The 121,896-nt window shown below is 44.0% G+C and overlaps 1 protein-coding gene across 9 annotated transcripts; it reads left to right on the top strand.

Annotated features, from left to right (window-relative positions):
* Positions 1-3,983: 3,983 nt before the first annotated feature.
* susd1 (sushi domain containing 1) lies at positions 3,984-111,817 on the top strand. Of its 9 annotated transcripts, none has more exons than XM_068030649.1 (24): positions 3,984-4,126; positions 12,804-12,935; positions 13,940-14,095; positions 19,011-19,190; positions 23,577-23,756; positions 30,727-30,906; positions 44,947-45,126; positions 46,434-46,613; positions 50,802-50,981; positions 52,663-52,842; positions 53,762-53,941; positions 56,330-56,509; positions 60,502-60,681; positions 65,347-65,526; positions 72,005-72,184; positions 76,372-76,551; positions 78,463-78,545; positions 86,056-86,242; positions 93,946-94,039; positions 95,398-95,653; positions 101,545-101,584; positions 107,154-107,247; positions 110,067-110,114; positions 111,575-111,817. In XM_068030649.1, the coding sequence occupies exons 1-23, from the start codon at positions 4,033-4,035 to the stop codon at positions 110,083-110,085; spliced, it is 3,495 nt and encodes a 1,164-aa protein (XP_067886750.1). In that variant the 5' UTR covers positions 3,984-4,032; the 3' UTR covers positions 110,086-110,114; positions 111,575-111,817. The 9 variants fall into 9 exon arrangements, with proteins under 9 accessions (XP_067886750.1, XP_067886751.1, XP_067886749.1 ...); XM_068030650.1 differs by having other exon boundaries at positions 12,801-12,935; positions 52,717-52,842; XM_068030648.1 differs by having other exon boundaries at positions 12,801-12,935.
* The last annotated feature ends 10,079 nt before the right edge of the window (positions 111,818-121,896 follow it).

Raw genomic sequence — 121,896 nt, 5'->3', positions numbered from 1 at the left:
AGAGAATGCAACCGTCTCCCCTTGACATTCAGTGGCATTACCATCGCTGAATCCCCCACTATCAACATCCTGGGGTTTACCATTGACCAGAAACTGAACTGGACCAGCCACATAAATGCAGGCCAAAGGCTGGGAATTCTGCGGCAAGTAACTCACCTCCTGTCTCCCCAATGCCTGTCCACCATCTACAAGGCACAAGTCAGGAGTGTGATGGAATACTCTCCACTTGCCTGGATGAGTGCTGCTCCAACAACACTCAAGAATCTTGACAGCATCCAGGACAAGGTAGCCTGCTTGTTTGGTACCGCATCCACCACCTTAAACATTCACTCCCTCCACCACCGATGCACAGTGGCAGCAGTGTGTACCATCGACAAGATGCACTGCAGCAACTCACCAAGTCTCCTTCGACAGCACCCTCCCATGACCTCCACCACCTGGAAGGACAAGGGCAGCAGATGCATGGGAACACCACCACCTGCAAGTTCCCCTCCAAGCCACACACCATCCTGACTTGGAACTATATCGCCGTTCCTTCACTGGCGCTGGGTCAAAATCCTGGAATTCCCTTCTGAACAGCACTGTTGGTGTACCTACACCCCAAGGACTGCAGCGGTTCAAGAAGGCAACTCACCACCACCTTCTCAATCTGAATCTGAATGATGAAGGAACAGGCTTTGCCGTCGCTCCTTCCCAAGGCCACGGCACTTTCATCCTGCCTCTGGATTCCCTGACCAATCAGGGAGGGTGAGCAGGATGGCGGGTCCATTCTGTCAAAGGAAGAATTTCTAATTAAAGGAGCCATAACATGGGTTACAAGGGCTCACCAGAACTTGGATTTTTGAGGCTGCAGCAACCACAGGAATGGAGAGAAGTCCTGGGAAGGCTTCTCCCCGGGTCTCTCACTCTTACCTGGAGATCCTGCTGCGGGATCTGAGGGACAGCAGTGAGGTGAACTCTCCCATGGAAGAGGCCAGCCTAACAAAGTAGGCGTGGATGGAAGTGGTTGAGGAAGTTAGCAGCAGATCTGTGTTTCCTCCAGCCTGGAGACAGTGCACCGAGGATCCAGGACCTCCGGAGACCATGACAGGTGAGCAGCATAACGCTTTCACATGCCAAGCCCCGCACTCTGACTTGCCCAGCATTCTCCTACACAGCATTTCTGACCAACACACCCTGCACTCATTCCTCTCTCTGCAGGCACCTCACATCCCCATCTGAGCAGCAAACATTCACACTCGCCCTCAGCCTAATGCCCTCTCACACTCATGCCTCACAGCCACCCCACAAATGTTGTCCTCTCCTTCTATCCACACAATCCATTTCTCACACTCACAACTGTGTCTGCGTGGGTTTTCTCCGGGTGCTCCGGTTTCCTCCCACAAGCCAAAAAGACTTGCAGGTTGATAGGTAAATTGGCCATTATAAATTGTCACTAGTTTAGGTAGGTGGTAGGGAAATATGGGATTAGTGTAGGATTTGTATAAATGGGTGGTTGATGTTCGGCACAGACTCGGTGGGCCGAAGGGCCTGTTTCAGTGCTGTATCTCTAAAAAAAAACTCTCTGCTTTCTCCCCTTGCAGGAGAGGCAGGTGCATAACCCTGGTGAGAAGCAGAGACCCGGTGGTGGGGAGAGGTTGGGGGGGTGCGCAGGGGTCAGTGGGGTTAGTCCTCCATTGACAGGCACTATATCAGCTACTGGCAATGTGTGCCCACCTGCTCCACTAGGATGGAGGTCTCGTTCCAGGAGGCTACAGTATCAGCAGCGACATGGTGTGATAGTCTGAGCCACCTGAGGCACTGGTGCTCAGACACGTCGGGAGAGCTAATCTTCTGCCTGTACACTCTGTGTTGGGTGTCTCGTCTCCTTTGAACTGGATCTCTGTGTCCATATCCCCTCTGCCCTGTGGAGGGGCATGCGGTTCAGGACAAGGCAGCAGGTGCTGCTGCTGGTGTTGCTCCTGGTGCTGTTGGTGTTGCTTCTCCTCTTGTCCCTCATCAGAGGTGCAAGATGTAGCTGCATAAACTGCTACCATGCCATGGTGAAGGGTGGCAGCAGGGAGGTGCCGCTGAAAATGAGCCAAGTGCCTTTCAAGAAGTTGGCAATCACCTGTCAAGCAGTGATAGCAATATCTGAGAGAAAAAGTGCTTTGAACAGCAGTCTCTCACCTGGCCATAGCTGGAGCTCTTCAGTGTAACTGATCAAATCCTTCCCAGCTTGTCAGTTTCACTGAAGAAGCTCTTCCCCTTGTGTACTCACCTCGGTGACCCTGGCAAGTTGCTGACAGGTTAGGAAACAGGTCCCCTGGCGGAGAAATCCAGAAAACAGTTCTTAATTGGCTTTTTAAGTACCTTAATTACTTACCAGACAAATCCAAGGGGATTCCCAGCTTGCCTTCAATTCCCCCCACCCTGGTGAAAGCCCGAAGAGGTGGGGATAATGTTGGGATCCCAACCCAACACCACTTTTAGGGAATTTAAGTCACTGCAGGCATGGCAATCCACCTCCCCTTGCCTGGGAAATACTCCCTTCATCTCAATTTGTTTTCTTTAAGGAAAAGCTTCAGCTTAGATTCCCGTATGTACAAATAAATTGAAAAACTGGCCGACAGTTTTTCATCTAAATGTATACATTTTGGAGCAGTGGTAAAATTATTAGAAACTTGTGCTACAGAGAAATAAAAAAAATGCATGTAAATGAGGAATATATACAATGATTTACATTGTTGGCTCATTATATAACGTATTAAAAATCTAGTATCTAGACACACTCCTGTCAATTTTTTTCTATTATAAATTCCTCTGGCCACATTTATAATGGCCTATGACTTGTCATGCTATAATTACATGCGCCTGCAGTGGAAGCAGTGCAGTGTCAACATTGGTGCAAGAATGTGATTACAGTGTAATTATCTACACTGTCATTATAAATACAACACTGGGGGTGAAATCATCTAGACAAGATACAACTATATCAATACAGGCTTGACCAAAAACGTTTTCGCTAAGGCCTTTAGATAAAACTATAATACTCTTTATCTGTCCTTAGCCAACTCCCAGCTCCATGTGTAAAGGACCCTCCTTTGGATTAGCTGGAATTGTGTGGTGGGCAATGCTACAGCTTCCTGTGCTTTGAATGTTTCATCTCCACCCTCCGATCTATATATACACGACTAGCAATGGAAACAGTGTGAATCATCAGATGATACACAGTGTTGATATTGGGCTAGTCCCAATACTTTAGCCATAGAGTCATAACGGCATAGAAGGAGGTCATTTGGCCCATCGAGTCTATGCCAGCTCTCCGTAGAGCAATCCAATCAGTCCCAATCCAAAGCTTTATCCCTGTAGCCCTGCAAGTTTATTTCCTTCAAGTGCCCATCCAATTTCCTCTTGAAATCATTGAGTGTCTTCACTTCCGCCACCCCCTTAGTAGCGAGTTCCAGGTCACTACTTACTAAATGCCTCTATTTATGAAGCCCAAGATCACAGAATCACAGAAGCAGGGTTAACGAGAGAAGACGGCGGAATGGCACTAAGTGAAATGCTCTTTCAGAGAGCTGGTGCAGACACGATGGACCGAATGGCCTCCTTATGCTTTGCTAACTACTCTCTCAATAGACTACAAATAAAAGGATACATTGATATTGGGGTACCCCCAACTACTTGAATAAACTACAAGCATTAGTTTAAAATCCTTTCACCTAAATGCAACAACGGCTGAATATAATAGCAGCAATTAATAATGAAATGGCAATGACTTTCCAAAAACTCAGAAGTCAGTAAAAGTCACTTCACCCGAGAGACCTCTTGCTAGTTGGCTATTTCTGTCGGAATAGAAATAGTTATCTATATATAAATTAAATATGTGTATATTTATATATATATGAAACGACTTTTTAATCTAATGAGGCCACACTTATCAAACGTAACCAGATAACAGTGGGAGCAGGCGGCACTGGCAGGAAACCAGGGCTAAAAGGACAAGCGACAAACACTCCTCGCGTTAAGCTCAGTCTGCTTGTGCTGGCCATGAGGACGGTCAAGCGCCGAGGCGGGAGCCGCGGTACCCCTCTCCTGAACCTATACATGGGGGTCTTGTACACTGGCTTTCTGTACCTGCACGGTGAGTACTCATTTTATTGATTTCAATGAATCCAATTATACTCTTCCTCCAAAGAATTATCATTGCCCGCGTCCTGTACACGGACCGGTGTGGGGTGGGAGAGTAGCTGAGTTTATTTGCGTAACTAAATAACTTTATTATGCCTATTTCGACGCAAAAAGGTCATTTAAAGCAAAGTTGCACGTTTAACTGCACGAGTTCTCCCATCGTCATTTTGAAAGTGTAATGGTGAGAAACCTGTTCTTAATGATTTTTGCTTGACTATTTTTGGGTATTATAGCCAGTAACGGGCTTTTGCTGGTCTTCAAGCCTCCAGAAGCCCCAGTCTGTCTTCGGAGTTAGAACATAGAACAGTACAGCACAGTACAGGCCCCTCGGCCCACGATGTTGTGCCGAACCTTTAACCTACTCTAAGATCAAACTAACGACCTACCCTTCATTCTACTATCATCCATGTACCTATCCAAGAGTCGCTTAAATGCCCCTAACGTATCTGCTTCTACTACCACCGCTGGCAGCGCATTCCATGCACCCACCACTCTCTGTGTAAAGAACCTACCTCTGACATCTCCCCGAAACCTTCCTCCAATCACCTTAAAATTATGCCCCCTGGTGATAGCCCTTTCCGCCCTGGGAAAAAGTCTCTGACTATCCACTCTATCTATGCCTCTCATCATCTTGTACCCCTCTATCAAGTCACCTCTCATCCTTCTTCGCTCCAATGAGAAAAGCCCTATCTCCCTCAATCTTTCTTCGTAGGACATGCCCTCCAGTCCAGGCAGCATCCTGGTAAATCTCCTCTGCACCCTCTCTAAAGCTTCCACATCCTTCCTATAATGAGGCGACCAGAACTGAACACAATATTCAAAGTGTGGTCTAACCAGGGCTTTATAGAGCTGCAGCATAACCTCGTGGCTCTTAAACTCAATCCCTCTGTTAATGAAAGCCAACACACCATACGCCTTCTTAACAACCCTATCAACTTGGGTGGCAACTTTGAGCGATCTATGGACATGGACCCCAAGATCCCTCTGTTCCTCCACACTACCAAGAATCCTGTCTTTAAGCCTGTATTCTGCATTCAAATTCGACCTTCCAAAATGAATCACTTCACACTTTTCCTGGTTGAACTCCATCTGCCACTTCTCAGCCCAGCTCTGCATCCTGTCAATGTCCCGTTGCAACCTACAACAGCCTTTCACACTATCCACAACTCCAGCAACCTTCGTGTCATCGGCAAACTTGCTAACCCAGCCTTCCATTTCCTCATCCAAGTCATTTATAAAAATCACAAAGAGCAGAGGTCCCAGAACAGATCCCTGCGGAACACCACTGGTCACCGACTGGTCACTACTTTCCATCGACTACCACCCTCGAACTTCTATGGGCCAGCCAATTTTGTATCCAGACAGCCAGCTTTCCCTGTATCCCATGCCTCCTCACTTTCTGAATGAGCCTACCATGGGGAACCTTATCAAACACCTTGCTAAAATCCATATACACCACATCCACTGCTCTTCCTTCATCAATGTGTTTTGTCACATCTTCAAAGAATTCAATAAGGCTGGTGAGGCATGACCTGCCCCTCTCAAAGCCATGCTGACTGTCTCTAATCAAACCATGCTTTTCCAAATAATCATAAATCCTGTCTCTCAGAATCCTCTCCAATAATTTGCCCACGACCGACGTAAGACTGACTGGTCTATAATTCCCAGGGTTATCCCTATTCCCTTTCTTGAACAAGGGAACAACATTTGTCACCCTCCAATCATCCGGTACTACTCCAGTGGACAGTGAGGACGCAAAGATCATCGCCAAGGGCGCAGCAATCTCTTCCCTCGCTTCCCGTAATATCCTTGGGTATATCCCGTCTGGCCCCGGGGACTTATCTGTCCTCATATCATTCAAAATTTCCAGCACATCCTCCTTCTTAACCTCAACCTGTTCGAGCATATCAGCCTGTTCCACGTTGTCCTCACAAACGACCAGGTCCCTCTCACTAGTGAATACTGAAGCAAAGTATTCATTTAGGACCTCCCCTACCTCCTCTGACTCCAGGCACAAGTTCCCTCCACTATCCCTGATCGGCCTTACCCTCACTCTGGCCATCCTCTTGTTCCTCACATAAGTGTAGAACGCCTTGGGATTTTCCTTAATCCTACCTGCCAAGACTTTTTCATGTCCCCTTCTAGCTCTCCTAAGTCCATTCTTCAGTTCCTTCCTGGCTACCTTGTAACCCTCTAGAGCCCTGTCTGATCCTTACTTCCTCAACCTTAAGTAAGCTTCCTTCTTCCTCTTGACTAGCTGTTCCGCATCTCTTGTCATCCAAGGTTCCTTCACCCTACCATCCCTTCCTTGCCTCATTGGGACAAACCTATCCAGCAGTCGCAGCAAGTGCTCCCTAAACAACCTCCACATTTCTGTTGTGCATTTCCCTGAGAACATCTGTTCCCAATTTATGCTCCCCAGTTCCTGCCTAATAGCATTGTAATTCCCCCTCCCCCAATTAAGTATTTTCCCATCCCGTCTGCTCCTGTCCCTCTCCATGACTATAGTAAAGGTCAGGGAGTTGTGATCACTATCACCGAAATGCTCTCCCACCAAGAGATCTGCCACCTGGCCTGGTTCGTTGCCAAGCACCAAGTCCAACATAGCCTCCCCTCTAGTCGGCCTATCTACATATTGAGTCAGGAAACCTTCCTGGACACACCTGATAAAAACTGCTCCATCCAAACAATTTTCACTAAGGAGGTTCCAATCAATATTAGGGAAGTTGAAGTCACCCATGACAACAACCCTGTTACTTCTGCACCTTTCCAAAATCTGCCTCCCAATCTGTTCCTCCGTGTCTCTGTTGCTATTGGGGGTGTCTATAGAAAACTCCCAACAAAGTGACTGCTCCTTTCCTGTTTCTGACTTCCATCCATAATGACTCAGTAGACAAACCCTCCTCGACGACCTCCCTTTCTGCAGCTGTGATACTATCCCTGATTAACAATGCCACTCCCCCACCTCTTTTACCTCCCTCCCTATTCCTTTTGAAACATCTAAACCCCGGAACATCCAACACCCATTCCTGCCCCTGTGTTATCCATGTCTCCGTAATGGCCACAACATCGTAGCTCCAAGTACTGATCCATGCTCTAAGTTATCACCCTTATTCCTGACACTTCTTGCGTTAAAATAGACACACTTCAACCCATCATACTGGCTGTAACTTTGCCCTGTCATCTGTCTAACCTTCCTCACAGACTCTCTGCACTCGGTATCTGCCTGTTCAACAGCTACCCCATGCACTGATCCGTAGCACCGGTTCCCATCCCCCTGCCAAACTAGTTTAAACCCTCCCGAAAAGCTCTAGCAAACCTCCCGCCCAGGATATTGGTGCCCCTCCAGTTCAGATGCAACCCGTCCTTCTTGTACAGGTCCCACCTTCCCCAGAAGGTATCCCAATGATCCACATATCTGAATCCCTCCCTCCTACACCAGTTCTGTAGCCACGTGTTCAGCTGCACTCGCTCCCTGTTTCTAGCCTCACTAGCACGTGGCACCGGTAACAATCCTGAGATTCCTACTCTGCTCGTCCTGCCTTTCAGCTTCCAACCTAACTCCCTATATTTGCTTTTCAGGTCCTCATCCCTTTTCCTAGCTATGTCATTGGTACCGATATGTACCACGACCTCTGGCTGCTCCCCCTCCCCCTTAAGAATCCTGTAGACTCGATCCGAGACATCCCTGACCCTGGCACCCGGGAGGCAACGTACCATCCGGGAGTCTCGTTCGCGACCACAGAATCTCCTGTCTGTTCCTCTAACCATTGAATCTCCTATCACTATCGCTCTCCTATTCTCCCCCCTTCCCTTCTGAGCCACTGAGCCAGGCTCAGTGCCAGAGACCTGGCCGCTGTGGCTTTCCCCTGGTAGGTCGTCCCCCCCAACTGCATCCAAAACGGTATACTTATTATTGAGGGGAACGGCCACAGGGGATCCCTGCACTGTGCGCCTATTCCCTTTCCCTCCCCTGACGGTCACCCAGCTACCTTTATCCTGTAACTTAGGTGTCACTACTTCCCTATAACTGCTCTCTATCACCCCCTCAGCATCCTGAATGATCCAAAGTTCATCCAGCTCCAGCTCCAGTTCCGTAACGCGGTCTGTGAGGAGCTGGAGTTGGGTGCACTTCTCACAGGTGAAGTCAGCAGGGACACAAGTGGTGACCCTTTACCTCCCACATCCTGCAAGAGGAGCAAGAGTTGCTCGCAGATAGTTACTTGTGGTTTGATTATCTCGGCTGGTCCTCAGGATAAAGTTTTCATGGTCGAGTCCGCCCCATGAAATAATCAAAAATATCTTCTGCTGATACCACATGGTGTGTCTCCTGTGATGCAGAGAAATTCATGTTTGATGAGTAGTAATCTTGAAAACAATCAATTTCAGATAATCTATTGCAGTTGTGAGGCAGGGACGTCCCAAGCCTTGCCAATAAATTTACCAAAAATTGAAGTATCCTGTCTTTTGTTTTTAAACTTTCAGGCGAGTTTATGGGGCAGTTCTATTTTTAAAAAGAAACAACTGTAATTCACAATTTTACAATTCCAGAGAAGGCTGATGGGTGATTTAATGGTCGTCTTCAAAATTATGAAAGGGTTTGATTGGGTAGGCATAGAGAAAATGTTTCCACTTGTGGGGGAAACCAAAACGAGAGATCATCAATATGATAGTCACCAATAAATCCAATAGGAAATTCAGGGGAAACTTCTTTACCCAGAGAATAGTAAGAATGGGAAACTTGCTCATCAAGGAGTAGTTGAGCCAATGTCAGAGATGCATTTAAAGGGTAGCTAGATAAACACATGAGGGAGAAAGGAATAGAAGGACAATAAAAGCAAAATACTGCAGATGCAGGAAATCTGAAATAAAAACAAGAAATGCTGGAAATACTCAGCAGGTCTGGCAGCATCTGTGGAGAGAGAAGCAGAATTAACGTTTCAGGTCAGTGACCCTTCATCACCCCCTCGCCAAGGAATAGAAGGATATGTTGATAGGTGAGATGAAGTGAGGTAGGAGGAGGTTTCTGTGGAGCTTAAACACTGGTATGGACCAGTTGGGTCACATGTCCTGTTTCTGTGCTGTAAATTCCATGTACTTACTTGGTCTGAGTTCAAAGCGATTTGCAATGGATTAAACATGGTTTCTTAAAACCTTGCGATATAGCATGGATTACAATATTGTATTTACAACTCTGCAATGTTCCATATAGTACAAAGAACAGTACAGCACAGGAACAGGCCATTCGGCCCTCCAAGTCTTGATGCCTGCCTAAACTAACACCTTCTGCACTTCCGGGGTCCGTATCCCTCTATTCCCACCCTATTCATATATTTGTCAAGATGTCTCTTAAACGTCGCTATCGTATCTGCTTCCACCACCTCCCCTGGCAGCAAGTTCCAGGCACTCACCACCCTCTGTGTAAAGAACTTGCCCCGCACATCCCCTCTAAACTTTGCCCCTCACACCTTAAACCTATGTCCCCTAGTAACTGACTCTTCCACCCTGGGAAAAAGCTTCTGACTATCCACTCTGTCCATGCCACTCATAACTTTGTAAACCTCTATCATGTCGCCCCTCCACCTCCGTCGTTCCAGTGAAAACAATCCGGGTTTTTCCAACCTCTCCTCATAGCTAATGCCCTCCAGACCAGGCAACATCCTGGTAAACCTCCTCTGTACCCTCTCCAAAGCCTCCACGTCCTTCTGGTAGTGTGGCGACCAGAATTGCATGCATTATTCTAAGTGTGGCCTAACTAAGGTTCTGTACCGCTGCAGCATGACTTGCCTATTTTTATACTCTATGCCCCGACCGATGAAGGCAAGCATGCCGAATGCCTTCTTGACTACCTTATCCACCTGCGTTGCCACTTTCAGTGACCTGTGGACCTGTACGCCCAGATCTCTCTGCCTGTCAATACTCCTAAGGGTTCTGCCATTTACTGTATACCTCCCACCTGCATTAGACCTTCCAAAATGCATTACCTCACATTTCTCCGGATTAAACTCCATCTGCCATTTCTCCGCCCAAGTTGCCAACCAATCAATATCCTGCTGTATCCTCTGACAATCCTCATCATTATCCGCAACTCAACCAACCTTTGTGTCGTCCGCAAACTTACTAATCAGATCAGCTACATTTTCCTCCAGATCATTTATATATACTACAAACAGCAAAGGTCCCAGCACTGAACCCTGCGGAACACCACTAGTCACATCCCTCCATTCAGAAAAACACCCATCCACACCATCTACCTAAAAATACTCCTTAAACCTGTCCAACTCTGGTTGTTTCCACTCCTACCTATCCAGTTGTAGCCCCAGCATCTCGAAGAATGGTTTCTCTGCACATCACCTGTAAAGCTCCCCCACCCGCCCGCGCCCCCACCCCCCAGAATCCATCTTTGGCCCTCACCTCTTCCTCATCTACTTGTTGCCCCTTGGCAATATCAGCCTGGGATAAGCTTTGGGATTAGCTGTCATATGTTCGCCAATGATGGTCAGCTCTATCACTCAACCTCCTCTCTCTATCTCTCTGCCCCCTCTCTCTAGCCCTCCACTGCCCCCCGCTCTCTGTCTCTCCGCCCCCGCTCTCTGTCTCTGCGCCCCCTGCTCTCTGTCTCTGCGCCCCCTGCTCTCTGTCTCTGCGCCCCCTGCTCTCTGTCTCTGCGCCCCCTGCTCTCTGTCTCTCCGCCCCCTGCTCTCTGTCTCTGCGCCCCCTGCTCTCTGTCTCTGCGCCCCCTGCTCTCTGTCTCTGCGCCCCCTGCTCTCTGTCTCTGCGCCCCCTGCTCTCTGTCTCTGCGCCCCCTGCTCTCTGTCTCTGCGCCCCCTGCTCTCTGTCTCTCCGCCCCCTGCTCTCTGTCTCTGCGCCCCCTGCTCTCTGTCTCTCCGCCCCCTGCTCTCTGTCTCTCCGCCCCCTGCTCTCTGTCTCTCCGCCCCCTGCTCTCTGTCTCTCCGCCCCCTGCTCTCTGTCTCTCCGCCCCCTGCTCTCTGTCTCTCCGCCCCCGCTCTCTGTCTCTCCGCCCCCGCTCTCTGTCTCTCCCCACGCCCCTCTACCCATCCACTGCCATATTATTAGCAGCAACAGCAATATGATGGAATGAGGACTAGGTATTTTATGAATGGGGGGAGGGTATCGCCAATAAAGCATATTGAAGTTTTAGTTGAATATGTTTTTATTGTTTAAGTAACATAAAACATAAAAGTAAGGGATGAGTAAAGGGTATTGAATATCATAGTCACTATGCAACTCTCCCATCATGGCATCTAATTTTATCCTCAATGTCTTCAGCACTACTGCTTTATTTGATAAATTATTCCAACTATTTGTCATGAAAACTTAACAAGTGAAGACACTATAAAAAGGCTTTCAAGTGCTTAAAAACCTGTGATGCCGGTATATATATGAGACGAATACTCGAATCAATCTCCAGTAGCATTTCATAGAATGGTACAGCACAGAAGGAGGCCATTCATCCCATCAAGGCTGAGCCAGCTCTTTCAGAGCAATCCAATTAGCCACACTCCTGGCTCTTGCCCCACACCCCTGCAATTCTTTTCTCCTTCAAGAATTTATCCAATTCCTTTTTGAAAGCTGCCATTGGGCGGCATAGTGGCGCAGTGGTTAGCACTGCAGCCTGACAGCTCCAGGGACCTGGGTTCAATTCTGGGTACTGCCTGTGCGGAGTTTGCAAGTTCTCCCTGTGACCACGTGGGTTTTCGCCGGGTGCTCCGGTTTCCTCCCACTGCCAAAGACTTGCAGGTGATAGGTAAATTGGCCATTGTAAATTGCCCCTAGTGTAGGTAGGTGATAGGGAATATGAGATTACTGTAGGGTTAGTGTAAATGGTTGGTTGTTGGTCGGCACAGACTTGATGGGTCAAAGGGCCTGTTTCAGTGCTGTATCTCTAAATAAAAAAAATAAAAAAAAATCTATTAACCTTACGCTCTCAGGCAGTGCAGTCCAAATCCTAACCATGTGGAGAATCAAAACCAGGTGTAGTGTTCAGGTGAAGTGTGTTTGGACAGCAAGGAATAATTGTCTCGAATAGTTGCCTAGTTTAGCATAATAGATGTTACGCTGTGTAGACACAGAGAGTTAACCCAGGATATTCTTCAAACACTTTCTAGTTTACATGACTGCGTTAAATTAGCATGTAAAAGCTCACACTTACAGGGACCAAATTTCACTGCATGTGGCGGACGTTTCTGCTCCATATCCAACTCCCATTTTCTCGGAACATAGACCTGAATGATCCAGGTGCCCTCCTGTGCACCTCACAGGCTCCATGTATTGGTACTAGGTGAGCATTGACTAACAAGCAGTCCTTAAAGGGACCGCTGCAGGCTGCTGAGACAGGCGGGATAGGTAGGCTTTTCGCTGATTAAAGGTATCTGTGGGGTTGGGAGCAGTTTGAATGTTCTCTGAAATTAAAAGCGGCTCCATATACAAAGGGTGAACTCTTGGGTGAAATGGGATTGTAGAGCAGTATGAGTCATTGCCTTCAGGAGGAGAAAAGTGAGGGGTTAAAAGGACCAAATAAGGTTGGGGGTGGCGGGGGGGAAGATGGCGAAGAGAACAGTCCAGTACAATTCAATGTTGAGTGGCTGTACTATCTTTCTGTGTAGCAGCTATAGCACCAGATGCAAAACTGGATGTTTGTTCCACCTGTCATGATAATGCTTCATGCACAATCAAGGATGGCTTGAAGACCTGCACCTGTAACTATGGATTTTATGGAAATGGACGGAATTTCTGTGCAGGTAAGACATTTGGAAAATAATAGTCAATTCTGTTGAGGTCTGAGCACGACAGAAGCTGGACAAAGTGCCCTGTCTGTCAGACCTTTAGTCTAATGTTGCGGTCTAGCAACGACAGATCTTAATAGCACAAAGCAGAACTAGCACTATGACAATATTCCATGATTAACACTCAGTTTGCCAATCTTTAAAGAATAGATGTTTTCAGTTATGGAGAGCTTTCTGCATGTGTGCCTTAACTCTGCTGCTTAGTGTAAGATGGCTGTTCTGTTGGAAATTGATTTGGTATATTGTCACCACATCCCATTGTCTAACAAATGGATTCATGCAGCAGGATTGGATCACTACTGCTGAAGCTAAAACAGCAGCTAAGCTATGACCTACGCTGTCACTAACTTTATTTGGTCTTGAGTGTCAGCTGTGGCTCAGTTGGTAGTACTCTCACTTCTGCGTTAGACGATTGTGGGTTCATGCCCCACTCTAGAACCTTGTGAACATTATTTAGGCTAATATTCCCAGTGCAGCACTGTGGGAGTGCTACACTGTAAGAGGTGCTGCCTTTTGTGTGAGATGTTAAACCACATCCCCATGTGCCCTCTCAGGTAGATGTAAAATATTCCATGGTCACTATTTCGAAGAAGAGCAGGGGAGTTATCACAGGCGTCTTGACCAATATTTATCCCTCAATCAACATCACTGAAACAAATTATCTTGTTTATCACATCGCTGATTGTGGGAGCCTGCTGTGTGCAAATTGGTCGTATTTCAACATTGCAACAGTGATTACACTTCAAGAAGTACTTCATTGATTGTAAAGCGCTTTGGGAATTATATGACTATGTAATCTACTCAGAGTTCTTGTTATCCTCTCTGTGTTTGGTGGCTGACAGCCAGAAAAATGGAAAAATAAAAAAATCTATGGTTTGCTTTCATTGGTATGCTGATGTGGTGCATATTTTTTGGTTATGTCATGACAGGGATTACATTTTTTAATGTGTTCTCTTTAGATAAAAATGAATGCCAAATCGGGGCTAAAAAGATCTGTGGGGACTATACGACTTGTTACAACACATATGGCAGCTATTACTGTACATGCAACGAAGGATACAGACCATCCAACAATATGGAGTCATTCACTCCGAATGATGGAACACATTGTGCAAGTAAATATGTTGATTATTAACCAGATTCAATTTTTTTTGGTAAGTTGTGGTTTTGATTTGCAGGAAAGAAACCAAAGTCCATTGCGATGTTGATAGTCCACTGGAAAATTCGGATGGCCAAATTACTGTTTCAAACTTTAAATTAAGTTTGGCAAAAGTGGACTTGAATAGTTTGCAGTCATGCCAGTAAATGGTTGTGTCTCTGTGTTTTTATGTATGAACTGTATTATACCTGAGTTGCTCTTGCAGAGAGCGAGCACAAACATGATGGGCCGAATGGTTGCAGCACAGAAGGAGGCCATTCTATAATTCTCTCTAGGGAGACGGCCTGGGGCACTGAGCCAACCACTGGCTTTTTTCCTTGAGAGCGAGGCTCAAATCCGTGCCAGACTAATGAGATGAAAGTCTCTTGTCTTCAATGGTTGAAGGAGTTCCATGTAAATTTAATTTATGCAGTCACAATCCAGTTCCCCGTCAGTGTGAGCCCATTGTATAAAATTGCCACTTATTTGCCAGCAATTAGCGAAAGATAGCTGGTGCAGGAAATGGAAGCATTTCACATTGTAGTCGTAGGGGGTGCTGTTATAAGGATAACTTATTGTAAGCTAGGGGGCAATGATGGAATTGGAGGGAGTCCATTAGTGTACATGAGCAGCTGACTCCACACTTTTGGATGAGGGTCAGCATGTGAATGAGGAAGAGGAGGGGACCCCAGTTGAAGCCTTGGCCTGTGCTGTACAGGAATGAGAGGAGAATTCATCAGCGTAGGTGTTGTGTTGTTGTAATAGGGGATTGGAGGCTTGAGAAAGCAGCACATCCGAGATGGATTGTGGAGGAGGATTAAACATTAACAATGTTTAAAACAGCAGAGAGTATGAGGAAAGAGAACAAACGATATAAATATTGGGTGAGCTCAGAGCTGAACTTAGGTTTAATGCATCTACAGTTGGATAGCGTGCCAACATTCAGTGTGTAACCTTATGCATGAATAATGGCTACCTGGACACGTACTGAAATGTGACTCCATAGAATTTACAGCACTGAAACAGGCCAATAGGCCAAACTGGTCCATGCGTCCCTCTTTATTGAACTATCAGCATATCCTTCTGTTCCTTTCCCCCTTATGTGTTTATCTGGCTTCCCCTTAAATACATCGATGCTATTTACCTCATCCACTCCCGGTGGTAGTGAGTTCCACATTCTCACCACTCTTTGGGTAAAGAAATTTCTTCTGAATTCCATATTGGATTTATTAGTGACTATCTTACATTTATGTTCCCTAGTTTTGGACTCCTCCACCAGTGGAAACATCTTCTCTATGTCAACCTTGTCAAACCCCTTCATAATGTTAAGGACCTTTCATTTGATCATCCTCAGCCTTCTCTCTTCTGGAGAAGAGAATCCCAGCCTATTCAATCTTTCCTGATATTTACAACCTCTCAGTTCTAGTATCATCCTTGTAATATCTTTATTGCCTAAAATCTGCTTCAGTGCCTCTATAAGTCTGCAGCAAGCATGCTTTGACTTTGTGAAAGGAGTAGATGGCGGAAGGAAAGAGATATTGGCTATGTGCCTTTAGCCTGGGGTGGCTTTCCTTTCTCCTTGTGAAGATGTCTGGGCTTCAGTCAGAGCCTCTCTACTAAGGCATGATTGAGGTTGGGTGGTAAATTGTGAACCGATATCATTGCACTCATGGCACAGGAACTGAGAAGAAAATAGTGCTCATGTACTTGTTTTCTTCCAAATGTTTGTAAGAATCTTTTGGTTTTACCCCCCCGCCACCTCCACCACCCTCAGCATGTGGTTTGATGGGAGGGTTGGGATGTGGTCTGAAAACCAGAATGTTTTCTCCGCTTCCCTCCTGACTTGTATTGAGGTCTAGCTCCACAAGTGCCAACAGCTTGTCAATAACCTTGCAAAACTGATCATTTTTTTCTTGTGTGACCATGGAGTATCAATGTCATTGGCCATGAGGGATCTCAAAATGAAGCTTGAACCCAGTGTCATTTGACATCCACACGTGTCCACTTTCCAGCATGGGGCATCAGATAATGATTATGACTGGACAGCCCTGTGATTTATTTCAGCCCCTCACCCCACTCCAAATCAGGAACACTCAGGCTAATCGTAGTGCCACCACTACCACCCTTGATGAGATTGGAAGAACAACGGCAAAAACACTTGCATTTATATAGCACCATTAATATAGCAAAACATCCCAAGGCGCTGAACGAGAGTGTTATCTATCAATGAAAATTTTGATATTGAACCACAGAGGGAGATATCAGGACAGATGTCCAAAAGTTTGGTCAAAGAGGTAAGTTTGAAGGTGCACCTCAATGGAGGAGAGAGAGATAGGGAGGCGGAGGGGTTTAGGGAGGGAATTCCAGAGTTTAGGGCCAAGGCAGCTGAAAGCACAGTCATTAATGTTGCAGCAATTAAAATTTGGCATGCGCAAGAGGCCAGAATTAGAGGAGCACAGATATCTCAGAGGGTTGCATGGCTGGAGTTCAGAAGGGGTGGGGCCTTGGAGGGATTTGGAAACGAGGATGAGGATTTCAAAATTGAGGCATTGTTGCACCAGGAGCCAATGTAAGTCAGAAAGCCCGGGGGTGATGGGTAAATGAGGCGTGGTGCAAGTTAAGATACAGGCAATATAAGAGCTTTGAATGAACACAAATCTGTGTCGGGTAGACGATGGGAGGCCGGCCAGGAGAGCATTGGAATAGTCAAGTCTCGAGGTAACAAAGGCATGGATGAGGGTTTCAGCAGCTGATGAGCCCAGAATGGTGGAATTAGATGATGTTGCAGAGATGGAAGTAGGTAGCCTTGTTGATGGAGTGGATATGTGGTCAGAAGCTCATCTTGCAGTCAAACATAACACCAAGGTTGCAAACAGCCTGGCTAAGCTTCAGAAAGAAAGAAAGACTGATTTGCATTGATACAGAACCTTTCATAACTCGGAATGGTCCAAAGTGCTTTACAGCCAATTAAGTGCCTTTTTTACCGTTGTAATGTAGGAAACAGATGATATCTGGGAACCAGCCTGGACTCTGAGGCTCTGTTCCATAACGTGATGCATTCAGGCGCTGCGCCATAGGGAAAAGGCTCGAGCAATTGGGAATGAGTACTGTCAGGATATGGCTCCACATTACTAGTGTAGATCAACATCCTTTCTTGCAGAGGGAGCAGTTGGTTTCTCAGCTGCCTATTCTGCCACTTTGCAGTAAGTTGATACGGTGACCTTCATTTTGAAATGAAGTTAAAACTGAGACAATAATGAATAAATCTATTAATAAATTACCAATCGCCTGAATGCAATTCATTTCATGAATTGGAAGATCATATTAAATCCCTCTCCCAATTTTGCTTAGCTGAGTACAAAGTTATATTGGATTTTTCTTGGGAGCTATCCTAATTTATTTGAATGTAGATGGAACCTGCATCGTTCTCCTAGAGCAGCCCTAGAAAGGGTTTACCGATCGATGCATTGATTATCAGTGGATGGAATTTGTACTCCAGTGATTGTTTATAGAGAGATGCTGAGTAAGCTGTTTCCTTGCCAGCCTTTTGCAATAAAACAATTACATAGAGATCTGTTGTAAACTGGAATGCGCTGCCTGAAAGGGCGGTGGAAGCAGATTCAATAGTAACTTTCAAAAGGGAATTGGATAAATATTTGAAGGGGAAAGATTTGCAGGGCTATGGTGAGGGGGCAGGGGAATGGGATTAATTGGATGGCTCTTTCAAAGAACCAGCATAGACATGATGGGCCAAATGGCCTCCTTCTGTGCTGTAACATTCTATGATTCCATAATGTATCAGAAAATCTCTTTTGTGACTCACCAAAAAATGTTTTGTATGAAGATATCCTGAAACGTTCAGTTTTAAAATTCAGAAATGTGTTGGTGCAATATAGTTGGTGCAGGTAGGGCCATATCATACTGTTTGCAGTACATCCAAGGCTTTAGCTGATATCATAAGCCATGAAAGAATGCCATCCCAACCCATGGATGTGTTGCTGCATGTCAGCACTCCTTCACGGATTGTTTTATATGTACGTTGCTGCACTCAGCGGTGGAGTCAGTCAGTAGTTACCCTCATGGTGGGCACCCACGATTGTGTTATGTGAATCAAATTAGAAATATTAGCCTAAAAATTTGTTGATGCCACTATGATTTTAAAGGCATAAAATGGGCATGTAAGCATCCAATATGGCAGGCAAACATGCCATATATAGCTTCTGATGGTCTCTCCCAATCACCCCTTTTGCTCATACCCAACTGTCCCCTTCCCTTCCGATTGTCCTCCTCTCAGAAGCAACCATCTTCCCTTTTTTTTCTTTTTTTTATTCATTCATGGGATGTGGGCATCGCTGGCTAAGCCAGCAATTATTGCCCAGCCCTAATTGCCCTTGAGAAGGTGGTGGTGAGCTGCCTTCTTGAACCGCTGCAGTCCATGTGGGGTAGGTACACCCACAGTGCTGTTAGGAAGGGGAGTTCCAGGATTTTGACCCAGCAGCAGTGAAGGAACGGCGATGTCCCAAGTCAGGATGGTGTGTGACTTGGAGGGGAACTTGCAGGTGGTGGTGTTCCCATGCATCTGCTTCCTTTGTCCTTCTCGGTGGTAGAGATCGTGGGTTTGGAAGGTGCTGTCAAAGGAGCCTTGGTGCGTTGCTGCAATAAGCTGTTCCTCGATGCCTGATAGGTGTCTGCAGCAACACCATGATCAGGCCTGAGGCCCAATTTTGGGTGAGCCTTGTGCCTTGTGGTGCACTCTTCCTATTTCAGACTCGAAAATAGGCTGCAACGAATTTACACCCTATTCTAACATGTGACTTAATGCTAATGCCATATGACCTTATATACAATCAACAAAAAAAATTCTAAAATAACTTGGATTTGTCTCTCTGCAGTTGTTGACTGTGGATCACCACCGGCTTTACTGAACACAGTGAGATATCCAGCAGCTCACACAACCTATGGAAGTGAAACTGTGTACCAGTGTCAGGTTGGCTATGTGCGTGTGAGAGGAAACACCACATCCGTCTGCTCTGCCCATGGACAGTGGGACGGAGCAAACCTGGAATGTGAAGGTCAGTGCTCCAGAATGTTTCCAAACCTGAGTTAAACTAAGACTATATGTAAATGATATTCCACAAGTGACACTGCATTTACAATTTCCTTCCAATTACACCAGACATGCATAACTCCTGCATGAATATTTGTCAGTAAATGTAACAAATAGTATGAGGGATACAAAAATTTAATTGTTATTGAATAGTAGTTGATGTTTGGTATTGTGGACTTGAGGTGAGTGGTGTTAGAGGGTGAGAGATAATTGGGCCTGGGTACAAGATGTAATTCAGTCCCATTTTAAAGACGTTCATTCCGTTGTTTTATGTACTTGTCATACATTGATTTAATATTATTTTTATAGTTAACTAGCTAAACTTATCGAATTTTGAGAATTAGGAAAGTAGATTGAATTATAAGGGTTTCTCTATAGGCTGAGATGTATAGCTCTTGTAATTAATGATTTCATTCAGAATAATTTAATTTGTTGATGCTTTCTATACTCTCCAAATTACCTGTTATCACATACATATAGGAGAAAGAATCTGCATTTATATTCTGCATTTCATGACTTCAGAATGTCGCAAAGTGCTTTACAGCCAATGAAGTACATTATAACAGTGACACTACACTTCAAATGTCGGAAATTCAGGGGCCAATTTTCAGACAGCAATGTGAAAATGACCAGATAATGTGTGTTAACGATATTGGCCAGGGAATTGGGGAGAACTCGCCTGCTCTTCTTTGAAATAGTGCTGTGGGAACATTTATGCCCACCTGAGAGGGCAGACGGGGCCTCAGTATTAGTGTCTCATGTGATAGGGGGTATCTCCGACAGTGCAGCATCCCCTCAGTACTACACTGGTGTGTCATCCTAGATTATGTGCTCAAGTCCCTGGGACTTGAACCCACAATGTTCTGGCTTGGAGCGGAGAGTGCTGCCCACTGAGCCACAGCTGACATCAAACAAGATTGTTGTAGATTGATACCATTGGGAGAATTTCCAGCCAATATACACGATCAACAGTTAGAAAAATCTGATAGCAGCTGGCAAAATAGATAAGAGTGAGAGGTGATAACACCTTTTTCCTTAATGAAACCTCCCGCCTGGCTTTTGCTTCCACCACCTGCCCTGCCAAGATTGTTGTGGTATCGCTGTGGCTGTTATCACCAAGTCACACCTTGGCCTGACCCCCTACTCCTCTGGCACTCACTCTTCCTTTGAGCATCTCACCTTGTTTTACCCCTCTCACCTCTTTCAAAATCATCATTTCTACTGCCCTCCCAATTTTATGATAATTTTATCACCAAGATATCTTCACTGCTTTCCTTCCTCAGCCTCTGCACTGAACAACTTCTCAGCCTCTGTGATTTCAATCTCCATCTCAACTCAGCATGTTCTCTCTCCCCTGAGTTCACTGCCGTCTTATCCTCCCTAAATATCTCCCTCCATGTTCATGGCCACTCCTTAACCTTGCTGTCTCACATGGTCTTGCTGGTCCCATTGTATCAATCACAGATAAGGCCATCTCTGATCACTTCCTTATTTATTTTTTTTATATTTTTTTTATTTTTATTTAGAGATACAGCACTGAAACAGGCCCTTCGGCCCTTCGCCGACCAACAACCACCCATTTATACTAACCCTACAGTAATCCCATATTCCCTATCACCTTCCTACACGAGGGGCAATTTACAATGGCCAATTTACCTACCACCTGCAAGTCTTTGGCCTTGTATTACTCTCCACCCACATCCCCCTGCCACACCTCAACCCCACCTCATTCTGTATCCGTCCCTGTAAGAAAACTATCCCCCTATTCACTTGTAGCTGCATTTTCAAAATCCCAATTGTTTAGCTTCTGGTCCTCTGTTCGCCATAGCATTTCAGCAGCTACTGATTTGTTCAGCCGCACCCTCACCTCCACCTTTGATGCTTTCGTCCCCAATAAAAGCATTGCTCTCTCTCATCCTGGCCCTTCCCCCAGTATGGCCCTCATCTCTGCTCCCTTAAGTAAAAAAGATGCAAATTTGAAAGGGTACGGTGATGGTTTAGCCATCCACTGCCAGATCTAGCAGGACCACATCTGCGAATTTTACACCAAGCCACATACCATCTGGCTTGGAAATATAGCGCCATTCCTTCACTGTAACTGGATCAAAATCCTGGAACTCCCTCTCTAACTGCACTGTGGGTGTACCTACACCAGATGGACTGCAGCGATTCAAGAAGGCAGCTCACCACCACCTTCTCAAGGGCAATTAGGGATGGGCAGTAAATGTTGGTCTTGCCGGCAATGCCCACATCTCATGAAACGAATAAAACAAAAACACTATTGGGTCCTGCTCCCGTCTGCTAAAACTGCTTAGTATTCCAGGATCATCCTGGCATGCAAAGATAAACACCGGCTTCTTTTCTCTACTGCAAACTGTCTTCTTACACCCCTCTCCTCATCTCCTCCACCCTCACCTCCAACAATCAAAGCGAGGAGGTCATGGATTTTTTTGTCGCCAAGATTGACACATCAGCCCAGCTGCTTCTGCTGCGTCCCTCCCTTCCACTAGCCCTCTGGGACAAACTTTCTTTAAAGTTCCCCTGCCCTCGCCCTGAACTCACATCTTCCTCTAGCTTCTCTCCTATCTCCCCTCATGCCCTCTCCGAGCTCATCTTATTCATGAGACCCACCTCCTGCTCCCTGAACCCTATTCCCACTAAACTGCTGAATCACCCTACTTCCTCTCCTGGTCCCCATGTTAGCCGATATCATTAATGGTTCTCTCTCTTCAGGTGTTGTCACTCTCTCCTTTTAAATCTGCTCAAAAAACCCTTGACCCCACTGTCCTTGAAAATTACCGACCCATCTCCAACCTCCCTTTCCTCTCCAAAGTCCTTGAACTTGTTGTTGCCTCCCAAATCCATGCCCATCTATCCCAGAACTCCATGTTTGAATCCCACCAATCAGGTTTGTACCCCTGCCACAGTATCAAAACAGCTTTATCAAAGTCGCAACTGACATCCTATGTGACTGTGACAAAGGTAAATTATCCCTCCTCATCCTTCTCGACCTGTCTGTAGCCTTTGACAAAGTTGACCACACCATTCTCCTCCAACGCCTCTCTACTGTCATCCAGCTGGGTGGGACTGCTCTCACCTGGCTCCGTTCTTATCTATCTAATTGTAGTCAGAGTATTATTTGCAATGGCTTCTCTTCCTGCTCCTGCACCATTTACCTCTGGTGCCCCCAGGGATCTAACCACGTCCTCCTTCTATTTCTCATCTACATGCTGCCCCTCGGCGACATCATCCAAAACCACAGCGTTAGTTTTCACATGTACACTGACAAAACTCAGCTCTCCCTCACCACCACTTCTCTCAACTCCTCCACTGTTGCTAAATTATCAGACTACTTATCTGACATCTAGTACCGGATGAGGAGAAATTTCCTGCAATTAAATATCGGGAAATGTGATGTCATTGTTTTTGGTCCCTGCTGCAAACTCTGTTCCCCAGCTACTGACTCGATCCCTCTCCCTGGCAACAGTCTGAGACTAAACCAGTCTGTTCGCAAACTTGATGTCATATTTGACCCGGAGATCAGCTTCCAATCACATATTCACTAAGACCTCCTATTTCCACCTCCATAGTGTCACATGACTTCACCCCTGTCTCAGCTCATCTGCTGCTGAAACCTAATTCATGTCTTTATTACCTCTAGACTTGACTATTCCAAGGCACTGCTGGCTGGTCTCCCTCATTCTACCCTCCTTAAACTTGAGGTTATCCAAAACCCTGCTGCCCCTGTCTTAACTCGTACCAAGTCCCGTTCACCTATCACTCCTGGCTCGCGGACCGACATTGTCTCCCGGTCAAGCAATGGCTTGATTTTAAAATTCTTATCCTTGTTTTCAAATCCCTGTATGACCTCGCCCCTCCCTATCTCTGTAATCTCCCCCAGTCCCCCACAAATCTCCGAGATATCTGTGCTCCTCTAATTCTGGCCTCTTGAGCATCCCCAATTTAATCACTCCGCCATGGCCGTGCTTCAGCTGCCTAGGCCCTACGCTCTGGAATTTCCTTCCTAAACCTCTCCGCCTCGCTACCACATTTTCATCTTTTCAGACACTCCTTAAAATCTACCTCTTTGACCAAGCCTTTGGTCATTCTGCCCTAATATCTCCTTACGTGACTTGGTATCATTTTATTTTATGAAGCTCCTATAAAGCGCCTTGGGATGTTAAAAGCGCTCTGTAAATATAAGTTGTTGTTGTCAGTGGGTTAACGTACCGTGTGACATGGCAGTTAGTCGTACAGACTGGGAAGATCCCAGGTCAGATCCTCGACAATAGCTTTTTATTTTAACACAGTTAAATGACCTTAACTAGTATCTTTTATTGTCTCTCCTCAGCTGTTGACTGTGGTTCGCCACCAGCTTTACTGAACACAGTGCCATATCCACCAGTTAACGCAACCTATGGAAGTACAGTGGTGTACCAGTGCCTGTTTGGCTATGTGCGTGAGAGAGGAAATGACACATCCGTCTGCTCCGCCCAGGGACAGTGGGAAGGAGCAAACCTGGAATGTGAAGGTCAGTGCTCCAGAAAGTTTCTAAACCTGAGTTAAACTTAAGACTATATGTATATAATGTCCCCATTTCACACAACCCCTGTCCCAGGAGTGACGCTGACTTTGTGATTTCCCTTCACTTGTGTCACACTTACATGAATGCTCATCACATTTTGTGACACTAGTATGACAGCAATCAAGATCTCCACACTGTGTAGATATCAGTGAAATAACATGACATGAGATCTGGTACTTTGATTTCTGCAACACACTTGTACAGTTTATATATCCGATTTGGCAGATGAGAAATTTGGAGCCAGATTAGTTGCACTGTTCTCGCTGTGGTGCAGGAGTGTATCGGTTACAATGCTGTATGGCAGAGTTGTTTTTTAAAATTCGTTCACTGGATGTGGATGTCACTGATTCGGCCAGCACTTTTTGCCCATCTCTAGCTGTTCTTCTACCCAGATAAAGCTCATGACCTCAAGCCTCTGTAACACTCATTACAGCAAGACAAAATGCCTGGCCTTCCATAGATCATATAGATAGATCATGAAGAGTTTTCTAAAAGAGCTCAGTATGGATTCAATTTGAGGAATGAACATTTTTAAGTTTATACGCCAACTATATGCCTACATTATAACACTGATCACACATTTCAAAAAATATTCCATTGGCTGGGTGTGCTTTATGATGATTGGAGGTTGTGAAAGTTGCTACATGAACCTAAGTTCTTTTCTTTCTTGTTTGTTTCCTTCTATCTCTGAATGTATCTGTCTATTTATTTATGGATCTGTCTGTATCTATCTATCTACCTCTCTACCTATCTCAATACACAACAAGAAAATGGAAAAATTAATTGATCATTACCCTGGCAAAGTGCATTTCTTAAAGAGGGAAGTGAGAGCATTGCCAAAAATTGAAGCGATGGATAAATAAAATTGTTGTTGAATATTTACTCATGCATCCTGTCACCTGTGAGTCACAACGTTATAAGTTCAAGTCCCCAGAGATTTGAGCGCAAAATCTAGGCTGACACTCCCAGGGCAGTACTGAGGGAGTGCTGCACTGTTGGAGGTGCCGTCTTTCGGAAGAGATGTTAAACCGAGGCCCCAACTGCCCTCTCAGGTGGATGTAAAAGATCCCATGGCACTATTTCGAAGAAGAGCAGGGGAGTTCTCCCTGGTGTCCCAGGCGAATATTTATCCATCGATCAACATCACAAAAAATAAGTGTCTGGTCAGTAGCACATTGCTGTTTGTGGGATCTTGCTGTGTGAAAATTGGCTGCTGTGTTTCCTACATTTCTACAGTGACTACACTCCAAAAGTACTTCATTGGCTGTAAAATACTATGGGATGTCCTGCAATCGTGAAAGGTGCTATAGAAATGGAAGTCTTTTTCTTTTCACCGTGATTAATAATTCACATTCAGTGGTGAGAATGAAGAAAGTTTTTTTTTTTAAATGTTTGTAACATGGAATATTTATGTATTGAAATTCCATACAAATTAGAAGATTAAACTAATGGAATATCTGAAGATTTTAGGCTTGGTGCTGAGCACTGATCACAAGTGTAGCATGAAATGTGTAAGTGTGCATTGGCAATGAAATATGTGCAAGTTGTAATGTGCCATTAATGATACTCATCAGCCAGTGCAAAGTCAGCCAGAAAATTGAAATTAAACCTGAGGCTGTCAGCTTGAAAATAATTTCTTTTCAAACTGGGGAGGTGGTGACTGTCTGTGGACCATTGAGTGTCTGTGAAAGGCATGCTAGAGGATCTGCAAAGTCATGATTTGCAGGCATACTGCGAGTGCATTATCTCAAATTCTGTGTTTGTTTTGTTTCCATCACCATCTTCAGTGATCAGCCTAAGGGCAGGTTCTGGTGCACTCTTCTTCTTCTCCAACTCCCTCTGCCTTGTGTATCCCTCTTCAATTCTCCATACAATCTCCCATTCTTCAGGAGCATCCTTTTCCTCCCTCTTGTTCTTTTTCCTTCCATTGGCACTCCTGAAATCTCTTTCAACTCCCCATCATCTCCCAGGATATGCCCACATCCATCACATCAGGAGGTTGTGGGTTCATGTCCCACTCCAAGGACTTGAGCACAAAATCTAGGTGGACACTCCCAGTGCAGTACTGAGGGAGTGTTGCACAGTTGGAGGTGCCTCTTTCAGATAACTTGTTAAACTGAGGCCCCGTCTGCCTTCTTGGGCAGGCATGAATAATCTAAAGGCACAAATTTGAAGAAGAGCAGGGAAAGGACCCCTGGCCGATATTTATCCCTTGAACAAAATGACTGAAACAGATTATCTGGTCATTATTACATTGCTGTTGTGGGAGCTTGCTGCCTGCAAATTGGCTGCTTCATTTCCTACATTACAACAGTGATTACACGGCACAATTGGCTGAGGTTGTGAAGGCACTATATAAATGCAAGTCTTTCTTTCTATCTTAAGAACAACATTCTTCATGTATTATTGCCAATATCTCCTAATTTTTTTCTGTTATTTGTTGGCTTTGCAGCATATATTATATTTGATGCTGTATACTCAAAAATGTATTCCATAATGATAACATTCTTTTTCCTTGGGGAGTTCACCCAGGTGTTAGGACAGTGTGGCCAGGTGTGTATCAAAATTTACAGGAAAACCACGAGTGGAAAAGGAACTCTGTGCTGCTGTGTAGTGAAAAATGTTTTTAACATTCACCGGGCCTGAACTTATCATCTTCGCCACAAGGTGGAGCAGATCATCTGATTGTCCATTCCAGAATAGAAAGACAGACTTCCATTTCTATAGCACCTTTCACGACCTCAGGGCATCCCAAAGCATTTTACACCTAATGAAGTGGTTTGCAGTGTAGTCACTGTTATAATGTAGGAAACACAGCAGCCAATTGGTGCACAGCAAGATCCCACAAACAACAATGTGATAATGACCAGAGAGTGTGGCTGCAGCTGAGGCATGTAAGGGGACCCAGAGGGCAGGATGCAGGAGTCTCAGCCTTTGCAATTGTCCAACAGCTTTGAGGTTCTTTCAGCTTGTTTGGATGAGAGTGGGGGCTGCAGGGTTGATGAGCATGGCACCATGGTACAGGAAGCCATTCAGCGGGAGAGTAAATAGGAATGTAGTGGTAGTCGGTATAGTTAGGGGGATTGACACTGTTCTCTGCAGCAAACAGCGAGAGTCCAGACGGCTGTGTTGCCTGCCTGGGTTCGGGACATCTGCTCAGGGCTGGAGAGGAACTTACAGTGGGAGGAGGAGGAGCCAGTCGTTGTGGTCCATGTAGGTACCAATGACATAGGCAGGACAAGGAAGGAGGTTCTGCATAGTCAGTATGAGGAGCTAGGCACCAAATTAAGAAGCAGAACCTCAAAGGTAATAATCTCTGAGTTACTTACCTGAGTCATGGTCAAATTGGCATAGGGCAAATAAGATTAAAGAAATGAATGCGTGGTTCAAAGACTGGTGTGGTAGAAGTGGGTTCCGGTTTGTGGCACCAGTAGTGGGGAAAATGGGGGCTGTACCATTGGGAAGGTCTACACCTGAACTGCGCTGGGGCTGGTGTTCTAGCGAGCCGCATAACTAGGGAAGTAGAGGGGGTTTTAAACTGAATAGTGGGGGCAAGGGATCAAATTTGGGAAGATGTGGTAAATCAAAGAGTAGAGACAAGGTAAAAGAGAAAGGTATTAATATGGGAAATGATAAACAGACTGTGACAGGAAGGGACAGGGAGAGTACAACTCTAAGCGTAACTCAGCAGTCAATATTAGATGTTACAAAAATAATAAAAGGACAAAACTAAAGGCTCTGTATTTGAATGCACATAGCATTCAAAACTAAACAGATGAACTGATAGTGCAAATAGAAATAAATAAGTATGATGTGATAGCCATTACAGAGACATGCTGCAGGAAGACAGATTGGGACCTGAATATTGAAGGGCACATGGCATTTAGGAAGGACAGGAAGCTAGGAAAAGGTGGAGGGGTAGCTCTGTTAATTAATGATGCTATTAGCACATTACAGAGGGATGACCTAAGTTCGGGAAACCAGGATGTAAACGCGGTTTGGGTAAAGATGAGAAATGATAAGGCAAGAAGTCATTCGTGGGAGTGCTGTTCAGGCCCCCTAACAGTAACCGCATGGGAGGACAGAGTATAAAGAAAGAAATAATGGGAGCTTGTCAGAAAGGTATTGCAAAAATTATGGGGTTTTCAATCTACATATAGACTGCAAAAAAATCAGATGGGCAAAGGTAGCCTAGATGAAGAGTTCATAGAATGTTTTTGGGATAGTTTCTTAGAACAGCACATTCTGGAGCCAACCAGAGAGCAGGCTATACTAGACCTGATATTGTGCAATGAGATAGGATTAATTGATGACCTCATAGTGAAGGCTGCCCTAGGTAGCAGTGATCATAATATGATTGAATTTTACATTCAGTTTGAGGAAGAGAAGAGTGGGCCCAAGACTAGTATTTTCAACTTAAATAAGGGCACTTATGACGGCATGAAAGCAGAGCTAGCTAAAGTGAACTGGCAAATTAGGTTAAGGGATGGGTCAATAGAGATGCAGTGGCAGACATTTAAGGGGATATTTCAGAATACACAGAATAGGTACATTCCAATGAGAGAGAAAAATTCCAAGAGGAGGACCCACCATCCATACATGTACAGCACAGACATAGGCCATTCGGCCCAACAGGTCCATGCCATGCCTCCTACCAGCCTTCTTCATTTAACCCATATAACGTATCCTTCTATCTCTTTCTCCCTCATGTTTTTCTAGCTTCTCCTTAAATTCATCTATGTTAGTCACCTCAACTAGTTGTAGCGAGTTCCATATTCTAACAACTCCTATGGTAAATAGGTTTCTCCTAAATCTCCTGTTGAATACACTTGTGATTCTTTTTATGGCCCCGAATTATAGTCTCCCCCTCAAGTGGAAACAACTTCTTTATGCCTATCCTATCAAAGCTTTTCATAATTTTGAAAGCCTCCATCAGGTCATCCTTCAGTCTTTTCTTGTCTAGAGAGAAGAGAATAAGTCTGTTCAATCCTTCCTAATAGGTATAACCTCTCAGTTCTGCTATCATTCTAATAAATCTATTTTGCATCTTCTAAAAAAGTTAAAGATAGTATCAAACGTAAAGAAAAAGCATATCGTTGTGCAAAGATGGGAGGCAGGTCAGAAGATTGGACAGAATATAAAAAACAGGAAAGAATGACTAAAGGATTGATAAGGAGGGAAAAATTAGAGTACGAAAGAAAGCTAGCTAGAAATATAAAAATATTGAGTTTCTATAGATATTTTAAAACGAAAAGAGTTAACAAAGTGAGCGTTGATCCAATAGAAAGTGAATCTAGGGAATTAATAATGGAAAACAAGGAGATGGCAGATGAATTGAACAGGTATTTTGCATCAGTTTTCACTGTAGAGGATATTAGTAACATCCCAGAAATAGCTGTAAATCAGGAAATGGAAGGGAGGGAGGAACTCAAGACAAATCAATCACCAGGGAGGTGATACTGAGCAAATTGTTAGAGCTGTAGGCTGACAAGTTCCCGGGTCCTGATGGACTTCATCCTAGGGTCTTCAAAGAAGTGGCTAGTGAGATAGTTGATGCGTTGGTTTTAATTTTCCAAAATTCCCTAGATTCGAGGAAGGATCCATTAGATTGGAAAATAGCAAATGTAACTCCTTGGTTCAAAAAGGGAGGGAGACAGAAAACAGGAAACGACAGGCCAGTTAGCTTAACATCTGTCTTAGGGAAAATGTTAGAAGTTATCATTCAAGACGTTATAGCAGGGCACTTAGAAGAAGTCAAAGTAATCAGGCAGAGTCAACATGTTTTTGTGAAAGGGAAATCATTTTAACTAACTAATTGGAGTTCTTTGAAGAAGTAACATGTGCTATGGATAAAGGGGAAACAGTGGATATACTGTACGTAGATTTCCAGAAGGCATTTGATAAGGCGCCACATCAAAGGTTTATTGCAGAAAATAAAAGCTCATGGTGTTGGGGGTAACATGCATAGAAGATTGGCTAGCTAACAGAAAACAGAGAGCAGGCATAAATGGGTCATTTTCTGGTTGGCAAGATGTGATGAGTGGTGTGCCACAGGGATCTGTGCTGGGGTCTCAAATGACTTGGATGAAGGGACCGAAGGTATAGTTGCTAAATCTGCTGATGACACAAAGATAGGTAGGAAAGTAAGTTGTGAAGAGGAGGCTACAAAGGGATGTGGATAGGTTAAATGAGTGGACAAATATCTGGCATATGGAGTAAAATGTGGGAAAATGTGAAATTGTCCATTTTGGCAGGAAGAATAAAAAAGAGGCATATAATCTAAATAGTGAGAGATTGCAGAGGGACCTGGGTATCCTAGAGCATGAATTGCAAAAGGTTAATATGCAGGTTCAGTTCTAGCCATAATCCCAAAAGACCATAGGCATCGTTCCCCAAAGGAGCGAAATAGTTGGTAATGTATAGCTTGAGGGTCACCACTCCTTAAGCATAGGGTAAGACAAGGAGGAAGGCCTCCATGACCTACCACAGCCAGTACATGGATTGAACCCACGCTGTTGATGTCTTCTTGTATCACACTCTAGTCATCTAGCCAACTAAGCTAACCGATTCCTATAGGTTTGTATGTTTGTATAATCTGTTTTTAGTCATGTTGCTTTAACTGTAAATATTGGCCAGGACATTGGGGACAACGCCATTGTTCTTCTTCGAAATATTACCATGGGATCTTTTATGCCCATCTGAGAGGGCAGAAGGGCAGTACCACCAACAGTGCAGCACTCCCTCAGTAATGCCCTCGTGTGTCAGTCATGCAGTGAAGATGAAAATTTACTCCATAGTGTCCAGCTACTGCATGACAATTTACAATGTATTGGGTATGCTATAAGCTTCAGTGCAAAAATAAGACCAGAAACATAGCTTTTAATTTTAATTTTATTCACCATTTGTGTCTCCTCAGCTGTTTCCTGTGGTTCACCACCAGCTTTACTGAACACAGTGCCATATCCACCAGTTAACACAACTTATGGAAGTACAGTGGTGTACCAGTGCCAGGTTGGCTACATACGTGTGAGAGGAAACACCACATCCATCTGCTCTGCCCAAGGACAGTGGGAAGGAGCAAACCTGGAATGTGAAGGTCGGTGCTCCAGAATGTTTTAAAGTGAAATTCACTCTAAAATAATCGGCAAATAATATTCCAGCAATGATTATATCTGTGATTTTTCTCTCACTAAATTTTTTCCAATTGAGGCAAATTTCCAGATAACTCCTACATTAATTCTTAATTGTGTTAGGAAGAATGAAGAGAGAGCAATATAAAGTAAATGGTACAATGTTTACGGGGGTGCAGGAACAGAAAGTTGCAGGGGTATATGTAAGCATGTCTTTGAAGGTGGCAGGACAAGTTGAAAAGGCTGTTAAAAAGGCATATATGGTTTTATAAATAGTGGCATAGAATACAAAAGCAAGGAGGTTATGCTAAACTTTTTAAAATCACTGATTAGACTGCAGCTGGAGAATTGTGGCCAATTCTGGGCACCACACTTTAGGAAGGATGTCAAAGCCATGGAGAGGGTGCAGGGAAAGGTACCAGGGAAGAAAGACTTCAGTTGCTTGGAGAGACAAGAGAAACTGGAGTTATCATCCTCAGAGCTGAGAAGGTTAATTGGAGATTTGTTCAAAATCATGGAGTATTTGATATTCATTTGATAGAGTAAACTCTTTTTCAGTGGTAAAAGGGTCAGTAACCAGAGGACACAGATTTAAGGTGTTTAGCAAAGGAACCAGAGGCGACATGAGGAAAACAATTTTACACAGTGAGTTGTTATGATCTAGAATGCACCGTCTGAAAGGAAGATGAAAGTAGATTCAGTTGTAACTTTTAAAAGGGACAATTATTTAGAAGGTGGAAAATTTGTCAGACTATGAGGAAAGAGTTGGGAGGTGAGACTAGTTGGACAGCTTTTTCAATGAGACAACACAAGCACGATGGGCTGAAAGGCCTCCTTTTGTGTTGTATCCTTCTATGGTTGCATTTATGTGAGGGATGTGGTAGCACTCCCACTTCTGAGTTTATATGTTTAAGTCCGACTGCAGGCTTGAGTGTGTAGTCTAATGGAGTGCTATATTGTTGGAGATGCCATCTTTTGGAGGCAGGTGGACACTGAAAATTTCCTAACAGTTTTCAATGAAAAGCAGGTATTTCTTCCCAGTGCCCTGGCTAAGATTTCTCCTTCAACCAATGCCCCAGACAGAAACAAACCTGATGTCTATGCTCTGTTGCAGCTGATATGTGCCCCCAGTCCCATACTATGTGGTTGATTCATACAAACATACGAATTAGGAGCAGGAGTAGGCCACTCAGCCCTTCGTGCCTGCTTCGCAATTCAATAAGATCATGGCTGAACTGATTACATGACATTCCCGCCTACCCCCGATAGCCTTTCGCCTCCTTGCTTATCAAGAATCTATCTACCTCTGCCTTAAACATATTCAAAGACTCTGCTTCCATTGCCTTTTGAGGAAGAGAATTCCAAAGACTCATGACCCTCTGAGAGAAAGAATTCTCCTCATCTCTGTCTTAAATGAGCAACCCTTTATTTTTAAACAGTGACCCCTAGTTCTAGATTCTCCCACAAGGGGAAACATACTTTCCACATCCACCCTGTCAAGACCCCTCAGGATCTTATACGTTTCAATCAAGTCGCCTCTTACTTTTCTAAATTCCAGCGGATACGAGCCTAGCCTGTCCAATCTTTCCTCGTAAGACAGCCCGCCCATTCCAGATATTAGCCTAGTAAACCTCTGTACTGCCTCTGACGCATTTACATCCTTCCTTAAATAAGAAGGCCAGTACTGTACACATTAATCCAGATGTGGTCTCACCAATGTCCTGTATAGATGAAGCATAACCTCCCTACTTTTGTATTCAATTCCCCTCGTGACCTGTTTCAGTGCTGTATCTCTCTATAATAATAATAAGCGATAACATTCTATTAGCTTCCCTAATTACGTGCTGAACCTGCACACTAACCTTTTGCGATTCATGCACTAGGACACCCAGATCCCTCTGCATCTCAGAGCTCTGCAATCTCTCACCATTTAGATAGAATCACAGAATAATACAGTGCAGAAGAGGCCCTTCGGCCCATCGAGTCTGCACTGATGCATTAAAAACACCCGACCTGTCTACCTAATCCCATTTTCCAGCACTTGGCCCATAGCCTTGAATGTTATGACATGCCAAGTGCTCATCCAGGTACTTTTTAAAGGATGTGAGGCAACCTACATCTACCACCCTCCCAGGCAGGGCATTCCAGACCGTCACCACCCTCCTGGTAAAAATGTTCTTCCTCAAATCCCCCTTAAACCTCCCGCCCCTCACCTTAAACTTGTGATCCCTCGTAACTGACCCTTCAACTAAGGGGAGCAGCTGCTCCCTATCCACCCTGTCCATGCCCCTCATAATCTTGTACACCTCGATCAGGTCACCCCTCAGTCTTCTCTGCTCCAGTGAAAACAACCCAAGCCTATCCAACCTTTCTTCATAGCTTGAATGTTCCATCCCAGGCAACATCCTGGTGAATCGCCTCTGCACCCCCTCCAATGCAATCACATCCTTCCTATAATGTGGCGACCAGAATTACACACAGTACTCCAGCTGTGGCCTTACCAAAGTTCTATACAACTCCAACATGACCTCCCTGCTTTTGTAATCTATGCCTCGATTGATAAAGGCAAGTGTCCCATATGCCTTTTTCACCACCCTATTAACCTGCCCTTCTGCCTTCAGAGATCTATGGACAAAGACGCCAAGGTCCCTTTGTTCCTCGGAGATAATATGCTTCTTTTTTATTCTTCCTGCCAAAGTGGACAATTTCCGACTTTCCCACATTATACTCCATTTGCCAGGTCTTTGCACACTCTCTTAACCTATCGATATCCCTTTGTAGCCTCCTTATGTTCTCTTCACAAGTTACTTTCCTACCTATCTTTGTGTCATCAGCAAATTTAGCAACCATAACTTCGGTCCCTTCATCTAAGTCATTTCTATAAATTGTAAAAATTCTTAATGCCCTCAGGGCAACTAGGGATGGCCAATAAATAGTGCCTCACCAGTGTTGCCCACATTGCAAAAACCTTCATGGCTCATGCAAAGTTGGAGTCTCTTGGGCTGGTATGGTCTGTTCCACAGAGTACACAAACTAATATGGTTATTGAGGTCTTGTGTCTGTTAATCTTTGTGAAGCTGTTTTAGCATGTGATTTCCCCCAATCATCCCTAAGACTGAGAACTAATGGGAATCCCACATATATTGCACTGAGCTAGTTACTGCATTTTGGGTTAACTGTTGGCTCTAGACCACAGATTATTTAATGAAGAATGTAGGTTTCAGGTAAGAGGAGAGATTGTCAGGTTAAGGCTACTGCTTTTTAATCATTTCTGTGTTTAAAAAGCCCAGATTATTAATGATACTTTATAATGTAAACTAACTATAAGGTTCAAATCTAAAAGATAGCGAAATTATTACATTGAATTTTACAGCACAGGAACAGGCCATTCAGCCTAACTGGTCTGGCCATGGTCCACACAAGACTCCTCCCACCCCACTACAACTAACGCATCGACATATCATTCTATCCTTTCCACTTCATGTACTTATCTAGCTTCCTCTTAAATGCATCTATGCTATGCTCAACTACACAATGGCTGGAATTTTACACCCCGGATGCTGGCTGGGAGATGGGGTGGGGGGGGGGCACAGTGGCATAAAATTGGGTGGGACGGCAGGGGCATTTTACCAGTGGCAGGGGAGGTGGAGGGCGTCCGCTCACCCTTGGGTCAATTGAGGCCCTTAAATGTCTAATTAATGGCCATTGAAGGGCCTGTTCCCACCGCCACTGGTATTTTACCAGCAATGGGTGGGCAATTTGCCACCTGGGGAGGCTGCCCAGTAAAATAGTGTTGTGGCTTCCAGGGCTGGAAGAGGCAGGCTCGCCCCCGACTTTCCAGCCAGTGGGCGGGGCCACCACCTCCTCTTTAAATCCTGGCCTGTGTGGTAGCAAGTTCCACAGTCTCAGCAATCTCTGAGCAAAGAAATGTCTCCTGGATTCCTATTGGAATTATTAGTGGTTATCTTATAATTATGGCTCGTCTCCTCCACAAGTGGAAACATCTTCCCTAGGTCTACCTTATCAAAGCATTTAATAATTTTAAAGACCTTTATCAGGTCACTCCTAGGGGGGGAACCCCCAGCCTGTTCAGTTTTTTCAGATAGTTGTACCCTCTCAATGCTGGTATCATCCCTGTAAATCTTTCGTGTACTTTCACCAGTGCTATATGTTTTTTCTAACCGGAGTGTCTCTTGCCAGTGCATGTGCAAGCTCTGACATCATCCTGGCATGTCTGCAAGTTTGGCACCTTGCCAAGGCGCAAGCTGATGTCAGCATGCACCGTGACGTCATCACATGTCCTGTGTCCAGTCGGGAGTGAGGGAGGGAGTGGGCGGGGGTGGGGGGGCGGTAAGGTCAAGCGAAGGAGTGGGGGCAAACAGGTGGCGAGGGGTGAGTGGGGACAAGCGGCGAGGTGGCAGGTGGGCAGGCGGGAGTGTGGGGGACAAGCGGTGGGAGAAGCAGAAAGTCCAGCTGGAAAGGAGGGAGTGGGGGGACAAACAGCGAGTTCAGCCAGCAGGGAGCGGGGGGGACAAGTGGTCATTGAGGGAGGGAGGTTACGCTTTTCCAACTGTCTTTCAGACTACAGTGCACGCTGAGCGGAATTTGCCGATGCAGCGTTTATTCACTTTTCTGTGTATAATTGAGCAGCGCCATCTTTATTACAGGCAGCTGCCTGAAACATCAGTGACCGTGATATTTCAGACAATGACACTGCATTTGTGAATGTGCAAGTAGTGTGCCATCTAGTGGTTGTATTGTCAACAAACACATCCTTTTCTAATATGGAGGCCAGAACTGTACATAATACTCCAAGTGTGGTCTAACAAGGGTTTTATATAAGTTTAATGTAATGTCTTGTCTGCTTTTTGAATTCTATTTGTGTGGAAATGAACCTCAGTGCTTTGTGTGCATTTTAATATGTTTTTTTTTAATACCTGCTTTGCTATTTTTAGAGATTAGTGAACTTGTGCCCCTTGATCCCTCACCTGACCTTTGTACTGTCTCTGATTTGTCAGACTGCTTGTCTGACATCCAGTACTGGTAGAAATATCCTCCAGGTACAGAAAGAAGCCAGTGTCTTTGGTCCCAGTCACAAATTCAGTTCCCTGGCCACTGTTTCCATCCATCTCCCTGGAAACGGTCTCAGGCTGAACCAGACCCTTCTTAACCTTGGTGTCATATTTGACCCCAAGATGAGCTTCTGATCACATATCTGCATCATCACCAAGGCTGCCTACTTCCACCTCTGTAACATGACCTGACTCCACCCCTGCCTCAGCTCATCTGCTGCTGAAACTCTGATCCATACATTCGCTAGGATGGACAGGCAAAAAGGAAAAGGAGGTGGTGTTGTGCTGATAATAAGCAATGGGATCAGTGCATTAATAAGGGAGGATCTCAGATCGGAAGAACAAAATGTAAAATCTGTTTGGGTGGAGCTAAGAAACAACAAGGGGCAGTTGTAGGAGTTCTTTATAGGCCACCAAACAGTAGTGATAGTGTGGGGCATGGTATTAATCAGGAGATTAGAGAAGCATGTAGCATGGGTAATGCAGTAATCATGGGGACTTCAATCTGCATATAGACTGGGTAAACCTAATGAGCATGAATGCTGTGGATGACGAGTTTCTGGAGTGTGTTAAGGATGGTTTTCTAAAGCAGTATGTTGAGGAACCGACTAGAGAACAGGCTATTTTAGTTCTAGTATTATGTAAAGAGAAAGGGCTAATTAATAATCTTGTTGTAAAAGAACCTTTAGGGATGAGTGACCATAATATTATTGAATTTTACATTATGTTTGAAAATGAGGTATTTCAATCTGAAGCTAGGGTGTTAAATTTGAACAAAGGAAATTATGAAGGTAAGAGGGGCAAATTGGCTGAGGTGGATTGGAAAAATACATTAAAAGGTATGACTGTACATAGACAATGGATAGTCTTTAAAGAAATATTACATAGTTTACAGCAACTATACATTCCTTCAAGGCACAAAAACCCCAAAAGTAAAGGCAGTCAACCATGGATAACAAAGGAAGTTAAGGATTGTATAAGATTAAAAGAAAAGGCCTATAATGTTATAATAAAAGCAAAATACTGCGGATGCTGGAAATCTGAAACAAAAACAAGAAATGCTGGATTCACTCAGCAGGTCTGGCAGCATCTGTGGAAAGAGAAGCAGAGTTAACGTTTCGGGTCAGTGACCCTTCTTCGGAACTGACAAATATTAGAAAAGTCACAGATTATAAACAAGTGAGGTGGGGGTTGGGCAAGAGATAACAAAGGAGAAGGTGCAGATTGGACCAGGCCACATAGCTGAACAAAAGGTCACGGAGCAAAGGCAAACAATATGTTAATGGTGTGTTGAAAGACAAAGCATTAGTACAGATTAGGTGTGAATATACTGAATATTGAACAGCAGCAAGTGCAAACCTGAAGAAAAACAACCTGAAAAAAACAGTGGGTAAGCAAACTGAACAAACTAAGATGAAATGAAATAAATGCAAAAAAAGATTGTAAAAAATGTAAAAAGGAATGTAAAAAAAAGGAAGAAAAAATAACTAAAAGGCCTATAATGTTGCCAGAAATAGTAGTAAACCTGAGGATTGGAAGGATTTCAGATTACAGCAAAGGAGGATGGAGAAACTGATAAAGAAAGGGAGAATAGAATATGAACGTAAGCTAGGAAGGTAGCAAATCACCCCACTATTTAAGAAGGGAGGGAGAGAGAACACAGAGAATTACGGACTTGTTAGCCTTACATCAGTTGTTGGGAAAATGCTAGAATCTATTCTAAAGGATGAGATAAATGGCCACTTGGATGATAATGATCTGATTGGGACTAGTTAACATAGATTTATAAATGGGAAATCATGTTTGACGAACCTGTTGGAGTTTTTTGAGGATGTTACTAACAAAATTGACAAAGGGGAGTTGGTGGACGTGGTATACTTGAATTTTCAGAAGGCTTTTGATAAAGTCCCCTACAGGAGGTTGGTTAGCAAAATGAAAGAACATGGGATAGGAGGTAATATACTGGCATGGATTAAGGATAGGATAACAAGCAGAAAGCAGAGAGTAGGAATAAACGGGTCATTCTCACATTGGCAGGCTGTGACTAGAGGGGTACTGCAGGGATCAGTGCTTGGGCCCCAGCTGTTCACAATATATATCAATGATTTGGATGTGGGGACAAAATGTGGTATTTCCAAGTTCGCGGATGACACAATACTAAGTGGGAATGTGTGTCGTAAGGAAGATGCAAAGCAGCTTCAAGGGGATTTGGACAGACTTAGTGAGTGGGCAAGAACGTGGCAGATGGAATATAATGTGGAAAAATGTGAGGTTATCCACTTTGGTCGGAGGAATAGGTGTGCAGAGTATTTCTTAAATGGTAAGAGATTAGAAAGTGTAGATGTACAAAGGGACCTGGGTGTCCTTGACAATAAGTCACTGGAAGCTAACATGCAGGTGCAGCAAGCAATTAAGAAGGCTAATGGCATGTTAGCTGTCAAGAACCCCCACCTGCCAAGAATGAGGAAAATTAATTTTGCCACATGAACATTGATTTTAAACTGCTGATGGTGAAGAAAGAATTTGCTTTAAAAAATGATTGGAAACTTTGGCTGGAGAGAGACATTAGCATAGCCACAGACAGTACTTCAAAGAACAAAGGAGCTATTCCCTGCTCCAATTTAATCCACAAAGGACTTTTGATTACCAGATGTTGAAGGTGGAAAGGCTAGCATTCCAGGTTAACTACTAAGATGGCCGCATACACAAACCGACGTGGTCGTACCGGTTTGATCACATGGCTGGCTAACTGTTGGTTTGAAAAGCAGAAGGCTGTTAGCTCCTGGACTGAGAACATCTCTCCTGTCTGCTCTCATCTAGCTCTCATCAGCTTCGGAAACCATTGAAGACATATGAACACCAAGAGAGAAAAGTCTCCTACAGTGAACAAGGTTTAAGAAGAATACAGGGCCCCAACGAAAAGTAAGAGCTGTCTACAATCAAGGACTCTACAGCGAATGAAACCACAGAAACAGTAACAAGAAACCCCCTTGAGAGACTGCCTCGAACCTCTCCATTTTATTTTTCTTCTGCTCTTTTCTGCCCCTGTTTGAATGTGTGTATTACATGTGCATGTTAGTGTGGGCACATCGTATATCCGTGAGCATTAACCGTATTAGAGTTTAAGTTTATGGTTTAATAAACTTCACTTTTCTTCTAAGAAGGCCTGTTTGTGCTTATTTCTTTGCCTTAAAATTGGAAAGCTGTGAACAAGGATTCAGGAAAGGGGAGCTCTAAACACATTGTGATTAAAATTAAACCCTGTTACAATAAGAACAGGTGAAGACAGTAAAAGACCCCTAGACACCTTTCTCTCCTGATTGTAGCCTTTATTGCAAGAGGATTTGAATACAGGAGAAGTGAAGTCTTGCTTCAATTGTATAGAACCTTGGTTAGAGTGCACCTGGGTATTATTGCTATAGAAGGAGTGCAACGAAGGTTCACCAGACTTGTTCCCGGGATGGCGGGACTGTCCTATGAAGAGAGATTGGGGAAGCTGGGCTGTATTCTCTAGAGTTTCGAATAATGAGAAGTGATCTCATTGAAACCTACAAAATATTTAAAGGGCGGCACAGTAGCGCAGTGGTTAGCAACGCAGCCTTACAGCTCCAGGGACCTGGGTTCGATTCTGGGTACTGCCTGTGTGGAGTTTGCAAGTTCTCCCTGTGACTGTGTGGGTTTTCGCCTTGTGCTCTGGTTTCCTCCCATATCCAATGACTTGCAAGTTGATAGGTAAATTGGCCATTATAAATTGCCCCGAGTGTAGGTAGGTGGTAGGAAATATGGAATTACTGTAGGGTTAGTATAAATGGGTGGTTGTTGGTCAGCACAGACTTGGTGGGCCGAAGGGCCTGTTTCAGTGCGGTATCTCTAAATAAATAGATAGACAGGGTAGATGCAGCTAAGATGTTTCCCTTGGTTGGGGAGTCTAGAACCAGGAGACACAATTTCAAAATAAGGGAAGCCACTTAGGACAGAGATGAGGAGAAATTTCTTTACTCAGAGGGTTGTGAATCTTTGGAATTCTCTACCCCAGAGGGCTGTGGAAGCTCAGTCATTGAGTGTGTTTATGTCAGAGATTGACAGATTTCTAAATACCAATGACATAAGGGGCCATGAGGATAGTGTGGGGAAAAAGGCATTGAAGTAGGTGATCAGCCATGATCATATTGAATGGTGGGGCAAGCTCGATGGCCGACTCCTGCTCCTATATTCTCTTATGTTATCTCTGGACTTGACTATTCCAACGCATTCCTGGCCGGCCTCCCGTCCTCCAGCCTACATAAACTTATGTTTGTCTGAAACTCTGCTGCTGATACCTTAACTCGTACCAAGTCCCAATTACCCATCGCCCCTGTGCTTGCTGACCTACGCTGACTCCCAGTCCGGCAGAATCTCGATTTTAAAATGTTCATTCGTCTTCAAATCCCTCTGTTGGCCTTGCTCCTCAATGCTCTGATCTCTCTAACCTCCTCCAGCCTTACAACACTATGAGATCTCTGCGCTACTCCAATTCTGACATCTTTACATCGCAATTGCCATCACTCCACCATTGGCGGCCATGCCTTCAACTGTCTAGGCCCTAAGCTCTGGAATTCCCTCCCTAAACCTCTCCGTCTCACTGCCCGTCTCTCCTCCTTTAAGATGCTCCTTAAAACCAACCTCTTTGACCAAACTTTCGATCACATATCCTAATATTTCCATATGTGGCTTGGTCTCAAATTTTGATTGCTAACACTTTTGTGAAGCACCCTGGGATGTTTTGCTATATTAAAGGTGTTATATAAAGGCAGGCTAATTAAAGAAGAGAGAGAGGTAGAGAGGCAGAGAGATTTCAGCTGGGAATTCCAGAGCTCAGTGCCCAGGCAGTAGAAGATATGATCACCAATGGTGTAGTGATGGAAACTGGGGAAGCACACGAAGCCAGAATTAGAAGAATGGCAATATCTAAGAGGGCTGTGGGGCTGGAGGAAATTACAGAGATAGGGAGGGGGGAGGCCTTGGAGCAGGGGTAGGCACCGACATGTTGCACCATGGACATTTGACAAAACTATTGACTCAGCCACGGACATGGGGGCAATTAATCTTTATATAAAGTGTATAGCCAGACTAATGCCATCAAAACACAGTCTGATTTAAAACACATTTCTCCCTATATATTAAGTAGCTAAGCATAAAAACATCAATGGAGAGCAGCACAACTGTAATTTACAGTGCTGGGAAGGCATTTGTGCAATGGTTTCTCTCTGGGGACTAATATATCTCTTACAAATCATGTGGGATCGAAAATTAACCCACAAAAAATCCTCACTGATAATTGCTAAAGTGTTCATTTCGAAATTTATTTTCAATATTTTCAATGTATGTGCTCAGGTAGGGAGGGAGGGGGAGTTAGGAGAGATATGGATTGCCCCAGCATAAAACATTAAACGCAAATCAACCTGTCTGCCGGTCTCTTAATTGGTGTAGCTGTCATCGTGATCATCAACTGTTCAACTCGGGGAAGAATCACAGTTGCAAGCTGGACCGAAGCTATCAATAGAACATCAATGGATCTGCATTGGAGATAGGGAAACTGAGGATTGGGTTGTTTTTCTTTTTTGAAGTCCTTTTAAGTAATTTACTTCTCGGTGGGATTTCGAGAGAAATGAATAACTTGTGCTGCTTGTTCAAAGTGGATCAGTTGGAATTTCACAGTAAACATCACCCTGACAAACTGATTGTCAGATTAATAATCATAAAGGGGAACCCAACCGCTCAAACTCTTAAAGAGCCCGTCCTTGTCCTTCACACAATGCACGTCTGAGGGCTAGGACATGTTTCATTCAAGGCTTGGACGTCTCTGCTTTGAACCCTGCCATTTTAACCCTTCTCAGTATTCAGGTCGCTGGACTTTTCAATCACCAACTGGACTTCATCCGCCCATAACTGCATTAACACTGTAACATCATTCTTTCTGTAGGGATTAGTTTTAAAATAGATTCACAAAACAAAGAGAGCAGGCATTTTTTTTTAAATGACAATATTCATCAGGTCAACCAAATTCACGGAATCATTAAATATATGTTTACCTCCTCTCTCCTCACTATCCCAGGCACCAACACTCCTTTCAAGTGAAGCAGTGATTTACTTGTACTTCTTTCAATGTAGTATACTGTATTCGCTGCTCACAATGTGGTCTCCTCTACATTGGGGAGACCAAACGCAGACTGGGTGACTGCTTTGCAGAACACCTCTGCTCAGTCCACAAGCAGGACCCTGAGCTTCCGGTTGCTTGCCATTTCAACACTCCCCCCTGATCTCATGCTCACATCTCTGTCCTGGGATTGTTGCAGTGTTCTAGTGAACATCAACGCAAGCTCGAGGAACAGCATCTCATTTTCCGATTAGGCACACTACAGCCTGCCGGACTGAACATTGAGTTCAATAATTTCAGAGCATGACGGGCCCCCCCATTTTACTTTTATTTTTCGTAACTTTTTCTTTTTTCTTTTTTACATTTTTGCAATTTTTTTTCTTTTATTTCATTTCATTGTAGTTTGTTCAGTTTGCTTACCCACTGTTTTTTTTCATGTTTGTACTTGCTGCTGTTCAATCTTCAGTTCGTTAACACCCTATTTGTACTAATGCTTTGTCTTTCAACACATCATTAACATATTGTTTGCCTTTGCTCCATGACCTCTTGGTCAGCTATGTGGCCTTGTCCAATCTACACCTCCTTTGTTATCTCTTGCCCCATCCCTGGCTCACTTGCTTATAAGCTTTGACATTTCTAATATTTGCTCGTTCTGAAGAAGAGTCACTGACCCGAAACATTAACTCTGCTTCTCTTTCTACAGATGCTGCCAGACCTGCTGACTGGTTCCAGCATTTCTTGTTTTTATTAAATATACGTTCCCTTGTTCTGAAGCTGGTGTCCCAGGTTGTGCGCACAGGACCCGCACTGGAATAATTTTCTTTTCTATATTTGGAAGCTGACCTTTCACCTCTCACTGGAGGGGACAAGGCACTTTCACTTAAAGTGATAGCGGAGTTTCATTTAAAATGTTTATTGTTTAATTGATGCCCAGCATGGGGAAACTGGAGAAGGATGTTTTGGGAGCATTTGGGAGCTGAGGGTTGCACAGTGGCGCAGTGGTTAGCACCACAGCCTCACAGCTCTAGCAACCCGGGTTCAGTGCTACGTGCTGCCTGTGTGGAGTTTGCAAGTTCTCCCTGTGACTGCATGGGTTTCCACTCAGTACTCTGGTTTCCTCCCACAGCCAAAGACTTGCAGGTTGATAGGTAAACTGGTCATTGTAAATTGCCCCTAGTGTAGGTAGGTGGTAGGAGAATTGAGGGAAGGTGGGGATGTGGTAGGGAATATGGGATTAATGTAGGATTAGTATAAATGGGTGGTTGATGGTCGGCACAGACTCAGTGGGCCAAAGGGCCTGTTTCAGTGCACTATTTCTCTATTGTTTGTCACGTCACCACCTAGTACTGAGCCTGACGATCCCAATCCTTTCTAACTACGTTCGCTCCTGGTAATTTTAAATGTCTTGCTCCAAACCTTTAAACATGTTTTAAAATAGCCTAGCCGCTCGGTTACTTTGAAACACAAGTTTAAAATCTTGGAGCAAGACATTTAAAATGACCACGGACCTCAAAATTTTTACCACGGACACTGGTGTCTATGTATGGACATGTTGCCGACCCCTGCCTTGGAGGGATTTGAAAACATGAAGGAGATTTTCAAAGTTGGGGTGTTGCCGGATCAGGAGCCAATGTAGGTCAGTGAACACAGGGGGCGACGTAAAACAAGAATAGAAAAGTGGGCAGGAAGTAACTGTATGTAATCTGCAGACGCAGCAAAGACATTTGGTGTTGCGATGCAGTTAGCAAATTGTCTGCGCTTAGCTTTTTTAAATTTATGATTCAAAATGATGAACAAGCAGACTGATTTCTACACTCTCCAGATTGCCTGTTATAGACACACGAAACAACAGGGCACATATAGGGCAGGATTTTCCCTGTGGGCTTCAGGCTGAAATGTGGGTCAGAAGCCTGCACTGTGTGGGTAACAGTCACTCATTGTGATTCTCCCCCAGGCAGCCAATTAATTGCCAGAGGCTGTGCTTATCATCCAATTAAGGACAGCGGGCAGGCTCTCGAAGCTGAAGGGCTAATCAGAGGCCTTCCAGCTTGAAAGCAGCAGCAGGCTGCAATGGAAGGTAAGTAAGGGAGAGGGTGCTTCAAAATTGAGGTGCCCTCTCTCCAACTTCCTTAAATTTAAACTAAAAAATGGATTTTGCAGCCAGGCCACGGCTACTGGGTGGGGAGCTCCTCTACAGGGCGCTCTGCGGCTGCTGCTGAACCCAGGCAAGCAGAGAGGGCCCCTAAGCCTGCCTGGAGTGTTGACCCCCCTGGTCTGCGACCGGGAGGCCGGCTCCAGGCAGCTAAACTGGTCCCTGCCACCTGCAGAAACCTGGAAGCTGACTGGAAAATCCCAGTTGGCCTCCTTTAATTAGCCTTAAGTGGCCCATAATGAGCTGAATTGGCTACCCACTGCATGCAGGTAGCGAGCCCTGCCGATCCGCGCATCCCCCCACTCCACAAATATGGCCCAGGGCGGGATGGAACTGGCTCACCGGTCAGAGAGGCTATTTTTTAGCTCCCGGCTGCCTCCAATCGTGGTCCTGTCGGGGCCTAGAAATCAAGCCCATAGCATTTGGAGTGTGAAAAGCATCTCCTCCTTTTCCCTTCAAAGTAGAAACTGAACAGATATCAATTGGAGAATGTAAAGACTTGTCAGAAAATAGAAAAGCTGACACAATGGATAAATGCACCATGTGACGTGGCAGTAAATTGTTAAGCCCAGGAAGATTCCAGCAATAGCTTTTTGTTTTAATACAGTTAAATGGTCTTAACTAGTATCTTCTTGTATCTCCTCAGCTGTTGACTGTGGTTCACCACCACATTTACTGAACACCCTGCCTTATCCAGAAGCTAACACAACCTATGGAAGTACAGTTGTGTACCAGTGTCAGGTTGGCTATGTGCTTGTGAGAGGAAACACCACGTCTGTCTGCTCTGCCCAGGGACAGTGGGAAAGAGCAAACCTGGAATGTGAAGGTCTGTGCTCCAGAAATGTTTAAGTTAAATTAAGACTATCTGTAAGTAATGTCCCAGCAGCAATGCGAGAATTTCTTCCACTTGAGTCAAACGTAACTGAATGTTTCCATTTACCTGTGTGCCACTTATTTGTGGGAAATTAGTATCGACATTTACACATTCATTCACAGGAATTAAGTTCTTACATGTGTCAGGACAATCTCAGGTGAATCCAGTTTCTGGCCATACACCAGCAGCTGACCAACTAACTTATAAAATGTCATTGTTCATTAATAGGATGTGGGCATTGCTGGCAAGGCCAGAATTTATTGCCCATTCTGCATTGCCGTTGAGAAGGTGGTGGTGAGCTGCCTTCTTGAACCGCTGCAGTCTGTGTGTTGGAGACACTCCTACGGTGTTGTTAGGGAGACAGTTCCAGGATTTTGACCAGTGGCAGTGAAGGAACGACGATATAGTTCCAAATCAGGACGGTGTGGGGCTTGGAGGGGAACTTGCAGGTAGTGGGGTTCCCCATGAGCCTGCTGCCCTTGTCCTGCTAGGCAGTAGAGGTTGGATCAGGGCACTGAATAAATTTTCTAGAAATTGATGAATAACATTTTTAAATTTAAAATCATAGTGAGAGGCAGTGACTCTGAGAAGTAATGCTGTCACCGAAGTATTCTCTGCAATCTGTGCGCAGTATAATTTATATTTCTGTACGTTTCAGCCTTTCATTTATTGTAATGCTGTGGATTAAGTAGTTTAAATAAAGCAGTATAAACCTGGTGAAAAGTACAATGGAATATGAATCATGCTCCACCAGTGACACTGACCATAACTTTGTTGTATTAGTCGCTGCAGTATTAGCTCACTTCTGATTAATAATAATATCCCACAATTTCTCCTTAAGCGTCTGCTGCAGCAAGAAGGGCAAAGGTTAAGAAAGGCCTAAAGCTGGGTTTCGGTGTCACAAACATAACACATTTGGAATCAATAATAAAATGCTGTGTGAAAAGCTCAAACAATTTGCAGAAAGGCTTCAGGCTGCAGAGATTGTAAATTGTGGGTCCTTGTTTTCTAGTAATGAGTCATCCTTTTGTCAACTGGGCACAATTCGAAAACAGCTGGCTTGGAGTTAACAGCAGTTTAAGAGATGCACTAATTCTGATACTAGTTTCATTCGATAAGAAATCTTTGGTGATCTGGTGGAATGGGTCAACTGCCTCTTGTAGAATCTGTCTCCAGTAGAGAAAAGGAAACATTGTGTATATCTACTCAAACTTCTTTGAGCTGACTCTAAAGAGGGCCAATGTGTTTTGTCTCCTCAGCTGTTGAGTGTGGACCACCTCCAGTCTTACTGGACACAGTGCAATATCCTCCAGATAACACAACCTATGGAAGTACAGTCACGTACCAGTGCCTGATTGGCTATGTGCATGTGAGAGGAAATGTCACATCAGTCTGCTCTGTCGAGGGACAGTGGGAAGGAACAAACCTGGAATGTAAAGGTCGGTGTTTTTTCAACTCATTTAAACTAAGGCACTGGATAAAAAATGTTGAGTAATTACTCTATATTTCTGATTTCCTTTCTCTCTTGTCATATCCCCTGTAACTCCTGCATTATTGTTTTAGTTTATCCTGTGACACTAACTGTTCTATTCCAGAAAGCCAGGTGGTGAAGGATGCAACTGAAGTTAACTTTACACACTTTTATATTTATTTGCAGAGTTATACATTACAAGCATACATCTCCTAACTCAACAACCACAGTTTGAGTCTACATCTATTGATAGTGGGCTCAGGTGAATGACCAGTTAATGAACCCCACCCCACACCACCTGCACACAATTAAGCACAATTAATATACAATTAACACTAACATGAGGGAAATCAGTATTGATATTTTCACACTTAAATATTGTTAGCCTCTAGGCTGACAACAGGCTCAGGGGAAATCCTTTTTCCTGGACTGACTGTTCCTAATTACCATTTCAGCTCACGTACTGTGACACTGTGAAAGAAATGAGAACAGTCTACAAACGATGATTCAAAATTGTTTATTGCGTTGCAAAGTGAAATTATCCAGTAATTTGAATTGAGAAACGTAAGTAATGTAGGAAAGTGGGAACATAATGCTTAAAAAATTGAATTAGCAGTTAATTTAAATTAATTGACTCTGTATTAAACGGAGTGGATTGTATTCCAGAAACACAGAGATTCAAAATGCCAAGAATAGCTTGATCACTGCAGCATTAACCCTAAACTATTTGTTGCAACTTTGATTCTGCTGTGGATGTATTTTCAGGTTCACTGGTGGCAGTCGCCCTTGTGAGTGGTCTGAGATTTTACCATGAACATAGGAATAGGAGGAGGCCTTTCAGCCACTCAGCCCTGTTCCACCATTCAATTAGATCACAGCTGATCTGTATCTTATCTCCATCTACCCATCTCCGTTCCGTAAGCCTTAATACCCTTACCCAACAAAAATCTATCAATGTCAGTTTTGACATTTTCAATTGACCCCCAGCCTCAACAGCTTTTTATGGGAAGAGAGTTCCAGATTTCCACCACCCTTTGTGTAGAGAAGTGCTTCCTGACATCACCCCCTGAACGGCCTGGCTCTAATTTTAAGGTGATGCCTCCTTGTTCTGGACTCCCCCCACCAGTGGAAATAGTTTTATGGGAGTTGTCTCACACTATCCTCTATTTACTTGCACAATAGCATAACCAGAATAAATGTAACACTGGTATCCTCTTGAGAGCAGTATTGGATTTCCTTGTCTTTACATGAACACCTCTTCAATATCCCAGAAGGCAGATCGAGCAAACATTAGATGAGCTGTCATTTGATATGAATTGATAAGCTTCTTTATTTCACAATAAGGCAAACACATAGAACTTTTATGATTGGAATCACTTAATTCAAAAAATACAATTTAACCGCTTACAATGATCCAAATTTTTGGCATCTTAGTCTCAGAGAAAATCCTTACAGTTTTTCCTTGAAAAACCTGACTACCTGCACAGCACCTTGTTTCCAAAATGCCTCTCAGCCAGCCTGTGTCTTAGATTTCCCTGTTGACAGTCAAAAAAAAAGGATCAAATGCTTTCTAATACAAAGTGTAAAGTGTTCTTTTGATTGCTGAGAGAGACTGACAAATTGCTTATTTACAGTCTATAAAAGCTACCACTTTAGCATCTTAATTACTTATTGTTGCAGCCCTTTTTAAAAAAAAAACTTGTTTGAATGCGTTAAACTCGTAAAAATTGTATGACCTTTTGTTCCAAAGCTGTGGAACAATTGTTGAAACATGACCAAGCCTACAGCCTCTCCCTGCAAACTCTGCAATGTGACACCGACCTCTACTTCATCTTCCCCTCCCTTCACTCCAGCATTGGTGAATGTGCCTTCAGCTGCTTAGGCCCCAACTGTTGGAATTCCCTCGTTAAACCCCTTCAACTCACTGCTTCTTTCTCCTCTTTCAAGGCCCTTTCTGGGACCCACCTCTTTGATCAACATTTCAGTTACATCTTTTTATCTCCACCATGCTTTTGTTATGTCTAAACTCAACTATTCCAATATTCTCCTGGCCAGCCTCCCACCTTGCACACTCTGTAAATTTGAGCTCATACAAAACTCTGCCGCTTGTGTCCTAACTCGCATCAAGTCCCATTCCTCTGTGTTCATTGGCTCCTGGTCCGGCAATGCCTCGATTTTTAAAATGTTCATCTTTATTTTCAAATGCCTCCACAGCCTCGCCCCTTACTATCTCTGTAACCTCCTCCAGCCCCACAATCCTCTGAGATTTCTGTGCCCCTCCGATTCTAGACTCTTGCGCATCCCCGATTTTAATCGCTCCACCATTAGCACCCATGCCTTCGGCTGCCTAGACTCTAAGCTGTAGAATTACCATGCTAAACCTCAGGGATCTGTGCTCCTCCAATTCTGGCCTCTTGCACATCCCACTTTTCAATTGCCTCTCATGTGCCTTCTGCTCGCTCGGCTTTAACTGTGGCATTTCCACTCCCCCCCCCCCCCCACCCCAAGTCTCTCCACCTCTCTGCCTGTCTCTCCTCCTTTAGGATGCTCCTGAAAGTCTAACACTACAGTTTGGAAACTTTTGTATTTTAAGCTTAAAATCTTAACAGATTGCGTTGATGTTCAGTGGAACACTGCAGCAATCCCAGGACAGAGATGTGAGCATGAGAGCGGGGGGGGGGTTGTTGAAATGGCAAGCAACCGGAAGCTCGGGGTCCTGCTTGTGCACTGAGCGGAGGTGTTCCACAAAGCAAACGGGAGACCAAACACAGACTGGGTGACCGCTTTGCGGAACACCTCCACTCAGTCCGCAAGCAGGACCCCGAGCTTCCGGTTGCTTGCCATTTCAACAACTCCCCCCCCCTGCTCTCATGCTCACATCTCTGTCCTGGGATTGCTGCAGTGTTCCAGTGAACATCAACGTAAGCTCGAGGAACAGCATCTCATTTACCGAGTAGGCACACTACAGCCTGCCGGACTGAACATTGAGTTCAATAATTTCGGAGCATGAAGGGCCCCCCATTTTACTTTTATTTTTAGTTATTTTTTTTCTTTTTCCTTTTTAAAACAAATTTTTTGTGTTTGTTTTATTTTATTTTATTGTAGTTTGTTCAGTTTGCTTACCCACTGTTTTGTTCATGTTTGTACTTGTGGCTGTTCAATTTTCAGTCCGTTAACACCCTATCTGTACTAATGCTTTGCCTTTCAACACACTATTAACATATCTTTGCTCCATGATCTTCTGGTCAGCTATTCTGTGACCTTGTCCTATCTACACCTTCTCCTTTGTTATCTCTTGCCCCACCCCCCACTTTACTTGCTTATAACCTTTTACATTTCTAATATTTGCCAGTTCTGAAGAAGGGTCACTGACCTGAAATGTTAACTCTGCTTCTCTCTCCACAGATGCTGCCAGACCTGCTGAGTATTTCCAGCATTTCTTGTTTTTACTCCTGTTTGACTGTTACTTCTATCCTTCCCCTATATGTTACAGGATCTTGATGGTTTGTTCACTTTTCCCAGGAGCAATCCAAAGTGTACCACAGCTTTTAGGATTTCACTTCGATTTCCTTAATTTCTCATCTATCTCATGAGGTTTAAGATTTCCTGGGGATTCTCTCTCTAGTGTCGGCTTGGCAAATCCTTCAGTTCACCTTCAACACCTCATGAATCTGGATTTCCCAGCTTGAGGGGCAGGGGTAGGCGGTGGCTTAGTGGTATTAACACTGGACTAGTAAGCCTTGGTTCTGGACTGGAGGCGAGTAGCTCGGTAAATTCACCATGATTAACAAGCTTCCCTTTCCATCTTTCATAGAATTGAATTCAACTTAAATTAAACTCAATTAAATTTCACAGAAACAGACCATTTGGCCCAACTGGTTCATACTAGTTTCTGGCTGCACATGAGCCTCCTCCCACCTCTCTTCATTTCACTCTATCTTAATAGCCTTACATTCCTTTCTCCCTCATGTGCTTTTCCAGCTTCCTCCTAAATGTATCTATACTTTCACCTCAACTGAGTTCCACATTCTCATCACTCTTAGGCCCTTTCATTTCTTCATGGGGATAAATATGATTGAGAGGTCCAGCTTTGGTTTTGAAATTCACTAGTACAGCCAAAGATATTCTACAATAACTTGGGTTTGTGTCTCCTCAGCTGTTGACTGTGGTTCACCACCAGCTTTACTGAACACAGTGCCATATCCACCAGTTAACACAACCTATGGAAATACAGTTGTGTACCAGTGCCTATTTGGCTATATGCGTGTGAAAGGAAACGTCACGTCTATCTGCACGGCTCAGGGACAATGGGAAGGAGCAAACCTAGAATGTGAAGGTCTGTGCTCCAGAATGTTTCTAAACCCAAGTTAAAACCCGAGTGAAACTTGTGTGTAACTAATATGTAAATGATATCCCAGGAGTGACTGCATTTGAGTTTTTTTCTCATCTAATTTAATTGCATTTCAATCAAGCCTCTGATATAATCCCTGCATTCATTCTTCATTGTATTTTTGTAAGTTGGACCTAATATCAATAGGGCTCAGTTGAGTAGCACTCCTGTCCGGTTGTGGGTTGAAATTCCATTGATGTTTTGGAATCTGGTGAAGTTCTTCATTGTTGCAGTTGCCATCGTTCGGAAAGGACATTAAACTGAGGCTCCATCCTCCTATTCAGTTAGATATTAGAAATCCCCTTACGCTTTTCAATGAAAAGTTGGGGGAGTTTCTCCCAGTGTCCAGGCCAAGGCTTCGCCCTCAACCAAGGACATTAACTGGACATTCGTCTTGTTTTTTGTGGGTCTTCTTTTGTGCAAATTAGCTGCCACATCTGTCTGCATAACAATTAACAACTGCACTTCAAAAGTAAATATTTAAGATGCTTCTGAAATAGAAAACAAGAAAAAAATACATTCATATAGCACCTTTCAGGGCCTCAGGCCAACCCAAAGCACTTTACAGCCAATTAAGTACTTTTAAAGTATAGTTGCTGTAGGAAATACAGCAGCCAATTTGTGCACAGCAAGCTCCCACAGACAGCAATGGTAATGACCAGATAATCTGTTTCTCAGGTGTTGGCTGAAGGATAAATATTGGCCAGGACACCCAGAAGAACTCCTCTGCTCTTCTTTGAAGTATTGCCATGAGATCTTTTATGTCCACCTGAGACAGCAGATGGGGCCTCCTTTTAACATCTCATCCAAAAGGCGTACCTTCAACGATGCAGCACTCCTTCAATATTGCACTGAAGTGTCTGCCTAGAATTTGTGCTCAAGTACCTGGAGTGGGATAAGGCATATATAAATAGGAAGGAACAATTCTGGAATGCGAGGTCAGTGCTCCAGAATATTTTTAAACCTGCCTTAAGGTAAGGTAACATGAAACTACAGTCCCTGTAGTAAACAGATGAGATAGTCCAAGCTGTGCATCTATGGCTGACTGTTGTCAGTACCACTGATGTTGACCAGAATCTACACTAGTTCTGGCAGAGATTTAAAGATACTCAATTGGGTCAACTCCATCATCATCATCCTGTTTTAAAAAGGTAACTTCTCCGACCAATCTGCTTTATGCAGAACATTAACAATGGAGCTTGTTAAAGGAGTTGTTCTCCTTGTTTATCAAAACAAAGAAATAACTTAGTCAATCTTCCCAGTGAGCTACTGATTTTAGCAAAACGTGCAAAAACATGGACCTCCATTTAATGTTTGTTTCTGATGGCAGAAAAGGGCATTTGTGCTATTTTCTACCATAATTAGTGCTTTCTATCAAATATTTAATGAGCATTAGACTAGGTTGGTAGATACCAGCTCTTCTGGTGTGGATATCAGCTATAAAGCCCTTGGTGCTCTTTTCCCCTAAGTTAATTCTGCGCACAATTTGGAATGCTGTCAACTTATTCACAAGATATAATGTGAGTACTTCATTCGGAGATTGGAGCTGGTATGGAGGTTCCAGTTTCTGTTTTTCACGAGTACATGCAAAGATATTCTACAATAATTTGGGGTTGTGTCTCCTCAGCTGTTAACTGTGGTTCACCACCAGCTTTACTGAACACAGTGCCATATCCACCAGGTAATACAACCTATGGAAGTACAGTGGTGTACCAGTGCAAGTATGGCTATGTACGTGAGAGAGGAAATGACACATCAGTCTGCTCTGCCCAGGGACAGTGGGAAGGAGCAAACCTGGAATGTGAAGGTCAGTGCTCCAGAATGTTTCAAAATGAAATTCAGGCCAAAATAATAGGCAAATAATGTCCCAACAATTACTTTATAATTTGTGATTTTTCTCATCTAATTTTTCTACTAATTGAATCAAACGTCCATATAAATCCCTACAGTAATTCTTTATTGTATTTATGTGCGGGATACCTAATCAACATGATTCAATTGGTCTAACTCCCACATCTAACTGGATAGAGAGTGGGTTCTTGTCCCTCTGTGGACTTGAGTACAGCGCCTTAATGCAGTGCTGCATTTGTTGGAGATGCCACATTTTGGAAGAGAATTTAAATCAAGGCCATGTCTACATGATCAGAGGGATACTAAAAGTCCCGTGACATTTTTCAAATAAGAATCAATAAGAATAGGGGTGGCACAGTGGCGCAGTGGGTAGCACCGCAGCCTCACAGCTCCAGCAACTTGGGTTCAGTTCTGGGTGCTGCCTGTGCGGAGTTTGCAAGTTCTCCCTGTGACCGTGTAGGTTTCCTCCGGGTGCTCCGGTTTGCTCCCACATGCCAAAGACTTGTGGGTTGATAAGTAAATTGACCATTGTAAAAAAAAAAAAATTGCCCCTAGTGTAGATAGGTGGTAGGAGAATTGAGGGAAAATGGGATTAATGTAGGATTAGTATAAATAGGTGGTTGATGGTCAGCATGGACTTGTTGGGCCGAAGGGCTAGTTTCGGTGCTGTATCTCTCTTTGAGAATCCGAAGTTTTTCCAGTGTCCACACTGTGATTTCTCCCTCAACCATGGACGTTGTTTTCTGTGGGTCTTGCTTTGTGCAAATTGGTTGGGATGGAGTAGAGCTGGTATGGCGGCTCCAGTTTCTGTTCATCAGAAATTCACCGCTACACACAAAATTAATTTAAACTAACTTGGGTTTGTGCTTCTTCAGCTGTTGACTGTGGTTCACCACCAGCTTTACTGAACACAGTGCCATATCCACCAGATAACACATGTTATGGAAGTACAGTGGTGTACCAGTGCCTGTTTGGCTATGTGCGTGTGAGAGGAAATGCCACGTCCGTCTGCTCTGCCCAGGGACAGTGGGAAGGAGCAAACCTGGAATGTGAAGGTCAGCACTCCAGAAAGTTTCTAAACCTGAGTTAAAGTAAGACCAAATGTAAATGATCTCCCAGGAGTGACTGTATTTGTGATTTTAGTAACTCATCATTAAACACTTTACATGGTTTACATCGGATATACAGCAGAGACAGGCCATTCAGCCCAACCAGTACATGCTGACATTTTTGCTCCACTTGAGTCTCCTCCCATCTTTCCTCATCTGACTCTATTAGTATAAGCCTCTATTACCTTCTCCCTCATGTACCTAATTAGCCTCCCCTTAAATGCTCCTATGCTATTCACCTCAACCATTGCCTGTGGTAGCAAATTCCACATTCTCACCACTCTCTGGGGAAAGAAGTTTTTTCTGAATTCCCTATTTAATTTTTTGGTGACTATCTTTTGCCTCTAGCTTTACTTTTCCCCACAAGTGCAAGCATTGGGCTGGACTTTAAATGCTCGCTGCCAAGATTGTCAAAGATGGCAGTCCGCCCGTGCGCACCGCTCATCGTGGAGCCACCACGTTATTCAGCGCGGCGGCTCATTTAAATGGCCGAGGAGGACACCCCTCCCCACCCCCGATGATGTGGAGGGGGCGGGGGGTTCATCCCCGGCAATGGCGTCCTGTGCCACTGTGCAGGCGCTGACGCCATTTTTAAAGGGCTTCAAGCCCTTACATTTGTTTCAATATTTAAAGGAATAGGCATTTTAAAGACCTCTATTAGGTCACCCCTCAGCCTTATTTTTCTGTAGACATGGTGAATTTTTAATCATGGTCGGGAACCGAACATGGGGTCTAGTTCCGGGTTCTGAGCTGCACACCGTGCTTTAGTCACACCCACCGCAATTTTCAAAGCTTCAGGCAATTGAAGGCCAGACAGTGGGTTCACCGTCCAATCAGGGACAGCAGGCAGGTTCCCATGCAGGAGGGACAATGGGAGGCCCTCCAGCAATCACAGATCGGCAGCCCCACCAGTCGAGATGGGAACTGCCAGTGTGAGGATGCAGACAGTGAGGGACAAGGGCAGATAAGTTTATTTTATTTCATGATGTGCCACAGCTGTCTGGCCATGATCCTGGAGGGACAGCAAGTGGCTGCAGCTGTTTCCTGATGGCAATTGCAGATTTGGGGGTTTGCGCGGGGGAGGGTGGGGAGGGGGGAGGGGGGTGGGGGGTGGGGGGGTCCCTCACTTGATCCATAGTGCTCCCTCCCCCACCCTGCCCTGAGCCCACCATGTCGACCTGGACCATGTCCCTGTCTGCCCCGAGCCAGTCTCTTTCAAAATGGGTCGTGAACCTGGTGGGGAACCAGCACAGAGGCCAGCAGCACCAAATTGCGGGCCTACCCACCTCCGATCTGGACCCCGACCTCTTTTAAAAATCCAGTCCCATGTCTTAGTAATGGCCACTATATCCGGTTCCTCACATCCTATTATCGCCTCCAGCTCCCCAGTTTTATTATGGACATTGTTTGCATTTTTGTACAGGCAGGTTACTAATTTTTAATAAAAGTTCCTGTATTTTTTGCGATCTTTTTGCACTCCTATTCCATAATTCTGTTTATCCCTTGGTCATCTAAGTCCTCACTTAGTTTATTTTATCCTATCCTCTTTCCTGTTTTGTTTTACATTTAGGCTGATTTCATTTCCTGTACATCCCCCTCCCCCCCTCCCCCCCCTCCCCCACCACCTCCGCATTGCCAGTTTAGAGCCTTTGCCACCTCCCTATTGACCCTGTCTGTTAGGACACTGATCCCATCCTGGTTCGAGTGGAGTCTGTCCCCTCAGCACATCTCCTCCTGACCCAGCCAGGGTCCCATGAATAGGAAGCCCTATTTCCTACAGCAGCTCTTTAGGCATGTGTTAATTCTCCTCATGTGACTGTTTCTATGCTAATTTGCATATGGCTCAGGAAATAACCTTGGGATTATTAACTGGTATATTTATTATCAATAATACTGACAGAAAAAATGCTCTGATCCACACAATAAGTTTCCTAAGTATACATTTCTAGATGCAATTTATTGTTTCTTATTAAGTAACAGGCTTGAAGGGCTGAATGGCCTACTCCTGTTGCTATGCTCCAGTGTTGGGGATGCCATCTTTCAGAAGGGACATTGAAATGAGGCTCTGTCCACCTGTTCAGTTGGACACTATAAAAATCTCCTGACATTTTCCAAGGAAAAGTCAGGAGATTCTCCCAATGTCCTGGTCAAGATTTGTCCTCAATCACGGACATTAGCTGGACACACATGTCTGTTTTTTATGTGTGGGTCTTGCTTTGTGCAAATTGATTGGGATGGAGTAGAGCTGGTATGGCGGCTCCAGTTTCTGTTCATCAGAAATTCACCAATACACACAAAATTAATTTAAACTAACTTGGATTTGTGTCTCCTCAGCTGTTGACTGTGGTTCACCACCAGCTTTACTGAACACAGTGCCATATCCACCAGATAACACAACCTATGGAAGTACAGTCATGTACCAGTGCCAGGTTGGCTATGTGTGTGTGAGAGGAAATGCCACATCTGTCTGCTCTGCCCAGGGACAGTGGGAAGGAGCAAACCTGGAATGTGAAGGTCTGTGCTCCAGAATGTTTCTAAACCTGAGTTAAACTAAGACTATATGTAAATGATATCTCAGGAGCAACTTTCACTGAAGTCAAATCTTCATATAATCTCTACATTCATTCTTCATTGTATTTACATGTAGGATACCTAATGTCACACATGTCCAGTTGGTAGCACTCCCACATCTAAGTAGTTAGATTGTGGGTTCATGTCCCACTGTGGACGTGAGTATGTAGTCTAATGGAGTGAGTATGTAGTCTAATGGAGTGCTACATTATAACCAGACAGTTGGATATAAAGTAGAGGAAGTTTTACTACCTCTGTACAAATCCCTGGTTAGACCACATCTGGAGTATTGTGTACAGTTGTAGGCACCACATCTAAGAAAAAGAACAAAGAACAAAGAAAATTACAGCACAGGAACAGGCCCTTCGGCCCTCCAAGCCTGCGCCGATCCAGATCCTCTATCTAAACATGTCGCCTATTTTCTAAGGGTCTGTATCTCTTTGCTTCCTGCCCATTCATGTATCTGTCTAGATACATCTTAAAAGACGCTATCATGCCTGCGTCTACCACCTCCGCTGGCAACACGTTCCAGGCACCCACCACCCTCTGCGTAAAGAACTTTTCACGCATATCCCCCCTAAACTTTTCCCCTCTCACTTTGAACTCGTGACCCCTAGTAATTGAATCCCCCACTCTGGGAAAAAGCTTCTTGCTATCCACCCTGTCTATACCTCTCATGATTTTGTACACCTCAATCAGGTCCCCCCTCAACCTCCGTCTTTCTAATGAAAATAATCCTAATCTGCTCAACCTCTCTTCATAGCTAGCGCCCTCCATACCAGGCAACATCCTGGTGAACCTCCTCTGCACCCTCTCCAAAGCATCTACATCCTTTTGGTAATGTGGCGACCAGAAAGGATATATTGGCCCTGGAAGGAGTGCAGCGAAGATTCACCAGAATGTTACCAGGGCTCTAAGGGTTAGATTATGAGGTAAGGTTACATAATCTAGGCCTATATTCTGTGGAATCGCCCTCTATAAGAACAAGGGTGACCATGGTGACGGCAACAACTACTGTGGAATCTCCCTGCTCAGCATAGTGGGGAAAGTCTTCGCTCGAGTCGTTTAAACAGGTTCCAGAAGCTGGTTGAGCATGTCTACCCTGAAGCACAGTGTGGCTTTCGAGCAGAGAGATCCACCAGTGACATGCTGCTCTCCCTTCACCAGCTACAGGGGAAATGGGGGGAGGCAGTGGCGTAGTGGTATTGTCACTGGGCTAGTAACCCAGAGACCCAGGGTATTGCTCTGGCGACATGGGTTCAGATCCCACCACAGCAGAAGGTGGAATTTGAATTCAATTAATAAATCTGAAATTAAAAAAAAAGCTAGTCTAATGATGGCCATGAAACCATTGTCGATTGTTGTAAAAACCCATCTGGTTCACCAATGTCCTTTAGGGAAGGAAATCTGCTGTCCTTACCTGGTCTGGCCTACATGTGACTCCAGACCCACAGCAATGTGGTTGACTCTTACATGCCCTCTGAAATGGCCTAGCAAGCCACTCAGTTAGGGCAATTAGGGAAAGGCAATAAATGCTGACCTGGCCAGCGACGCCCACATCCCATGAATGAATAAAAAAAAAACAGATGCCTCTCTACGTTGCTTTCATAGATCTCATCAAAGCCTTTGACCTCGTCAGCAGACGTGGTCTCTTCAGACTACTAGAAAAGATTGGATGTCCACCAAAGCTACTAAGTATCATCACCTCATTCCATGACACTATGAAAGGCACAATTCAGCATAGCGGCGCCTCATCAGACCCCTTTCCTATCCTGAGTGGCGTGAAACAGGGCTGTGTTCTCACACTTGCACTGTTTGGGATCTTCTTCTCCCTGCTGCTCTCACATGCATTCAAGTCTTCAGAAGAAGGAACTTTCCTCCACATGAGATCAGATGGCAGGTTGTTCAGCCTTGCCCGTCTAAGAGCGAAGACCAAAGTACGGAAGGCCCTCATCAGGGAACTCCTCTTTGCTGACGATGCTGCATTAACATCCCACACTGAAGAGTGCCTGCAGAGTCTCATCGACAGGTTTGCGGCTGCCTGCAACGAATTTGGCCTAACCATCAGCCTCAAGAAAATGAACATCATGGGGCAGGACGTCAGAAACGCTCCATCCATCAATATCGGCGACCACACCCTGGAAGTGGTTCAAGAGTTCACCTACCTAGGCTCAACTGCAGCACCTGTGGAAGACTCAACCAGTAACCTATCTCTCAATGCAGAAAGCAACAAGCGCATGGGAAAGGCTTCCACTGCTATGTCCAGATTGGCCAAGAGAGTGTGGTAAAATGGCGGACTGACACGGAACACAAAAGTCCGAGTGTATCAAGCCTGTGTCCTCAGTACCTTGCTCTATGGCAGCGAGGCCTGGACAACATATGTCAGCCAAGAGCGACGTCTCAATTCATTCCATCTTCGCTGCCTCCGGAGAATCCTTGGCATCAGGTGGCAGGACCGTATCTCCAACACAGAAGTCATCGAGGCGGCCAACATCCCCAGCTTATACACACTACTGAGTCAGCGGCGCTTGAGATGGCTTGGCCGTGTGAGCCACATGGAAGATGGCAGGATCTGCAAGAACGCATTCATTGTACAGCGAGCTCGTCACTGGTATCAGACCCACCGGCCGTCCATGTCTCCGCTTTAAAGATGTCTGCAAACGTGACATAAAGTCCTGTGACATTGATCACAAGTCATGGGAGTCAGTTGCCAGCGATCACCAGAGCTGACGGACAGCCATAAAGGCGGGGCTAAAGAGTGGCGAGTCGAAGAGACTTAGACTCAGAAGAGAAGTTAGGGAATACTTCTTCACGTACAGGGTGGTAAAAGTGTGGGACTCTCCCATAAAATGCAGTAGATTCTAGCTCAATTAAAAATTTTAGATCTCTGATTAATAGATTTTTGCTGGCCAAGAGTATTAAGGGATACGGAGCCAAGGCAGTTGGATGGAGTTAGCTTACAGATTTTATTGAATAGCAACTACCAAATAAATATGCAGTTGATATGCCAGGCATTACATTTTTTTCTCATTAAATATTTGGAGTGAATTTTTGAATGGGTCTCAGCATTCACGATACTCATCATTAAACACTTTATATGGTATATGTCTTATGAATAGAGCTGGCAGAAAGAAACGCTCTCTTCCAATGAACTTCCTAAGAATACATTTCTTGATGCAATTTATTGGTTCTTAAATTCCTTATTAAGTAATAGGCTTGGGGTGGCACAGTGGCGCAGTGGTTAGCACCGCAGCCTCACAGCTCCAGCGACCCGGGTTCAATTCTAGGTACTGCCTGTGTGGAGTTTGCAAGTTCTCCCTGTGTCTGCGTGGGTTTCCTCCGGGTGCTCCGGTTTCCTCCCACATGCCAAAGACTTGCAGGTTGATAGGTAAATTGGCCATTAGTAATTGCCCCTAGTATAGGTAGGTGGTAGGGAAATATAGGGACAAGTGGGGATGTGGTAGGAATATGGAATTAGTGTAGGATTAATATAAAATGGGTGGTTGATGGTCGGCACAGACTCGGTGGGCCGAAGGGCCTGTTTCAGTGCTGTATCACTAAACTAAACATAAACTAAAAACTAAACTAAGGGCTGAATGGCCTACTCCTGTTGCTATGCTCCAGTGTTGGGGATGCCATCTTTCAGAAGGAACATTGAAATGAGGCTCTGTCCACCTGTTCAGTTGGACACTATAAAAATCTCCTGACATTTTCCAAGGAAAAGTCAGGAGATTCTCCCAGTGTCCCAGTCAAAATTTGTCCCCAATCACGGACATTAACTGAACATGCTTGTCATTTTTTTTTGGTGGGTCTTGCTTTGTGCAAATTGGTTGGCATGGAGTATAGCTGATATGCCAGTTCCAGTTTCTGTTCATCAGAAATTCACTAATACACAGAAAAGTAATGTCAATTAACTTGGGTTTGTATCTCCTCAGCTGTTGACTGTGGTTCACCACCAGCTTTACTGAACACAGTGCCACATCCACCAGATAACACAATCTATGGAAGTACAGTCATGTACCAGTGCCAGGTTGGCTATGTGCGTGTGAGAGGAAACGACACATCAGTCTGCTCCGCCCAGGGACAGTGGGAAGGAGCAAACCTGGAATGTGAAGGTCTGTGCTCCAGAATGTTTCTAAGCCTGACTGAAATGAAAAGAGTATATGTAAATAATGTTGCAGTTGTTACTGCTCACTGATCTTTCACACAAGTCAACTTCTATATAACCCTTGCATTACCATTTTAGTCATTCAATGTGACATTGATGTGAGGGAAATCTGGTATCTAGATTTCCACATTGCACAGCTAATACGTGTGTGATACATTACACCAATTAAGAACAAGGTAATAATATCCAAAGCAAATTTGAATGGCCTTGAATTTGCTGGACTAGGAATTAGATTTGTTTCCTCAGCCTTCAGGTCGTATTATTGCTGTGCTACGTGTTGCTGAAAATGTGAGGACGCAGCCAGGGCAATGGGAGATCTGGGACCTCTTCAATGTCAGGTCCAACAGTCTATCACCTTAACCAATAAGATTTAAGGAATGATAAAGAAACAGATTGAGCGACAAAGAAGGAAATAGGGTATCAGGTATATAAAGAGAGATAAAGAAAATTGGATTGAGAGAGAAAAAAAAGAGACAGAAAGGAAAGCAAGAACAAAAGTGTAAATTTGAAAATACCTCTAGGAACAATTTAGTACCTGCAGGAGTGAGACTCCAGGGTTTCAATTGGCACAGTTTGGGGCCTCCAAGGTTGACATTCAAGTCAGGCACATAAATGCCATCATTAACAGGGTCCTTATGCCATGAATTACCATTCCTAATGTTTGCGACAAGAATAATTCATGTTTATGATGCAAAACCAGCAATTTCTTAACACTTACAGGGAGGTTGAGGGCGTGCTCCCATTTTTGCGAGGCTAATGGTCAGAGTTGCTGGGCCCATTGTTCCATTCACACCTTCTCTAAGAGACGGGTAGAGCAGGATAATAATGTTACTACATCTTAACTAGTATCTAGAGCTGAGTGGTAAATGACTAGAGTTGCCTTGTTCTGTCTGGAGCCCGATTGTAGGTGAGCTGGTAAATATTTCATTCTGATCTATTTGGTTGGTTGTAACAACTTCCCATGTGAAACAACACAGGGTGGCCCCTATGTGCTACACTACTGCTATTACTGTGTCCAAATGTACCATCTGGGTCAGAGGTTATTCTGAAGCCCTAAAATCAGCACTTACTTTCTAGAAGGATATTTGAATTATACACAGTACTTTGACCTCACATTAAAAGAGTTTTGATTCTTGAAATTAGTATAGTTCTCAATAAAGCTGAGTAATAAAAACAAGGGAAGTCTGCTGACAGGTAGGGGATATCCTCTATGTGGAATTATGGAAACGGCAGTAGAGTGTTGTAAGTGCAAAAAGGAAAGTCCAGCCAGCCACTGCTTATTTTCATAGGTATTTGAGATTTCTCGGGCAGGATTTTCCCTCTGGGCGGGGGAAACAGAGGTTGCAACTGTTTCTGGGTCCCAAACCAACCCCCCTCGGGGGGAAACTGTCACAGGCCCTGATTTGCACTGGGGCAGCCAACTAATGACCAGAGGGCGGGCTTGCCATTCATTTGAGGAGGGCGGGTGGGCTCTCGAAGCTGGAAGGCCTATTGGAGGTCTTCCAGCTTGAAAGGAGCCACAGGCTGCAATAAGGAGTTAGTAAGGGAGAGGGTGCTTCAGAATGGAGGTGCCCTCTCTCCAACTTTTTAAAACTTGAATTAAAAAATGGATCTTGCAGCCAGGCCACCATGGTGGGGGGTGGAGAGAAGCCTCTCTACGGGGCGGTCTGTGGCTGCTCCTGCATCAGGCAGGCAGGGACGGCCTTTAGGCCTGCCTGGAGCACTGGCCTCCTAATCTGTTGCTGGGAGGCCACCTCCAGGTACCTCAATTAGCCCCCACCACCTGCAGGAACCTGGAGTTCCAATCGGCCTCCTTTAAATTGGCCTCAATCGGCTCTTAAGGACCGTGTTGGGCACCCACCACATGCAGTTGGGTAGCCCTGCTGCTCCCACCTCTCCATCCTGCTTCCACAAAACTAGCCCAGGGTTGGGATAGAACCAGGGAATGGACACGCTGTCCGGCAGGGCTAATTTTAGCTCTCGCCTGCCTTTGTTCCTGGCACAATTGTCTGTTTGCTGGATTCAGCAAGCACAGATTGCATTTATGTTCCCAGTACTGACAACCCTAGATTCCTGATTACTCATTTCTGTTTATTGACTTCCTATGTTTGTCCAACTTAGTGTTGGAAGGGGGTTTTAAATATCCTGGTTCAGTGGAAGGATACAGTATCATGCAATTGTGCACCCGTTAGTTGTGGCTGTAAAGCTTCACTCTGTGGAAAAAGGCTTGGTCGATGTAGAGAAGGTTGAATACAATAATTGAATTTTACCCTCTTCTCTGCTGTGCACAGCTCTTTATTTCTTGGGTAGATTAATTTGTCTGCATTTTGAAGTTGTTGGGGATTCAGTATTACAGGATAGACAACACGTTGTTATTGATTCATGCGCTGTTAATAAATGTGTCACGAGATCTTGGCATGAAGAATTAATGATTCTGAACCAATCTAAAAGAAGTAACTTACTGGAACTGAATAAGCCTCCAGAGGTCACCCTTTTTCTGTTGTGAGAAAGCTGGTGTCAATCAGATAAAAACTGACACCCAGGATGGACCCTGGAGGCTTATACAGTTCCAGGAAGTTACTTGTGGGAAATAATGTAGCTTTGGTATTGCCTGTGCTTTGGGGAGGAAGAAAGATGCATTTCCCTCACTTCCAATGTAATAACTGCCAAAAATTTGTCATCCTCTGTTTGGGGGACACACACTAACACCCCACTCATTTGGTGACCATGTCAAAATCAACTGCCTCTCAGCAATCAGCTCATTCTGCAACCTCAATAAAGTCTGAGGGAGTGACTGAGGGTCTTTAAATTATGAATGGGCTTCATAGAGTAGATGCTGAGATGTTTCCACTTGTGGGAGGGTCCAAAACTACGGGCCATCAATATAAGATGGTCGCTAATAAATCCAATAGGGAGTTCAGGAGAAGCTTCTTTAACCAGAGAGGGGTGAGAATGTGGAATTCGCTACCACATGGAGTGGTTGAGGTGAATAGTATAGATGTATTTAAGGGGAAGCTAGAGAAACACATGAGGGAGAAAGGAATAGAAGGATATGTGGATAGGGTTAGATGTAAGATAGGAGGCTAGTGTAGAGCATAAACACTGGCATAGACCAGTTGAACCGAATGGCCTGTTTCAGTGCGGTAGATTCTATGTAATATTCTATGTAGCATGTTGAGGATCTTATTAAATCTTTGAAAGAACAATGAAAGACATTCCTTACACTTGACATTCATTGTGTCCTTGATCTCACTTGCTCCCTATTTATAAACACAATAGACAAGCAGTGGCATATGTCAGCAGGTGCACTGTGGGAGCAGCAGGTAGGCCGAGCCACCTATACAATTCTGATTCTAGGGTTTCTTTCTCTCTGAATTCTCAGTCAAGAATGACAAGACTGTGACTCGGTTCCATGTTAGTGCTTCTACCAGAGCCCAGGCCTGGACTATGTGCAGAGACCAAGCAACCCATGGTCTTGGGGTTCCCTCCGAAAGCCACAGCCTCGCCCACCCCCTGCCCCCTGACACAAGAAACCATGAGATGGATGAAGATTCTGCAGCTGAGGCCTGAGATCTTGTTTATTAGAGTCCAGGCCTAATTCGCAGGCCATCTGCCAACATTCCCTGTGGTCTGGCATTGGGAGTTGGGCAAGAGGATCTATGGATTTTAGTGGTTGGATGAGGCGGCCTGTGCACGTCTGGATGTCCCTCCTATCCCCATCTCTTTGGAGGAAGTTACCCAAACGCTTGTTTTACAGCAGCTGCTGAGGCTTCATCATAGACAGAACGTTCGGGGAGAGCATTTAAACCTTGTGGAAAATGCATCCTATTGGTAGTGAGGGTCACTGCGTAACAATAAGACACCGGGGGGAGTGCGACATGGGTTGCAAGGATTACAGGCAGAGATGGTAAAGCAGTTATTGTGTGCCACAGGTTTTTGGAACTATATCCCATGTACTACTTTGTGCACTACTAAGTGGTCAGATTCCTGATTGAATAATATTATTGCTTGCCCGATATCGCAAGAAAGATTTACAAGGATGACACCAAAACTGAGGTTATTACTATTAGGAAAGACTGAACAGAGTGGGTCTCTTTTGTCTAGAAAAGGGAAGGCTGATGGATGGCCTGTAGGGGTCTTAACGAAGGGTTCAAAAGGGCAGACATAGAGAAGATGTTTGCACTTGTAGGAGATTGAAAAACATCAATATAAGATAGCCACTGATTAATCCAGTAGGGAATTCAGGAGAATCTTCTTTACCCAAAAAGTGGTAAAAATGTGGAACTTGCCATCATATTGAGTGGTTGAGGCTAATAGTATAGATGCATTTAAGGGAAGTTAGGTAACCACACGAGGGAGAAAGAAATAGAATGTTGTGCTGATAGGATGAGATGAAGAGGGGGTGGGAGGAGCCTTGTGTGAAGCATAAATGCCAGCATGGATCCGTTGGGCTGAATGGCCTGTTTCTGTGCTGTAGACTTGAAGTAACTCTACTCAAATGAAACAGGTGGGTCACAAACCTCATATAGATGTGTTTAATACTTCTGGAATGGATTTAAAAGCTTCCATAGACACATTTCATTTACACCTGGACCCCTTTTGCTGTGTGTAGAAATTGACTGCGGCCAGCCTCCGATAGTGTCAAATGCCAACGTAGTCTGGAACCAAAGCACGAAAATATGGAGCACAATCTATTATCAATGCATGGAAGGATTTTACAGCATGGGAGGAAGGACTATATCAACATGCACTGCAAAAGGTCAATGGCAAGAGGACACATTAATATGTAGAGGTAATGTTCCTCTTTACTGCAGAATATGAGTTATTAATAACTTGAGAACGTTTTTATGATATGCTTCAACATTAAATACCCTTTTGCACATCAAACTATAATCACTGCTTGCCAGAATAAATTGGAAATAAGTGAAAGATTTACACATTCATTCTATTATTACAGACGTTAAGAGTCCTGGTTTAGTTCAGGATGGCGGAAAGTTTATGATTACACAGTACTAACAGAGCAGTTGGTTGTTTATAAAGGTTTGCTTGTTAACAAGGAAGCTGCTGCTGTATAAGGGTATATAGTGTTAATTTTTCAGGTAAACAATTAATGCTGTAGGTATTTTGAATGGGAAGATTATTTTTCTCTCCTGAATACTGTTTCTATTTGCATTTTCCAAATAACTACAAGTTAATATACACAATAAAGAGATAATGCCCCATAATTTCCTGTCAATGTAACTTCAAGGCTAATGGTGATCTCCAATATTTATGTGCAACTTCAGGCAAGAGGCAGATGTAGGATCAAATGCAGAGATCCAAAAGTTGTTGTCCAAGATCCACCACACCACCATCGAAAACTGCATCGCACTGTCTGCCTCGCCCTTGACAGACACAGAATGATGTGAAGTTACTGCAGTTCTGGTCACCATAGTTCAGGAAGGATGTGAGGGTCCTTGAGAGGGTGTAGAGGAGATTTACCAGAATGGTTCCAGGAATGGGAGATTTTAGTTACAAGGTTAGGTTGGAAAAGGTTGGTGTGTTCTCGCTGAAGCAAAGGAGATTGAGGGGAGATTTGCTAGAGGTGTACAAGATTATGAAAGGCTTAGATAAGTTGGACAAGGAAAATCTGTTCCCATTAACTGAAGGTACAAGGACTAGGGGACACAGATTGAACGTTTTGGGTAGGAGATGCAGGGGGAATGTGAGGAAGAATTTTTTATACAGCGAGTGGTAATGACCTGGAACTCGCTGCCCACGAGGGTGGTGAAAGTGGAGACAATCAATGATTTCAAAAGGGAACTGGATGGACATTTGAAGGAAATAAACTTGCAGGGTTACGGGATAGAATGGGGGAGTGGGACTGACTGGATTGCTTTGCGGAGAGCCAGCATGGACTCGCTGGGCCGAATGGCCGTCTTCTGTGCCGTGAATGACTCTATGACCCTTTTAACGACGTGATAAGTGTTAATTACTGCCAGTACACCTCTCTGGCACTGAAAATGATCTATTACAAGTGTGGAATCTCATTTCTTCAGGTTTTAACTGCTGGAGATTTTAAGCTATAATTCTTTTACTTTCCCTTTCTGTCTGTCTGTCTCTCAATCAAATCTATCTTTTCCTCTCCATCTTTTCCTCTCCATTTTTCTTTCTTTACCGGATTTGCCATTGAACGCACCCCCTCTAATTTACAATTCCTTCTCAGGCCTTTTGCTGATAATTTCACAATCCTTCAATCTGATTGGTTAAGGAGATACTCAGTTGCTTGCCCTGTTCACTCAGGTCCCAGAAGCCCTGTTTCCCTCACTGCCGTATTATCGACGTGCACATTAAGCAACTTGACACTTCAAAAGTTGTAAAATACCGAAAGTATAAGAGCAAGACTAACTAACGGCAGTCACCAATTTGCTACAGCAAATTATGGCACATTCTCTTGTAAGAATTTGTAGAAAAGTACTTGCTTCATGTACATGAAATCTTAAGAGACCTGGTCAAGTGGTATCCCTCAACCAACACCATCAGAATTAATTGATCACTTACCTCATTTGTAGTTGTTTGCTGTGCACAAATTTGCTGCCGCATTTGCCTGCTAAACAACAGTGACTACATTTCTGAAGTAATTCATCAGCTGTGAAATGCTTTGGGACCTGCTTGAGAACATGCAAAGTTTTATTTTAGAAATTCTTGGGGCAGAAACCCATCTGTATTCCTCTTGCATGTCCTTCCCTTGGAGTTATCACTAGATGAGTCCAATTTTTAAGAGACAGTTTCTTTGCCTTTTTTTCATATTTATTCTTGGGATGTGGGCGTCGCTGGCTAGGCCAGCATTTATTTTCTTCACAATGGAGTACTTGGAACACACAATGTGTTATCCTAGAATTTCCTTCTCTTTAAGGGGATCTGCCTACTAATAATGAGTTCAATGGCAAGCAGAGTTAAACCCAGACTGGAAGATACAACTTGATGTTAATAATATTAACAGATACATTTCTATACCATTTTTACACCAGTACACCGGCAACAATGTGTACCATCTACAAGATGCACTGCAGCAACTTGCCAAGGCTTCTTCGACAGTACCTCCCAAACCTGTGATCTCCACCACCTAGAAGGACAAGGACAGTAGGTGCATGGGAACACCACCACCTGCAAGTTGTCCTCCAAGCCACACACCATCCTGACTTGGAAATATATCGCCATTCCTTCACTGTCACTGGGTCAAAATCCCTTCCTAACAGCACTGTGTACCTGCACCACACAGACTGCAGCGATTCAAGAAGGCAGCTCACCATCACCATCTCAAGGGCAATTAGGGATGAGCAATAAATGCTGGCCTAGCCTGCGATGCCCTTGAACGAATAAAAAGTATATATATTAAAAAAACACTGACACTTGTAAAGTAACCTCAGTCCTGTCTACTTCTCTACACGAATTTCAACAAATGAGTGGTGAAACGGATTCAATCTGAACATTCAGAAGAGAATTGGAGAAACATACAGGGCTGTGGCGAAAGAGCAAGGGAGTGGTTAATTGGATAGCTTTACCAAAGAGCTGGCACAGGCACAATGGGCCAAATGGCTTCCTGTTTCTATCTAAGTCCTTGGCTGCTACAAATCTTACCTTATTGAATCAAACTAGGGCATAACAATGTCAATGTGTCCCTTTAGTTACATTTTTATTGTCCTGCTCTACAACCAAACCGGGTTGAATTGGGACTGTTAACTCTGGTACTCTGGTTGAGTGCATTCCTGGAGGTTTCATCACATGATCTCCCACCCTGCCCCACACACCCACCATTGGTCCATCCTCCAGGGGCACTGCCTTCCCATTGGCCAGGGAACAGACTCTTTGTTACCAAATTAGATTAATCTTCACTGTTTGATGAAACAGCCTTTTTTGCTTCATCTACAATTTTTTTATCACTAATAAATAAAAGTGTTCAAAGAAATGGGGGAAGAAAATAGAATTTTTCTCCGGGGTTGCTGACAGCAGTGTTAATCTTTCAATTCCTGGAGACTCCAGGATGATCCTGGAGGGTTGGCAGCCCTAGGCTGAATGTGGCAATAATTCCCAATCCTCATTGATCAGCTGGCATCCAAGGCCCTTTTCACAACCTGATGTCTGCTGTCTGATCTGTGCCTGGCATCGGCTGAATTAGAGTGCCATAAATAATTGAGGCTGTTTGTCCTCCTTGCTAATGTTTTGGAATATGTTATTTCCAAGCAGGTTGAGGATATGCTTCAGTAATATAGTACATTGCCACTTCCACTGCATAACAAAATACCGAGTTTAACAGTGAGAAAAAAAGTGCGTTAATGCAAATTTAGTTTTACATAAAATGTACAGCATAAAAACAGACCATTCAGCCCAACCAGTCTATGCTGGTGTTTGTGCTCCATATGACCCTCCTCCCACCACTCTTCATTTAACTCTATCAGAATGTCCTTCTACTTCTTTCTCCCTCGTGTGTGTATCTACCTTTCCCTTAAATGCATCTATGCTATCCACCTTGTAGTAGCGAGTTCCACATTCTCACCACTCTCTGGATAAAGAAGTTTTTCCTGAAATCCCTATTGGATTTATTAGTGACTATCTTATATTTATGGCCCCTAGTTTTGGACTCTCCCTGCAAGTGGAGACATATTCTCTGCGCCTACCCTATCAAACGCCTTCATAATTTTAAAGATCTCGATCAGATCACCCCTAAGCCTTCTCTTTCAGAGAAAAGAGCCTCAGCCTGTTCAGCTATACTGATGGGTATAACCTTTCAGTTCTGCTATCAGTATTACATTGTTCGAACTAATGAATTTAGTCACTCAGATACATTTCTGGGATGTTGCTTTACTACACAAAGTGGTCTCAGACTGCTGTACAAGATAAAGGACAGAAATGGGCAATGGGCAGTGTGGGGGATGATGGATTTGATTTTTGAGAGCAAAGTTTTGGTGGGTGATAAAAGCACATAAAGACATTGAGGGGTCTATTTAAGATTGGTGAAGAGTTCGTAGGGCAGAGATGTTTTAGAGAAGAAGCTTCAGGGACCAGGGGTGTTGTGTCTGCTGATTGCTGAGGGAGCAGGAAGCGAGAAATCGGCAAGTGACACAGGAGCAGAGGGTTTTCACAGGAATGTGTGACTAAAGGAGATTTACTGATGTAGGCTGGGAGAAGTCATGGAGGATTGGAAGTGCTTTATCCCAGTTCTTTTGTTTGTCTCCAGTGGGTGTCGTGGAAACATCAACAGCCAGGCTGCTTCATGTGTTTAATCTAGGCTAGCAGTTGTCCTGAAGCATTAACAGTTGTTAATGTGTGCACTCCTGAAAAATACAAAGAATGGCAAGAAAAAAACCCCATCAAGATTATAAGTGATCCCACTATCCTCTCCAACCTTTAGTAATCCGAGCTCCCGGGGAAGACACTGAAGAATAGAGGAAAACAAAAACATAGCCAATTTGGGGAAGATCTCTGGGAAATTTCTCATTTATTCCATCGGCAACCCAGCACGCTCCAGGACACTGAGGTTGCTCTTAATGCATCTTATTTAAACTCTCCCCCCCCCCCAATAAATTACTGTATTAGTCAAGTGATATTGGCCCAGGTTTGCTGATAGGCTGCGTTTGCTGACAACACTACCAGTAGGTGGCACTGCAATGGCACATGTGCAAATGCAGCATGTGCCACTAAAACATCACAGTCTGCAACTTCAGGCAGCTGCCAGGACTAAAGATGGCGCTGCTCAAATAATCACACTTAACCTAAACACGTGGCAGCACACAGTGGCGGGAGTGAGAGAGCGAGAGGGCCGGGTGCAGGGGGTGAGCGGAGTGGGAAGGGTGTGGGGGGGTGTGAGCGGAGCGGGCCGGATGCGGAGCGGGGGGGAGCGGAGCGGGCAGGGAGAGCAGTGAACGGGGAGCGGAGCTGCCGAAAGAGCGGAGCGGCCAGAGAGAGCAGCGAGGGGGCAGCGGCTGCAGAGAGCAGCGAGGGGGGGAGCGGCCGGAGAGAGCAGCCGCGGAGAGCAGCGAGGAGGGTAGCGGATCGGCCGGGGGGAGCAGCGAGGGGTCGACCCCCGAAGATGCACATGTCACGATGACATCATCGGCACATGCGCAAACCAGTCCTGGCAAGTCGGAACGCAGTGCACGCGCAGAGAGCAGGAGCCCATCTGCGCATGTGTGCAACTTGGCGCAACCTGATGACATCAGTGGCCAGCTGCGTTGTCAGGAATCACTTTGTTGCTGATATGGGGCATCACAGGGCAAGCATTGATGGTTAGGCTTTTCCCCTCACATTTCAGCTCAAAATGTAGTTGCACTGTAACTCATTGCAAGTGTGAGCTGATAAGAGAAATAGGGGGAAAGAAAGATTGGATTAAGAGAGAAAGAGACATAAAAGAAAATTAAGGAAAAAATGTAAGACTTTAATTTTTACGTTTTTAAAATCTAAACAATTTACCATCTGAAGGAATGAGACTCCACAGTTTAAATTGTTCAATTTCTGAGCCACAGAGGTGGATTGGCATTGCATTAACAATTATCATTGAAAAGGTATTAATGCTGTTAATTACAAGATTTCACTTTCTGCAGTGGGTTTGATGGACAATTATGTGCTAATCCAGCTAGTTCTTAAAAATAATGGGGAGGCCAAGGGCAAGATGCCATTTGTGTAAAGCAAATGGCAGAGCAGGGTAAATCGATCACCTAGTTCTGGAGATTCACAACTCATGGTGTACCTCTTAATCCCCTGAACTTGCTGAGTGATTTTCAAAACGGCATCGAACCATCCAATATCTGGTTCAATACTGTAAGGTAATGCAACAACAACAACAAAACCTTGCATTTATATAGCACCTTTAATGTAATAAAATGTCCCAAGGTGCTGCACGGCAGCATTATCAGACAATATTTGTCACCGAGCCACATAAGAGGTATTAACAGAGGTGACCTACAGCTTGGTTCAAGAGGGAGGTTTCATAAAATGACTTAAAGGAGGAGAGAGAGGTGGAGATGTTTAGGGAGAGAATGCCAGAGCTTGGGGCACAGCCACCAATGTTGGAGCAATGGAAATCATAGATGCACAAGAGACCTGAGTTGGAGGAGTGCAGAGATCTCAGAGGGGTGTAGGGCTGGAGGAGGTTACAGAGATAGGTAGGGGGGAGGCCATGGAAGGATTTATGAACGAGGATGAGAGTTTTAAAATAAACAGCCACTGCGTATTATAAAGGATCATAATTTCCTAAACTGTTGATATAACTCATTTAATTTTCTTCTCTATAGCTGTAGATTGTGGAATCCCAGCTCGTGTGTTAAATGCGTGGCCACCATCAGTCAGACAGACAGTGTACAGAAGTGAAGTCCAGTATCATTGTAAGACTGGTTATATAAGTAAAGGAGGAAATGGAACGTTGGTCTGTTCTGTCAGAGGACAATGGGAAGGAGCTAATTTCACCTGTACAGGTAATAAAGAATCTGTTTGCACAAGACAACAAAAAAGGATCAGGTGTTTGTGGAAATATTATACTCCTAATGTGTCACAGTTCAGCAGTAATGAATTGCATCTGATGTGTTATTTCATCTAGCTCATCATTGAAGGAAAAAACTCCTTTCATAACATAATGAGGGCCTTATAGTTAGTTCTTATTGGTGGCCCTCTGACAGGACACATACATGGTGGATTTGTGTTACAGATCTTTAAGGGCAAAATACTGCGGATGCTAGAAATCTGAAATAAAAACAGAAAGTGCTGGAAATAACCGGCAGGTCTGGCAGCATCTGTGGAGAGAGAAGCAGAGTTAACACTTCAGGCCTGAAACGTTAACTCTGTTTCTCTCTCCACAGATGCTGCCAGAGCTGCTGAGTATTTCCAGCACTTTCTGTTTTTATTCCTTTAAGGGCAGATCCCTGTGTTCTTCCAATTCTGACCTCTTGCATATCCCCAATTTTAATCATTCACCATTGGCAGGCATTGCCTCCAACAGCTGGGCCCTAAGCTCTGGAACTCCCTCCTTAAACTTCTCTGCCTCTCTACGTATCTCTCCACCTTTAAGATGCTTGTTAAAGCTACCTCTTTGTCTAAGCTTTTGGCAACCAGTCCTAACATCTCTTTATATGGCTCAATGTCAGATTGTGTTTGATAATACTCCTGTGAAGTGCCTTGGGAGATCTTGCTATGTTAGAGGCACTATATATATGCAATTTGTTGTTGTTCAGAACAACTCAGATGTTCAGACAGTTTGTGGGCTGATCATAATAAATTGCTGCGTTTGCTGACCATGCAACCACTAGGTGGCGCAGTACTTGCACATGCGCAAATGCAGGCTCTTCAACTGGAACGTCAGTGTCTGTGACGTTCAGGCAGCTGCCAGGATTAAAGATAACGCTGCTCAATTTATCACAGGAAATGCTTATGGCTAGATTGTTCCAGCAAACTAACCTGACAGTAAGTTGGATGGAAGTCTAGTAATATACTACTGGCGGGCAGCCATAAAGGCGGGGCTAAAGTGTGGCGAGTCGAAGAGACTTCGCAGTTGGCAGGAAAAAAGACAAAAGCGCAAGGGGAGAGCCAACTGTGTAACAGCCCCAACAAACAAATTTTTCTGCAGCACCTGTGGAAGAGCCTGTCACTCTAGAATTGGCCTTTATAGCCACTCCAGGCGCTGCTCCACAAACCACTGACCACCTCCAGGCGCTTACCCATTGTCTCTCAAGATAAGGAGGCCAAAGAAGTTATAGGATACTAACTGTAATCCTCAGATCCATTTAATATTCCTGTAATCCTATTAAATACAAAAGGAATTTTATGATTGAATTTCCATTGGAAGATACTGAATTGTCACCCCGATTGAAAATCGGGCAGAGTATAAAATGTGCTGCCAAATGGTTGTTGTGATTCGTGTATATGACTGACTAGGACTGATTTCACCTGAACGCAGCTACTGGCTGCTCTCCCCCCTCGGCAACTCGCTTTGTCCCCCGCCTTCCCTACCGGTCACTTCCCCCCCACCCCCGCCCCCTCAGCCACTCGCTCCAGACCTTGCTGCTCCCCCCCACTTCCCTGTCCGATTGCTCTTCGCTTCGCGCCACCCCGCTCTCTGGTTGCTCGCTCCCCGCATCCCCTCCATCCCCAGCCGCTAGCTCTAGGCTGCGCCGCTTCCCTCCTCTTGCCCACTCGCTCCCATGTTTGATCGTTTTCCACGTGCCACCCGAAGAAGCAAGGCTGGCCGCAAGGGGTAATGGGGTAACGTAGGAGTGAGTGGGCAAGTGGAGGGAAGCGGCACGGCCTAGAGCTAGCTAGGGGGTGGAAGGGATGCGGGGACTGAGCAACCAGAGAGCGGGGTGGCGCGAAGCGGAGCAATCAGCCAGGAGAGTGGGGGGGAGCAGCGAGGTCTGGAACAAGCAGCTGAGGGGAGGAAGCACGAGGCCTGGAGTGAGTTGCTGAGGCGGAGAGAGCTCCAGCCTCAAAGTGTCCCATTCAGCCGCTTCCTCCAGCCGAGTGGGGGTCTGGATACCCGATGACCCTTTATCGTGCATGCGCGAAGATAGATCAGGCGTGGATACGCGATGACGTTGGCGCTGCATGATGATGTCATCCCGTGCACGCGCCACTTAGTCCTGGCAAGATGTAGCTGTGCATGTGCACAGCTTGGCGCCCGCTGATGACGTCAGCGGGCCACTGCGTTGTCAGGAGTCACCTTGTAATAACTTTTAGTTTAATCTGGAGTTTCAGTCACCTGGAGAGCACTGATGAAGATTTAATGAACCACTGTGCCTTAATCAGCAATATAATTGCCTTGACTATACACGATCTGGAATCCTGTTGATACATATTTTGAATTATTATCTAAATGTGTCAGGGGAATGGCCCATTTATACCATTAGGAGTAGAGTTATAAGTGTTAGCTGTGGCTCAGTGGGTCATGCTTTTGCCTCTGAATTAAAAGGTTGTGTGTTCAAGTCCCACTCGAGACTTGAGCAAAAAATCTAGGCTGACATTCCCAGTGGAGATGCTGTCTTTCAGATGAGACATTAAACTGAAGCCCTGCCTGCCCTCTCAGGTTGATGTCAATAATCCCAAGGCACTTCGAAGAAGAGCATGGATTCTGCCCTGGTGTCCTGGCCAATATTTATCTCTCAATCAACATCACAAAAACAGATTATCTGGTCATTATTGCATTGCTGTTTGTGGGAGCTTGCTGTGTGCAAATTGGCTGCCACGTTTTCTACATTACAACCGTGACGACACTTCAAAAGTACATCATTAACCGTAAAGCGCTTTGGGACGTCGTAAGCCTGTGAAAAGGGCTATATAAATGCAAGTCTGGCTTTATGTAATACTTCACAATGTGACGATGTTTTAATATGCTCTATCGTACTGCAGAAGAGAGTAACCTTGATAAAACATCTTTTAAGCAAGATGCGTGTATCAGCATGATATAATTAGAATATGTGGCAATACAATAATAGCATTCAGCTCACAACCTGCCAACATAACCCACTGATAAATCTGTCACGGGACTGGCTCCCATCAGGTCCAAGCTTGTTGTATCCTGCTTCTCCCTATCATACAGCATTATGTCAACAAGGACGTGAGATATTAGAATGTAACAGTAATGGCTGGAAATAAAATCTTAGAATAATACAGCACAGGAAGAGGCCATTTGCCCATTGTGGCTGTGTTGGCTCTTTGCTAGAATTATTCAGTGAGTCCCACATTCCCGGCTCTTTCACCATAACCCTGTAAAGTTTTTGCCTTCATGCATTTATTTAGCTCTCCTTTGAATCTGCTTCCACCGCTGTTTCTGGAATTCCAGATCACAACAACTCTGTTTTTTAAAAGAAAGTTTCCTCAAGTTGCCTCTAGTTCTTTTGCCAATCACCTTAAATCTGTGTCCTCTGGCTACTGGCCCTTCTGCCACTGGAGTTTGAGCTAAGAAAGAGACGCAGGCTTTTAGACCTGTTCATGTTACAGCTCAATATTGTTTTGGTGCCTGGAAAGTGAAGAAAAAGGTTGGTATGCACTGTAATTATTGGGACAGAGGTGGGATCAGTTATTTTCAAGAGTATCATGGGTGGCATGAGAAAAAATGCCTCCAGTCATTGGCAATCATTGAGGTGAAAGTTAAAATAGAAGGGAACTTCATTCCAGCATTAATATTTTTAACACTTCATCCTAGAATTCAGCTGCACAAATACAATTTTTCTCTCTTTAATTCTCGTAAAAACTTTGCTTTGCCGCCATCTCTTTCCACCCCCAACTCCCAAATAAAACAATTATTTTGTCTCATTTCTTCTGACTTTAGTTGACTTGAAAGTTACCAGTTTGTCATCCTGCTCCCTGCTCTACTGCACTTGGGGTTGCCAGCTCTGGTTAGACATATCCCTGGAGGTTCCTTCTGTGTCCAATAGATCTGCCCAGTCAAAGGACCTTTACTTCCCCATCTCCAATATCTTTCAGGACCAATAAACAATAGTGTGCATACATTTTTAAAAAAAATCTCTTTAATTTCCCCTCTGATTTTTCTCCTGAGTTGCAATATCAGAGCTGGATGTGGCTTGCGAGATGGCAGTTGGCCACCACTGTTAAGGATGAAAACATGCGGTGCAATTGGCTGAGAGGGGATCATTGTAACATTTATTTTTTGTAGAGATTGACTGTGGGATCCCGCCAGTAGTACCACATGCAGAACTACTCTGGTACCGTAGTACAAGACTAGGGAGTGTTGTCCACTATCGGTGCAAGGGTGGATTTTACATTGTGTCAGGAAGGAATGCGTCTGTCTGCACAGAAGGAGGACAATGGGAAGAAGTAACACTAGTATGTAAAGGTAATGTTCTTTTAAATTTAATGCCACTGCTATGAACTCCATATTAAAAAATGTAGGGATTTGAAATCTCACTATGAGATACTAGTAATGAACACATTAATGCATTCATCCTATTTTAAACAAAGGTGTTAACCTCATTGTATTATAACAGATAGAGAAATTTCACGCAAATGGATACAAAGCCATTTGGTATTAATATTGCACAGAGCAAATTTGAGAGTTATTAAGTAGTCTTGGAGTTCTAACAGAACAGAAATGTGTTGGACAGATCTAGGTTTGATTACTATTTTTAATTGTGGGCTTTTTATTTTGAATGGAAGGGGAGGCTGGGAGCAAGTCAGTCTTGTGAAAACCCACAACGTAGGAGTACCAATCTCCCCAAATTTCACAGGCCTGCATTTTGCTGTCAGTGGCAAAGCAACAGAGCTCACCGCTGACCTCGAAGAAAGCTGCCCACAAAGATCTAGCGATCTCTGTGATGCGGATTTCCCCTTTCCCAATGGCAGTTTAAATCTGGCGCCAAGTCTCTAGGTATGCAGCAGCAGTGATGTCAGCAAGCAGTCAATCACCTTGAAGTATTCACACAGACAGCAAAGCTGGAAGTTAAAAGCATGCCATCCGTTACTTTTAATTTAAATTTTCAGATGGGGAAATAAATGATTATGACTGGATTAAGATAGAAGCTAAAATTTCATATAAACATACTTAAAAAAAACTTTTATTTTAAAAATATGAGGAATTTCTTATCATAATGGAGAAATTTGACATTCAAAAAAATATAAATGTACTCTTTCAGGGCATATGAGAGTGTTTAGCAGTAATTATGAAGGTAATACACTATTAAAAAACACAGATACATCTTATTCAACAAGATGTAACTGTTTCAAAGGTTTTTACTTTGAAACTAAGAGAGTAAGAGTGGAGGTTCTCATCAGTTCAGTGATTTCTAATTGATTGCACTCTGGGGGACCTCAACAGCACACCCTCTGAAGAAGTATAGAATCACTGACAACAACTTCTGGCATGTGCGGACTCCCAAAGTTGCTGTCAGTTTCACTGGAGTGACGACGGCGAACACTGACAGTTTTGCTGTCATTTCCACGCTACGTGGCTTGTATCTCTCCCCTATGGGCACCCCTTTTTGTGCTACCTCTCACAGCAGTTCTTGGGACCCAGGAAAATTTGGGTCTGTGTTTGCCATTCAAAGCTGAACTGTTCATTTCAATATTGATGGCAGCTAGTGAAAATCTACTGTCCAAACTTTCTTCACTGAAACACAGCAATAGGAGTTATTGAGAATTGACTGTTGTACTTGCCAGGTATGTATGAAGTCAGCGGAACATTATTGGGCCAATTTGGATTATGTCATCTGATGTGACATTTTGGCTAAGTTGGACAGAAGGACCATATGCTTCTCTCCTGTCTTAATGGGTACAGCCATTGAGATTATCTTAGCTTAAGTTTAGCAAAACTTATACTAATTAGTTTTCAGATGAGTGGCTGCTATTTCTGGTTGAAGCCACACCAAAAGTAAATGTTTATAACATAAAATGTTATTTTATCTGGCAACATAGGTGTTACAATTATTTCTATTCTGTCTCAGAAAAGCAGGGCATTACTAATGGTGACTAATGAATCTATTCCCTAATAATTATCTTCAATTGTGGTTTCTTCAAAGCTATGCTTTAATGTTATGTTGATAATCTATTGCTAATCATTTGAAGTGACCCTTTACTGCCAGTGACACTTACAGCTAATATTCCAGAACACAGTGCAATCCAACGCATGATTCTGTAATTGACCTATAGTAATGCTGTGTAGAACAATTACTTTCTGTCATCTTCCAGGTTATGTCATTTTTGTTAGGGTTGAAATCGGTTACACTGTGGGTCTTTTTTTTGTCGTTCATAGTTAATGATTTTATTCTGTTTAATGAATCCTGCTTGAAGTGGAGAAGGGACGGAGTTGGATCCAGATCTGAGGACACATATTCAGTAAGTGGAGATGCAAAACTTTTTGCTGTGTCTTCTGTTAAAGCGTTAGAGTTAATGACCCACAATTTTCTCTTGTGACGAGTGATGCGAGGGGATTTTTTTTTCCAATTCAGCTCCAATTAATTTCTGTGATGCCAGTTACTAGAAGTGTGAGCTGATAATGCCATTGCGGGGTCAACTTAATGGGATCTTAATGAAAGACAGGACCAACAGTTTATCTCCTTAGCTGACGAAGATTTAAGGACTGAGAAAGAAATAGGGTGAATTAGAATCAAATCAGATACAGATAAAGAAATAGAGGGAAAGAAAGATTGGATTGAGAAAAAGAGAAAAAAGAGACAGAAAAGGAAAATGAAATTTAGAAGACCTCTAGGAGCAATTTGCTACCTGCAGGAATGAGGCTCCACAGTTACATTTGCTCTCCTTCTGGCTTTCAAAAATTGAGTGGCATTGCAAAATGTTATCATTAAACGTGTCTTTGCACTGTGAAATACCAGCCCTAACTTTCTACAGCGATATATATTGGTAATTAGTGTCCAAATCCAGCAACTTCTTGAAACTAAACTCATGGGGAGGCTGAGAGTTATCTGCTGTTTTCATGAGTCTGCATGCTAATAACAGAGTGCACATTAAAGTTGCTTTTACCTTGTCAGGGAATTCTGAGTCAATATCCATCTGCATATTGACTTATTGCATCCTGGATAACACACCATACTCCCAAATCTTTCCAAGGAAAAGCATTTCAAAATTCCACAGGGTGACCCAGAGTTCTATTTAAATTATAACTTTCAATGGGACACCAAGTAAAGCAGATGTTTAATTTATTTCATATATCCTCCTCTCTCTCTCTCTCTCTCCAGTTTCCTCCTCTCCCTCTGCCCTGAATTATAGAAAACTACTGCCCCTTGATGACAGTATCCAATGACCTGGAATCAAAGTTTTCATGCATGTCAATCACGCCCAGTTCTATTGCTCCAACTCTGTTATATTGGACTACTTGTCTGATCACCAATCTTAGATGAGTCACAGTTTCCAGCAGTTATACATCAGGGCGACCAAAGCCATTGTCTTCATCCCCTGCCCCACAAAATCCAGTCCCTTTTTTTAAATAGCCATCTTTGAAAATCTTTATCCATGTGGAGAATCCAAGTAAAGCATATCCACTGAATTTCTTCATGCTCTGAATAAGCCACTTCCTCAAAAAACTGCATCCAGTTTGGCTGACGTGCTATGTGCTTCCTAAACTGATGTTGGTGGTCCCCAATATCTGTGGTACTCTCTTAATTGTTAACTTTTTAACATCTAGCCTGCAACTGGAGTTATGCTTACAGCCATATATTTCTCAGGGTCTGATTTCTCTTTTGTTTTATGTAATGGGATTACATGAGCTAGCCTCCCATCTTCAGGAAGTATCTGAAACTGGAGTGAGCTTTTGAAAATATCTTTATATATGACCTTTCCCCCGTTTCCTAAAGTGTTCTGGGATAAATTGAATCAGGTCATCGCATTTAAAAAGTACATGGATATGCCCTTGAGGTGCCGTAATGTACAGGGCTACGGACTAAGAGCTGGAAAATGAAATTAGGCTGGATCACTCTTTTTTGGCTGGCACAGACACAATGGGCCAAATGGCCTCCTTCTGTGCCATAAATTTTTTGTGCTTCGAGGTCCTGCGGCACAACTGATCTTAAGTCCAGTAATGCTGGCTAGCACCATCTCAAATATTACTTCAGTTTACTCATGTTATTAAGACACCAAACCTGTATATAGCTGGGATTACCTCAGAAGTGAAAACTATCCATTAAATGAAAGCAGCCAATTCCTGGTATTGCTTTAACCCTTCCTGACACATCTCTCAGGGCTCCAATCCAATCCAATCCTTGATTCCATACTTTCTGCTGACATAACTTTAAAAATGCCTATTACTGTTCTCTGAAGATGTCATTATAGCTTTCCTGGTGCTTTTTCAATTATTTAACTATATATATATCTCTCTCTCCTGATAATTTAACCTTTTACACCATTTGCAAAGAAGTACTTCTAAACTAAAAAATACTGGGTAGATTTTTATTTGGATTTGGATCGCCCATCATTTATAGAAAGCGTCCAATTTTCACCTTTTTGAAATGAATTGAAATCAGGCGTGTTCTGTAATAGGCAGATAATCTGCTTCCCAAGATTCCCACCCAGGCACACGAGATGAAAACCTACCTCTATATTTCTCCAGGAATTTCTTTATTCAACAACAGCCATTTCCTGCAGATATGAAAGAAAGAACTTGGATTTATGTGACATTTATCAGGAGTCTCAGCATGTCCTAAATCATTCCTCCACGTACGGTTTTTGAAGAACTGTTACTCTTGCTCTGGTATGCAGGTGAACACTTTAGGGTTAGGGTTAGGGTTAGCAAACAGTAATGGGCGGCACAGTGGCGCAGTGGTGAGCACTGCAACCTCACAGCTCCAGAGACCCGGGTTCGATTCTGGGTCCTGCCTGTGCGGAGTTTGCAAGTTCTCCCTGTGTCTGCGTGGGTTTCCGCCGGGTGCTCCGGTTTCCTCCCACCTCCAAAAAAAAGACTTACAGGTTGATAGGTAAATTGGCCGTTGTAAATTGCCCCTAGTGTAGGTAGGTGGTAGGAGAATGGTGAGGATGTGGTAGAGAATATGGGTTAGTGTAGGGTTAGTATAAATGGGTGGTTGTTGGTCGGCACGGACTCGGTGGGCCGAAGGGCCTGTTTCAGTGCTGTATCTCTAAATAAAAAATAAATAAATAAATGAGGTCAACGGCCAATTTTCTTTGTGCTAATGGTATAACATTGTCAGTCTGTGACCCTGCCTTAGTTCACCTGCTGCTGAAACCCTCATTCATACTCTTGTTCCCTATTGTCTTAACTATTCATGCTCTCCTGGCCAGCCTCCCATCTTCCACTTGAGCTCATCCAAAACCCCTGCTTGCCGTATCCTAACACGCACCAAGTCCCGTTCACCCATCACCTCTGTGCTCGTTGACCCACATTGGCTTCTGGAACTGCAAAGCCTCAATTTTTAAAATACTCATCCTGGTTTTCAAATCCTTCCATGGTCTGACTCCTCCCTATCTCTGTAACCAGCCAGCCCTACAACCCTCCCAAGATCTCTGCACTCCTCCAGTTCTGGACTCTTGCACATCCCTGATTTTCATTGCTGCGCCATTGGCTGCTGTGCCTTCAACTGTCAAGCCGCTAAGCTCTGGAATTCCCTCCCTCAACCTCTCTACCTCTCTTTCCTCCTTTAAGTCAGTCCTTAAAACCTACCTCTTTGACCAAGCTTTCAGTCACCTGCCCTAATATCGCCTTAAGTGGCTCGGTGTCAAATTTTGTATAATAACGCTCCTGTGTAGCGCCTTAAGTCATTTTTCTGCATTAGAGGGCCTATATAAATGCAGGTTGTTGTTGTTGGTCGGGGAAGAATGTTAATTACACCAGTGGGAAAACTCTTTTTAATTTGAATGGTGCCACGGTGCAATCTTTAGTGGTCTTTGGTTGTACTCCTAGATTTTTTCACTGGTATCCCTAGGCTATCTTAATTATACTGTTTTACACACATAATGCTACATTTCCCTATTAGTGACTTAACCTGTCCTTTTGAATTATTTAATAATCCTTCAACTGCAGTTCTGTTTTTTTTAATTTATTCATTCATGGGATGTGGGCGTCGCTGGCCAGGCCAGTATTTATTGCCCATCCCTAATTGTCCTTCAGTGGTGGTGAGCTGCCATCTTGAACCGCTGCAGTCCATGTGGGGTAGATACACCCACAGTGCTGTTAGGAAGGGAGTTCCAGGATTTTGACCCAGCGACAGTGAAGGAACGGCGATATAGTTCCAAGTCAGGATGATGTGTGACTTGGATGGGAACTTGCAGGTGGTGGTGTTCCCATGCATTTGCTGCCCTTGTCCTTCTAGTTGGTAGAGGTCGCGGGTTTGGAAAGTGCTGTCGAAGGAGCCTTGGTGCATTGCTGCAGTGCATCTTGTAGATGGTACACACTGCTGCCACTGTGCGTCGGTGGTGGAGGGAGTGAATGTTTGTAGATGGGGTGCCAATCAAGCGGGCTGCTTTGTCCTGGATGGTGTCGAGCTTCTTGAGTGTTGTTGGAGCTGCACCCATCCAGGCAAGTGGAGAGTATTCCATCACACTCCTGACTTGTGCCTTGTAGATGGTGGACAGGCTTTGGGGAGTCAGGAGGTGAGTTACTTGCCTCAGGATTCCTAGCCTCTGACCTGCTCTTGTAGCCACGGTATTTATATGGCTACTCCAGTTCAGTTTCTGGTCAATGGTAACCCCTAGGATGTTGATAGTGGGGCATTCAGTGATGGTAATGCTGTTGAATGTCAAGGGAAAATGGTTAGATTCTCTCTTGTTGGAGATGGTCATTGCCCGTCAATTGTGTGGCGCGAATGTTACTTGCCACTTATCAGCCCAAGCCTGGATATTGTCCAGGTCTTGCTGCATTTCTACACGGACTGCTTCAGTATGTGAGGAGTCACGAATGGTGCTGAACATTGTGCAATCATCAATGAACATCCCCACTTCTGACCTTATGATTGAAGGAAGGTGATTGATGAAGCAGCTGAAGATGGTTGGGCCAAGGACACTACCCTGAGGAACTCCTGCTGTGATGTCCTGGAGCTCAGATGATTGACCTCCAACAACCACAACCATCTTCCTTTGCGCTAGGTATGACTCCAGCCAGCGGAGGGTTTTCCCCCTGATTCCCATTGACCTCAGTTTTGCTAGGGCTCCTTGATACCATACTCAGTCAAATGCTGCCTTGATGTCAAGGGCAGTCACTCTCACCTCACCTCTTGAGTTCAGCCCTTTTGTCCATGTTTAAACCAAGGCTGTAATGAGGTCAGGAACTGAGTGGCCCTGGCGGAACCCAAACTGAGCATCACTGAGCAGGTTATTGCTAAGCAAGTGCTGCTTGATGGCACTGTTGATGACACCTTCCATCACTTTACTTATGATAGAGAGTAGACTGATGGGGCGGTAATTGGCCGGGTTGGATTTGTCCTGCTTTTTGTGTACAGGACATACCAGGGCAATTTTCCACATTGCAGGGTAGATGCAAGTGTTGTAGCTGTACTGGAACAGTTTGGCTTGGGGCGCGGCAAGTTCTGGAGCACAGGTCTTCAGTACTATTGCCGGGATATTGTCAGGGCCCATAGCTTTTGCAGTATCTAGTGTCTTCAGTCGTTTCTTGATATCACGCGGAGTAAATCGAATTGGCTGAAGTCTGGCATCTGTGATGCTGTGGACTTCAGGAGGAGGCCGAGATGGATTATCAACTCAGCACTTCTGGCTGAAGATTGTTGCAAATGTTTCAGCCTTATCTTTCGCACTGATATGCTGGGCTCCCCCATCATTGAGGATGGGGATATTTGTGGAGCCACCTCCTCCAGTTAGTTGTTTAATTTTCCACCACCATTCACGGCTAGAGGTGGCAGGACTGCAGAGCTTAGATCTGATCTGTTGGTTATGGGATCACTTAGCTCTGTCTATCGCATACGCAGTTTGGCATGCAGATAGTCCTGTGTTGTAGGTATGCCTGGTGCTGCTCCTGGCATGCCCTCCTGCACTCTTCATTGAACCAGGGTTGGTCTCCTGGCTTGATGGTAATGGTAGAGTGGGGGATATGCCGGGCCATGAGGTTACAGATTGTGGTTGAGTACAATTCTGCTGCTGCTGATGGTCCACAGCGCCTCATGGATGCCCAATTTTGAGTTGCTAGATCTGTTCGAAATCTATCCCATCATAAATGTTAAACCATGCTTCTGTGGCACAAGTTAGATTTCAATTCTCAGTTGTAGCTTACCTTGCTGATTTCAGTAACTTACTCCTAAAGCCTCTTTCATTTGTGTGCAAACGGTTTACAGTGCCCTATACATTGTAAATACCTGAGGTGTTTAGCAAAGGAGACAATGATTGATGGTGTGCATTAGTGATAAAGTTAGGCAAGTGACAAAAGATATTTGTTGCTTTATTCATTCACAGGATGTCACTGGCAAGGCCAGCGTTTGTTGCCCATCCCTAATTGCCCTTGAGAAGGTGGTGGTGAGCTGCCTTCTTGAATTCAACTGAGCAACTTACTAGTCTACTACAGAGGGCAGTTAAGAATCAACCACATTGCTTTGGGTTTAGAGTCACATATAAGCCAGACCGAGTAAGGATGGCAGATTTCCTCCCCTAAACGACATGAGTGAACCAGATAAATTTTATGACGACTGGTAGTTTCATGATCATCATTACCAATACTAGCTTTTTAATTCCCCTTTTATTTATTGAGATGAATTAAAATTCTCCACTTGCTGTGGTTGTGTAGGAGGAGTGGTGGGGAGATGTGAACTCCTGCCTTCAGATCAATATCCCAAGCCTCTGACATAGTATACTATCGCACCATAGCTGTGTGTGATCAAAAGTTGGAGAGAGCTAACATGGCCAAGGGACTAAGAGTGTGAGAGTTTCAGAATGTAGGGCCAATTTGGAAAAACATCCCATTGATTAATCAGGGTTTTGTGACACTCATGCTGTTCCTTATATCCTTTGCGGTAAATATTATCATTGACCCACCTTCCCTTACTGAGTAGTGCTACATTTTTGATAGACTGACTTATTCATACTAGTTTAAATATGTGCCAATGCAATTTCAATTTTCTCTGGCAGTCTCTTCTCTTGTGTATTGAAGTCCAACACTTCAATCAGAGGTAATTTTCCTTCGTGACAAATGCACTCCCAGTAATTTATAAAAGGATTTTCCTTTTAAAACCAGTCATTGAAAGGGATAATTGTAATTTAAACCATTGAGTGGTAGCAATTCTGAAACAAAAAACGCTCAACACCTTTATTTTTAAACTTATACACCATTGTCTGCTGTTGCTTCATTGGGATTACAGGTTTCCTTTCTGTGATATTATTATTATTCCCTTGTAATACAGCTAGAGTTCCCTTCCTCTTCTCATCGAATGACCATCCACTCTATTACCAACAGCATTAACTCAATGTGTAAGTCTATTAGGCACCATTTTTGTGGCTGCATATAGTCACCCCGCTATTTGTGGCCAGAGTGGAGATGATTGGGTAACTCCCCCCTCAATTATCCCTGGAGACCACAAAGCTGTAAGTGACTGAAATGGATTTTACGCACATCATTGGTATTATGTAACTATCCTCCACTCATTACATTTTGCGGGTGAAATAATTCTGTATTTATCGGGAGACTTTGCTGTAGTGTCAGTCATGAGTTCTGTTTGCTGTAGTTCATAGAGATTCTTTCTGAATAGACTCCGCTTGCTAAGTAAATAGGCTTCACTTGCTATAGAATAGACTGCCTGTTGCTAGTCCTGCCAGATGTCCTGCCTCCCCCCCTTCCAAATCATAGGCAAACAGAGTGGTGTCAGTAGACACAGTGCATTTTTATAAAGTATCTGTTTGCTTCCTACAGTTTCATTACAACAAATTATTATTTTCTTTCTAGTTTCAGATACAAGGACAGAGAGTCTACCAAAGAGACTTCTTTTCTGAGCTGTCATTTAATTATAGTACAGCAGATGACACCCCAGTCATGTGTTTGGACCTGCAACCAGGCACTAACTATACAGTGAATATCACAGCACTTACATCACAATATTCGACTTGCATACAATTATCAACAGCAGTCTCTGGTGAGTAACTAACTATAATAGTCGAGATGGGTGTAATGGTATAATGCCGAGCCTGAACAGTCATTCATTAAGTTGCAATATCTTTTTCTTGGCCACAGGAGAGGGAACAAAATCTCGGTAGTTCACTGATAATCTATTATCATGCCTTTGTTACCTCTCGACTCGACTATTCCAATGCTCTTCTGCCCAGCCTGCCATCTTCCACCCTCCATAAACTTGAGCTCACCCAAAACTCTTGGCCTAATTGTCAGTCTGTGACCCTGCCTCAGCTCATCTGCTGCTGAAACCCTCATCCATGTCTTTGTTACCTCTAGGCTTGACTGTACCAGTACCCTCCTGGCTGGCCTCCCATCTTCCACCCTCTCTAAACTTGAGCTCATCCAAAACTTCTGCTCCCCATATCCTAACTCGCACCAAGCCCCTTTCAGCCTTCACCCCTGTGCCCGCTGATCTATGTTGGCTCCCAGTCTGGCAACAACTCGATTTTAAAATTCTCATTTTTGTGTTCAGATCCCTCCATGGCCTCGTCCCCCCTCCCTATCTCTGTAACCTCCTCCAGCCTGAGATCTCTGCGCCCCTCCAATTCTAGCCTTTAGCACATCCTCGATTTTCTCCACCATTGGTGGTCGTGCCTTCAGCTGCCCAGGCACAATCTCTGGAATTCCCCCCTTCCTAAGCCTCTCCCCCTCTTTATGTCTTTCTCCTCCTTTAAGATGTTCCTTAAAACCTATCTCTTTGACTTGGCTGTCTGTCCTAATATCTTCTTATATGTCTGTCTGTCAAATTTTGTCTGATAATGTTTCTGTGATGTGCTTTGGAATGTTTTCCGATTTGAAAAGTGCTTTATAAATGCAAGTGGATGTTGTATTTCTCCCTGCCCTACACTTTAGCACAAGTGACTGACTATCTTTGGAGCTAATTACACATTCATCTGAACAACCAACTATCTGACTATTATGCAATGTGATGCCGGGATTTTTGTATCTGATTTTCACCAGGAAAAAAAAGTGAACTTTGGAATCTATGACTGGGAATATTCTCGGGGATGCTCTCAATTCACTGTCGTAACTGCATCAGAAGTCAGAAATCCTATTCACACACACGGGAGCAGCTCTAAGAAAATTCCTGGTCTTTGCGGTTGCAAGGAGGGAAACATAGAATCATAGATTGCTTACAGCACAGAAGGAGGCTCTTCGGCCTGCCGTGTCTGTGCTGGCTCTCTGAAGGAGCAGTTTACCTAGTGCCACTCCTTGCCTTCTCCCTGTAGCCCTGCACATTTTTCCTTTTCAGATAATAATCCAATTCCCTCTTGAATGCCTCAGTTGAATCTGCCTCCACCACACTCTCAGGCAGTGCATTCCTGATCCTAACCACTCACTGTGGGAAAATATTTTTCCTCATGTCGACATTGCTTCTTTTGCCAATTACTTTAAACCTGTGCCCTCTGGTTCTCAATCTTTCCACCATAGGAACAGTTTCTCTCTTACTTTGTCCAGACCCCTCATGATTTTGAATACCTCCATCAAATCCCCTTTCAACCTTCTCTTCTCCAAGGAAAACAGTCCCAACTTCACCAATCTATCCACATAACTGAAGTTCCTCATCCCTGTAACCTTTCTCCTGAATCTTTTCTGCACCCTCTCTAACACCTTCACATTCTTCCTAAAGTGTGGTGCCCAGAACTGGATGCAGTACTCCAGTTGAGGCTGAACCAGTGTTTTGTACAAGTTTAACAGATTGCTTTTGTACTTTATGCCACTATTGATAAAGCCTAGAATACTGTATGCTTTACAAACCATGGTCTCAACCTGTCCTGCCATCTTTAATAATTTATGCACATATACACCCAGGTCCCTCTGCTCCTGCACCCCCTTTAGAGTTGTACCCTTTATTTTATATTGTCTCTCGTCATTCTTTCTACCAAAATGAATCACCTCACACTTCTTTGCATTAAGTTTTATCTGCCACTTGTCTGTCCATTCCATTAACCTACATCCTTTTGAAGTTCTACACTATCCTCCTCACAGTTCATAATACTTCCAAGTTTTACATCATCTGCAAATTTTGAAATTGCGCCATGTACATCAAAGTCTAGGTCATTAATATATATCAGGAAGTGTAGGGGTCCTAACACCAACCCCTGGGGAACTCCACTAAAGCATTCCTCCTGTCTGGAAAACAACCATTAAACACTACTCTGGCTGGACTTTTACGACCCCACAAAGAGCAGGATGGTAGCAGGTCTTGGGAGGGGGGTGGGTGGTGGGAGGCAGGCGTAAAACGGAGTGGGAGGCTCGGGACCCCTTCCTGACCCAACTCCGTCTCCGCCACTTTATGCAGGGCGGCGATGGTGAAAAATGGCCTGCCTGCCTCAGGCCAATTAAGGCCCTTAAGTGGCCAGTTAACAGTGGGTGGCCCAGGCCCGAGAAAAGCCGCCTGTAAAAAGTAGGCAGCTTTAGAAAGTTTAAGGCACAGAAAGAGGCCACTTGGCCCATTGTGTCTGTGCCGGCCGAAAAACGATCCACCTATTCTAACCCCACCTTGCAGCATTTGGTCCATAGCCCTGCAGATTATGGCACTTGAGGTGCATATCCAGACTCCTTTTGAATGAGTTGAGGGTTTCTGCCTCAACTACCCTTTCAGGGAGTTCCAGACCATCAACACCCTCTGCGTGAAAAAGTTTTTCCTCATCTCCCCTCTAATTTTTCTACCAATCACTTTAAATCTATGCCCCCTCATCACTGAATAGATCCTTCACCTCCACTGTACCCAGGCCCCTCAAAATTTCTGACGGCCTGTGGGGGGGAGGGGGTGGGTGGGGGGGAGGCTGCCCTCCTGATCAGGCACCCCAAGCCCGATGGAGGGCTGCTCCCGATACCCCAACTACCCCCAATGCCCAACATGCCCCCTGTCCCCCCTTTCGACCACCCTTGCCTCGCCGGGACCCAATCGATTGCTCCCGGCAAGGCCCTGAAAACGTACCCATTCACCGGGGCTCCGCGACATCTTCTGTTTTCAACTGGGTTGCAGTCCCAGCAGTGGCCACCGCTTCCTGTGGTGCTGCTGGGACAGAGAGCTGCTGGCCCACTGATTGGCCGGCAGATCCGTTAGGCGGGACTTCATGCCTCAACGAGGTGGAAGTCCCGCCTCAGGCCAATTAAGGATCTAGATCCGCAGGCCAGGCGGAGGCTGGATTGCCACCGACTTTTCAGTTGGTGGATGGCTCCCGTCCACCGAGGGTAAAATTCCGGCCTTTCTGTATCCTCTCACTCCAAATTTTGTATCCATGTGAGTTGTAACTTTGCTCACAAACCTGTGTGGCACTTTATCAAATGCCTTTTGGAAGTCCATGTACACTACATCAGTAGCATTGTCCTCATCAACCCTCTCTGTTACCTCATCACAAAACTCCAACAAGTTAGTTAAATTTCACGAATAAAACTTTAAAGATTTTGACTCACATTTTTATCAATTTACTGTTGTATATGACTCTTGACACGTGATTATTACAAGAGGAAGCTTAGTTCCCTGAAGACCAAGGCAAGTTATTTCAGTTTTCCCTGTGAATGTAAGTTGACAGAAATAGAAATGTGTTTTTGCAACCATGTAGTCTGAAGTGTCTGAGGTGATGACTTTTTTTTTTAAGAATTATACCTGTATTTTTATGAAGGCAGAAAATTAGGAATATTTACGAATGAATAAGCTGTGGTCCAAATCTTGCTGGAGTGGGACATCTTGCAGAATACCCCATTAGTTAGACATTTTCCCTCACCTTTCAGTTCCAAAGATTTTCCCAGTAACTTGCTGCAAGCGTGAGCTGATGACGGCGTGACAAGATCAAAAGGGCATCTGGGACTGCAGTGAACAACAAGACCAACAGTCTATCTCCTTAACGAATGAGATTTAAGGATTGAGAAACAAACAGAGGAACGAGGGAGAAGGAAATAGGGTGAATTAGTGACAAATCAAGTACAGAAAGAGAAATAGAGAGTGAATGAAAGATTGGTTTAAGAGAGGGAGAAAAAGACACAGAATGAAAAAGTAATTTTAATTTTTAAAAATGTTACATTTTTAAAGTCTCCAAGAAGAATTTACTACATGCACAAATGAGATTGAACAGTTTAAATTATCCCTTTTCTAGTCTGGAGAAATTGGCATTGTAATACAAATTACCATGACGTTAAAGGGGTATTTACACTGTTATAGAACAGTACAGCACAGTACAGGCCCTTCGGCCCACAATGTTGTGCCGAACCTTTAACCTACTCTGAGATCAAACTAACTACCTACCCTTCATTCTACTATCTTCCATGTACCTATCCAAGAGTCGCTTAAATGCCCCTAACGTATCTGCTTCTACTACCACCGCTGGCAGCGCATTCCACGTACCCACCACTCTCTGTGTAAAGAACCTACCTCTGACGTCTCCCCGAAACCTTCCTCCAATCACCTTAAAATTATGCCCCCCTGGTGATAGCCCTTTCCACCCTGGGCAAAAGTCTCTGGCTATCCACTCTATCTATGCCTCTCATCATCTTGTACCCCTCTATCAAGTCACTTCTCATCCTTCTTCGCTCCAATGAGAAAAGCCCTAGCTCCCTCAATCTTTCTTCGTAGGACATGCCCTCCAGTCCAGGCAGCATCCTGGTAAATCTCCTCTGCACCCTCTCTAAAGCTTCCACATCCTTCCTATAATGAGGCGACCAGAACTGAACACAATATTCCAAGTGTGGTCGAACCGTTATGAGCCCTAATTTTCTGCAGTTCATTAAATGGGCAATTAATGGACAAATTCAGCAAGTTCTTAAAATAATTGGGAGGCTCAGGGCGAGATGCCATTTGTGCGAAGCAATTTGTGCTGCAGTGTAAACCAACTCGAAAGCCTGGTGGTGGGATGGTGCCAACGAACTGGCATGCCGGCCAGCGGCATAAAATTCTGCATCTACCCGCCTCCATGCCCGCCCCCTTCAGGGCCTAAAAATTCAGCCCTAGGGAACATAGGCCTATTTGACACAATCTCATCAGACAGGACAATCCCCTCATCCCAGGAATCATTCTAGTGATCTAGTAATCTATTGATCATTACTGGCTAGGTGAGGAAAAATTGGTCTCTTTTTTAAAAGCTGTTAATATTCAAAGCAATAACATTTGCTTGATCTGTGGTCTAATATTTGTACGATAATTCTAGCAAAGTAGAGTGAGTTCTACTGTTCATTAGTGTTAAGGTCAGTCTCTGTTCATTGCATGTAATGTGACCCTTTTGCAGTTTAATATGTTTGCACTTCATAATGTAAAGAGTAAAGGTGCCCATCGGCTTTTTTTGTTCTTGTATAAATATAATTATATAGCAAATGATATAGGTTTGATTCTCAAGAAACAGGATTGTGTTTTAACCCTTTCTGTTTCTCGGGAGAACACTCACAACTAATTTTGGCAGCATTTGCTTTAAAATTGAACTGTAATGGGCAGTTGGCCTCAAAGGGTGTTGGAAGCAACAGAGTCTTTCAAAAAGGGAATTGGCTAAATACTTGAATGGAGAAAACATTGCAGGGCTATGGGGAACGGGCGGGGAAGTGGGACTAATTAGGTAGCTCCAACAAAGAGCCAGCACAGGCATGATGGGCCGAATGATTGCCTTCTGTGCTGTATCATTCTGTGAATGCACTACAGGAGGAGGATCATTAGACGGTGTCAGTGTCGCCTCACACATGACCACGAGTAAGGTGGACATGGATGCAGCCTGCACTCCAGGATTGGAGTATATATTCTAGCTTAACTCCAGTGCAGTAGTGAGGAAGTGCTGCATTGTCAGAGGTGCTGCTTTTTTGGATAGATGAAAGAGATCTCATGGTGCCTTGGTCAACATTTGTTCGTAAAACAACACTAACCATAATCAAATTAATGATAGTAAGAAGATTTGCATTTATTTTGCACCTTTCATGACCACAGGATGTCTCAAAGCGCTTTACAGCTTTTAAAGTGTAGTCACTATTGTAATTATTGTAAGAAACACAGCAAGATCCCACAGACAGTAATGTGTCAATGATTAGATAATCCATTTTGTGATGTTGGTTGAGGAATAAATATTGGCAGCCAAGACACTGCAGATAACTCCCCTGCTTCTCTTTGTAATATTACTATGGGATCATTTACATTTACCTGACAGGGCAGATAGGACCTTAGTTGAATATCTTATTTGCAAGACAGTGCAGCAGACTGTCAGCCTTGACTTTAGTTCTCAAGTCACTGGAGTGGGACCTGAACCCACAATCTTCTGACTTAAAGGTGAGAGTGCTACCCACTGAGTTACAGCTGACACTAAAACTTTGCACTGTCTGTTCTTGCTGAAAGCTGCCTCAATTGCAAGTAATGACTTGAATGTCAAGTGCTTTGGAACATGCCATGGATGTGAAAGGTGCTATATGAATACAAGTCCTTTTCTTCCATCAGATTGATCAATGCCCTCCTATTCTCTAAAACATGACCATGCAGTCACTTTCCAACAACAATAACTATTTGTATTTATATAGCATCTTTAACCTAATAAAACGTCCCAAGACGTTTCTTCACAGGTGCTTTATAAAGAAAAATTTGATGCCGAGCCACGTCAGGTGATATTAGGACAGGTGACCAAAAGCTTGCGGAAAGAGGCAGGTTTTAAGGAGTGTCTTAAAGGAAGAGAGAGGTGGAGCGGTTTAAGGAGGGAATTTCAGAGCTTAGGACCTAGCCATCTTAAGACACAGCCACCAATGGTGGAGCGATTAAAATCGGGGATGCTCAAAGGCCAGAATTAGAGGAGTGCAGATATCTCTTGAGAGTTGTGGGGCTGGAGGAGATTAGAGAGATGGGGAGGGTCGAGGCCAAGCAAGGAGTTGAAAACGAGGATGAGAATTTTAAAATTGAAGTGTTGCCAGGCTGGAGCCAATGTAGGTTAGCGAGCACAGGGATGATATGTAAACAGGACCTGGGACTTGGGACACAGGCAGCAGTGTTTTGGATGACCTCAAGTTTACAGAGGGTAGAATGTGGGAGGTCAGCCAGGAGTGTGTTGGAATAGTCAAGCCTAGAGGTAACGAAAGCATGGATGAGGGTTTCAGCAGCAGATGAGCTGAAGCAGGGGCAGAGTCGGGTGGTGTTACAGAGGTGGAAGTAGGTTTTGAGAAAATAACATCTATTGTTGTAGCTCCAAAATATTCTATTGAGATATGGCATCGTTTTTAATAGTCACAGAAACAATTTTCCCTGAATAAAAAGAGAAAATGCTGGAAGTACTCAGCAGGTCTGGCAGCATCTGTGGAGAGAGAAACAGGTCGATGACCGTTTATCAGAATTGGAAGAAGTTAAAGATTTAACAGCTTTTAAGCAAGTACAAAGGCAGGATAAAGGTGGGGAGGAGGAGGAAAGAACGATAGGGAATGTCCGTGATAGTGTGAAACGACAAAAAGCTGGTGGTGTAAGTCAAAAGGGGTTAGTGATGGGTTAAGTACAGAAAATTGAAGTGTCTATTTTAATTCTCCGTCCTATGTCCAGCCTGACCAGGATTGTATTTCCACCATTTTCTCTTTTTATTTCAGATTGCCAGTATCTGCAGCATTTTGCTTTAACTTAAACCCTTTCCTTTCTCTTTTTTTTAACCTTTTAACATAACCAAGTAACTTACACTGGTTGTGCTTGTACTTTAATAATATTTATCTCCATTTCAGACCCCCCAGTGCCTGATGTACAAGTTGTGATTGTAGAGCAAACACTTCCACCACTCTCCCTCCATCGGGTAGAAAGTAAGAATGGACCTATTAGGTAAGTGTCTCATATTTATAAATCAATAGTAAATAGAACCCTCCACCACTGATATGAACAAGGTTTGATTTTCCAGTGTGTCAGTCTTGGCTCAGCAGGTGGCACTCTCATCTCTGAGTTAGAAGGTTTGAATCCCACTTCAGAGATTTGAGTACAAAATCTAGGCTGACACGCCTAGTGCAGCACTGAGGGAGTGCCGCACTGTCAGAGGAGGCTCCTTTTGGATGAGCTGTTAAACCAAGGCCCTGTCAGATGGATGTAACAAATCCCATGGCACTATTCGAAGAATAGCAGGTGAGTTCTCCTCGGTGTCCTGGTCAATATTTATCCCTCAATAAACATCACCAAAGCGGATTATCTGGTCATTATCATATTGCTGTTTGTGGGATCTTGCTGTGTGCAGATTAACTGCCATGTTTCCTATATTGCAACAGTGACTACAGTACAAAAGCACTTCATTGGCTGTAAAGCACTTTGGGATGTCCTGAGGTTGTGAAAGGTGCTATATAAATGCATGTGTCTCTCTCTCATTGGACAGAGCTGTCTCACCAGATGTCATCATTTTGGACTCTTTAATGGGTCCTTCTATATTTTAAGACAACAATTGCAAAGTTATTGCAAATTAAAAATGTCTTCAAATAATGAGGGGTACAGCAAGAGATTAGTTACCCTTTGAATCCATTAAGACACCAACATTTCTTTACTTTACATGATACTTTACATGCAAAACTGAGATTCTGGTGAATATATCATGCCATAGTATATGCAATGGATGTAGTTGTTACTCCTGGTAACTCTGTGCATCCCTGAAGTCAGGACCTGATGTATTCTGGATTCCTGACTGTAGAAGGAGAATGACGACACTGACACTTATTAATCCAACCTGCGGACAGCGATAACGCAGCTTCCGATTCTGTTTCTAAATTTCTCACAAACGATAACAGCAGCTTGCATTTATATAGTGCCTTTAACCCTGTAGAATGCCCCAGCACACTTCACAGGAGTGATTATCAAACCAGCTTTGCCACCGCACCATATATGGAGATATCAGGACAGGTGACCAAAAGTTAGGTCAAAGAGGAAGGTTTTAGAGAGGATCTTAAAGGAGGAGAGAGAGACAGAGGTTTCAGAAGGGAATTCCAGAGCTTTGGACCCTGGTAGCTGAAGGCATGGCTGCCAATGGTAGCGCAGTTAAAATTGGGGATGTGCAAGAGGTCAGAATTGGATGAAAGCAGAGATAATTATTGTGGTTTGTATGGAGCCAGCAAGTGTTTGTTATAAGTGACCATGATTTTTTTTCGTATGTCACAGTGCTTGCTTGATTCATTTTTGATTTAACTTATTCCTCCCCTTTTTAGCTTTTATCAGGTGGTTGTTCTGCCCTTGCATTTGCAACACTCATTCAATTGTAATTCCCAAAACATGAAAAGCTTCTTTGGCCACAAAAGGGGCAGTGAAGCATATATCACAGCAGAATTTATGGCAATGGATGTTGAGGACGGGATGCAATTTTCTGTCGGAGACCGGCTGTACTACAGAGAGTATTATAACGCTGCTTTAGAAAATGGCAAGAACTATTCCTTCCTGCTGAAAACCATTAGTGAGTGGAATTATGTAAGTTGATCTTTATAGAAAAGCACTTTTGCGTAACACTTTTTAAAACTGCTTTAAAATGAGATATTGCTGACAAGTGAAATTGGCCTGGATTGTGTGCCCAAGGAGGGGCTCCCGGCACCAGGCCTAAATGACAGGGGCATCCCGCCTCAGCTAGCTGGAGCCTCCCCACCCGGAGCGATTCTATGGTGCCCGGCCAATTAACAGCCTGGCGCTGGGATCCCTGCCCCTATTACAGACGGGGATCCCACCTCCAAGAGCTGCTGGCCAATTAGAGGGCCAGCAGCTCAGCAGTATTGGCAGCGCCTCCAGGAGCGGTGGCCACTGCTGGTACTGCAAGAGGCCTTGGACCCAGACTCAATGCTGGAGCCTGGATCCAAGGTAAGTGAGGTGGGGGGTCACTGGGACCTGTTTGGAAGGCCCCAGTGAGTTGCGGGATGGGGAGCAGGGGTGAGACTGTTTAGAGCAGGGGGAGGGAGGTCCAGGGAGTTGCATGTTTTCCCAGTGGGGACACACCGTGGGCCACAGATTTCCCACAGAGGAGGGGCCCCCCACCCCAAGCTCTCAGGGAAGTTGCCTTGTTTTACTGGACGACCTCCCTGCATGGCGGAGGCTCCCCTGCCTCAGGTTAAATCCCAACGGCAGCAGGATGAGGCCCTTAAGTGGCTGTTAATAGGCCACTTAAGAGCCTCAATTGCCCTCTGGGTGGGAAGGCCATCGTTGGCCTATCCCGGCACTGACAAAATTGCACTGTGACGAGAGGGTGACGAGCCCTCTGTCCCCTGCCTCTCACACAATTCTATGGGTCCCCCTACCTCCGAACCCGTCTCGGGGGGGGGGGCCCATAAAATTCAGCCCAATTGTGTCTGGTAAAAGTGTATTTTCCACTTTTGATGTCCCTAGACGAGTTGGCAACTTGGCCCAGAGCGGTACATAAGAACAGAAGAACTTAGGAAATAGGAGCAGGAGTAGACCATATGTCCTGTCAGGCCTGCTCCACCATTCAATATGATCATGGATGATCTCGGGCTTCAACTCCACTTTCCTGCCCACTCCCCATTGTTACGACCACGGTGGGAGTAATGCACTGTTAATTCAGTCCCACATCTCCAAAGGCCATAGCATATCAAAAACAATTCCCACCCACCGAAGAATAGCCAAATGAAACACTTTATTTGTCATCCAGAATAAAGCGCACCATACCAGGTTTCTTAGCTACTAACAAGATAAATCTATATATATGAAAAAACTCCTTATTTACTTAGACCTCATGCACACACACATACATTAAAAAAACAGTTAACCAGGGAACAAGGTTTCTGGTTTACAACTGTTCCTTAGGACTAAAAAGGAAAAAAATAAAATGATTGACTTTATCACGTTCTGGTTGGATGTTTTCAGTACGGTGAGGTGTCCCAGAGTTGAATAATCAGATGTCACTCGAAGTTTCTCCAGGCGAGGTTGATGAACAGTCTTTGCTGGGTAGGCGTTCAAGGCAATTTGTCTGCAGCAAGCATCACACAGATCTTTCAGCAAAGGGTGTAGCAACAAGTCTGCTTGGGGTTTTAAAGCAGCAGTCTAGCAGGAGAAGCTTTCTGTAGGTGCCAGCATTTCCCAAAACACAGAAGGCAACAGGAACCACTCTGGATGCAGGCATACTTCAGAGACTGGAGGCAATAGGAATGTATCTCCTTTCCAATGCAGAGTTTCTTTTCAAGAGATGTAGGATTCCTTTACAGAGAGAGGTAACACTTTTCTGGGTCTTCCTCTCTTGCTCCAGGCAGGTTAACGCAAAGATTTCAAAATGCCTGCTCTTTGTCCAACTCATTGTTTTTTAAAAGTGTCCAAAATGAAAAAAACCTTCCTGAACCTGGTCACATATCCAGACACAGTGTCTCCTCTGTCACTCAATGGGAGGTCAAGACCCTTTGCTGTTTCCTTGAAACTGCTTGCTTCCCCTATTCTTGCATACAAAGTCATCATCCAAAATTTCCAGCTATCCTTTTTTCAGTTTTTTAAAAACACACAGAAGTCTAAGATTTTAGTACAAAAATAAAACCTTTTGTAACCCCTGATTCTCTGAGAGACCAAAATTCTGTCTATCTCAGCCTTAAATATATTCAACAATGGAGCATCCACAACTCTCTGGGGTAGAGAATTCCAAAGATTCACAACAGAGTGAATAAATTTCCCCTCATCTCAATCCTAAAAGATCGGCCCCTCATCTCAGTCCTAAATGATTGGCCCATTATCCTGAAACTGTACCCTCTTGTTCTAGATTCCCCAGCTAGGGTAAATATTGTCTCAGTATCTATCCTGTCAAGCCCCTTCATAATCTTGAATGTTTCAATGAAATCACTTCTCATTCTTATAAACTCCAGAGAATGTAGACCCAATTTACTTAGCCTGTCAGCATAGGACAACCCTCTCATCCTGGAGACCAATCTAGTGAACCTTCACTATGCTGCCTCCAATGCAAGTATATCCTTTCTTAAATATGGAGACCAAAATTGCACACAGTATTGCAGGTGCGGTCTCACCAAAGCCCTGTATAACTGTAGCAAGACTTCTATATTCTTGTATTTGAATCCCCTTGCAATAAAAGCCATTTGCTTTTCTAGTTGCTTGCTGTACCTGCATACTAACTTTTTATCTTCCTTGTACGAGTACACCCAAGTCTCTCTGAACATCAACGTTTACAAGTTTCACACCTTTTAGAAAATATTCTGCTTTTCTATTCTTATGACCAAAGTGAATAATCTCACAATTCCCTACATTATACTCCATCTGCCACCTTGTTGCTCACTCACTTAATCTGTCTATATCTCTTTAGTCTCTTTGAGCCCTCCTCACAGCTTGTATTCCCACCTAGCTTTGTATCATCGGCAAACTTCGATACATTTCTCTCTGTCTCTTTATCTAAGTCATTAATTTCGATTGTAAATAGCTGAGGCCCCAGCATTGATCCTGTGGCACTCCACTGATCACAGCCTGCCAACTTGCAAATGCCCTGTTTATCCCTACTCTCAGCTTCCTGTCTGTTAACCAATCCTCCATGCATGCTAATATATTACCCCAACTCCATGAGCTGTTATCTTGTGTATTAACCTTTGTGTGGCACCTTATCGGATGCCTTTTGGAAATCCAAGTATACTACATCTACTGGCTCCCCTTTATCTACATACCAGTTACATCCTCAAAAAACTCTAACAAAATTGTCAAACAGGATTTCCCTTTTGTAAAACCATGTTGACTTGTTCTGATCATACTATGCTTTTCTAAGTGCGTTGTTAAGACTTCCTTAATAATAGATTCCAGGACTTTCCCAACAACTTACGTTAGGCTAACTGCCCTGTGGTTCCATGTTTTCTCTCTCATACAAACATACGAATTCGGAGCAGAAGTAGGTCATTCGGCCCCTCGAGCCTGCTCCGCCATTCAATAGCAACATGGCTGATCTGTTTGTGTCTCGAATTCCACAAACCCATCTATACCCGATAACCTTTGACCCCCTTGCCTAACAACAATCTATCTACCTCCGCCTTAAAAATATCCAATGACCCTGCCTCCACCAGCTTCTGAGGTCGAGTTCCAAAGTCTCACAACCCTCTGAGAGAAAAAATTTCTCATCTCTGTCCTAAAAGAGTGACCCCCTAATTTTAAAACTGTACCCCCTAGTTCTGGACTCACCCACAAGAGGAAACATCCTTTCCACATCCAACTTGTTAAGACCATTCAGGATCTTTTCTACTTCAATCAAGTCTCCCCTCACTCTTCTAAACTCCAGTGAAAACAAGCCCAGTCTGTCCAACCTTTCCTCATAAGACAACCCGCTCATTCCAAGTTTCAATCGAGTAACCCTCCTCTGAACTGCCTCCAACGCATTTATATCCTTCCTTAAATAAGGAGACCAAAACTGCACACAGTATTCGAGATATAATGTTACCAATGCCCTGTATAACTGAAGCATCACATCCTTACTTTTATTTTCAATTCCTCTCATAATAAAGGATAGAAGTTTTACATTTGTCTTCTACTGTGAAGACAGACACAAAATATCTCTGCCATTTCCTCATTCCCCATAATAATATCTCCTATCTCTGCCTCTAAGGGTCACGTGGTTAATGCTGAATTGAGATGGCTGGTGTGAGAAATGGGGAAATTCATAGAGGTTGCATAATGTTGGCTATTTTTTTTAAACCATGATTCCCTTAAAAAATGCTTTTTGAAAGAATGGGATGAAAAGATAGAAATTGAGAACACTCCAAATATTTTACTTTACATGATCAATATTCCACCAGCCCACTAGGTGGAGCACTCTACTGACACTTCATCCCAATAGCAACGAGAATGGGGATAGATTGGATGATCATGACAGCTTTTATATATTCTAAAGAACAATGGGAGCCTAAGAGAAATACTCACATTACCAAAGTGTTCTTCGTCTGAATAATTTTGTTCCTCCAGACATTTTTCTTTGTATTTATAATTCGCATGTACTTAAATGTATCTTCCCTTTAAATGTATCTATGCTATTCTCCTCAACAACTCCATGTGACAGTGAGTTCCACATTCTCACCACTGTCTCGGTAAAGAAGTTTCTCCTGAATTCCCCATTGGATTTATTAGTGACCACCTTATATTTGTGGCCCCCGGCTCTGGATTTCCACACAAGTGGAAGCATTTTCTCTACGCCTACCCTTTCAAACTCCTCCACAATTTTAAAGACCCCTATTAGGTCATCCCTCACTGAGCCTTCTCTTTTCTAGAGAAAAGAGCCCCAGGCTGTTCAGTCTTTCCTGATAGAATTTATTCTCATTTCTAGTTGCCCTCAGTAGGTGGTGGTGGGTCACTTTCTCGAAGTGGTGGGAGCAGTTTGATACAAACTGAATGGCTTGTGAGATCATTCAGAGGACAGTGAAAATTCAGCCCCATTGATGTGGGGACTGGAGTCACATATAAGCCCAGACCAGGTAAGGACAGCAACTTTCCTTCCCTAATGGACATGCACCAGAAACTGGGCTGAGATAGCCCTAGGATGCAAGGCTTATATGGATGACAGAGAGGACTGACTCTCCTTCCATCATTCTGGGCTGAATTTGGGTCTGGATTTCCTGCTTCAGCATACATTGGATATAGTGATATAGGGACATAGGAATGCACAGGGCCCAAATTAGCCATTACAATCCATCCGACAGGCTTCAGAATAAAAGTAATACCATCGAGTATTCTTGTGCCCCTCAATCATTTCTTTTGTCCAAAAAATGGCCAGGTTGCCAGGGCCTGCACTGCCTCTGTGGGTTGTCTGTACCGCACATTCAGCATCCCCTATGTAAAGTAATTTAATCTAAACTCTGTTCACCTTCTACTTGATTACAGATGTCTGTTTATTGGAGCTCAGTTTATCCATTACACCCAAGAATCTTAACTTCAATCTGGGCCAATAGTTTAGTCAGGCACACACGAGTATGCCTTTCCTCCTCTTATTGTAAAGCACTCAGACAATTCTGTGTGGTGAGGTGCGTTCTATAAATGTAAGTTAGTGCAAAATAAATTCTACCTTGGAGATGGTCTAAAATTGGCCTCTGTGTGTTTATAAAACAGTAACTGCATTTGACAGTAAAAAGCCCAACAGATCCCATTTAACCACTGACACATGATTGCCTGGATTTTGACTCTTTAACCTGAATCTCCTTGCTTCAAAACCATCTGTACTTTATTAAGAACTGTTCCATACATAATTGAATATTTCCCCCTCGGCAGATCTATTCTTGTTTTCGCTGTTGCAAAATGGGCTGGAGGTTATTGGCTTTAGCCTGCTTTCTCAACAGATGCAAGTCTGCAAATTCAGGAAGTGAATTGAATTTATGTGCATGTTTCTGTTTTATTAGGTGAAGAAACAGTCATGTGTGACTTTGGCACAGTTAAAAGGTGAGATGCATCGTCTTGTACATAACTGAATGATTTGGAGTTGAATAATTCTGGAAATGAATGCATTCCTCCGAGAAAGACACAGTGATTGTTTTGACATCGAACTGTCGGTTTTCCCCACCCACCCGCTCATTAAAAAAAACCTGTGAATCTGCATTCTCAAACCTTCATCCATGACAAAAAGAGACAGAACTTGGAGGCAAAGTTGTTATGACCTGGAAAGTCTGAAAAGGTGCTGGAAGCATATTCAATAATAACTTTCAAAAGAGATAAGTACTTGAATAGGAAAATTGTGCAGGGCAATGGGGAATGAGCAGGGGAGGGGGACTAACTGGATAGCGCTTTCAAAAAGCTGGCACAGGCATGATGGGCTGAATGGCCTCCTTGTATGATTTTAAGAACCACCATTTGCAGTGCTCCAATTCTCTCTATTTCCATGTTTACGTACTGAATTTGAAACTTTTCCCCCACCATGCCTACCCCTGCTATAACTCAGTGCTGGCCCCTGGTCCACTTCCTTTTGTTGTATTTCTGTGTTGGGTCGATCATTGTCACAGGAGGTGGGGCGAGGGCTGGTTGCTGACTTGGCAACTTCAGCTCCTGTGGTCAAGGTGGCTCTCAAATGGTTTGTGCTCAGTATCGAGAAATTCCGTTCCAAGCTAACAGCTTCACCTAGGGTGGGGTGGAGTGTTGGTGGTGGATTGGGGGTGCAGGTGAGTGGGGTGAAGAGGGACAGGAGAGCAACCTTCTAATCTGAAGGCTCCACATTACTCGATGGGACAGGGGAGATGGACTGGGTGGTGGTGGTAGCGTGGGTTGGAGTTGGTGCAACGGCTACCAGTGAGGACCCAGTCTGTCCCACTTACTTCCGAATCATGACCTGTGAGCTGATCGGTGTGAGGATTGACACAACAGCATCGATTACACTCCCAAAATCTGTGGTCAATTCCCTTCCTGATTTGTCCCAGCCAGTTCACAGAGAAAGAAGAAGAAAGAACTTGCATTTATATAGTGCCTTTCACAACCTCGGGACATCCGAAAGTGCTTCACAACCAATTGAGGGGCTGTTGAAGTGCAGTTGCTGTGCAGCAAAACATGGCAGCCAATCTGCAGACAGCAAAAGCAGACACAGGTCTGTTCCTGATCACTAATCTGTGGCCCTGGCTACAAGTCCATGTGTTTAGATGTTAATTGAGTGCAGGACTAGGGATGGCTCCCATAGTCCATTTGCCAACTGATACTCGAGGTGAGGTGGTGGGAGATTTAGTTTTTTACATCAAAAATCCGAATGGCTATTGACACCTCTGTAATGTACGGTGCCAGCCAATGAATTAGTGGTGGGATGGCACTTGCAGCAGGACTCACAGTAAACAGCCTATTTCACACCAAAACAAAACCTATTCAGTCAGCAAATGGAACTCATAACCAGGAATGTAGCAACTTTCCCCCAATAAAAGCAGGATTATTTCTCCAGCAAAATGCAGTGAGTAGAGGATAAATACAAATTACGTCCACAACGTCTGTCCCAGTCACTTACAGCAGCATTTGACGAAGAAAATGATCCATTCTGGCTGGGACTTGAGGGACTGGACTTTCAAAGGGCTGTGGGGTTGAGAGCCAGTGCAGACGCAATTCGAAAATTGTAGTCCTGGAGGTCATCTTTGGAACCCAAAGCCTCCATGACAGTCCACAATCGTCAGTGTGAGGGTGGGAGGCTGGGAGGGGGGGTGGTGGGAGGGAATGGGGAAGCCGCTCGCCTTCATTTAAAGGTCCATTAAGCCCATGAAGGTGCTTGTTAAAGGGCCGGTGGGGTGGGGGGTCCGCACAGCAATTTTCAGTGAGGATTCCAGCGAACCCGACCAGTCTGGTGCACGAGAGTGTACGGCTGCCGGGCTCACAGCGGGCAGGTGGCGAACATTTTTGGTGGAAGATGAAATTTTTTGGGTGCGTGGGAATCTTGTGCCAGGCCCAGTGCAGGACATTTCTTTTTTTATTTTGGAAGCGCTGCCTCACGTTTTTATTCCACGTGCCCTCCATGGAGCTGCCTGCTCTCATTGGCAAGGTAGGGGCAGGCCCCATCACGGCTGTTGCCTGCCTTTGCTATTCGCGCTCAGCGGGCAGCTCCCGCCTCCTGCCGACGCTCGGCGCCGCTAATTGGGCACCGAGATCGAGTTCTGCCCAATTAGGACATATACATTTGACAATTGTGTCGCATTAGCAATGCAGCTGAGGCACGGGTCAGAACCTGGAAATCATTCGGGCATTGGGTTCCTGACCCTGTTTTGAAAATTCAGCCAGTGGTGTCACTCTACATGGCAATGAAAAATGGCTCAACATAGAAACATGTTTTCAAGAAGGAATTGGATAGAGCTCTTGGGTCTAAATGGATCAAAAGGTATGGTGTGAAAGCGGGAACAGGTTACTGAATTGGATGATCAGCCATGATCATAATGAATGGCGGAGCAGGCTCGAAGGGCCGAATGGCTTACTCCTGCTCCTATTTTCTATGTTTGTCATCACCATTGGTTTTAGATGAGGTGTTAAACAGGAGCCCTCGTCTGCCCTCTCAGGTGGGTATAGAAGATCCCACTGCACTGTTTTGAAGAATAGCAGGGGAGTTGACCTTTTGCATCCTGGGCCAATATTTACCCCTCAGCTAACATCACTGAAAAGATTATCCGAGTATTATCTCACTGCTGTTGGTGGGAGCTTGCTGTGCACAAATTGGCTGCTGCGTTTCCCTACATTGCAATAGTTACTACACTTCCATAAAGTACTTCATTGGCTGTAAAGCACTTTGGGGCATCCTGAGGTTGTGAAAGGCGCTATATGAATGCATATTCTTTTTTTTCTTTTATTCCTTCTCCTGTGTCATTTTGGTTTGCAAAGCAACATTGGTGTAGATTAATCAGTTAAATATAGAACCAGCTCTTTTTTGATAGTTTTTTTTTAGCTGCTATTCATAATTAGAAATTAAACTGTGAGGATAAGTTATAACTTGAGTCTCCATCTACGAACATTGCCTCAAGATGTCTTCCTGCGCCAGTCTTTTTGGGCATATAAAACTATCTGACACCAAACATTTATCTCATTGAGCACCTGCCAGCTGTTGAGGTTTGTTTGATGTAGCTTTCAGTTCAGCAGTGAATGAGTGAGAGAGTGAGAGGCTAAGGTTGAGCTCTGAAATGCCATGTCCCAGGATAAAGCCTCAGAGACAACACAGAATTGGGTGCTGCAGGTTAAAAGGTCTGTTTTCACAAAGTGCAATGCATTTTTCTTCTGACGCTTGATTACATTTTCTCAAGAAATACAAAATAATTTAGGTGTATTTTATATTTGAAAGAATCTTCAAGAAAGACAAACTTTCATTTATATAGCACCTTTCACAACCTCATGATGTCCCAAAGTGCTTTACAGCCTATGAAGTACTTTTCGGAAGTGTAGTCACTGTTGTTGTGTAGGAAATGCGACAGCTAATTTGGGCACAGCAAGCTCCCATCAACAGCAATGTGATAATGGCCAGATAATATACTTTTTATTGTTGGTGGAGGAGTAAATATTGCCCAGAACTCCCCTGCTCTTTTTCAAAATGTTTTATGTCCACCTGAGAGAGCAGACGAGGTCTTGGTTTGACATGTCTCATCCAAAAGACGGCACTTCCAACAGTGCAGCACTCCCTCAGTACTGCACTGGCGGTGTCAACCTTGATTTTGTGCTCAATTCTCTGGAGTGGGACTTAAACGGACGACCTCCTTACTCAGCGACATAAGTGCTAACTACTGATCTACACAGACACATAAGACAATTGTAGCGCCTTTTAACCACAGCTGCCATTTTGCCATAGTGTCTTTTATAAAAATTATTCCTCCTGTTCTCTGCCAATTTGCCCGTATCCTGAAGGCACTGATTCTCTTGCTTGGGTTACAACTCCACAGGTATATGTCTCACTTTAGGAGGCTGTTCATGGCACCATTCTTTATTGCCAAGGTGGGTCGACAGAGTGAAAAGACCAATTAGCCATGATCTAATTGAATGGCGGAACAGGCTCAAGGGGCTGAATGGCCTCCTTTGGTTCCTAGCTGTCTGCGCCGGGACAGCGAGTAGGTTATTCAACCGCTTGTTGGTCCCACCAATTTGACTAATGCCGGAGTGAATGGTAGATAACTCCATCAGTGCCGTCAGCAGCACCTCCACGTCCCCTCCAAGTCACACGCCATCCTGATTCAGAAATATATCGGTGTTCATCATCGCTGGGTCAAAATCCTGGAGCAGCACTGTGGAAACACCTTCACCACACACTCTGCAGTGGTTCAAGAGGGTGACTGACTCATCGGGCTGGACTCTATAGGCATGCCGCCAAATTCAGTGGCGGGCGAAGAAAATGGAAGCCCGCACACCCGGGATGCATGCCAAAGAGCCGCCGTGATTCCAAGCGTAGCAGCTCATTTATATAGCCAGGGTGGGCCCCACCCCCCCACCCCGATCACTGCTACTTTTAAAGGGCTTTGAGCCCTTCTGGAATTTTTTACAAAAGCAGGAAACATTTATTTTAAAAATTAAAACAGGTATTTTTGCACCTCTCCCACCACCCCCCCCCCCCCCCCCCACAATAGCCACAACATTAAATACTTGCCCTCTCCAGCCCAAAACACTTTCCTTTTCCAAATGACCTTTCCCCTCCTCACAGTGCATCAACTATACACTTTACCCCTTCCCACCATCCCGTCCACCAATGAGAAGATTTTATTGTTGCCCTCCCCCCCCCCCACCCACCGCAGAAAAAAAAAATGACCTGCTCCCCCCTCCCAACCAGTGTCGCGCCTCGATTACCCGGACGGGGATCGGATGGCGCGGGTGTGCCGGCTAGCGGCACGAAGATTGGAACTGGACCGGAGGCGGAGGCGGCTTGCAATTAGGTCAGGTATTTAGATTGATTTAAACATGTAGGGGGACCGCCACGAGGCCTCTCCAGCTCCATGGAGATCGGGCCCTGCTGGCGTCGAGGTCCGTGGTGGGCCTCATCCAGGGCAATCTTAATGCCCCCCGCCCCCAACTCCGCCACGTCAAGACCCCTATAAAATTCAGCCCATCATTTCTCAAGGGCAATAAGGGATGGGCAATAAGTGTTGGCCTTGCCAGCAATGCCCACATCCCAAGAATGAATAGAAAAAAACTTCCGCTCCTACTGTTGGGAAAGTCTTGGTACTAGAACCTGCTCCTCTGCTTTATTAAGGGTGACTAAATGAAATGCTTTCAGGTGCAGGCTAATCATATTTCATTGTATGGATTGCTTTGCAAGATTGATTGCAGAAGCTTAAAAGCTTCAGTTCCTATTTACATTTACAAACCTAAAATCACGCCTAGATTTCCACATATAAAATGGAACTTGATCAGTACAAAGTTGACATTGCATGTCTCCAAAACTAAACCTTGAATAGGTTTACAGTGTGCAGTATATTTTGTATCAAATATTACTTTTAATCATGTGGGTGAGATAAGGCTCTTAATTTATTGCTGGCACTAAGTTGGAAGATGTTCCATTTGTTTACACATTATTTTCATTATCTAGGTTCGTCACACAGCGTGCAGATTATCATTTTTTTAGGACTGGCTTCCCTGGGAACGGTTGGATTTCTTCTGTTCCTTTGCTATTCTTTAACCTGGTATGTATGATCTTCACATGAGAACCAATGCCACTGTCCACTTTTACTACAGTTTTTGCTGTTACCTCAGGTCATCTACTGCTGAATCCCTCATCCATGCCTTTGTTAACTCCAGACTTGAAGGTTCCCATTCTCTCCTGACTAGCCTCCCATCTTCCACCATCCATCAACTTGAGCTCATCCAAGACTCGGCTGCCCATATCCGAAATCGCACCAAGTCCTGTTCATCCATCACCCGCTGTGCTCATTGACCTTCACTGGCTCCTGGTCCAGCAACACCTTGCATTTAAAATTGTCATCCGTGTTTTCAAATCCCGCCTTAGCCTAACCCCCTTCCTTACCTTTGCAACCTCCTACAGTCCTCCAAGATCTCTGCCTCCCCTCCAATTCTGGCTTCTTGAACATCCCTGGCAGTCGTGCCTTTAGCTGCCTGGAGTCTAAACTCTGGAATTCGCTCCTTAAAACTCTCCGCCTCTCTCTCCTCCTTTAAGATGCTACTTAAGACTTATTCCTTTGTCCAAGCTTTTGGTCACCTGTCCTAATATCGCCTGTGTGGCTCGATGTCAAATTTTGTTTGATAACACTCCTGTGAAGCACCTTGGGACATTTTATTACTTTAAAGGTGCAATGCAAATGCAAGTTGTTGTTGTGTCATGCTTCCTTGTTCATGATGGAGGATTGGCCATTTCCTGATCTAGCAACCTCTGATTAAGAGGCGAGCTGAATGTGCTGCTCCCAGGCCCTGTCCAATTCAGGTCTTGAGTTAGTTTCCTCGGGAGACATGTGATGGCAGATCTCCTACTTGGATTATTGCCTCCGCCTGTGAAGATGTCCCTGGTTTTAGCTCTCCTGCTTCAGGTATCGCTGCTGTAACTCAGGGATCTGACCATTCCCTTGCTGTCACAGTACTGAGAACTGGCACTCCTGCACCCTGTGAAGTTAACACATTTTAAAAATTGACAGTACTATGGGGTGCCATGAGTGAACTAGCCCAACCTCATTCTCAGCACCTAGGGTTGCCAACCTTCCAAGATTGCCCTGGAGCCTCCAGAAATTGAAGATTAACCTCCAGAACACGACTGCCAGCAACACCCAGGAGAAAAATCACAGGGGCATTGAAAACAAATTGTGCACTTTTTCTTCCATTTTCTTTCAACATTTTTATTTACTTGCTACAAAACTATTGCGATGATAACAGGAAAAAACTGTCAAGAGCCAATTGGGTAATGAGGGTTTTTTCTGTTTTCCAATTGGCTGGTGAGAAGGAAGGGCTGCATGAGGATGGACGTGTTGGGTGACCAATGGCGAGAGGGTGTGGGGGTTTGGGGCAATTGGAGGCAGGAGGTCATGTGATAAAACCTCCAGGAATAGATCCAGCCAGAGTTGGCAACTCTGTCAGCACACAATATTCTGTTTAATGTGTTGGGGTTAAAGTGGTGGTTTACTTGTTTTGGGAGTGAATTTACCAATGATATTGTAGAATCTCATACCATTTTTTTTTGTAACTCATTTGCCGAGAAAGAATTCCCAAAGGCAGGAATCCTTAGGGAGTGGAAAGCAAGCAATAGTTTGCAACACCTCCTATTACTTTACCACTGGCTTAAACCTAGGAAATGTGTGAATTTGGAAGTGTTTCCCCCACACTTCTTCAAATAAAGAAAAATGAACTTGATTATGTGGAGTAGGGGGAAGATTTTAGTTCTGGCAATGAGGTTATGGTTCATGTGAATTTTTTCTTGAGGTTTTTATTAGCGTCTGTATTATATTGATGGACTCTAGTTTTGGTCTTCCCCACGTGGAAATATCTTCTCAACACCTATCTGATCAAACTCATTTATAATCTTAAAGACCTCTATTAGGTTGCCCCTCACATCTTTTCCAGAGAATAGAGCCCAGTCTGCTTTTGGGTACCTTTCAACTCTAGTATCATCCCTGTAAATCTTCTGTGCATTTTCTCCGGTGCCTCTATATCCTTTTTGTAATATGGAAACCAGAACTGAACACTGTATTCTTAAGTGTGTTTTAACCAAGGTTCTATACATGTTTAACATAACTTCCCCTGTGGTCCTGAGTCTGGAGAACGTTTCAACCACAGGCACTATCGCAGGAGAAATTGACTTTGTCCTCACCGCACACAGGTGTGCATATATGCACATACACTCTTACAGCAGAGTACCCTGAATTGTGATCATTAAGAATCCCTGGCTAATTTCCCCTCTTCACAGCGCTGGCAGTGTTGAGGCAACCTCAGCCACACCTCAACTATCTCAACATGGATGGGACTTAGGAGTCTTTTTGCTCCATACTACATTACACAACACATTTCTTCCTTTGAATTACAGAAAGAGCCTTTCACTGGACATATTTAATAAAACGACACTGTAGCAGACTTGTGAATGTTGTATTTTTAGAAAATTAAACTAGCTTGACGACAGACTCTTGGCCCCCCCTTTGTAGATTCCGACATATCTTATAAGTTTATTTTTCTGAATTTATTTCTCTACTGTCCGTGGTTTCATTGTATCGGCCATGAGCAATTAGCAATAAATATAACACTGTAAATGCAGTGCTGTTGTGCTTATTGATTCTTTTAGCAAAGACCCGTGACCCAATGCATTAGTTTAGGGGTTCTCCATTTCACTTGCCACATAGTGAACTCCTGATCTCACCAATGCCAGGTGGGGCAAAAACAGTGGGCGCATTCCCTAGGGTGGTGTGGGAAGATGCCTTGCAACCTGGCTGACTTGAGTATGTGAGGGCCATAAAATGGAAAGGGAAGTGAGAAATAACTTGTTTTTTTTAAATTCCTTTTCTTTCAGGAGCTTGAAGATGAGATGAGCTGCTGAGGACAGCACTGAAAATTACATGTAGGTTAGAAAATAAAAATTGTTTCCTTGTTTAAAGGTGGGGGCATTTTGTAGTCCTGTGTGGTATTTCAGTCATCCTGCATGTGTGAGATGACACTGGTAATATGATATGTTACTAAACATGTAACGCAACACTGGTGAAAATTACTTTATGCAATGCGTCAGCCGTGTCTCATTGGGTTGTGGTTTCAAGCCCCATTCCAGAGACGTGAGCACAAAAATCTAAGCTGACACTCCAGTGTGTTACTGAGGAAGTGCTGCACTGCTGGAGGTGCCGTCTTTCAGATAAGACAATAAACCCAAGCCCTCTGTCCTCTTGGCGGGTGTAACAGATCCCGTGGCATTTCAAAGAAGAATAGGGAAGATTTCCCTGGTGTCCTGGATGATGTTTATCTCTCAAACAACATCACAAAAAACAGATTTTGTAGTCATTATCACATTGCTGTTTGTGGGAGCTTGCTGTGCGCATATTGGCTGCCGCATTTCCGACATTACAACAGTGACTGCACTTCAAAAAGTACTTCATTGGCTGTAAAGCACTTTGGGACATCCTGAGGTTGTGAAAGGCGCTGTAGAAATGCAAGTCTTTTTCTAGTTCCTCAATTAATGTAAGCTATCTTAACTAGCAGGTCGTAAACTGGTTGACCTCCCAATTAGAGTCACCATTATTGTGCCTTGCCTTTATCTCCTGTGATACCCTGCTGTTCGAGTTTCAGTGTTCAGCCTCAGGAATAACATAGATGCATTTAAGGGAAGCTAGATAAATACATGAGGGGGGAAAGGATAAAGGCTATACTGACAGGGTGAGATAAAGAGGGACGGCAGGAGGCTCGTGTGGAGCAAAAACATGGACATTGACCAGCTGGGCTGAATGGCCTGTTTCTGTGCTGTAAAATACTATGTAAAAGGCATTGGGAATGACAAAGGATGGGGAAAATTATTTATTTGGGCAGGCTGTCTTATGGGAAGATTGGACAGGCTAGGCTTGTATCTACTAGAATTTAGAAGAGTAACAGGCGACTTTATTGAAACATATAAGATCCTGAGGGGTCTTGACAGGGTGGATGTGGAAAGGATGTTTCCCCTTGTAGGAGAATCTCGAACTAGGGGTCACTGTTTAAAAATAAGTGGTCACCCATTGAAGACAGAGATGAGAAGAAATTTTTTCTCTCACAGGGTCGTGAGTCTTTGGAATTCTCTTCCTCAAAAGGCAGTGGAAGCAGAGTCTTTGAATATTTTTAAGGCAGAGGTAGATAGATTCTTGATAAGCAAGGGGGTGAAAGGTTATCAGGGGTAGGTGGAAATGTGGAGTAATCAGTTCAGCCATGAACTTATTGAATGGCGGAGCAGGCTCAAAGGGCCGAGTGGCCTACTCCTGCTCCTAATTCGTACGTTTGTATTTGGGTGCGTAAATTAGTCTGAATTTTTATCTGAAGTTTATTTAATTTTATTTTAAACAGGTAAATAAAGGAAAATCCATTGTTCCATGGGCTCTTCAGCGAATTTCACCAATTCTGGGAGTGTTTCAATGAATAGAACAAAAGCATATTGACAGGCTATCGATCCATAAAGTATACGTGTACCTTACACAAGATAACATCAAATATTGCTCCCTCTCTCCACCATTGGACAGGCTGTGATTGTAAAACTCTTATTTATTTGTACAATATGATAAGATGTTTCGAAATAAAAATTAAATTCACTCCAGGGACTTGAGCACAAAATTCAGGCTGATACGCCCAGTGCAATACGAGGGAGTGCTGTACTGTCGGAGGTGCTGTCTTTTAGGTGGGATATTAAACTGAAGCCCTGTCCGGTCTATTAGGTGGATGGAAAAGATCGTATGGCCCTATTTTGAAGAAGAGAAGGGGAGTTCTCCCTGGTGACCTGGCCAATACTTATCCCTCAATCAACACCAGAAAAACAGATTAAATGGTCATTATCACATTGCTATTTGTGGGAGCTTGCTGTGTGCAAATTGGCTGCTGCATTTCCTACATTACAACAGTAACAAACAATTAAAAAGTGCCTCATTGGGAGTAAAGCACCTTGGGATCTACTGACATTGTGAAAGGCACGATATACATGCAAGTTCTTTTAAAAATCTGTATTAATGATTACCATTAGTGTTCACCTGTTCTATGGAGACATTGGCCCTGAGAAGCCTTGAACCCATTCCAACACCATAATCCCAGCAAAGTGGGACTTCTTGTACTGAGTTCAAGTGCCCCTGCCCCCGTTCTAATTTCTGGGGTGTAGAGCACTTCCATAAAAGTGATAGGTAGGTGTGCCAGCAGCTGTGAAGCAAGGGCATCCATTAAAAGTTCGGGGACGGGTGGTTACGGAATGGAAATTACATGGCAAGTTGCTGTGGATGGAGAGATTTTTTTTAAAACAACTTTCTAAATGGTGAAAAGCTAGGAACAGTGGAGGTCCAAAGAGACTAGGGGTCCAGGTTCACAGACCTTTAAAATGTCATGAACAGGTACAGAAAATAATCAAAAGGCTAATGGAATGCTGACCTTTATGACTAAAGGACCAGAATACAAGAGGGTAGAAGTCATGCTTCAGTTATACTGGTTAGCTGGTTAGATCACACCTGGAATACTGGCAGCAGTTCTGAGCACCACACCATAGGAAGAATATATTGTCCTTGGAGGGAGTGCAGCGTAGATGTATCACAATGATACCTGGACTCTAAAGGTTAAATTATGAGAAGTGATTACATAAACTAGGCTGGAATTTAGAAGTGTCAGGCAAGCCCCCTACAGCCAAGAATGAGGAAAATTAATGTTGCCACATTGATTTTAAACTGTTGTTGATGAAGAAAGAACTTTCTTTAAAAAGCAATTGGCTGGAGAGAGACATTAGCATATCAACAGACAATACTTCAAAGGACAAAGGGGCTATTCCCTGCTCCAATTTAATCCACAATTGCCGAATACACAAACAGACATAGTCAGACCGGTTTAATCACATGACTGGCTGTTGGAGTTTTTTTGAATTTGAACTGGCCACAGGATTAACAATCAAAAGGCTGTTCGCTCCTGGACTGGAAAAGACCTCCCTCTTGTCTGCTCTCATCTCACTCTCACCAGCTTCAGAAACCATTGAAGACATATGAACCCCAAGAGAGAAAAGTCTCCTTCAGGGAACAAGGTTTAAGAAGAATACTGGGCCCCAACAAAAAGCAAGACTTCCGACAATCAAGGACCCTACAACGAGCTCGAAGCGCATTAAAAAACCCTCTTCAGAGATTGCCTCAAACCTCTCCATTTTATTTTTCTTCTCTTTTCTGTCTCTATTTGCATATGCATATCGAGTGTGCATGCTAGCGTGGGTGTTTATCTGTAGGCGTCAACCAAATTAGAGTTTAAGTTTAAGGTTTAATAAATTTCCCTTTTCTTCTTTAAACCTAGGAAAACCTGGTGTGCTCATTTCTTTGCCTTATAATTGGAAAGCTGTGCACAAGGATTCACAGAGTGGGTGCTCAAAACACAGTGTGTTTAAAATTAAACCTTATTACAATAAGACCAGGTGAAGTCAGTAAAAGACCCCTAGACACCTTTCTCACCTGGTTGTAACAGAAGGTTAAAGGGTGATTTGTTTGAAGCTTAAGATATTAAGACAAGCAGATAGAGTGGATAGGGAGAAACTATTTCTGTTGGTTGGAGAGTCTAGGACTAGAAGACATAGTCTAAAAATTAGAGCCAGGGTGGTAGAAATTTGGAACTTTCTTCTGCAAACAGCAATTGATGCTGGAACAATTTTAAAACTGAGATTAATAGATTTTTGTTATCTATTGGTATTAAGGGATTTGGGGCAAAGGCAGGTATATGGAGTTAGGTCGCAGATCAGCCTGATTTCATTAAATGGCGGAACAGGCTCGAGGGACTAAATGGCCTACTCCTGTTCCTATGTTCCCCCTGCCCACCCCACCCCTATTGTGCCTCAAATCCACCTGAAACATGACCGACTTTCAGGGCCATTTTCTCAATCCATTTCCGGTGATCTTTAACTGGGATGTTAGTCGGATGATGGTACAAGTTCTGTCTGGTTTACAGAGCGTCGTACTGTTGATCGTATGTTATGCTGAACCTTTATAAAACATTGTTTAGGCCTCAGCTGGAGTAGAATGTTCAGTTCTGGGCACCTCACTTTAGGAAGGATGTGAAGGCCTTGGAAAGGATGCAGAGGAGATTTACTAGAATGGTACCAGGAATGAGGGACTTCTGTGATGTGGAGAGACTGAAGAAGCTGGGATTCTTCTTCCTAGATCAGAAAAGAGAAGTACAAGAGCAAAATACTGTGGATGCTTGAAATCTGAAATAAAACCAGACAACGCTGGAAATACTCAGCAGGTCAGGCAGCATCTGTGGAGAGAGAGAAACAGAACTAACGATTCAGGTTAGTGGACGTTAAGAGGAGATTTGATAGGGATGTTCAAAATCAAGGGTTTTGATAGTGTTACGACTGACCACTCCAGTCAAAGCCCCCAATCAAAATATACGACTCTGATTGTGCTGGGAGAAGCGCACTGTTAATTCAATCCCGTCCCTCCACAGATCGCCTGACATATCATTTTTAAACTTTCCAAATTAGAGAAGGACCCAGCCAAATTGTACCATCTCTTAACCCCCGAATGAGGCTAACCAAACCAGGTGTCTTGAAATCAACAAATTAACTGTTTAATTAGAAAAACTAAATTCTTAAACACTACAAAGATTTAGAAAACATGTAAAATAGAAAAATTAGAGTCCTTGCAAATTTACGCTCCTGCTGGAGGTGCAAAAGTCCTCACAGACATCTGATGGGGAGAAAAAGGTCCTTCAACAGTAGAACAGTCCGTAGTCTAATTCCAGCAGTAGGTGATGCTTTCCTTCTTCAGCGATGAATTCCAACAATTAACTTGCAAACACTTTCAATAGAATCAATCTGACTTTAGAGTTTTTGAGGGATAAAAGATTGTCACAGTCTCAATTCCCTTCCTTCAGTTTAAATTATCAGAGATCTCTGTTTTGGCTTGACTTTTTTTAGAATTTTGAGAGAGAATAATGAATGAACAGACTAAGTTCTCTTCCTTCAGTTTAAATTAGCTGAGAGCTCTTCTTTCAGGTGTTAACACACAGCTGTCTATCTGAGTCTCTCTTAGAACAGGCTGTTTGCGCTATAAACCAGTTCAAAATTAAATTGTAACAAATGTATCTCTCGATGCTCAGTCCAAGTGGCTATATCCAAGGTAACGAGAATGCATCCTTTGAATCGCAGTCTCCAAATGGCTGTATCCAAGGCAATGAGAATGCACCTTCTTGATAACTCCTGAGGCTTGCTTGTTCTTAAAGCAGTACTGATCCTTTGCTGTCTTAAAGACACACCACATATTTCCCAGAGAGAAAAAAAAAGACAGGATCATGATAATAGAGTGAAGAAAGAGAAACTGTTTCCAGTGGCAGAAGGGTCGATAACCAGAAGACACAAATTTTAGGTGAGTGGTAAAAGAAGCAGAGGCGACATGAGGAAACCTGTTAACACAGTGAGTTGTTGTGACCTGGAATGCGTTGCCTGAAAGCATGATGGAAGCAGATTCAATAGTGACTTTCAAAAGGGAATTGAATACATACTTGAAAGGAAAAAAATTTACAGGACTATTGGAGAGAGTGCAAGGGAGTGGGACTAATTGGATAGCGCTTTCAAAGAGCTGGCACAGGCATGATGGGATGAATGGTCTCCTTCTGTGCTGGATCATTCTATAATTCTAAATCCAACCATTACAATAACATTCTAATATCTCATGCCCTTGTTAATATAATGGCTGATTGATAGGGAGAAACAGGATACTTCAAGCTTGGTCCCGATGGGAGTCAGTATAGTGACGGATTTATGAGAGGGTTATGTTGGCAGGTTATGAGTTGAATGCTAATATTATCTTGCCACATATTCTCATTATATCATGCTGATACTTGCATCTTGTTTAAATTACTTTTCAATCATGGTTACTGTCTTCTGCAGTACTATAGAGTGTACATAATCATGGTCACATTATGAAGTGAAGTCCACCTCCAACAAGTATAAATGGGACTTTTCACTGACACATTTGGGTAACTATTCAAAAGATGCATCGACAGCAAACCAGATTGTGTATTGTCGTCCACTAATTTGCTGATTATGACGCAGAGGCTCATTAAAAGTTCATCGTTCTCTAGGCAACTGAAACTCCTGACTAAATTAAAAGCAATAAACATTCACACCCAGGGTGACAGCAGACTGGTGATCCTTGCAGCAGCATCTATGACCTCAAAAAAGGTGTGCTGTGAACGGGAAGAAGTGAACTTGTGCTGTAGGTTCACAGGTGAGGTTGAGAGAGTAGGCAAGGTGCTGGCCAAGAGCGAGAGGGATAGAAAGAGGGAGGGAGAGCGGAAAGATAAACCAGAGGCAGCACACACCAGATCACTCCTGTACAACTACCAGCAGCCATTTCCAGGATAACATTGGCTGAAATCTGAGAGTGTTTTCTCACGACTCACACTGGTTCTCACATTTCTGCTCCTTCTGACCTGCTCATCTGCTGCTTCATTTCTCCCTTTGATGCCCTTGTTCCCCCTCAAGTCACTCACTACCTCCCACTCCTGCCATTTCTCTGATACAGACCCTGTGTGCACTCCCTTAAATCAGAGGGCAGGGCAAACCCATGTGCATCTGGCACACATCTGGTTGTCATTCATCACCAAATTTGGCTCGGCAGCATCATGCATTACTGTGGCTTGTTCTCCTAAGGCTCTCCTACTCTAGAATCAGCTGAAAAGCCTAAGACATCCCAAAGCTCAGTGGGTAACACATTCACATCTGAGTTTGATGGTTGTGGGTTCAAGTCCTACTCCAAGGATTTGAGCACGCTCACATTCCCCATCCAGTACTGAGGGGGTGCTGTCTTTTGGAGGAGATGTTAAACCAAGGCCCCACCTGTCCTCTCAGGTGGATATAAAAGATCCCATGGTGGTATTTTGAGTAATAGCAGGGGAGTTCTCCCCAGTATCCTGGAAAATAGTTATCCCGCAATAAACATCACTGAAACAGATAATCTGGTTAGTTATCACATTGCTGTTTATGGGAGCTTGCTGTGAACAGTTTTTCCATGTTACAACAATGACTATACTTCAAAAGTACTTTGTTGGCTTTGAGGTTGTGAAAGTTGCTAGAGAAATGCCAGTGTTTTTCTTTAGAACGAATGACCTCCTCAAATATTTTTCCCACTCTCCATCCACCTTCCTCTCCAAAACTGTGAAGAACTCATGAATTATTTGCCTCTGTAATATTGAAATCATTCATACAGTAGCTCTGCTGATAGCACCTCCCCCACTTCACTTCTCCACCCCTGCCACTGGTCTCCTACCCAATCTACCTCTGATCAGCTATCACTCTGCATCTTGTCTCCCATTGCATTCCCTTTGCCCATCTCACCATAAGATCTAATATCACGTCCTGCACGAAATGTGCTGTAGACCTCCTGCCCAGCACCCTTTGTGGCTCTGCCATGATATGGCAGCCTTTCAAATTCTGCGAGGTGTGGGGTAAGGTTTTGAGCCTGCCTTTCCCTGAGACTTTGGGGTGGTTGACCAGCTGTACCCCCTCCATCCCTCCTCGGATTATACAATCCAGGCCACCCTGGACTGCAAAACCCCTGAGATAAGGCACTGGTCAGGATTTGGTTGGAATATTTGGGTTACACAAGGGATCACAGAAGTGGAGGTTTATTCGTTCATGCTATTCAGTGTTTTAGTCTGGAATGACTTAGATACTGAATGAGTTGATTTTAAAAAGGTTTACAAGAATGTTAGAAGAACTGAGAGGATTTACTTATCAGAAAAGATTGAACAGGCTGAGACAAATCCCAGAGCCAACACCCAGTGTGAGCGAACCCCAGGACAAACACCCAGTGCCAAAAGTGATTCTCTGATCTTTGCCTGTTTCCTCCATCTTCGTTGCAGTGAGGTCCAAGGTCCAATATCTGGGCTTCTCCCACCTCTCCATTCAGAGCCAGGTGGCTGTTTAGATTTGCTGATCTCAATACGCAATAAAAGGGATCATGGAATAATGGAATACAGTGTCTGTGTTTTATAATGTGCTCTTTAAGGTCATAATTGCCTGAAAAAAACTTGTGTAGATTTACTCAGTGTCAACAATTTGCTTTCTCAAGTACTGCTAAATGCTACTTTCGCCACGAATAGCCCTTTTTAGCAGTTTTGCATAGTATAACATAGAATTTATAGTACAGAAACAGGCCAACTGATCCATGCTGGTATTTATGCTCCCCAGGAGTCTCCTCCTGCCCTACTTCATCTTATCCTACTGAGTATTGATGCGAGTCTGGGATCGAGTAATACTCATGGATTGCTCTTGTGTTGGGGAGGGTGGGGGGGATGCAGAGATAGAATCACAGAATTGTTACAACACAGGAGGAGGCCATGTGAATGGTGGAGCAGGCCCGAAGGGCCAAATAGCCTACTATTTTCTATGTTTCATTCGGCCCATTGCGCCTGCACCGGCTCTCCAAAAGAGCAATTCACCTACTGCCGTTCCCCCGCCCTCTCCCCATAACCCTTCACATTCTTCCTTTTCATACAACTGTCTAATTCTCTTTTCAATGCTTCAATTGAACCTGCCTCCACCACGTTCTCAGGCAGCGCATTCCAGACCTTAACCACTCGCTGTGTGAAAAAGTTTTTTCTCATGTCGCTTTTACTTCTCTTACCAATTACTTTAAATCTGTGCCCTTTCGTTCTTGATCCTTTCATGAGTGGGAACAATTTCTCTCTATCTATCTACTCTGTCCAGACCCCTCACGATTTTGAATACCTCTAACAAATCCCCTTTCAACCTTCTATTCTCCAAGGAAAACAGTCCTAACTTCTCCAATCTATCTTCATAACTGAAGTTCCTCATCCCTGTAACCATTCTCATTAATCTTTTCTGTATTCTCTCCAATGCCCTCACATCTTTCCTCAAGTGCAGCACCCAGAACTGGATGCAATAGTCCAGCTGAGGCCGAACTAGTGTCTTACACAAGTTTAACATAACTTCCTTGCTCCTGTACTCTATGACCCTATTAATAAAGCTCAGGATACTGTATGTTTTATTAACCGGGCTCTCAACCTGTCCTGCCACCTTCAATACCTTATTCACATATACACCCAGGTCCGTCTGCTCCTGCACCCCCTTTAAAATTGTACCCTTTATTTATATTGTCTCTCTATGTTCTTCCTACCAAAATGAATCATTTCCCATTTCTCCGCATTGAACTTCATCTGCCACCTATCCGCACATTCCACCAACTTGTCTGTAGCCTTTTGCAGTTCTACATTATCCTCCTCACAGCTTCGTATCATCCGCAAACTTTGAAATTGTGCCCTGTACACCAAGGCCTAGGTCATTAATATATATCAGGAAAAGCAAGGGTCCCAACACTGATTCCTGGGGAACTCCACTACAAACCTTCCTCCAGCCCGAAAAACATCCATTAACCACTACTCCTTGTTTCCTGTCACTCAGCCAATTGCGTATCCATGTTGCTACCGTCCCTTTTATTCCATGAGCTATAATTTTGCACATATGTCTGTTGTGCGGTACTGTATCAAACACCTTTTGAAAGTCCATGTACACCACATCAACAGCATTGCCCTCATCAACTCTGTTATCTCCTCAAAAAAAACTCCAGCAAGTTAATTTAACATGATTTTCCCTTAAGAAATCTATGCTGGCTTTTTTAAAATTAACCCGCATTTGTCCATGTGACTATTAATTTTGTCCCGAATTATTCTTTCTAGAAGTTTCCCCACCACTGAAGTTAGACTGACTGGTCTGTACTAACTAGGCTTATCTTTACACCCTTTTACACCCTTTTTTGAACAAGGATGTAACATTTGCAATTCTCCAGTCCTTTGGCACCACCCCTGAGTCTAAGGAAGGCTGAAAAATTACGGCCAGTGCCTCTGTGACGTCCACCCTCATTTCCTTCAGTATCCTCGGATGCATCTCATCCGGTCCTGGTGCCTTATTCACTTTAAGTACAGACAGCCCATCTAATACGTCCTCCTTATCAATTTTAAACCCTTCTAGTGTCTGACTTACCTCCTCTTTCACCATTGCCTGGGTTGCATCTTCTTTCTTGGTAAAGACAGATGCAAGGTATTCATTTAATACCTCAGCTATGCCCTCTGCCTCAATGCGTAAATCCCCTTTATGGTCCCTACTCGGCCCAATTCCTTTTACCACCCTTTTACTATTTACATATGTCTATAGAAAACTTTGGGATTCCCTTTAATGTTAGCTGCCAGTCTCTTTTCATGCTTTCTCTTTGCTTCTCTTATTTGCTTCTTTTTCTTAATTGCTCCTCCAATGGTGACAGTGCCTCCAGCTTCCTGGGCCATAAGCTCTGGAAATCTCTCCTTAAACCTCTCTGCCTCTCTCCCTCTCTCTCCTCTAAGACATTGATTAAAATCAATCCTCTTGACTAAGGTTTGTTCATCTGCCCTAATATGTGGCTCAGTGTCAAAGTTTGTTTGATAATTGCTCCTGTGAATTGCCTTGGGGCATTTACTATGTTAAAGGCACTATATAAATGTGAGTTGTTGTTGATGGATTGTATAGTGCTGAAAATCAGCCTGCTCAGCAATGATTATTCCTGGCAGCCTCCAAATAGTCCAACATCTGACAAGAAAAGGACACTTTCCTTCTGCTCTTTTCCCCTTTTCTGCCTCCTGCTGTAAAGCTTAGTCGGAAATACAGTGTCACAAACCCTCGGATACTCCTCACGTGTGAATAGTGTTAGGACCAGGTGAGGAAGGGATCTCATGCTCCCTCTTGTCCCTTCTCTGATTTGGCTGTAACAGGGTTTATCTTTTAAAACACAGTGATTTTAGCTTACCACCTTAGTGAGCCCTTGCTCACTGCACTCACAATAACATTGCAAATGAACCAGACAGGTTTTCTTAGGTTTAAACAAGAAAGATGCAAGTTTATTAGCCTTATCACTCTAACTGGGTTAAAATGACTAAAATATGCGACGCAACCATGCTCACGTGCATTTGAGACACACACACACAAATAGGTACAGAGGGGAAGAAAGAGTTGGGGGGGGTGTGCGTTGAAGTAGAGTTGGCAATAAATGGAATACAGGTACTGTCTTTTGTGTCTTTGATGTAATGTCCTTGATTGAAGTTAAGGTCGTGGAGTTCTCGCTGGGGCCCGGTGCACAATTCCAGACTTGTTTCTCTGGTACCAGAAGGCTGAAGCGGGGCTTTGTCTGTAGTCTTGAAGTTTAAGTTGCCACCGTGGGTTCCCTGGGACTTTGCTGGAGACAGACTGAGAGAGAGGGACCTTTTCTTCTGCCAGTTCAGTTGCAGTCTTTTTCCTTTCCGTGAGGCACAATTCAAAAAGCTCCACTCTTACCAGTAGGTAGGTCATGTGACCATCTTTTTGCAACAGCCACTTCTTGGAGGGTTGTTGGATTTCACAGCCTCCCAGACATACTCGTTGGGGGGATGGAGTTTTGTTTCTTACAAGGTCAAAAGCTGTCAGTGTCTTTTGATCATCTTCTTTGGCCTCCTTATCTCGAGAGACAATGGGTAAGCGCCTGGAGGTGGTCAGTGATGTGTGGAGCAGTGCCTGGAGTGGCTATAAAGGCCAATTCTAGAGTGACAGGCTCTTCCACAGGTGCTGCAGAAAAATTTGTTTGTCGGGGCTGTTGGTTCTCCCCTTGCGCTTTTGTCTTTTTTCCTGCCAACTG

This window comes from Heterodontus francisci, chromosome 4 (assembly GCF_036365525.1).
Source record: "Heterodontus francisci isolate sHetFra1 chromosome 4, sHetFra1.hap1, whole genome shotgun sequence".
Classification (NCBI taxonomy): Eukaryota; Metazoa; Chordata; class Chondrichthyes; order Heterodontiformes; family Heterodontidae; genus Heterodontus; species Heterodontus francisci.
The sequence above is the reverse complement of the archived record's forward strand: the minus strand, read 5'-3'. Positions and strand labels throughout refer to the sequence as shown.

Coding starts and splice junctions, on each gene's coding strand:
- susd1 (XM_068030648.1), top strand. CDS start 4,033: ATGAGGACGGTCAAGCGCCGAGGCGGGAGCCGCGGTACCCCTCTCCTG. Junction 30,907..44,946: donor AGCAAACCTGGAATGTGAAG/GTCGGTGCTCCA, acceptor GTATCTCCTCAG/CTGTTGACTGTGGTTCACCA. Junction 95,654..101,544: donor CCATTAGTGAGTGGAATTAT/GTAAGTTGATCT, acceptor CTGTTTTATTAG/GTGAAGAAACAGTCATGTGT.